The sequence below is a fragment of the Balaenoptera physalus genome (assembly GCF_965194825.1).
Source record: "Balaenoptera physalus genome assembly, chromosome: 9".
Lineage (NCBI taxonomy): Eukaryota > Metazoa > Chordata > Mammalia > Artiodactyla > Balaenopteridae > Balaenoptera > Balaenoptera physalus.
Window position 1 is genome coordinate 54,650,431 of NC_138888.1, and position 120,140 is coordinate 54,770,570.

At 36.6% G+C, this 120,140-nt stretch overlaps 1 protein-coding gene across 3 annotated transcripts; it reads left to right on the forward strand.

Annotated features, from left to right (window-relative positions):
• Positions 1-1,407: 1,407 nt before the first annotated feature.
• On the forward strand, positions 1,408-93,141 carry HACE1 (HECT domain and ankyrin repeat containing E3 ubiquitin protein ligase 1). 3 transcript variants are annotated; one of them, XM_082475135.1, is made up of 24 exons: positions 1,409-1,748; positions 7,609-7,663; positions 8,673-8,762; positions 9,545-9,649; positions 15,914-15,989; positions 21,541-21,672; positions 32,277-32,359; positions 39,294-39,390; positions 40,353-40,454; positions 41,451-41,557; positions 47,089-47,239; positions 53,647-53,981; positions 59,185-59,253; positions 59,500-59,587; positions 65,636-65,747; positions 65,839-65,936; positions 66,119-66,206; positions 70,219-70,368; positions 70,880-71,076; positions 78,373-78,504; positions 84,874-84,972; positions 85,251-85,321; positions 91,731-91,844; positions 92,393-93,141. In XM_082475135.1, the coding sequence occupies exons 1-24, from the start codon at positions 1,673-1,675 to the stop codon at positions 92,493-92,495; spliced, it is 2,730 nt and encodes a 909-aa protein (XP_082331261.1). In that variant the 5' UTR covers positions 1,409-1,672; the 3' UTR covers positions 92,496-93,141. The 3 variants fall into 3 exon arrangements, with proteins under 3 accessions (XP_082331262.1, XP_082331261.1, XP_082331263.1); XM_082475136.1 differs by lacking the exon at positions 78,373-78,504 and having other exon boundaries at positions 1,408-1,748; XM_082475137.1 differs by lacking the exons at positions 1,409-1,748; positions 7,609-7,663; positions 8,673-8,762; positions 15,914-15,989.
• Positions 93,142-120,140: the final 26,999 nt, after the last annotated feature.

The following is a 120,140-nucleotide window of genomic DNA, read 5'->3' on the forward strand; positions in this document are numbered from 1 at the left end:
GATTTATATGGAGCGACAACTTAAGGGGTGGCAGTGATAGCAGAGGCTGAGATGCTAACTTCTGTATAGCAGTGGGGATCTTGACTTTCTGAACGGTATGGGGAAGCCAAGAAAGGCAGGAGCATTTCCAGCTGAAGCTAGGTTGCAAAGGGTTGGACATGGCCTGACCCATAGTGTTTGGCATTCCTTCGAAGCTCTGATGTCTCCACCTTGTTGTTGGACTGGTTTAGGTCTCATCTGAACCAACTGGTTAGGTCTACCCTGAGCCTGTTGCATCACTGGCACAAATAACTGATAGCAGCAGGTTGGAACTGATTCAGGATGGCATTGGCAGGGAACACCCATGCCAGCCACCATCTGCCCCTGCATATCCTGGAAGGGCAGGTGAGATTCTCTTTCTCCTTCTGGGCCAGCTAATATATATCACCAACATACATGTGCCCATTCATTGCAGGAACAGCTTTGCCTCTTTGAGGAAGGAGAAGCTGAGAAAGACCAAGCTCTTTGGTTCTCTCTTAACTCCAGCATCATCTTGGCACTGGTTATGTCCAAGAAGACAAAATTCCTCTTTTCATTCTCAGTGGTGTTAGGTAGGCTCATATTCACCTGGATTGGATTAATTCTTTAATGTTTCAGCTGCTTCAAATATGTTTTTATCCTGGCTTGTGCTCTACTTCTGTGTAGAGCTGACAAATATGATTTTTCCCCACTGATTTCCTTATAATTCATTTCTTCCACACTTGTTGGTATTGTCAAGTTTTTTTGCAACTCACGAAATCAGTCTTTGGATTTCCCACTGGGATCTGTCATCATCTTGACACTTAAGCATTGTTCCCAAATAAACTAAAATTTTCTTTTAGGATGTCATCATCCATATCTTCCCGAAAGTTTCAACTTTGTGTCAGGTGCCGTGGTGAGTACGGGAATACAAGGCACAAGATAAAGGGACGGCTTTGCCCTCACGAAATTGCCCAGCAGGGGAGACAAATAATTAAGCTACGGTTACGTTACCTGCAACGAAGGAAAAAGTGTATTCTGCGTTTGCATTTGTTTGACTTTATCATTCTTTAACGTATGAAAATGTAATATTTCAACAGTTCATGTATCTGGAAAACAAATATACCAAAACTGGGATGATTGACGATGGATTTAAGAACAACCGTGCAAATCCCCAATCGGCTATATAGGGGGGAGTGATAGAATTGAAGGGAGCTGCTCTCGTACAGCTTTGCGGTGCAGGAGAAGGGGCTCGTAGGGACACCCAAGAAGTCCCTCCGCGAGCTTGCGCACAGCTTCCCGCACACACCGCCCTACCCCGGCGTCTGCGTGGCAGGGGCGCGGAGCCCCGGGCGCACCCAGCGTGGCTCCGCCCCGGGCGCGCGGCTCGGAACTACCGCTCCCAGAAGGCTGTGCGAGTCCGGGAGGGAAGAGGCGGTGGCGGTGGCAGGAAGGGCCCGAGCGGCGTCTCCGGCGGCGGGTGTCCACTCGGTGGTCTGTCCGACAGCTCCCGGCCCCCGGACGGAGGACGCGGTCCTAGACGGCCCCCGTAGCCCCGGGTGCTGGCCCGGGTGAACCGCCGCCTCCACCTGCGGGACGGGCGCGGGGCGGGATGTAGGGCGCTGGGCGCGGAGGCCGCGGGCGCGGCAGGGGTAGCGCCTAGGGCGCGCCGAGGATGGAGAGAGCGATGGAGCAGCTTAATCGCCTGACGCGCTCGCTGCGCCGCGCGCGCACCGTAGAGCTGCCGGACGGTGAGCTGGCCGCGGGCTAGGGGCGCCGGGGGCGGGGCTCGGGGCGCGGGGAGGCCCGGAGGGGAAAACTAACCAAAAGCTGAACAAACGCCCACATTACTTTCCTTGGCAGGGAGGGGCCGGGCTGGGACCCCCTGCCACCCCTCGCCCGCCGCTCCCGCCCGGGGCAGGTGGGAGTTTGGGGGAGGGGCCCGGGCTGTGAGGGTCCTGCTGCTAGAAGAAGCAGGACAGACCCAAGTCTCTTCAGACTATCGATTAGGGGTTTTGGCGAAGGAGCAGAAATATCACCCGGAGGGCGGAGATCGGATTCAGAAAACATCACAGTTGTGGGCCATTTTACAGTCGCTGCCTGCTGGGGCTAGAGAGATGCTCCCCAAGTAGTATTGTTTACTTTAAGCTGCTGAGGGGAATTAAGCAGTCTTTCCTTTTTCTAAATGTAGAGCACTGTTGTATTTTGACAATAAATAAAAGGGTGTCAGATATGAAACATGTACTTGAAGTACTGTGCGTGTTTACATATATACACTTTCCTTTAATATGCGTGTCTGCCTTCATTTATTCATCAGACGGAGGAGGCTGGGGCGCTTCTACAGAGGGGAGTAAGGCATGAGCCCTGTCGTTTAGGAATTTTAGTTCAGTGTGCTAGGATTTCTTCAGAATAGGTAAAACACTAGTAATAAAAGAGATGAGAAAGAAAGCCGTTTTGTTTGCAGCCTCATGAATTCAGATGGTTTAGTGGTAGTGGGAGAGGGCACTGCTGTCTCTAAGAGGCTTGATTCTGTATGCCCAACTGAGAGAAAGGGTAGGAGTTAAGTCTGGTGATTTTTTTTTTTAATGCGTTGCATTAGTTTATCTTATATCATTTTTTTTTTTAAATTTCTTTGAATTGCTGCTGGAGGGGTGATCTGTAAGGTTAGGGAAGGAGAACTTGGGTGAGAGCCATAAAAGAAATGTGGGACTGGAGACCTGGGGATAGTTTTTCTGAAAAAAATTTTCCCTAGTCTCTCTTATGATTCAGAACAGGATGATTTGTGGCGACTGTTTCTCAAAAGATAATTTTGTACTTGGTACCTTGCTAGTGTAAAGTAATAGACTGAAAATGATCCTGATTTTAAGAACAAGACTTTTGGCTTCAACGTTTTCTTTCTCTGTTTTCTTTCCACCTTCCACCTTTGAGTCCATTTCTTAAGTGCTGATCTCACTCATTTTCCGCAGTCAAATTATTGGTATCCGTTGCTGCGTGTGTAGTTTCATTTACACGGTATTTGTATTGCTCAGTTTAAATCACGTTGTTTTTTTTTTTACGTAAATGTGACTTAGAAGACTTTGATAATGTTTCCTGTTTTAAAAGTAATGTGTTTTCATTGTGGAAAATTTTGAAAAGAGAGAAAAATAAAATAATCTGTTATTTCACACCGAGTGATAAACAATGTTAGTAGTTTCTTTATTTCCTTATATTATTATTTTTTCTTTCTCTACTGAAACTAAGATCATACTACATATAGTCTTTTATTTTGCTTTTAGAAAACAACATTTTTTATGTCTTTAAATATGCTTAATTACTTTGTAGGATTTAATAGGTTGTAACAAATTGTAACAAATATTGAATCTAATTTTTGTTTTTATAATAGATTTTATGAGGAACAGCTTTGTACATTTTTAAATCTCAGTCTGCCTTTATAAATATTTCCTTAGGATTATTACATAGAAGAATATAGATCTAATTATATCAACATTTTTAAGACTGAGTATCAACCTCTCAACTAACTCTTTGGAAAAGAAAGTTCCACCGACAGTCTGAGAATCCCTGGAAACTACAGTAATTAAAAATAAAACTTTTTCCTATGTTGCTTACGTGTGTTTTTCTTTTGATTATAGTGAGTTTGCTCATCCTGTCCTTTTAATTTATCTTTGTCCCTAAGTTCTGATGAATCTTTTTGAATTCTCTGAGATTGGCTCTTTCAAATGTGTGTGTGTGTGTGTGCGCGCGTGTGTGTGTGTTACATTCTAATTATAAAAATCTAGATTGTGCTTTCATTTTAAGGGCTGAACAGAAGTTCTGAGATCTGTCTAAATTTAGGAAATAATCAGATGTTTATCTTACCTTGTTAGACTTCAGTGATTAATAAGCACTAGATTGGAACTAATTATTAAGGTTGGAAAGTTTTTAATCAGCTCTCACTCTAAAATTAACTTTGTTGCATAGGATTAACCTGCAGATATTTTATTTATTGAATTCTGGGAAGACATATTTATGTTTCCTTGGGATGATGAAAACCTGAGTATTCCCACTAAGTAATGGAGTGCAGGTTGTTGAGTCATCTTAGGCAGGGCTAACCAGGAGTATTCTTGTGAGAGAGGAAGTGAAGGAAAAACAATTATTTTAGGGATATAGATTCTCTGTGGACTTTAAAAAGTTGGCTTATATTATTAACTTTTGTGGAAAAAATCTTAAACTACTGCATTTACAGTGAATGTAATTTGTTTAATAAAATAATATAACTTGAGCCCATTTGAGCATATATTTGAATGATGATTAGGATAATTATCAAGTTTTTAAAAAATCTCTCCCATATTATGGTTTGAGGAGACATTGAATATAGCATAGTGAATCTGAGCTTCCTGTTCTTTGAGGTTTTCCTTTTAGTTGCTGAGTTCTGAAATGTTATTAATAAAAATGGCCAACATATCTGATAAAATGAGAGATTGATTAAACTTTTCTTATCACTCTGAAAACTTCTGTTATATACCTAGTTCTCAAGGTTTCTTCATGAGTGTGGAGAAGGAAGCACCTGACAACAAATTTTATTCAGTACTTTCTTAGTATAGTATTTCCTGGATAGTCTCCTTCTAGCATCATAGTTGTGGTTATATTTGTGTCTTCGTACCTTTTAGTGTATGTGAGCTATTTTTTAAATAAGGTTAGATATTACTTAAAAAACAAGATCTACCTCTAAATTTTATATAATAAACACCCTGTAAGTAAAACCCATGCGAACCTTATGGTGCTCACTTAAAAGTAGGTACTATCTTGATTTATAAGTTTAAATTCACAAATAAGGGTATTTCCTGTTTATGACTTTGTTTATTATGGAGTTACTTAATTGAAATTGTCATGGTTTAGAAGTTCACATTTTTATTGGGGCGTGTATTATATGAGAGAGAAAGAATGTTGCCATGCTGAGGGAGGCTTAGTGCAGTGCTTTTCAACTCCTTTTGGTGACTCACTGTTAGATAATGAGAATAATTTAGTGGTTGCAGTCAGCATTTTGAAAAAATTGAGATGGAAGAGAATAAAACAAGTTAGACTGTATTGTACATGTTAAGAATAGTATTGTAGACCGTTTGGCTATTTATATAGTGTATACTGGGGGCAGTGGAAGATTTTTCTTGTGGGGGCTTTTGAATCAGCCAGCTTTGAATTCCAGTTTAGCCACTTAATGCCACCATCACACGGCTTATTACTTTACTTAGTGCTTCAGCTTTCTCATTTGTAAAATAGGGATAATACTAGTACCTACTTCGTAAGGTGGCTGTGAGGATAAAAGAGGTGACGCATATGCATGTGAAGTGTTTAGAACAGTGCCTTTAAGGTAATGGTTTAAAACATGTTGGCTGTTATTAGTAGGATTCTTTGGTTATTAAATTATTATTACAGTGAAAGAGTTGTTGCATCTGCATACTGTACTTGTGAATGTTGACTAGGACTAAATTGCTCTTCATGTATACATTCAAAAATAGTAAAATAATGAACAAAAATGGGAAGAAATGGTAACATTTTTTCTCTTCCTCTAAATACTTTAGGATATATTTCTAAATATATAATGTTTTTTCAAACATAATCACAATACCATTATTAGAGCCAACACAAGTAACAGTAATTTTAATTCTCATCAAATACCCAGTCCATGTTCAGTTTTCTCCTCAGAAATATTCACTTACAGTTGGTTTATTTGAATCAATATCCAGTCAGGTCCACACATTACATTTGGTTGACTCATCTCTTAAGAATCTTTTAATGATAACAGTTCCCCCTCTTTTTTCTTTTTCTTTTTAACTTTCCATTTTTAAGTAATTTTAGACTTACAGAAAAGTTGCATAAGTATTACACAGTTCCTGTATACCCTTCACCCAGCTTCCCCTCATGTTCACATCTTATACAACCAAAGAACAGTGATCAAAACTAAGGAATTAATATTGGTGTAATACTGTTAGCCACATTCCAGACTTTTATTAGAACTTCATGAGTTTTCCCACTAATGTCTTTTTTCTGTTTTAGGATCCAATTGAGGATACCACATTGCATTTAGTTGTCATGTTTCCTTAACCTCCCCTGAACTGTGATATTTCTTCAATTTTTCCTTGTCTTTAATGGTCTTGATTAAGAGGACTGATGAGGTATTTTGTGGAATTTCCCTTAATTTGGGTTTGTGTGATGTTTTCCCATGAGTAGATTAAAGTTACAGATTTTTGGCAAGAATACTACAAAAGTGATGTGCCCTTCTCAGTGGAAACTCAAGGGCTACAAGATATTGATATGTATTATTTCTGGTGACGTTACCCTTTATCAGATGGTTAAGGTGATAATCTGCTGGGTTCTCCACTGTAAATTCACTATGGGGGAAATACTTTGATACTATGCAAATATCCTTTTTCTCAAACTTTAACTCATAAATTTTAGTACTGCTATTAACTCTTTAAGGGTTAAATGGGACTTGTCAGGGTTACTTCTCTGTAAATAACTTATTAAAAAACGTAAAGCTCTAACGTGCATTGAATTGAGGAATGACCATTAGTAATACATAAAAGTAAATTCAGGGACTTTCCTGGCGGTTCGGTGGTTAAGACCTCGCCTTCCAAAGCAGCGGGTGCGGGTTTGATCCCTGGTCAGGGAGCTAGGATCCCACATGCCTGGTAGCCAGAAAAACCAAAACATAAAACAGAAGCAATATTGTAACAAATTCAATAAAGACTTTAAAAATGGTCGACATCGGGGGCTTCCATGGTGGCGCAGTGGTTGAGAATCTGCCTGCCAATGCAGGGGACAGGGATTCGAGCCCTGGTTTGGGAAGGTCCCACATGCCGCGGAGCAACTGGGCCCGTGAGCCACAACTACTGAGCCTGCGCGTCTGGAGCCTGTGCTCCGCAACAAGAGAGGCCGCGATAGTGAGAGGCCCGCGCACCGCGATGAAGCGTGGCCCCCGCTCGCCGCAACTAGAGAAAGCCCTCGCACAGAAACGAAGACCCAACACAGCCATAAATAAATAAATAAATAAATAAATGGCGGTGATATGAACAACATATGTACATATCAAACTTTAAAAAAAAAAGTGTTCTTTAAAAAAAAAAAAATGGTTCACATAAAAAAAAAAAAATTCAAACACTACCTGAAATTTATATAAGTATTGCATGAGATTATAGATGTTACTGACTTTTAACTTCTTTTGGATCATATTTCTGCGAATTTATTCTATAAAAGGTAATAAATGAAAATGTGAGGTAAATAAGTAAAAATAAGACTTTAATGCTGTTTCATAAAAGCTTCTAAAAATTTCTTGTGTTATTGACAAGGAGCAAATACTATGTATATGTAATGTTTTAAAATAATTTTAGCGTATATATCTTTGATATTCATATATACTTAATATTCCTCCAAAGTACTTGTAAGTACGATGAAACATTGTGCATTATTGCAAATCTTGCAATACCTCTGGTGTTTTTCACTATCCGTAATCTTCTTCCACCTCTTCTCCTAGCTTTTTATTTAGAGTTAAGAAAACTCTAAAGTAGTCATAAGTATCACCCTTTGGAAAAAGTAGGAGATAAATTAATTCCTTTTCTTTTTTTTTTTAACACTTAGATAATGAAACTGCTGTTTATACATTAATGCCAATGGTTATGGCTGATCAACACAGGTGAGTGCCTATTTACAAATTTATATATATTTTTTCCACAAATTTATATTTTTTAAGAATATAAATTTACCTAAATGTTGTGTACTCACACACACAAACACACCATAGAGTTTGGACATAGGTTTTGTCCTGCGGCAAGTTATTTAACCTCTATTATAATTTTCTGTCTGTGAAATAAGAAACAAGATTTTCTAAGATCCATATCAACTGTAAAATTCTGTGATAAGAGATTTTCTAAATGCATAGTCAGAACTTAAAACAAGTATTTGCTTGGTCACTGACAGTGAAAAACACATTATGATGGTTTCTGTTAGAGGTCACTACTGATCTTTATAGCAAAAAGTTAGGGCTGATGGACAAGTTATTCCCTAATATTCTATTTCTTTGATGTTCTTTCTATTGATGTAGTGTTGACACTTTTTTTTACAAGGCGCACATGTGGTGTGGTTTTCTGGCTGTGTGTTGAGATGTTTATACTTGTAACAGACAGCTCTGCTGTGGTTAGCCATTGGGTAGTTTGGTATGATGAGGAGAAAGTAAAGAGACACTGTATTTTGAAACACGTTTAAAATATAAATGATTTTTTTGCTTTGAACTCCTGTCTGATACAATTAAAACATGTTTTTGTCTGACTTTTCTTATTTGACCAGAATTAATATAGATAGGCTCAACTTTCTGCAGGGGGAGCAGCCAGTCCTACTCTCTTTGTTTCTCAAGAATCTAGTGGGAGCTGAAGCCAACTTAGGTGTCCTCAGAGCAGGTGACATAGTCAGAGCGGCAGACGAGGAACCCTTCAGCACCCGTTTATAGGTGAGGGCAGTTGGTTTTTGGATGATGCTGCACTGGCTGCTGTGCTACGCTTAGAGAGTAGTGCCTTGTTTTTTGGCTGATGTGGGACAAAACCTTTTGAATAATTGGTAAGAGTAACACTAAACACCTATTAACTTGAGTTATTATGTTTTTAAAAACTTTTTTTTTTTAACCTTGACTCAATTTTCTTTTGGCATAGGTCTGTTTCTGAGCTACTATCAAATTCAAAGTTTGATGTCAATTATGCATTTGGACGTGTGAAAAGAAGCTTGCTTCACATTGCAGCAAAGTAAGACGAAGACATTTTGGATTAAATTTTGGTCTAGAGTAATGATCAGTAAGCTTTGAATCAGTGTGTTCCATAGTAGTTATGGAGAGATGAGAACAGACAGCTGAGTGGTTCTTTGTTTTGTCGAGGGCATAGTGTGCTATGCTTACGTTCTTTCACTAAATAGATTGTTAATCTTGGGGTTGGACTCAAGTCTTAATATCTGATGTTTTAGCTTGCTCTAGATCAGATTAGAGAAGGTTAGGCACGGGGATTATCTTTCCTGGATATACTTAAGAGGGTACATTCACCAAAATTTTACTTTTATCCCACCAGTATAAGATTTTATATGCTAATTACATGTGAAGTTGTTGGCTTTATATTTTTTACTTAGCTGTGGGAATGATTTTTATTCATAATTTTCCAGTGTGTAACTAATCAATTTGTTGATATCTCATCACCCTTTAGGATTTAGGTAGAGATTACTCTACCTAAATAAAATTGATTTTTCAATATAAATTTGGATTCTGGAAAGCCAAAAGTTGAGAGTACTATATGGTTTCTTTTATGTGCTAATACTTTATTTTGCTTTATATGAACTTCTCAAATACTTCATAGCTTTTGTAGTAGAATGTAGCATCTTGAAAGTAGAGGATATTTACTGTTTGTGACAGGAGTTAAATTGTAGGTCAATATGGACCCCCAAAATAATGTGTTTAATAGGGCTTTTTGTTTTTTAATTAAGCTATGTCAACTATGGCTGTTTGTTAAATGTGTCTGAACTGTTTTTAATATTGTTTTAGTTGTGGATCGGTGGAATGCTTGGTTCTGCTTTTAAAGAAAGGAGCAAATCCTAACTATCAAGATATTTCAGGCTGTACACCCCTTCATTTGGCAGCTAGAAATGGGTAAATATTTTTTCTTAAGTAGCTTAAGTTGTATTATCAGTTATGACTAAGAGTAGTCAAGGCACTCTACTTTCATTTGGGAAATTTTTTTTTTTCTTTTGCCCAATATTTGCCTTGGGAAGTGGGTCTTGGATTATTATGTTACACTTTTAAATAACTATAATTTTAATAATTTATTAAGTTTACTAATATTTTTCTTCTTGAAGATATACTTGTCAAAGTTTATTTTTACTAGTATGATAATGACATTTTCTGAAAAGCATAATTTTCACCTCTTTGTTTTAGTGTCCTTTTTCCTGGTAGTCTTTTGCCATGTCGAACTCCATGGCTTATTTTCCACATTGTTTAGTTAATTCTATTAATGCAACTAAAGACAGAGTAAATACATTATACTTAGTTTTTTTTTTTTTTTTTTAATAAATTTATTTATTTTTGGCTGCGTTGGGTCTTCGTTGCTGCACGCGGGCTTTCTCTAGTTGCAGCGAGCGGGGGCTACTCTTCGTTGCGGTGCGCGGGCTTCTCATTGCGGTGGCTTCTCTTGTTGCAGATCACGGGCTCTAGGCGCGTGGGCTTCAGTAGTTGTAGCTCCTGGGCTCTAGAGCGCAGGTTCAGTAGTTGTGGCGCACGGGCTTAGCTGCTCCGCGGCATGTGGGATCTTCCCGGACCAGGGCTCAAACCTGTGTCCTCTGCATTGGCAGGCGGATTCTTAACCACCGCACCACCAGGGAAGTCCCTATACCTAGTTTTTTTGTCAAGAATTTCAGATAGTCACGTCTCTGTGTCTGCCTCCACAATATTTTTCACTTCTTAAAATTCTGTTGGACTGAGAAACCAGACTAAAATAGTTGGAGTTATGTTTAAAATGAAAATAAGTAGTTTTTGATTCAGGGCTTGAGGAACTTTACATTTATAAACATTCTTTGAATGCTGGAAAACTTCTCTATGAAAGGCTATTCCTATGTGTCTCTTCTTTTGATTACTCTTGGAAGTATTTTTGTTGACGGTTTTGAACAGGAATTCTAGGTAGTTGAGGTGGCTGCCTAAGTGAGATGGATATGGGACTAAAATTGTCCACTGCCTCAGTCTGAGGCCAAATTTTTGTAGACAAGGATTAAAGTGGAACCAGAAAGACAAGAACCATAGTGATGTCTCAGTTGGACAGAGGAGAAGCATAGCCCTTTGACCCTGTCTGGTCTGTCCCATTTCCTGACTTAGCACGTGAACCAGTTTAGTTGTCCACTGTTGCAAGAGGTAACGTGCTGATTAAACAATTGTTTTTCTAATAATTGGCCACATTAGGTATGTTGTAGGGTGTGACGCCCAAGGTCATAGACTAAATCATTCATTCCCTTGTTGAAGTGATCTCAGGTCTAGATACATTATTCCAAATGTTGGTAGGATAGTGACAAAGCTCTCTGAAAAAGTTACATATAGAAAAATATCTTAGTACAGTATCTCAGCAACTGTAAATGAAAGGACAGATTGGTGCACAGCAGGGAAAAAATGTCTACTGTTGTAGTAGGAGACTTAGTCATTTAGGAGACCATTGCTTTCTATTTTTTTTCCAACTTTGTTGAGGTATAATTGGTAAATAAAATTATAGTATATTTAAAGTGTACATCATGATTTGATCTATACATTGTGAAAGGATTTCTGTCATCTAGTTAGTTAACATATCCATCACCTCACATATTTATCTTCTTTTTTTTTTTTTTTTTGGTGAGACATTGAATTTGGAGACCATTACATTTTAAAGATGAAGAAATATAACAGATATTATTACATAATTCACATGGTAAATCAGTGAAGAGAAAAGGAGTAAGAAGAGTCCATAACCCTAACATAACATCTAACTTGGATGCCTTTCTATTTCTATAAAGATTACTTTTGATATTCCATACTTAACTATTTTGGTTTTTATATATTGAATGAATGCCTTGTACAACTTAGAGGTGCTCAGTAAATGTTTATTAAGTGACTTGATTACTTGTTGCTTCCTGTAGCTTTTGATGGTTTCAGAAATAGTCTTTGGCTCTAATTTCTCTATAAGTTCAAATTTGTCTAGACTGAAGCAGAAGTCATAGGTGAATTCTACCCCTTTTGCTGGTCTATCTGGTTTATGGGGGTTTTTGTTTTGTCCCCTCGTCTATCGTTGTCAGAGGGGTAGAGTATTTCTCTTGGCCTGCTTTAGTGTTTCTGTCTTCAGCCATCAGTGCATTAATACTAAATTGCCCTCCTTTCCAGTGGAAAACCCAGTAAGCTGCCTCTGAGCACGTGGATGACTGGTCCCTGTGTCATTTGGGTTACCATAAACTTCTTATAATTGTTGCAGTGTCTGGGCAGGAAAATAGTTGTTTCCTGTACAGTAGGATCCAGCATTGCTTATGATTGTATGAGAATATAAAAAAGGAAGACTTAAAAATTATTGTGTATCCTTACGTTGCATATTGGTCAGATTTGAAACATTTTCTCTTTTTTCTTTTTTTAAAATTTTTTTGCCGCACCGGGATGTGGGATCTTAGTTCTTCAACCAGGGATTGAACCCACACCCCCTGCAGTGGAAGTGTGGAGTCTTAACCACTAGACTGCCGGGGAAGTCCCAGAAACATTTTTTTTTTATTTTTTGGGCTAGATTGTGAGCTCATAAAGGGCAGAACTCATGTGTTAGTTAACATTTTAGCTCCATTCTAAGCAAAATTGGTGTGTACTTAGTTGGTCTTTTTGATTTACTCAGGGTTCTGGAAAATAGCAATAATGATTATTAAGTAAGAGAAAGGATATAGTTCTCTCATATTGCCCCGTACCTTTTGCAGTTCATTTTTGGGAGGGGGATTATGGATTGCTGCTTTTCTTCAACAACCTCTACCCTAAACACTTCTTTGGAGCTTTTTCCCTGGTACAGTCCCACCTAAGTGTTTATTTTGACAATATGCCAGTGGTCCACGACAGGCTTCTGAATAGATTTTAGAAATCCAGCAATATGGGTGCAGACACACACACACACATAATTTAAACAATGCAATATTAATTTTAATAAGACTTTCTGGTCTGTTGCCTCATGTTATTGAAGATTTATTTTCTAAGGTTTTCATAACAATGTGTTAGATGAAGGAACTTTGTAAACTTTTGAACTTAAAAGTTTACTCAGAGCTTTATTTTCTTCCATTTCTTTGATTATAAAGCTGATTTTAAATGACATTTAACCTCATTTTATGTATAAAAAAATAAAAGCAAGGAAAGTAATTTGTTCTCTTTTAAAAGGTTTATATTCAGTTAATAAAAATTTTAGCTATTGATTATAAGATTTAATAATTAGTAATCAGTTAGCTGTGCTTAGTACTGAGTTGATTAAAGAAATATGATATAATCCATGGCACGAAGATATTTATTATCTGAGTCAATAGTTATATATAGTACATGTATTATGTATATTCTCTGTATGTCATATATATATATATATAACATACTTGCAAAGGGTTCCTGTACCCAGTTCCACTGTGTGTGTGTGTGTGTGTGTGTGTGTGTGTGTGTGTGTGTGTAGGCTTCCCCATACCAACAAGCAATTCTCGGATGCCAGCAAAGTGTCCTAGAAGTCAGCTCAATTCTGACACTACGTACCTTCAGGTAGAAGCAGATTCTGTAGGTAAAGGGCTCAGTCCTATAAGACCACTCTCTACTTCAGATGCCATTTGCAAGCTCAGTCACTAGTGGTGCTTCTGACTGACTGGCTACAAGTTGGAGGTTCCGACAACCCCCTCCAACTCAGGATTCCAGTCGAAAGTCCAGGTTGTTACCAGTACTTTTGACTGACTGGCTATAAATCAGAGGTCCCCACGATCCCTTTCTTGGGTTCAATTAATTTGCTAGAATGGCTCACAGAACTCAGGAAAATCTGTTTGTTTACTCACTAGATTACTGATTTATTATAAAAGGGTATTAAAGGATATAAATCAATAGCCAAATGAAGAGACAGATACACAGGGTGAGGTCCTGAACAAAGAAGGTCCCGGCATGGTCACACGGAGAAACATTTTGATTCCCATCCGGGAAGCTCTCCCTGAAAGGGGCAAAAAGCTCTCCTTCTGGGTCTTTATGCAGGCTTCATTACATAGTCATGATTGACTTAAATCATTGGCCACTAGCAGTTGGTTCAACCTCCAGGTGCTCTCCCCTCCCTGGAAATCGGGGTGGGACTGAAAGTACTCTGTAGTCATGTGGTTGGTTCTCCTGGCAACCAACCCCCACCCTTGGGTGGGACCCAAAATTCACCTTCCCTGAAACATTTTCAGGAAATGAGGCCCATTGCCCTTAATTGCTTAGGAAATTCCAAGGGTTTGGGAGCTGTGACCCAAAAAGTGTGGATTAAGACCAAATATATGTTTTTCCTATAAATCACAGTATCTCAATACTCATATTAATACTATATATACTATATTGTGTAACATTATACATAATATGCTATTACACATACCCTATTTTATATTTTTTATGTATATATATATATATATCATTTACTCAACTAGATCATAAACTTTTTCATGCCATGGATTAAATCATATTTCCTTAATTCAATACTGAGCATAGTTAAGCATATACATAAAAAGCATATTTTATTTATTTTTATATATATATATATATATATATATATATATATATATAGTGTGTGTATCACTTTGTTTCCAAAGCATGAATTTTCATTTAATTATTTAATGAAGGGGAAATTGAGATAAATACTGAAGAGTGACTAGGAGGAAACATTGTGAGCAAAATGAAGTGGTAGGCAGTTCAAAAGGTGGCAAAGGACTTTTGTAGACATGTCTCTAAATAAGATACGTAGGTGGCCAATAAGAGCATGAAAAGATGCTCAGTACCCCTAATCAGGGAAATGCAAATTAAAACTACAGTGAGATACCAACTCACACTCATTAGTATGGCTATCAGAAAAACAGTGTTGACAGAATGACAAGTGTTGATGAGGATGTGGAGAAATTGGAACCCTTGTGCTCTGTTGGTGGGAAAGGAAAATGGTACAGATGCTCTGAAAACTAGTTTGGTGCTTCCTTAAAAAATAAAAAATAGGATTATCATATGGGAAATTCCTTGGCTGTACAGTGGTTGGGATTCCTCGCTTTCACTGCTGAAGGCCCAGGTTCAATCCCTTGGTCAGGGAGCTAGAATCACACAAGCTGCATGGCGTGGCCAAAAAAAAAAAAAAAGAATTACCATATGATCCAACAATCCCACTTCTGGGTATATAACCCCCGAAAATTTGTCACAGGGTCTTGCAGAAATATTTGTATACTTGAGCTCATAGCAGTATGATTCATAATAGCTAAAACAAAAGGAATCTATGTGTCCATTGACAGATGAATGGATAAGCAAAATGTGGTATATACATACAATGGAATATTATTCAGCCTTAAAAAGGAAAGAAATTCTGACATATGCTACAACATGGATGAACCTTGAGGACATTATACTAAGTGAAATAAGCCAATCACAGAAAGACAAACTGTATGATTCCACTTTTATGAGGTACTTAGATAAGCCCAAATCATAGATATAGAAAGTAGAATCGTGGTTGCCAGGGGCTAGCAGGAGAGGGAATGGGGAGTTATTGTTTAATGGATATAGAATTTCAGCTTTGCAAGCTGAAAAGAGTTCTTGAGATGGATGGTGGTGATGGTTGCACAACAATATGAATATACTTAATATCACTGAACTGTATACTTAAAAATGGTTAAGATGATAAATTTATGTTATGTGTATTTTACCACAGTAAAATAAATTGAAAAAAAAGTGAAGTAGGGGGATGAATAGATAGGCATTTTATTAATTTTGTGGTTTTTATAACTCATCTTAGTATTTTAAATATTTTGCAATCAAGAATGTAGGATACAACATTGAGACATCATTTTACTCTGTCCATTCCCCTTCCATTAGACTTATATTGTCTGACATTTCTAATGAAGATTACTATTCCAAATATTCTGTCAACTCTAGAAATTTCTCAGCACTTTGAATGATGAATTTGTCCCAATGGCATGAAAACCTCATTGTGCCTTTTCTTTATCCTATTATCTTTGAGTCATAGAAAAAATTTTGTGTTTTGTTTCAGATGTTACAGTACTTATTTAAATATTGCAGATGGAAGTTGATATTTGCCATTAATTAATGTTGAGTATAGTTACTATTTCAGTAAAATAATTGTCATTTGTTTATTTTTCTAGTACCAGTTATCTGTGACTGTCTCTTTCTTTTCAGGCAGAAGAAATGCATGAGTAAATTATTAGAATACAGTGCTGATGTCAACATTTGTAATAATGAAGGCCTTACAGCAGTAAGTGCTAAGAATTTTTATCTGTGATTTTAAAAATACTTTTTAGAAAATAATATTGAAGGTGATAGTAATGCAAAGTGTAGTACAAGTATTTGTGCAGTTACTTCTTTGTGGTAATTGAGAAGATACAGAATGATTTGAGACACAGTTCTCAGCTATATTTATTAAGAGAAGTTATGGTTCACCATGTTTCTCCTTTCCCCTTATTTTTTAACTTTATGACCTTTCATTTATTTTGAAGTCTTGATCCCCTAGCTTTTGTCACTGACTTTCAAGAGAGTTTGTAGGAGCATCTCCGCTAAGGTGTGTTATGAGTTCATTATAGGACAGCTGTTTTTCATTATGTCCTTTTAAATTCTTTTAATATGTACATGGTAGGAAAGTTTGGATGGCTATGTTTTTATAACTCATCTTAGTTTTAAAAAGGAAAGGAATGAAAAAAAAAAAGGAAAGGAAATAAAAGGTAACTAAGGGAATGATCACTCACCTGTACTCCTTGCACTCAGAGATAATCACTGTTAATATTTTAGCCTGTATCCTTTCAGACTTGTTATATCTTACTTAAACTAGTATTTTTATCCTTTTTGCCATGTCACTTTCTTTTCAAAAATATGATTATATTTTTTTGATCCGTGTAGATATTATAGGGAGGGTGGTGTGGGATATTTCTGAAGAGATTGTTGAGATACAAAAATTTTAATCATATTGTCATTTAATGGAGCAGATTTGATTTAGAAGTAGAGATAAAATAGAATTATGTGATTACTGAGAAATTGTTTTGACATTGTGACAGAAATAAATTCTGTTAAATTTTACCTTCCTGTATGTGAGGTGATGGAGATTTTAATTAACTGGATAGTGGAAATCCTTTCACAATGTATATCAAATCATTGTGATGTATACTTTAAATGTCTTACAGTTTTGTCAATTATACCTCAATAAAGCTGAACTTTTTTTTTTTTTAACCTTCCTTTGGTAGTTTTTGTAGATTTTGAATCTTTTAATTTGTGAATAAAGAAGAATATTGAGTATTTACATACCATGCTAGTTTTCAAGGCCTTTCTGATTAAAATTTTTTTTTCAGTGGGCAGGGAGGGAGCTGAGGCATAAAAAACCAGCTTTCCTAAGATGTGTTATTCTGAGAATGACTTGTTAAAGATTAAGTTCAATCATGATTATTATATGGAATTCACAATTCCTATGATAATCTACATTTTTGTTACATAGTAACAGTGTAACACCATTTACTCTGTAAAGAAAAACTGTATTCCAGTTATCTACAGGATGCTATAGTGATATGGTAGGTACCACAGAGGGTTATAAAACTATGGAATTGACATAGCTCTATCCTTAGGACACTCTCTAGTATAGGCAAGATAAGGTGCTCAGTACTAACATAGTCTGTTTAATCGCATAAGTTTTTATCTGCTAATTTTCCCCCTTCACTCCTGAACTTTAAGGGAAGTGGGATATAAAATTTTTAAAAATAAAATTTTTATTAAAAAATTATTCATGCATGTATTTAAAGAGTCAAATGATTCTACAAGGCTTATTATATAAAAACAGTCTCAGCTCTTTTTCTGCCTGAGACCAATCTCAGTGTTCTGTCCTGTGGCCCTGATTGGTGTGGTGTGCCTCCTTCTCTTAGAAACAGTTCTGGCCACCAAGCATGTTCCTGCCTAGTCCCAGATCACATGATGGAATTAGTTCAACAGCCAGGCACATTGACCCCATCAGCTGAAGGAAGCTAGCTAGGATGGTGGAAATGTGTTGCTGCAGAATTGAATAGTGGCCGCCAAGCATGTGGGGCGGTAAAGTCAAGCGCTCCTGAGATGGAAGAACCTTCAGTGGGGAGTCCAGATCCCCAGGATTTTTCATATAAAAGGAGAGAACTGTTGACTGCATACTTTGTAGGCTGATCACCCTCACAAAGGACTCTTCATGTTTCTTCATTCATTTGTTCTGTGAACAGGATTTTCTTGGATACCTATTATGTGCCAGGCACTTCACTGGTATGGGGTTAGAGCAGTAATTTGACTGACCAAGTCCTTGTCTTCCCCAGACTTCCAAGGAAGTCAGGATAGTCGACAGGCAATGGTGACACACTGTAATGAATGTTAACATAGGTGATGGAGATGCTGTGGAAGTCAGAGCAGGGGACCCATCCTCACCAGTGGCGCTGGAGGAGGCATCCCAGGGAAGTATCACAAGAGCTGAGGCCAGAGGGACAAACAGAAGTTAGACTAGTGTAAGTGGTGATTGTGAGGTTGGGAGTGGTAGTGGGGTTCTAGCTCTGTGGAATAGGTTGGCAAGGGCTTGGAGATGCAAGAGAGCATGCTGTATTGGAGCAGTGAGCTTAACTGGTGTTCAGGTACCCCTGGGGGTTCATGAAGACTTCCAAAGGTCTGTAGCATGGATAGTTAAGGGGCTCACTTTCCAGGTCTTCAGCCTTTATACGTGTGCTCCTTCCTCAAGCTGATCTACCCAAGAACACCTTGCCCTTCCCACCTTCACCTTCAAAATCCCTCTTCTATCACTTTTATCTTTCTATTTATTTTTATTATTTATTTATTTATTTATTTATTAAATTGAAGCATAGATGATTTACAGTACTCTTAACTGAGCCTTCTGTAGTACGGAAGTTTTAAATTTTGATGTTCAGTATATCGGTTTTTCCATTTATGGATTGTGTTTTTGGTATCAGGTTTAGAAACTCTTTGCCTAGCTGTACATTCTGAAGATTTTCTCCTATCTTTTTCAAAAAGTTTTATACTTTTACATTTTACATCTAAGCCTGTGATCTATTTTGAGCTAATATTTGTCTGTGATGCTTAAGTCAAGGCTTATTTTTTTTACCTATGGAGTCTAGTTACTCGCACTGTTTGTTGAAAAGGCTATATACTTCCTGCGTGAAATTGGTTTTGTCTCTCTCTCAAAAATCTTTTGGGCATGTTTGTATGGGGTTATTTCTGGGTCCTCAGTTCTGTTCCAGTGATCTGTCTGTCCCTTTGCCAATACCACGCTGTCTTGATTACTCTAGCTGTATAGTAAGCCTTAATATCAGGTAGAGTAATTCCTCCCACTTTATTTTTCTTTGTCAAGATTGTGTTAGCTACTCTGGTTCTTTACCTATCCATATACATTTTAGAATAAACTTGTCTATGACAAAAAACCTTGCTGAGATTTTTTATTGGAATTGCATTAAGCCTATAGATCAGTTTGGGGAGAATTGACATCTTTACTATGTTGAGTCTTCCAATCTATAAACACAGTATGTCTCTCCGTTTATTTAGGTCTTTGATTTCTTTCATCAGAATTTTGTATTATTCAGCTTACAGATCTTGTGCATGTTTTAAGTGTATAGCTAGGTATTTTGTTTTCTTTGGAGCAATTGTAAGTGACATTGTTTTTATTTTTATTTTTTAATTTTTTAAAAATTTATTTTATTTATTTATTTTTGGCCGCGTTGGGTCTTTGTTGCTGCGCACAGGCTTTCTCTTCTTGTGGTGAGCTGGGGCTACTCTTTGTTGCAATGCGCGGGCTTCTCATTGCAGTGGCTTCTCGTTGCGGACCATGGGCTCTAGGCATGCGGGCTTCAGTAGTTGTGACATGCAGGCTCAGTAGTTGTGGCGCACGGGCTTAGTTGCTCCGTGGCATGTGGGATCTTCCAGCACCAGGGGTCAAACCATTGGCAGGTGGATTCTTAACCACTGCACCACCAGGGAAGTCCCGTGACATTGTTTTTAATTTTTATTTCTGCATGTTCATTGATAGTACATGGAAATGCAGTTGCCTTTTATGTGTTGATCATGTAGCCTGTGACCTTGCTGAACTCACTTATTAGTTCTAGGAGTTTTTGGTAGATTCCTTGGGATCTTCTACATAGACAGTCATGTCATCTGCAAATAGAGATAGTTTTATCTTTTCCTTTCCAATCTGTATGTCTTTTATTTCTGTTTCTTCCTTTATCGAACCTTAACATTTTTTTTTGTTTTCTAAATACGTGTTGTTAATTCATTACTAGACTTCCCTGAGCTTTGTAAATATCCTCATAGTATGTGTTCAGTACCTTTCAGCTTCTTGAATAGTTTTGAAGGAGTCTGTTATGGAGACTGCTGTTCTCTAAGTGAGACTGGTTGATTTCTAGGCCTGCTTTACAGCGTTATTTGGAATATCTCTTCACCATTATCCTGGAGATTCCTTTGCCTTTCTCATGTTTTGGGTTTTTATTTATAGGCATACCTCAGATATACTGTGGGTTCTGTTCCTGACCATGTCAATAAAATGAATACTGCGATAAAGCAAGTCATACAAATATTTTGGTTTCCTAGTGCATATAAAAGTTATATGTAACTTCAAGAAGTGCAGCAGAGTGTTACTACCTATTCTTGAGCCTTTTGGGAGTTCTGTGATCTGAATCTACCTTCTTGGTGCTCTATTACTGGTTTAGAATTCAGCTCTTTGTTCTGACAATTCAGACAAAAGTTTCCAGCTTCCAAAATGTGTTGCTCTTGTATTCTCTCCTTTTCTTTTTCTTAATAGGTCTGTCCTTTAAGAAAAAGTACTCTTTACTGTCATTTCAGTAATGTTTGGGGAAGAAGTAGGAGCTAATGCATGGGTTCAGAGTTACCGTTTTAAAACAAAAGTTTCATGATATATACATATTTTTAAATTTATTTATTTATTTTTGGCTGCATTAGCTCTTCATTGCTGCACGTGGGCTTTCTTTAGTTGTGTCGAGCAGGGGCCACTCCTCGCCGCGGCGTGCAGGCCTCCCATTGCGGTGCCTCTCTTGTTGCGGAGCACAGGCTCCAGTAGTTGTGGCACGCGGGCTCCAGAGTGCAGGCTCAGCAGCTGTGGCGCAAGGGCCCAGCTGCCCTGCGGCATGTGGGATCCTCCCGGACCAGGGCTCGAACCCGTGTCCCCTGCATTGGCAGGCGGACTCTTAACCGTTGCGCCACCAGGGAAGCCCCATGATATATTTTTTTAATGGGAAAAAAGTCAGATGAAAAATGCATGGACAGCATAGTCCAAAGTTTTAACATTGATTATCTTTGTGTGGTAGACTTATAGGTGTTTTATATTTTTTTTAATCCTCCCCATATATGTTATTTATATATGTTACATGCATTATGTGTAAAATATAGGAAGTAAAGAATATGACACCTACTGTCATATTAATTACTTTTTAACTTATGTTTGTTTCTGGGGGAGGAAAAATATCCAGTACCTCTTCTCTAGAGATAATCTATACATACAGTCCATGGTCATCTAAGAAGCAGAGTATTTGGTGATCCTAAGTTTAGGATTTTTAACTACTTTGAAACCATGAAATGCTTGATTTTGAAGTACATGGTGGTGTAACCTACATCCTCATGCATATTTTTTCCCCATATAAAAATATAGGAAAAAAGTATATTGGCTTAAATTTTAATTTTAATCTTTAGTGTGCATGTCATGCTCACAGTTGAGAAATAATTGCATTATTTATCTGCTGCGTTTATATGAAACACTCTTGCACAAATGTTAAGTAACCTAAATGGCTGCACAGATACACTGGCTGGCTGTGAATGGGCGGACAGAACTACTCCATGACCTTGTACAACACGTCAGTGACGTCGATGTTGAGGACGCGATGGGGCAGACAGCGCTGCATGTGGCCTGCCAGAACGGTCACAAGACGGTAAATAAAGCCTCGAGGACTTTAAATTAAGTTGCATGTGTTTAAACTTTGAATTCATGAAAAGTTTTCCACTGTGTATAATTGGAAACATGAAGCAAAATCTTATAACATTTTCTGTGTCATGTGGTCTTCTGATTAACATATTCTATGTGGATAAAAGGAACAGAAAATAGTGTTTTTAAATATGTTTAAGGTATTTGTAATTTGGATTTTAATTTTATTTCTGATTCATAGATTCTAATAGCTGAATATTTTAAATTTTAAATGTAGTATGTTCACATATAATAATTTTAACAGTTCATAATGTTTATTCTGTCCTCAGTTTTATCAAATAACTTTTTCATATTTTTTACCATTTGCATATTTTTACCCTTAAGCCTCAAGTTTTGGAATTAGTGAAGAAAGTGAGGTCTGACATTGCTTAAATAGTTCAACTTGGATTATCATATTTTTCTGCTCTCTTGGAATATGATTTAAGTGCTAGAGTCACAGCTGTTTTCTTCCTTACTTTTGATTTCTAAAATCATGCATTTGTTTTAGGCAGTACTTTCCTTTTATCCCTATGTATAAACATTTGGCTTTTAAAATTGCTAATAGTTTTCTCTCTCATTAGAAGACTGCTGCCTTATTTAAAGATTGTTAGCTTAAGATTTTAGATTGAATTTCTGCTTTTTGTAATTTCCTATCCTGGTTACTTTCATTTTTTTCCCACATTTAACATTATTGATAATAGAATATTATTTATTTACTAACTAAACAACAAAAACCAATTGAAAACAAAAAAACTCCACCAGCATCTACAAAGATACAGAAGTTTGCTTGTTTATATTTAGTTTTTTGTATACACTCTGAGTCTTATCTTTTTGTTGGAAGAATTCCTAGTGGAATCTGGATTTCTGCCTCTGCAAACACTTTTTTCCTAACCTAGGTTCAGGATGTCAGATCCTACATATTTAGATGCTTTATGTATGACCTCAATTCATAGAATATTGCACTTCTTTTAAGATAGTGAGCTCAAGGTCGACATTGTCTTATGTTTAATAAGAGTTGGATAAAAGGAAAGATATATGCTTTTTTTTTCTTTCCTGGCATTTCTTCTGAACACCAATGTTCGTTTTTATTCTTTTGTCTTTTATCATCTGAAAACTAACCCATTTGTATTCAAGGACTATTCCTTTTCATTACCTTTTACTTTCTCCATGTCAGTACTACTAAATTTAAGAAGTATTCTGTACGGGAAAAAAAAATCATCTGAAATGTTCTAATCTTGACTGGCCTCAGTAAGCAACTGCTGCCTGTTAGAGAAAGAGTCCTGCTGGTTGCTCTTACAGGACAGAAAAGCACCCGCTTTAATATAAATACTCTCTGCCGTTAACAAATGAGTGGCGTGTCATTTACTAAGATTGTAAACCTACCTGTTGCCCGGGAACTTGTGTAGTAAAAAACTGGAATTCAGATTAGGAATTACCTACAAAGGCTAATTTTAGCTGCCTTAAGCCAGTGAAGAAACAAGAATTACGCAAAAAACCTTGGTTCAAAACATGTGCATTACAGGGTGCATTAAAAATTTAGAATTGCCTTCTGAAGTTATTGAAGAGTAGTTAGTATAAGTATAATACACTCCATATGGTTTACAACCTAAAGCAGGCGTGGTAAAGTAAGGGAGAATTCCTCACAGTCAAATGCCTTTGAAGAATTGTATTTTCAGAAGATTTATAGGGGGCCTGAATTCACTGTGGTGATGGGCTTCACAGGGTGAGATTTTGCAGGTATGGTGCAGGAGGAAGAGGACAAAAAGTCATGTTGACTTGTGATTGATTGTATTAGTGAGTGAGATTCCTTTCTGTCATAGTTGGTCCATTATAGTTATCTGTGAGGATCGTATACAAAGGGAATGTTTAGCACTATTTTCCAATTCATTGTATGCACCTTTAATCCTTCAATAGGGCAAAAAGGAATCTTGAAAAATTAGGCCATCTCCTAGCCTCCAGGCTGAATTATACGTCTAAAAATCTGTGTTGATAGTTGTGCTATTATTACCTCTGTGTCATAATTACTCATGTATTTCTGGGACATGTTCAGATCTCAGTGGATGAGAATATTCTTTTATCTTGAGTTGGATATGATTTAAGAGCTCTAAGATATGTTATTACAGGGTAGATATTATTGATTTTGTTTTTAGCCCTTTGTATATCTTTCCATAAGTTGAACACTGAGTCTAAAATGCTTTGTCAGATATCAGCAAATGAAAATGGCCTTTTCATTGTCTCAAAGTAGTCAGTTTTTGCATAAATTCATTGAAAGGTCTTCAAAACTTGTGTCCATGTAGACATATACCAGTGCACATAGGTTTCAAGATTTATATATATTGGTTATATATTTATTTTATAGAATAAAATGTAAAACTTTAAAGGGGGAAAGAAACTCCCTTAAAAATATTCTCAAAAGCACATCAGCTCATTTCAAATTAAAGAGGATGATATGATAGAGAAATCCTCTGAAATTTACTTTCTATTCTCATTTTAAGGTAAATCTCAAGAATGCATGAAAAGATTTTAAACAACTGGCTAAGAGCTCTAAAGCTTTGTAGAATTTATAATTGAATACTGTATTCTTGCTTTGATGACAAATAATTTTTAGATTTACATGACTTTTTTACAGATAAAAGATTTGGAAGAAAGATTGATTTTGTCATAACTAAGAAATTGAGTAATTTTTGCCATGATTTCCTATAGATGCATCTGTTTAATTAGAGGTAAACCGAGATAAGGGTCTCTTCATCATCTTGTTGGAAGGAAGTGATTTGGGCAGTTGAAGAGTGCAGCGTGACCATTTTTGTCCTTGTAACATAATAGCACTATGATTTTAAACGACTTCTATTCCTATTTTAAAATGATCAGATGAAAGAAATGATCATAACAACTCCTTAATAATTTAATTTTTTATAAATTTCCTTAGGTCAGCTGTTACTAGCTATACAATACCAGAATTATGGTTTGTCTTTGGATATTGATTTAAAATAAAAAAAAATTTGAGAATTTGGTTATTCATCTGGCTTATTATATAGTCTTTGGCAACTTTTTCTTCCCCTGCCTTTATCTACCTCTTAAGATATAATCTGCTGATTACACAATTAAGGAAAGTGTTGTGAATATTTTGGAAGATACTTAAGAGTAATGATAGTATTAGTACTGTTACTACCATTATTAATATTGATGATGTGATTCTGTAAGAACAGTACAAAGAGCAGTATCTGGACTCTTCATTCATTTGCTCTTATGCAGTAAGCTAGGCCCAATGTGTTGTTTGATTTTTAATCTCATTTTTAGGAAGTGTAGTAAAACCTAATATTATCTACATAGGTATAATTGACTCCATTTTTTTTTGGCCATAAATTGAACTTACTTTTTGGTAATTTTTTTCTTTGCCATTAAGTCTTTAAGATTTATTGATGTGTTGAATTGCCACAAATGGTTGATTACTGTTTTCCTGGAATAACTTGGACTTAGAAACTCTAGAGAACTGTTAAACTGTTCAATCTCAATTTCTATTAGTTAAAGTACACAGCAGGATTCGTTTTTGGACTAATTTCAGTTCACTTAAGGAAATTTTATTTTTATCACAATAGACTTCATATTGCTAAATTTAGGTAACTGAATATGAAGGTTCACAAACAATATGAAATGATAGTTGAACCCTGCTTAGAGTAGATTATCTTTGATAGAACTGACTGCATTTTTTTTTTTTTTTTTTTTTTTTTTACTGAAATTGTAGGCTTGTTAAGGAACAGTGCTCATCTACGTTCAGTCAGCTCTCTTGATATCTTTAGCCAGCTTCCAAGCTTTTCATCCAGAGAATTACAGGGCAACCATGCAAACTTAATTGAAAGCTTTTGCAAAAACATTTAACTAGATTCAGCCTTGAAGCACGAAGGTAGATGTACTTAACATTTCAGGATATGTTTTAAGGTTCAGAGTAATTTTATTTATTCTAATGTTAGAATTCTCCTTTCATCACTTCTGAGAAATGTGAGCAAATAATAGGAAGTTCTATTACTGTGATTCTTTTTCTAACACAACTGGGTAATATTGATTTTTTGCTAGGTATTACATAAGGGTTCAAAGTCTTGATAGGCTTAGGTGGACAGGTTCCTAGAGAAGACCTATAAACACCAGTCACTGACTAGTGAGTTGGCCATTTTTCTTAGTGCATAAGTTGTTTGTGCATTGCTGTCCTGTCATCAGAATTACTTTTAATAAGAGATGAAAGATGCTTTTTTTGTTGTTTGGCTATCATTGTTTTAGTAAATGAGAATACAACTTATGTTGTATGGTTTAATATTGGTTTTTACTTATGTTTTAATATTGAATATCTATTCCTTTCTACTTTGGTCAGTGTCGTTCAGAGAGTTGACATTGATAAAGTAGAGCTGCCTTGGATTTCTTGCTTTGTAACTTATCAGTGCATTGGGTACAGGTGGTCTTGGTTAGTCACTCCCTTCAATTAAATGACTTTTGAGATTGACCCAAACATTAGCTTTGCACATTAGTTTTCCACTCAGGATGTTGTTTTATCATTTGAAAGGTCATGACGTCTGTTGAAAGTGTGCTGTTTCTTAAGGATTTCTTGAAGGCCATGTGAAAATCGCCTTTCAATGCTTTTCTTTCAGTATTCCTTCCCAGCTCTTCCTTACTCTGTAAGGAGGAAGACTCCCATTGTAGATTATCTAGGAATAGGATAATAGTGTGTTTTTTTTTGTTTTTGTTTTTTAAGGGGGAGAGGGTTGGACAGGGAATTTGAAGGTCTGAATTATTTTAAAAACATATTTTGGTGATCTGTATTATACACATAAAATGATTTTAGTTCAGTGTACTTCTTAAAATTATGTTATATTAACTTGAAAAATACAGGTAATCAGCTCTCAGCCACAGGTATTTGTTAGTATACTTTTACATGTTTACATTTACTAAATTGTAAGCTGCTGAGCTTAATTTTTGCAAGTAAATCAGAAGCCATAAAAGTTTGAAAACAGAGGAACTTATGACCGTTGTAAATTACAGTGATTTATTTTGGACTTCATGGCTTATAGTCTGTTAAACAGACACAATGCAGTTTTCACAGAAGTGCTTGTGTGTAGGGGTTTAGGGGTGAGAAATTTGCTAAAACAAATTGAATCCAAATCTGTCATAGAGAATCCTATCAGTTTTTCTGGATAGCACGAGTCACCGTCTAGCATACTACATATTTTATTTCTCATGTCCCTTTGTTTTCCTTTTCCACTAGAATGTAAGCTTCATGAAGGCAGGTGTTTGTCCATTTTGTTCATTGCTGTGACTCTAACATCTAGCACATACTACTAGCACATACCAACATTGAAATTTTTGTTGAAAGATGGAATGGGCTAGTCAAATGCAGTATCATTCCAAGCAGTTTTTTCTGCCATTTTCTTTCCATTTCTAAATGTTTGTAATTTTTTTCTTTTGTACCTTTAAGTGAAGCGTATACTGATAGTGCTGATTCTTATAAAAGATATTATCTGGTTTGTTTATTGCTGAAAATTTCTGCTTTTGAGACTCCTTAGGGATTGTAGTGGTTGAATCCAGAATTTATTCTCTTTGATTTTGTTTTGCCTTATGCTTCTGTATAATTTAAAATCTTCAAGTAGTATTGTTTCTTCAAGGGCTTTTATGTTTTTAATTTAATAAATAGTTTCCTCCACCTGAATTCTCCTAGTTTCAAAGTTATTTTGCCCTTCGTTTACATAGACTGGAAATTTTAAAAAAACGAAACTTTTAAGTTATGTGACTTTCTTGCTTCTTTTATTATGCTATTTAATCAATAATTGAATTCTGTGTTATCCTTACTCCTCCTGTTTCAGAGATTTTACAAAAAGAAATCGGCAAACATTTTTTTTAAATCACAAAGATTGATCACTTTTCACTCATGTCAGTGCTGCAAGGCAATTTTTTTTACTCTTTACATTCAAATCCCTTTATGTATTTTTTTTCTTCTTACTCTGAGGGAAATGGGTTTTTCTCCCTCTTTGACTTCAGGCAACATTTTATCTACAAGTGAGCTATTGAAAGCTTTTAAAAAAATATGTGTTTCTTTAAATAGTTGTATATTTTGAGGATCTTAATTGAGATAATTTTGTTAAAACAGAAAAGCAGATTTATGAATGTAAAAGAAAATGCTGGAATGAGCTTTTCCACTTTATTAATCAAGTATTTTTCTCTGTTAAGAACAGAATTTTTAATGTATTCATAGGATATTTCCTGTGTACAAGGGTATGATAGAAACGTATGACACAGAAGTATTTGTGTGTAGGGGTTTAGGGCTGAGAAATTTGCTAAGACAAATCATGCTGTCTTGCTATGATTTGCCTGAAGTTTGTCTTACCACTTTGTAGAGGAATATGTTAGTCTAATGTTAGTCTAATGGCTAATTTGTTTTACTGTTAGCTCTACAGTATAAATAAAAATACAGAAATACTGTAAAAAGTATGTGAATTTAGAAATGGCATTATTTAAAAACTAAACGGAAATAACTGTCTAGGCTCTTGAGCTTGACTCTCAAATAGTTATTTAGTAGGGAATTAGTAGATCATCTGTGATTAATGTAGCTTATGAAGATATGCCGAATTAGCCAGAATACTATTTAGTATTCTGAATTTAGAAAAATTAGAATTTCTGTTTTTTGGTAAATTGCCTAGTGGTTATGACCATGGGCTTAGGTTTTAACCCGCTCCCCTGTTTATTTGTGTGTTGGGGTGCGTATTACTTGACCTCTTTGAGATTCAGTTTCCCACTTGTGAAAGTGCAGAGAAGGATATCAACTTCCCATCAGGATGCAGTAAATGAAATGATAAATGCTTATTAGCTCAGTATCCAGGCACATGCTAAGGTTATTCATACTATTATATCATTATATAGTTTTAACAATTATATAATTTTTATGAATGCATAGTACGTTTTGTTAATAATTACTTTATTTCAGCTTCTCTCTGGATTGCTGGGTTTTAATTGAATATTAATATGTATTTTTGATATAATTGCTTTTATCTCTCCTGAGCCTTTTTGAGAGATGGCTTATTGTCTATATAATTTCTGTAACAGTCAGTGAAAATTATTGCTGCTATCCATCTCACTTCTGATTTTGGACCACATACACACAACTTCTAGGTCAGATATCAAAAAGGGCAAAGCCATGATCAAAAGGCTCCAGTGGGCCTTGCCTTATAAAATAATAACCTAAATGCTTATTTTCTTATATTTTTGAGAGCAGTACTTGACCGCTTGTCCACAGTTTAAGAATTACATAGCTGATAATAAAGTTTTATGTAACAATGTTTCTATTACATAGATTTTCAAATTCCTCCTGAGATAGAAGTAAATTCAAATAGTAATAATACATGAATACTATATCTTAAAATATTTTATTTTTATCAAAATCTTTGTAATAAAAAATTATAGTCCTTTAAATCACCCTTCTCTGTCAATTCACAATCACTAGGCAGCAATTTTCAGCTCTTTTAGCTTTTCTTCTGGTATCTATTTCCATGTAATATGCTTCTACTGCTCTTTCTCCATTTATGACTTTTAGATATCACTGAATCATTTCTTGTTATGGTGAGTGAGGGTTTAACTCATTTAAATCCTCTTCCCATGCCCTGTCGCCCCATTTCTAAAATTAATTATATCATAAATTTTAATGAGACAATATTAGTTGCATATACAGTTAGGTAAATGTTGTTTACTGCTGAGTCAAGTAGTGAACTATAATAACATTTTCTACTAGGGTGACTATTAGCTTAGCTCAGTTTTTTTTTTTTATTTTTTGGTGAATCAGTAGTTCTTCCTATATGCTCCCACAGAATCTTTCTCAGTACTGTTTTCTTCAAAGACAAATTCATTAGATAATGTCACTCCATTGTTTTTCTCTAAACCTGGGAATTTCTTAATATCTCCTGTGTTTGATCTTCAGTATTCTAGATTCCACATCTTCTATTTTGATGTATTGCCTTGTTTGGAGGAGGATATCCTCCAGTAGCTTCTTGAGAAAAGGTACGTTGGAGGTAATTTTTTTGGAAATCTTACATAGCTAAGCCTATTTCTTATTTAAAAGCATATATTCGAATGATAGTGTGGCTGGCTATAGAATTCTACATTGGAAGTCATTCACCTTACAATTTTGAGGGCATTTCACCTTTTAAATTTCAGTGTTGCTGTTGAAAAGTTTAATGTCGATCTGAATTCTGTTTCTCTCTGGAATCTTATATCCCCAGTATTATGAAATTTCACTTTGATGTGCCTTGTTGAAGGTCTTTTAATTTATTAGACTGGACACTGGTGAGCCTTTTCAATCTGGCAACTTGTGTCCTTCAGTTCTGGGAAATTTTTTGGTATTATTTCTTGATTACTTCCTTTTGGTCTCCCACCTCCTTCATTTTCTTTATTCTCAATTTCTGCAGTGACTCCCTGGATTGATCTACTAGTTTTCTCATTTTTCCTGTTTTCTTTGTCTTTTTGTTTCTTGTAGAATTTTTCAACGTTGTATTTCTAACTTCTATTGAATTTTTATTTCTTCCATCATATTTTTGATATCTTATTCTCTGAATATTTTTCCCCCAGCATCTTGTTTTTGTCCCATGGATAGTATTTTTTCTTTTCTCTCTGAGGGTATCAGTTACTTTTCTAATTTTTGTTGCTGTTTTTTTGGTTCCCTTTATTGTCTTTATTTTTCTTACTTCCTTTTTCTGTTTGTTTTTCAGGTTAGAGGCCTGCTTCAGTTGTCTCTTAAACATTGTCTGTCCATTCATGTATAGTGGTGAGGCACTGAAATGGGGCTGAAAGCATTGTGTACATGAGCTGGGTTTGTTGACTGGTCTTACTGTACGTCAAGGTTTTTTTAATCTTGGCACTATTGATATTTGGGGCCTGAACATTCTTTGTTGTGGGGCCTGTATGTAGATTGTCGGATGTTTAGACATACCCTGGCCTCTACCCACTAGCTGCCAATTGGACCCTCCCTTCTCCAGTAATGAAAATCAAAAAAGTCTCCCAGCATTGCTGAATGTCCCCTTGTGGCCAACCGGGCTATTTCACTGGTGACTGTAATGCCAGTATCAGTCAGACTCTTCTCGGGTGCCACTTTCCAGATAGCAAACTTTCAGTCCCTCCTGCTTAAGCTTTTAAGCCTGGCTACTGGATTTCTGGGAGCCTAGCGGAGCATGGGGGCTGGAGGTTTTCACTTAATTAGTTGTTTTCAGCATGGCTGCTCATCCCTGCTCTTCCCTGTATTTCTTGTCTGCCAGTCCAGAGCCTCACTATTCACTTTGTCCAGATAATAAACCTCCCTACTTCCAAGACAGATAGGGAGGGATAGTGGCTAACTGTATGGGATGGGGAGGAAGGGTCCTGGGGGAGGGCCCAGCTGTTAGGTTTTCAACTACTTCTCCTGTCTTAGCTCTATGTAACTATCCCTGTCTTCCAAGATACCTGTTACTTCCAATTCCTGTGTTGTGTGTGTGTGTTCGGTAGTGAGAATTTGATGGTTTCTTGTTGGAATCTGCCTTTGCAGACACTTAAGACTTCAGCTTTCTTTGATCTGCTAAGTCAGTTACTCTTCTTTCTCTTGCTTGCCATTTCCCTAAAACTTCTGACTTATCTAGTATGCGTTGTATTCTTTGCTGTTCTTCCTTCGAGTTTGTAGTCTTAATATTTTGCTGACATTGTACTAGGTTTTAGAGCAGCAATAAAGATGAACATGTGTGTTCAATCCAGAAGTAATTATTAAACAGTCTAATTCCAAAAACATTTAAGTTTTTACATCTTGTCTTCCTTTTTGCAGGAGAAACTCAAATGAAGATCATAGGAATTAAAACCAGAAAAGATTCTCTTTTTTAAGGTTTTTCAGGCAAGCCTTGCCATATTCCTAATCATCAGATATTTATTTTTAAAATTTTATATTAGTTTATTTTCCCTTAGTACACATCAAATGATTGCAGAAGTAGAGCTTAGGGGACAGTCAGAGAAACTGAGTCAGTATTGGCGACTGTCAGTAGCAAAAGAACTTCTTAGCTTTTTAATATTTTGTACTTTAATAATTATGCTCTTGGAATTTTGAGGAAGTTAGAGCTCTGGTACCAACTCTTTGTTTTTAGAGGCAAAAAACTGTTTTTTTTTTTTTTTTTTTACACTCTGGTTTTTAAATTCAGGTATCTAGAGCAGCACTATTCAGTGCTGCCACATGTGGCTATTTAAACTTAATTATAATAAAATAAAATTTAAAATTCTGTTCCTCAGTTGTGCTAGCCACATTTCAAGTCCTTTGGTAGCTACTACACATGTCAGTGATTTTCTAGAACCTTCCCAGGTTAACACAATTTACATTACATCGATAATTCCACATATACTGTGTAGTGCCTGAGGCTCAGAGCTTACCAAAAAGTGGAATTTGTTCAGCCATCATAATTGGCATGTTCCTACTCTTTCTTGTTTAAAGCTTCAGGTTGTGGTAAGAACTTTCCTTATATGGACTCAAATTGTGATAACTGTGTCTTTGTTTAACTTCTCTGGCTTTACTTTTGTTTCTTTTTCCTCCAGACAGTGCAATGCTTGCTAGACAGTGGTGCTGATATTAACAGGCCGAATGTATCAGGAGCCACTCCATTGTACTTTGCTTGCAGGTATGATAATTTATATTGCCAGATGCTCTCATTAAAGAATGTTGAATCTGCTATATTTCCAAACACAAACATTTGTGTGTATTTTCTAAAACTCTCCTCTTTTCGTAGAAATACTATGCTCCCTTTTAAGATGAAGTATATAGCATTACGGTTCTGTTACTTAACTGCATGATGAAAAGTGTTTTATATTGCCAGTGTTTTTATATATTGTAAGTGGGAGCTTTTGATTTACTTGATTACTTAGATTTTAGAATTACTTAGTAATAAAAAAGACATACCAATAATCCAGTAATTTTCATAGTTTTCTTTATCAAGTATCAAGTTAGTTCCAATGGGATAAGCTATTAAAGTATGCCTTAGTTCAGAGCCATGTCTTTGCTTTCTCTGGACTTGTAACTTTAAAAAATTTCTTGAATCATTCTTGTTAGATATTGAATTATGCATTAAGTTGTTTTTACACTCTGTCCTGGTTCATTTTCTTTTTTCTTTTTTTCTGGTTCATTTTCCTAAAGCATACGTTTTGTTCATTGATTCATTCATGTAATAAGCATTTAGTTAGCATTCACTGTGTGCCATGCATTATTATAGGCATTAGTGATACAGTAATAAATAAACCCCAGTCCTTAAGGAGCTAACAGTGTAATAATTATACACATACCCGCCCCCCCCCCATAATATGTTATGTAAATTTAGTTGCAATTAGGAGCAGTTCACGATACACTTGATTTTTATTTTTGGTTTAGATTATAGGAATTGTAGTATTTATTTAAGCTCTATTTTAGATATAATGCTCTCCAGAAAGCTCCTCTTTTCTTATCCTTTTTCCTGTTTTATGTCATTTTACTGGAGGTTTGTTTTATGTTTTATTTTTTATTTTTATTAATTTTTTTGGCCGCACCATGTGGCTTGCAGGATTTTAGTTCCCCGACCAGGGGTCAAACCTGGGTGCTGGCATTGAAAAGTGCTGAGTCCTAACAACTGGACTGCCAGGGAATTCCCTGGAGCTTTGTTTAAGATGAAAGATCTGCTTTTCTTCTCGTTTAGCTTTTCTTTAGGGTCTCTGATGTTGCTTTGGTCTGACTGATTCAAATCATCATTGAACAGCCTTGAATTAGAATACAAGGACTTTTGGACCTCTAGACTTCTTGATCTTACCTGAATCCAAGCTTTTTCTTATGTTATACTTACAATTTGATTGCTTGGCTAGAACACAAATTCCTTTTTTAGTGTCCTGAATTTATGAATAATATCATTGTTTGATTCCCTGAAATCATATCCTGTCTTGAGGGGTTATCTTTAGATCAGACCTTTCTTTGAAGCTTCAGATTTGAATGGCCATCTACCTGATATACATCATCACTTGCAAGTCTCATAGAATCTCAGATATTAGCGTGTCCAAAATATAGCTTCTGATTTCCTTTTCAAACCTTTCCTCCAGTTTTTCTCATCTCAGTCATTGGAACCCTTATCTTCTCAGTTGTGTAAACCAGAAACTAGGTCATTATTTTTTATTTCTGTCTCTCTCTCTGACCCTCAACTTGGAATATATTAGTAAGTTCTGTAAATTCCACTTTCAGAATACATTCTGAATCTCATTACTGCTCTCCACCTCACTAAACCACCTTAAAGTTGTTACTTCTTGTCTAGAATACTGCAGTAGTCTCTTAACTGGTCTTCCAGATTCCTCTGTTATTTCCCTCCCTTCTGTTCTTTCATCAGAAGCCAAAGTGACCTTCTAAAAAATGAATCGACTGTTGTCACTTTGTGCTTAAACCTTGTATTTAAACTTTTCAGTGCCTCTTTGTTGCATTTCCAATAAAATCCAAACTCTGCTGTCTTCCACGTGACCTGCATGGTCTGACCCTGCTTAGCTCACTGTGCTTCAGCTACATTGGTTCTCTTTGACTTCCCCCAATACATCAGACTCTTTCCAGCGGGCTTTTCTGTGTGCTGTTTATTTTGCCTGAAACATTCTTCCGTAGACTTTTTATGTGGCTGACTCCATGTCAGTGCTTCACTGTTACTTTTTAGGAAAGAATTCCTGGTCAATCTAGGTAGGCCTCTCCCCATATTTCCTATCACAGTATCATGATCATTTCTTTCATAGCACTTTGTATTTTATAGTGTTTATGTCCTTGTTTATAGTGTGTCTCCCCTGCTAGACTGAAAGCCCAATGAAAGCAAGAATTTTGTTTTATTCATCACTTTATATTCCATGTGTAGTGCAGTGCTTTGTGCTTAGATGCTTAATAAATGTTTTTGAATGAGTGAATCACTATAGTTACGTTTTTGAAAAATATATAAAATAATGCCATGTATACTGGTAAAATATAGGTATATATTAGTGTTCACATAACTGTGATATTTGTATAGTTAGTCTGAGCATAGGGTTATGGTAAAAGAATTTTTTAGAAGTACTTTCTGCTAGTATTGTATACCCATCATTAAGTTTTAATCTAGCAAACGTTAGATCTCTTTGAACGAAGATGGCTAAGCAAATATGATTAAAATAGAAACTAGAATATAAATTCTTCATTGTTGCAGGATGATAAATATGGAACATGGAAAATGGTTCATTTTGTAGGCAGACTTCTAATTATATTCATGATATCTAGATAGAGGTATACATTAAGAATTATAAATTATTCCCAATGTATTGTCTCTGATAAATGAAAGGGAAAGGAATGTGAGAAATAGAACAAGTTGATCCTGCAGACAAGTTACAGGGGTCTAAGATAAAAAGCTGCACTTAATGTAAATTTTTATTGTTGAGGGATGTTACTACATATGTCATATGTCTAATTCAGGGATTAACTGCTAAAACTGTTTTCTTTAAATTGAAAAGGTATTGAAATGTATAGGAGGCAGGGTTCAAATCCCATCCCCAAAGCTATGCAACTTTAGTCAAGTTTCTTGACCTCTGAAGCTTTGTTTCTTTGTAAAGTGGAAATGCTGATATCTGCCTCGTGGAACTACAGTGATAATTAAATGAGGTGGCTTGTATAAAGCATCCTGCAGAGGATTTTATACTTAGTAGTTGGTAGGTGCTCACTAAGCTCTAGCACACTTTTCCGCACCCAGTGAGCACAAAGTTGTATTGTCCTCTTTCAATTTCATTGCAATGCATGGTTTTCTAAGAAATTTGACTCTTATCCCATCATACAGGCAGGCCTTTTCTTTTTTCCTTTGTATTCTATTCTAATTCTGAGCACTATTTAATAAAGTAATGCTTCTGTGAGTGAGTCATTTCAGATTGATTTTGACCTAAAATTATGACAGGAACTATTTCCCAGCCACTTTTCCTCTCTAGGTATTTTGTACAAGACATTCTAATTCACTAGCTTTCTGTCATGTGGACTGTAGGCACACATATATTGACCTCCCCCCGCCCCTTCAGGTGCCTTTGTTTTCAGGACTTTTATGTGGTGTCTGCAAATGCTTCAAGTCCTTAAATGATTAGATTGGTTTTATATTCGTCATAATACTTCCCATTCCCTTAACTGGGTTCCTCAAATAAAGGTTTGGATGTATAATGATTTTCAAATATTTTCTGTATCTGCAGATAACTTTTATTCTGTAAAGGAAAACAAGGTTTAGCTGGGGTTATATAGATACAGTAAATTAGTGAGATTTTTATGGAATTTTGGAGGTCTGTAATAAAGTGAGAAACAGGTAAGATTCTGAACATAGTTTGCAGCTACTGCCAAGCAACTCCTTTCAATTAGGAAACTCCCAATCAAAGTAGCCAGGTAAAACAGTCCATAGATTCAAAATTGCAAACTTTTAGAATAGAAAAGGACCATTAGAAAATATGGCCTCTTTGTTTCATAAGCAGTTCCAAAAAACGTTGTTATATATATAGTACATATGCACTGTTAGCCAAGTTTTCAAATTGTATCACTGCAAGATCCTGAAGCGAGGAGACTTGAAAGTGCTTGAGAAATCAGTTCTAAGTGCTTTAGAAGCACTACAGGTTTCTGATTAGTCAAATCTTTGCCAACTTCTTAGTTTCCAGAAAATACACTGGCATTTCCTTGAAGGGAGTATTATCTCAATCAATATAAAAAAATAAGTTCAATTGTAAAGAATAATTATTCATTGAGCAAATTTTTGCAGTTATTTGAACTGAAAAATCTTTCATGCGACACTTTGAGCAGTCTGTAACAGGATAATCTTTATCTTTTGCAATATCACACATGGGGCACTTGAGGCCCTAATGAAGTTATGCAGATTTTAAATATTATTAGCAATCATTTCTTTTAATTTACTTTTGAAATGAAATGCCACCTGTTCACAGATGAGATTTTAATGTAGTTTTCGAAATTACTCCGGCTTTCTAAAAATGTCATAGTGGTATTTTTTTCTTGATATTAATTATTCTTGTTGCTATATGTGGTACAAAATTAATCCTAAATAAATTACGATTCAGGTCTTTTTGTTATTTTTGTGTAGCTTAGTACCTTATTTAATGCTTACTTGTCAGATGAATGGTATCTAAAATTAAAGCCCATCATATAACTCAACAAGTATATTGAGTACATGTTATAAGCCATGCTTGGTGTTATAGGACAAGGGTATTGTCAAGAAGTTTATAGTTTAGTTGGAAAGATTAAACACATCTAACACAGATAATGAATAACTGTAAAAGAAATGTCATTAAAGTTGAGCAGAATAACTTTGCAAATCTGGGTTTCTCAGAACCTTGGGTCCTAGCAAAGAAATCACTGACTCCTTAAATAAATTAAGCTCAAGTTAGTTTCTTTTCACTTAGGTATTATACGGAATAGAACAGTGTTAATTATAAAGTAATTCCTATTAGCTGTAATATATAATGTGTTGGCCAGCACGCCCAGCTGACAAATGACAAATGATGCTTGATGAAGATTTTTCTTAATGTAGACTAGTAAAATTAGTTACTGTTGCTTTTGGAGGGATTGCTGATGTACTTGCTTTCTTGATTTTCTGCTTTTTCTGGAGTAAATTAGATATTGTTCTTAAGTTAGTTTTCGTCTGTCGATATTTGTATTAAGGAAGGTAATCAGTATTACAGTAAAGTATCAAGAGAGTGATATACCTGATGTCTGCCACCAGCTTCCTAGTATGATCCTATTTTTTTTTTTTGATCCTGTTTTTTTAAATTAAGTCCAGTTATACTTTATGCAGCGTCATTTTGTGGAAAAGAAAGAATAGGTTGTTTTTATTTGTTTGTTTTAAGTTTCTGAGGAATCTGTGTAGTCTTTGTGAAATAACATACCTTTTTAGGTAATGGTACTGTGGGAAGAGTATTGGTCTAGAAGACCAGAGATCTGAGTTCTAGTTTCACTTGTGCTTGAATAGTAATTTTTTTCATCTACAAAATAAAATTCTTTTTTTTAAATTAATTTTTATTGGCGTATATTTACTTTACAATGTTGTGTTAGTTTCTACTGTACAGCAAAATGAATCAGCTATACGTATACATATATCCCCTCTTTTTTGGATTTCCTTCCCATTTAGGTCACCACAGAGCACTGAGTAGAGTTCCCTGAGCTATACAGTAGGTTCTCATTAGTTATCTATTTTATACACAGTATCAATAGTGTATTATGTCGATCCCAATCTCCCAATTCATCCCACCTCCCTGCTTTCCCCCCTTGGTGTCCATACGTTTGTTCTATATGTCTGTGTCTCTATTTCTGCTTTGCAAATAAGATCATCTATACCATTTTTCTAGATTGCACATATATGCGTTAATATACGATATTTGTTTTTCTTTCTGACTTACTTCACTCTGTATGTCAGTCTCTAGGTCCATCCACATCTCTACAAATGACCCAATTTCATTCCTTTTTATGGCTGAGTAATATTCCATTGTATATATGTACCACATCTTCTTTATCCATTCTTCTGTTGATGGACATTTAGGTTGCTTCCATGTCCTGGCTATTGTAAATAGTGCTGCAATGAACATTGGGGTGCATGTGTCTTTTTGAATTATGATTTTCTCTAGGTATATGCCCAGTAGTGGGATTGCTGTGGTAGTTCTATTTTTAGTTTTTTAAGGAACCTCCATACTGTTCTCCATAGTGACTGTATCAATTTACAAAATAAAATTCTTTGATCAGATACTCTTCCAAACTGTATGACTTCCTTGGGCATTTTGTAAAATTAGCTTTAAACTTTAATGTCCCTGCATTATAAATTTATTTTTTATTGTCTGTGTGTAGGATCAGATTAGCTCATTTAATAATGAAATGTAGAGTCTAGTGATTATTACCCCCAAAGCAGCTTCCTCTTAGCTTAAAGAGTGGTTGTTACACCTACTTGAAAGAGCAATTAGAGAGAATGGGGCATGTGGATGAGAGTTGTTCATTCTAGATCAGATTGAATAGCTGTCAGCAGAAGCCAAACTGAGTGGGTTGATAAAATTAAGTTTGGCAGTTAGTTAGTATTTTTGGCTAATGAATCCCCCCATTTACTCATTTTGGTATTTGTCTTTTCTCCTTCCTTTGTTTTTATTTTCTTACCACATATTAAAGTGTCATAAAATGTACTTTTGTTTTGAGTATTGAGGTTCTTTTGGACTAAGAAGTCTGGAGACTTGGATGTATGTGGGTAGGAAGGTGGTCAGGCTGGAGTTGAGAAGGAAAAGATTGGAAGAAAAAAATAAAGCATAAGCCTGAGTACCAGCAACTTATCCCAGAATATTATGATTTATTGTAGGTAATGTGTCCCAAGTTCAATTCTAAGATTCAGTAGGCCAGTTTCTTATCTAAATTGTAAAACTATGACTTAACGTTGGGAAGTTTTTCTGACAGTTGAGGTTGTAGTTCAGATCTTCCTCTCAATTTTTAAAAATTATTAATCCTCTGTTGATGGATACTAACTGTCCATAATTTATAGAGAAAGACTTAAAATTAAAAAGGTTATATGTTTAAACTTTGTTTCTGTACAGTCATGGTCAGAGAGACACAGCACAGATTCTTCTGTTGCGAGGAGCCAAATATCTGCCAGATAAAAATGGAGTAACGCCTCTGGATTTGTGTGTACAGGTATGTTGTTAACATATATTCTTAGTCCCTCACTTTGTAAGAGAAACTTACAGACAGATAAGCTCACTTTTCTTCCTCAAATGAGAGGATGGGTGCGAAGATTTTTGTTCTGTTAAGAATATGATCTTTGAAAGGACCTGTGATAGTATAAGAAATATATATTGGTCTTTATCCCAGTTCCTAACACAAGAGCTTCTAAGACCCTTGGAATCTCCAGAGTGATAAGCATGTCTTTTTGTATATTAATGAGATGAGCGGTGGCTGAAAGGCCCTAGGTAGCTTCAGGAACAGGGCTGGTTGACAGATGAGCCAACCATGTAATTAGAAGGCAGTTTCCTCCCCCACCCCCGGGGAGGAGTCAGGGGCTAGAGACTGAGTTTAGTCATTCAGGCCTGTGTAATGGAACTTTCATAAAAAGCCGAAACCGTGTGGTTCTCAGAGAGCTTCTGGGTTGGTGACACATCAAAGTGCTGGGAGGGTGGCACGCCCAGTGAGGGCATGGAAGCTCTGTGCCCCTTCCCACATACTTTACCCTGTGCATCTCTTCCATTTGCCTGTTTCTGAGTTGTAGCCTTTATAATAAACAGGTAATGGTAAATATAGTGTTTCCCTGAGTTCTGTGAGCTGTTCTAGCAAATTATCAAACCTGAGGAGGAGGTCGTGGGAGTTCCTTACTTACAGCTGGTTATTCAGAAGTATGGGTGACCTGGACTTGTGATTGGCTTTTGAAGTGGGGGGCACTCTTGTGGGACTGAACCCTACTGTGTGGTCTGCCCTAACTCTAGGCAGTTAGCATGATAATTGAATTAAAGTGTAGGACACCCAATCGGTATCCACAGAGAATTGGAGAATTGGTTGGTGTGTAAATCCCACATATTTGGTGTCAGACTTATATATAGAAGAAATGTTTTCCTTTAGGAGTTTTGTTTTTAAACCTAGATAATTTTAAATCTTGTTTTTAGGGTGGATATGGAGAGACTTGTGAAGTATTAATTCAGTATCACCCTAGGCTTTTCCAGACAATTATTCAAATGACACAGAATGAAGATCTCCGAGAAAACATGGTAATGTAATTGTGCTGGTAGCTGGTAAATGAACAAGCTTTTTTTTTTTAAATTAATTTATTTATTTTTGGCTGCATTGGGTCTTCGTTGCTGCACGTGGGCTTTCTCTAGTTGTGGCGAGCGGGGGCTACTCTTTGTTGTGGTGTGCAGGCTTCTCATTGCGGTGGCTTCTCCTGTTGAGGACCACAAGCTCTAGGCATGTGGGCTTCAGTAGTTGTGGCACGCGGGCTCAGTAGTTGTGGCTCGCGGGCTCTAGAGCTCAGGTTCAGTAGTTGCGGCACACGGGCTTAGTTGCTCCGTGGCATGTGGGATCTTCACGGACCAGGGCTCGAACCAGTGCCCCTGGCAGGAGGATTCTTAACCACTGCACCACCAGGGAAGCCCCTGAACAAGCTTTGTTCATGTTTGGTGTACATGGCATTTTACAAATGTGTTTATTGATTTCATTATTATAAATATTTAAGAAATTTGAATTGGCTTATCTGCATTATAGGTTAAGTATGAATTATATAAGAATTAATAAACTTTATGCTAATATTTGGCCCTATGAGTCTTCTGTCCTCTGTGCCTTTGATCTCTCCTTAAGATGATGAGAATATTTCCCATAGGTAGAGGAAAAGAATCTAAGGAGGAATATCATGTTACGATTAGTAATCACTAGTTTACTGAGCTCTGTATTTGTTAATAGTTCTACTCTTTGAATAATTACAGAGTTTTTTTCTTACATTTTTAGAAGTTTGGAATTAATTTTCCATAAATAAACTTGGTGATTTCTGTTCTATTTATACTTTTTCACTGGGTGATTTTGAACAAACATTGTATGTCATCTTATCTCTCTATAAGCTTTTGATTTTATGCAAAACCAAATAACTGTAAAGGACTTGATTTCAGCTAATTGAGCTTTGGGATACTTAGTAAACTAATAGGTACTTAATTTCTTGACAAAGTTTAGTGGATTATTATGTAATCACATTTTTTTATTTGTAAAAAATTTAGTTACGGCAAGTTCTGGAGCATTTATCTCAGCAAAGTGAGAACCAGTATTTAAAGATTCTAACAAGCCTTGCTGAAGTTGCCACAACAAATGGTCATAAGTTGCTTAGGTAAGTGTTTCACAATATAAGCAAATCAGTAGGCAGCAATATCTGTCAGCTTTGTCACTTCCTAGGCTTTTCTGGGAATAGTTTATTTTGTTGATTATTTTGTTGATGTCTTTTGTCAGTGTTAAGATGTTCTAAACATTTGTTGAGTTATCACTGTTTGTTTTGTTTTAAAGGATCAGGGCAATCAGCTATTCCTGAGGAGACGTTAGCCTGTCTAAAGAGACTAAAAATAGAGACTTACTTCAGTGGATTTGGGCTTATGTGTCTAGAATTTTAGAAAATGATTGCTTAGACTAGTCATGTAAGTAAAATGTTCATAAAAAAGAATCAAGAACGTAGTTTAGGAATCTTGATCAGTAATTTACAAAACTGGGTATAGGCTACTGTTCAGCCTTGCAGTATTATACCCTCATGCTTCTTTATAAGGTTTTCTCCCTGAACTGTCCCCCTCAGTTCAGTTCTTTGTTTTTTCCAATTCTGTGGTTTTAATGGCTCATCACTAAGTCCATGAAGTTAATGCCTTTATATATTTTCCTGTACCTCCGCTTGATTGTATGTGGTTAGTCACCCCAGTTAGGAGTAAACAGCCATTTAAAAATGGTTAATGTGTTATTTCTTAGCTTAAATTTGGCCCACTTCTGTTATGGATGCTTTCTTCCTTTGATTGGGTTTGCCAAAAAGTTCATTTGGATTTTTCCGTAAGCTGGAAAACCCAAATGAACTTTTTGGCTAACCCAATAGTTTTCTTTTCACGTCAACTTTTAATACATTGACAGTATTAGAATAGGTCGTGGTCTTCTCTCACCTCTGTATGTGGAACTGGACTTTGTTCCTCCCAACTCTATGCTGCTTCTGTAAATCAGCTACATTGTCAAGTCCATTATGTTAGCCCTTTATTCCTGTCTTCCTTCGTACTTTTCATATACTTCAGACCAGAATCACACTCTGTACTGTTTGCTTAGAAGACCCCTTACACTTCATGGTCCAAGATTACTTTCTTGTGTTTTTTTAGCTGTTAAGTCTTTCTTCAGCAGTCCTACTCAGTATGCCATTTGCTAATTTTTCTATTATTCTCTTTCTACTTTTGAGGCTACTTTAAACTTTGTCTGTAAGATTCATTGAATTCCAGCTTTACATAATGCTCTCCTTTTATTAGTCATTTCTGTTAATCCATTTACATGATGAAGACTTTCTAAGCCATACTGAGTAAAAGCATGGGCTCTGGAGTCAGCTAGACTCAGATTTAATCCAGACATCACCATTTACTGTGTGACCCCAGCAAGTAACTTTTTGGAGTTTCCTTTCATCATCCACCCATCTATCCAATACATATTTTTGAGTGCCTGCTATCCACTAGGCCATCTGCTGGATAACAGTGAGTAAAACAGGCAAGATCTCACCCTACATTTAATTTACAGTCTAGTCAGGATTTTATTTCCTTGTTGGAAAATGATAGTAAATGTCTTAATGAATTGTTGTAAGAATGAAATGATAAGGTTCTGTAAGCATAGTGCCAACCATTGTGTCTGGCCTGTAGTAGAGATGATGATGATGCTGGTGATAATGATGGTTCTTTTTTAAATTCCTCATAATACCTTTAACCTGTTGTCCTACATTAGAAAACTTGTTTTTTCTACTTAAATCTCTGCCCTATTTTCTGCTCTTCCTAATAATCAGAAAGCATTTATGTTTCTGTGTTTTTAAGTTCACCTTTAATATGTACTTAAGCAGGTTCTAATAAACTAAAGAACATTCAGATACATTATTTCCTTTAAACCTCACAGTAACTGTGATTTAGATATTATCTCCATTTTATATATAAGAAAATTGAAGTTCAGTGATTTGCTAGGCTAGAAAAACCAGGATTTACATCCTTACTAATTAATAAAGAGCAGATCCTGGGCTCCAATTTAGCTCTTAAAAATGACAGGGATATTAGCGGAACAGGAGAAACAGGGTAGGAAAGAGGGATCCGTGCCAGAACAAGTTTTAAAATTACCTTGCTAGACTTACTGCCTCACCATTTACCATGATAACCTTTCAAATGTCTTATAGAGTATGTTATTATGGCCAATTTGGTCTGTAAACATCTCTTTGTTGGGATTGGTAACGAGTATTGGTTATTAGTATTGTGTTAGAATTTACTGTATTGGTACCATCTTGGCAAAACCTAGTCTTCCTGCTGTGTTTCTCCTTTACTCTCACACTACTACCACATCCACACTCCTTTACTCTCACACTACTACCACACCCACAACACTTTGGAAACCAGAGGTGGGAGTTTTTATTGCCCACACCAAGCAATTCTTTAACACCAGCCGGGTGTCCTACAGTTTACCTCAGTTCTGCCTAGAGATGGCATCAGATCCCACAGGTTTAGGGCTCAGTCCTAGGAGACTGTCCCCCACCACAGATGCCACTTGGAATTAGTTGATCCCCAGATTACCCACAACTTTTGTTACTTGACTACAGATCAGAGGTTTTCATGACCTCCTCCCCTTTGGATTCAGTTATTTCCTAGAGCAGGTCACAGAATTCAGGGAATCACTTTTGTTTACCAGTTTATTAAAGAATATGATAAAGGATATTGATGAACAACCAGATGAATAGATACATAGGATGAGGTCTGGGAGGGTCCATAGTACAGGAGCTTCTGTCCCCATAGAGTTGGGGAATGTCACTCTCCCAGTTTGTGGATGTGTTCGTCAACTTGGAAGCTCCCTGAACCCCCCGTATTTTTGGTTTTTATGTGGAGGTTTCATCACATGGGTGTGTTGATCATTAACTCCATTTCCAGCCCCTACCCTTCTCTGGATAATGGGGGATAAGGCTGAAAATTACAAGCCTGTAATCATTGCTTGGTCTTTCTGGTGACCAGCCCCCATCCAAAAGCCCGCTAAGAGTTGCCTCATTAGAGTAAAAGCTACTGCTATCACCCAGGAAATTCCAAGGGATTTAGAAGCTCTGTGTCAGGAACCAGGGTCAAAGACCCAATATGAGAACAGAAGGTGCTCCTAGTGCACTTATCACTTCAGAAATTACAGGGTTTTTAGGAGCTCTGTGCCAGGAAAAGGGGTGGGGACAGAAAACAATATGTATATTTTTTTCTGTTATCTCACAGCTACCAAAGTAGATTCTTAAGAGGACCTCAAATACAAATCATTCCCCCCTGCCAATGTAGTTTAATGGCACTTTTGCAGGTTGTCTTTCTTTTGTTCATTTGTCAATCATTTTATGTTTCTTAACCCACAATGTGATGTAATTTTGGCCACTTATTTTAAAAGATATTTTAGTTAAGAAAATAATTCAAATACGTATTAATTAGCGACGATTGAGGTGTTATTTAGCATACTTTCGGAAAAATGGATAGCCTTTTGTCTAAGTGATTCTAGGAATATTTGCTGAAGATAATAAATATTTACTGCGGGCCCTTTTGCACATAGTGTTGTGTTTCACTAAGTAAGTGAGTTATCTTGCTTCCTATATATTTATGATTGACGGTAAAGATAGTTACCAATGTGCAAATGAAAAGAGAATTCACAGCTATTTGCTAAGTAAGACACTGAATGAAAGTATAATCTTATATTAACAAAGGTAAGTACATTGACAGGGCTTTGAATTAGGAAACTAATTTTTAAACTTTTAGTTTGAGACTTGGTGGCTTGGGAAGAAATTATCATTTTATGATGAGCTGGAGCAGTTTGTGATGAAGTTTGGATTTTATGATCTTTTCGTATAATACGAAAGAGATATTTCACTGGTTGGAAAGTGAAAAATGACATTTTTTGGATCAGTGGCTGAACTTGGAAGAAGTTTAAACTGGGTAAAGTAATATTAATATAGTCTAATAATCTTAATATTAGATTGTTATTAGACTATATTAATAATTGATGATGTTCAGACTCCATTGTATAAGAGAATACTTCTTACCTTAAGATAACTCATGAAGTTCCCTAAATCAGGTACTTAAAACGAGTATTTATATATATGGTAATTTCACAGAGGAAAATTAAATTCACATCTTTCTCACAGAAGAATTTGAGAGTCATTGGAGTTAACTTTTCCAATAGCTTCAACACAATAGAAGAAGGAAATAGTTTCAACCATACTGCATTTCTCTTTTGTCAGTCTCAACAATCTTATGATATAGCATTAAAAACAACTTTGTAAAGGCAAATGTGTAAAAATCAGTGCGAGTTAAACTAATGATTCTATACACGTTTGACTCAAAGTTAGCAGAACAAAGAAAAAGTTTTGCTAATGTGTTGTAGCTATCCCAGTCAAATACAGGATGGATAGCAATAGCTATTGTATTTTACTAACATTTGTAACTGATAGCTAATTTTTATGTATTGTTTTTAACAATTTAATAATTTTTAGAATGAGAGAACAACATGAATGTTGAAGTAAAAATGTCAGGAAATTTTGGTTCAGTTGTCACCAGAAGAGAAAAATACTCTCTGATTTTTCACTTATCAAATCCGAATACTTAGAATAGGCATTTGCTATTTCCACATAACTAATCATTATTGTTTTTCATGTTAGAGGATACCTAAAAATACCATAGAGGAAGATTTTAATGAACTGAGGAAGATAGAGTAAGCTTTGAGGATTAAACTTAATGCAAAGGCAGTCATATCATTCTGCCCAAATGTCATGCAACTCTTTACTCTGCTTTTGTGTAACCATTGTAATACAAGGTAACTGATGTTGGAGGTTTCAAAATAAAACCACCCCTGAAAAACAACAAGTTTTTTTTTAAGATCTGTCATTAGATTCAATACACATTTACCCTAACTCCTACAGTTTCTCTGTGGAAGAGTAATGATTGATATTCATGATGATGATGAACAATCCCCAGGCACTGGGATTTTGAAGGGCTTTTTGATTAGTCTAAGAAAGTTTATATTATATTTAATACAGTTTAGTATTAATTAGATCAGTCTTTTTCATAGTAGGATGTATTTCCCTTATTTATATACAGTCATAAGACAACCCATTATATGGAGAACCACCTTGATACAGATAGTAACTTTAAGATTATTCAATTTGTACATGTTCTGTATGTGAACAATTGGTTACTATTCTGGGATGGGTTAGGGAAAATGGGGTTATGGATAGAATAGTAGAGTTCAGCCTCTACAATTCAGTTGTGGGTTGGCCTAAGGTCATAATCAACATACCTACTATTGGTTCTCAGTGAAATGTTCTCAGAGTTCTAAAGAATTAGTTTAATTTATAAATATACTGTTCTATACTGGTGATTTTCTTCATATTTTATGCTTTGATCATTGGTTATATTCTAGTTACTTAAAAGTAAATAAATCATTCACATGCAATCCAAATAATGTACATTTGCTAACTTCCTGGTAAACAAAACATTCCATCCCATATCATGACAGGAAAGAAATTTTACTCGTTAAATTATGAAACAGATGGTAAATGTAATGAAAATGTTTTAAAATAAGTATTTTAAGAAGTAATTTGTTTTATTCCATCTAATCTGTTCATATGTTAATTTTTATTTTCAGCATATCTAGTAATTATGATGCTCAAATGAAGAGCCTTTTAAGGATTGTGAGGATATTTTGTCATGTCTTTCGAATTGGTCCATCCTCTCCCAGTAATGGAATCGATATGGGCTACAATGGGAATAAAACTCCAAGAAGCCAGGTGTTCAAGGTCAGAAAAGTATATGATGTTGTTAGGAAGATAGATGTAAAAGAGATGAATTTGACAAAGCATACATTCATTAATTGGAAACCTCATAAACAGGATGTAAATTGGGTTTATACCAGTGATTGACGCTTTGTAAACTAAGACCTTTCTCCTTTCATCTCTGTCTAATCAGCAGCAAGTCTCATTTGGTGATCTTTCTATGTTTTTCTTACAAGTAAAATTTTAATTTCAGTAGTGTTTTATTCTAAGGGTAAAGGTATTTAATGTTTAAATATAATTAAATCTACTTTTTAAAATTGGATTATAGGTCCTAAATGCAGCCATCACGATTTTTAAAAAATATTTCTCATTCAGAGAGAAAGAAGACATCCAGTTTTTATTTAGGTTTTATTATCATTTGTGTTATGTGTGTGTCCGTGTATGTTTTTTTAAAATAAGTTTACTTTCATTTATTGGGTTTATTAACAATTCCTTGGGTAACTTCAAGGAAGAAACATTGAGGTATTTTCTTAATGTATTTTGTATTGCTTCAGCTGCTGCTTCTTTACAAGCACATTTATGAATGGAATCCTTGGAAGACAGATTTCCAAGGCAGTGTAACCATGTCAGATTACAATTTTGTGAAGTAAGCAAAATGTACATGACTATAATTGCTATTGTTAATGCTTTTTTATGGCATTATATGTTCAAATGACTCAGATTTTGGACAAATATGTAATTTAATAATTGTTTTCAGGTTATTTTTTTAAAGGTAATTTATCTGGAGAGCTTTTCATAGTATAAAATTAGCTTTTGGGTTCATGAGAAATTATATTTCTTTAAACAATCTTTTGGGTATAAATATATACCCCAAAATATATAGGTTGTCTATATTTATATAGACAACCTATATAGATATCAGTTGTCTATCCAAAAGGTGATATAAATGTTTTTATGTGCCACATCCTCAAAAACTAGTTGTGATTGACAGCTTTACTTATCTATAAAATTTGAAGTTATATAAAGTTAAATTAATGATGTATGCTAAATGATTCTATTCTTACATGGCAAGTTTTTGGCAGACACAGATAAATGGTTTGCAAGCATTTTGACACTAGTCAATTCTTTAATACCTGGAATAGGTATGATAACCTTTTAGAATAGTTATGTATCATTTTCTGTGCATCTGTTCATCTGCTTCAGGCTCTTTTTTTTTTTTTTACATTGGTGCAGGAGTGTTCAGCCACACATGTGCATGCTTCTCCCTCTGCCCACAGTCGCACGCGCGAGTGTGTGTGTGTGTGTGTCTTTTTTTTCCTTTTTTTTCTCCTATTGTGCCATCTCCTGGAAGAAGGAAGTTATGCATCTTCTTGTAATTCAGATTTTAGCTTTTCAACGTACCACTTCCTTTAATACTAGTTAGAAGTGATAACTTCCTGTCTTGGTAAAATTTGAATTTGAATTATTGATCCTCTGTTTTGTTAGTGCTGTTTTAAGTGAGTTTCACTGCTCAAACATTCATATTACAGGAAGTTGTTCTTAATGTGTTCTAATATGACTCATGCAGTTAGTTACTGAATGTTCCCCTGATTGATTTTTCTACTTGTCCTTCTGTTCATCTGTAATAATGAATGAAAATCAAACCAGGTATAGATATGGTCACTATTGACAAATTGAGTATATATTAAATTTATTATCATCTTTTTTTTTGTTAAAATTTCAATTTGCCACCTGTTGCTAATGATATCAGAAAATACTTATGTGCTAATAAGTAACCTCTTTATAGGCGTTTAGTGCTTGATTTAAATGTTATTTTTCTATCTAGCCAGTCAGTACAGATAAAACAGAGTAGAAAAGAATATTATTGCTTTTCTTTTAGATTTTCTTTTATGGAATCCAGACTCTTTGTTTTCATGTTATATATCAATGATATATATAATATGTAAAGTTCTTCCCTTCTCTTTTATTTCATTTGTTAGTATCTTTATTTCTCTTTTTAAGGTTTTTTTTTTTTTTTTTCCTGTATCTTTGACAACTGCCTTTGTCTCTGAGCACTTATTTTCTCTTAAATTTTGACCTTTCACTTTGGTAAAACATTTTTGTTACAAACCCAGCCAGTTTTTTAAAACATTAACAAGTGTTACTCTTAAGGAACTGATTAATCTCTTTCTATCTAATTTTATGAATTAAATGTGGACTCTTTGGAGGATGGCAAAATGATCTGCCCTCCCACTTACAAGGATAAAAATAGAAACTACACTGTCATCCATGTATTTAAGGTCTTCTTTTCATTTTGGGATGATTGAAGTTGTAAAAATCTGAACCATCTGGTGAGTTGCTGCAATTTTAGATTGGAAATACCATTTTAATTTTTACCACATTTTGTCTAAGGTAGCAATTGATCCCTACTTTCTATTTCATTAACTAGTTACTATGTCACTTTATTGTTGGGTTTAGCTAATGGGTTTTCCATTAAGAATGAGTGGGTTTATAGGCCATGTGTTTGTAGTAGATTTGTTTAACATCCTGTTATTAGTTTTCTGATTTATCTTAGAAGTCCTTTAAGTTAATCTTAACACTTAGCCCTTCTTTCAGTGTTAAGAGATTTTTATCTAGAGCCTTTGGCACTTTGGAACATCTGAAGGAGAAAGTAGTTCTGGTTATAGAAGTAGGGTGAGCATGGGGAAGAGAGTTTAGGCTTCTTGAATCTTGATATGCTCTTTTTTTGTGAGTAGTAAGCTGTGACTGTTAACGGTTTCATAGAATTATAATTGGAAATTTGGAAGCCAAGAAAGATTGAGAAACTTCTAACTTTAAGATCTTATCTTTTGGATTGTGGCATTTGACATTATGGAGTTGAGAACAGTCCGATTAACAGAGAATTTCAAGATGCTATTAATAAGTTTAAGTTAGTAATGCTTTCCTGTCAGTGTTTCCTGTTGTATCTCATTTGGCACATGGATCTTGAAATTTTTTTAATTGTCCAACAAGTTTGGATTATATATTATAGCTTTGACTTGTTAACTTGAAATGTTTTGAAAATCATGTATGCTTGTCAAATCGTTGTTATAGGTAGAATATAATTCTGTGGTGAAGATCATTCAATAATATGAAATGAAGTAATATTTTCATAGTGCCAAGAAGCCTAATATTTTCCATAGTCATTGACTCATTTTTCTGTAACAGTTAATATGTACGGTACTTTGTATTGATGTTTTTTATCATTATTATGTATGAGTATAAAAAGCCTCATAGATATGGTTTGCAATTGTTTATTTTTAATTTTTAAAATTTATTTTAACCCTTTCTGTCTGTGACTGCTACTACAGTTAGAAACTAAAGTTATTTTCACAGTATTCTTTTTGTTATTGAGGAATGAATTTTCTGAACAATTCTTCAAAGGGACAACTCCCTAGGTAAAAATGCTTTAAGGTTGGGATTTAGTTTTAGTGCATGTGTGAATGAAGAAATAAACAGTGGGAAAAAGAGAAAACTAAAGAAAAGCCCAAGATGATTTACTGCTTCTTTTTTTTCCTCATTCTCTTTTAATTCTTTGCTGTGCTACCTTATTGAAAACTCTTTCTAGCTTTTCTCGGTATCTTTATTGTCACTATCATTTTTACACAGATCTGGCTTTTTTTGGATATTATTTCTGGAATTATTCAGAATTCACCTCTAATTTTTGCAGGTTGTCAGTATTTGAGAATAGGATGGTTGTAGTTCAGGCTCAGCGCTCTCAGGCACGTGAGGAGAGGTGCCACTTCCAGCCTTAGCCTTCATCTCTATCTAGTGTGGGGATTTTTCTGGGTTTTAGTTCTTCTCACTTAGAGGGCAATGATTCCTTTTTTCCTTTTGTTTTGAGCAGTTTTTCATCACCACCTGTTCTTTCTTTTTTGGAAGTTCATTGTTTGATGTAAAGCTAAATAGTTTTGCTGACATAAGAAGTTCTTTTCATCTTTTATAGCAGGGCTTAATGTTTTTCTCGTGAAGAGAGACTGTAGACCCAATCTTGGATCATGATTAAAATTAAGACATTTTCAGTGAAGGTACCGTGTCAGTGTTGATGGCAGCTGGTGCTTCTTGCCCGTCTTTTACGCAGTTCAGGGGCCCTTTAAGAAGTCAGGCATCCAGCTGCTGTGACTAACGAGGAAAAGCCTTCTTTGTGCGGAAGGGCGCTCACTCCAACCTCAGAAAGGGCTTCTCAGAAATTAGTTTCTCACTTTGCTTACCTGTTTACCTAGGCTGTACTAACTAAATATTTGTTGACTGAGTAAACCGGTTTTTTGTTGATGTTGGTAGGGTTTTTTCCTTCTTGCTTTTTGGTTTAATTTTTAAGTGAAGACTTAGGGGTGATTTAATTGTTTGCAAATTCAATAAGTAGATTATTCTCAAATAGAGAGTGTTCTGGAAATCTGAAGAAAGGCTGACAATAACAGCAGGGGGATTTATTAGATAATAATTGTAAAGAATTGCTTGGCAGAACAGGTTATTTAAACATTTCCTAAAGTTCCGAATATGGTTGTATAATCTCTTTACATAGTGGTCTTTAAAAGTAAGGTTATTTCCTTTTTTTTTTTTTTTTTTTTAAATCAAGAATTATAGTTGGAGATTTTTTTTTTTTCAAAGAATTGCTTCTTTTTTTTTTTTCAAACCAATTTGGTCTACCAATGGGTAGGTTAACTGCCTAGTTTTTTATTTATTTATTTATTTATTTATTTATTTATTTATTTATGGCTGTGTTGGGTCTTCGTTTCTGTGCGAGAGCTTTCTCCAGTTGTGGCAAGCGGGGGCCGCTCTTCATCGCGGTGCACGGGCCTCTCACTGTCGCGGCCTCTCTTGTTGCGGAGCACAGGCTCCAGACGCGCAGGCTCAGTAGTTGTGGCTCACGGGCCCAGCCGCTCCGCGGCATGTGGGATCCTCCCAGACCAGGGCTCGAACCCGTGTTCCCTGCATTGGCAGGCAGATTCTCAACCACTGCGCCACCAGGGAAGCCCAGGTTATTTCTTTTAGTTGAAATATTTAGGGTGGGTCTTTCAGAAGCACGTGGTCTAGTTTGTAGCGTTGTGTGATCATATAAGAATCAAAAAGTAAGATTAACTTTTATATTCATTTGTAGAAAGACAATTTATCACTCTCAATAGGAATATTTAGAATAGTGTAGGAATGGGAGATCATTAAACCACTATCCCCCCTGCTCCCCTGTGCCTCCACTGTTCATCTTTTTTTGGGATTAAAAAATGTTCTAGCAGGTCTTTTTTCCCCCCAGCTTTACTGAGCTGTAACTGTTACATAGGGTTGAGTAACTTTAAGGTATATACAGTGTGATGATTTGATACAAGTATATTTTGCAAAATGTTTAGTACAGTAAGGTTAGGTAACACATCCTTCACCTCACGTAATTACCACTTTGTTGCTGTTGCTGTGGTGAGAACATTAAAGCTTTACTCTCATAGCAACTTTCAAGTGTACAATACAGTATTGATAACTATAGTGACGATGCTGTACATTAGCTACCCAGTAGCATGTCTTTTAATAGTAGTTGGGCATTTATATTTCTCCTTGTGTTGAAAACTACTGTTTACTAGAGATGATATATGTATTTCATTTTGCTCTAGTACTTAGTCCTGTTATAGCATTTGCGATCACATAATATTTTAAAGATAAAATTTCATTTGCTGTTAATTTACAAAAGACATCTCATTATTCTCAAAAGGAATATTTTAAATAGTATAGAAATAAGAACCTGTTTACTCCTATCTGTTCCTTTTTTATTAAGCTGTTAATCTTTACTTTGAATTATGGATTTGCTAGCCAATATTTGATAATTTCTAGTTATTAGAGATGGATTGTGTGTGGTTGGGTATGCCTGTATATGTGTGTGTGTGTGTGTGTGTGTGTGTGTGTGTGTGTGCATGTAAATATCACATCATATTTTAAAGTTTCTCGTCATAAATTTTCAAAATCTCAGAGGTTCCATGTAAAGAGTGCAGTAAACTAAGTTTATTAAGCTCTTTATGAATTCTCATTTTTTTAATTGAAAAACAACATAATTAAAAATAGTTGACACATTAATACAGTAAAGGTTAGGGGGATTATATTCATAAAAGTAATATATGGTTTAAAACTAAATATTTGAAAAATTTTAAAAGAAGAAATATTGCTTATACATTTTTTTTGTTAGTTTAATTTTCCTTTTTTTATTCTAAGGAATAAATAAATGCAAATTAAGTTTTTGCTATAAATGAAGTAATTGTCATTTATATGAGGTTTATGTTTTTGTTACTTACCTTTAGGCATTGCTGACACATAAACTTGGGAAAATAAAAGTATCTAGAGTAAATATTCTCTTCTATAGTATTTGTCTGAGTGGGTTTTTTATCCTGCAGTTTAAGAATGATGTTTTTAAAAAAACACTTTTCTTTTTTTCTTAGCCTCTTGAATTGCTTTGGCACTCATTAGATGAATGGCTAGTTTTAATAGCTACAGAATTAATGAAAAACAAAAAGGACTCAACGGATATCACTTCTATTTTACTGAAACAAAAAGGCCAAGATCAAGATGGTACTTCCATTCCTGCATTTGAACCTCCAGGACCTGGGAGCTATGAAAATCTATCCACTGGCACAGGGGAATCTAAACCAGATGCTCTTGGAGGGAAACAGGAAGCCAGTGCAGACTGTCAGGATGTTATTTCTATGACAGCTAACCGGCTAAGTGCTGTCATTCAAGCTTTTTACATGTGCTGTTCTTGTCAGATGCCTCCAGGGTAAGAAGGTTTCTGCTTGTTTTGTGTGCTGATCTCTGCCTATCAATAACCAATGTTGTGGCTGGAGCAGCCCTTGTGGTTCTTATTATGATTGCAAGACACCCTTCAGCAATAACCATCAGGAAACTTTGAAAAAAAAAAAAAGGTTTATTACTTACAGGACGTGGAAATTACATGACACACCTGGGGCCACACAGCAAGGTTGCCAGTAGAAAGAAAGCTCGAGGGCCTGGGGTTCTCTTTTTATTGGAGTTGAAGGTAGAGGCCTAGGGTTTTGAAAGCTCACTCTTTATTGGTGAATTTAAAACATGAGAGCGGGAATTTGAAGCATGAGAAGAGAAAACACAAGTGGCTCAAATGGTCAGTTATTGAAATCAACCAAGATCTCTGAAACAAAGGAGCTTGGAGATGGAGGGGTGGGTCTTTATCTAATTGTGGGCCTGGCATTATGTTTATTCGAGATAGCCATCTTTGAAGCGGATGCCTCTTTGAAGTGGATCAAGTGGAGGCAATCTGCTAGATTTTCCTGGTTTGCAGTCTGAATGTATCTGGTGATTTTTCTGAGTGGCCCATATAGCAACAGGCACAAAGGTTGTCCATATATGAGCTACTGTTGTTGTTTCTCTGAATTTTACATCAAGTTGCCCTACTTTATATTGTATGGTTCTGGAAAAGGAGCAGTTTTAGTTCTCAGTGATTCCAAGTGAGAAGGGTGGGCGAAAAATTGGAAACATTAATTTGGAGAATTGTAGCTAGATATTGGAGGAAATGAAAATTCAGCATCCAGTCCAGTTTAAAGGTAGAAAAAGAAAACCTCAAAGACAGTTAACAGGACTAGAATCTGATATCCACTAGAGTGCTTCCTTATAGTTTAATTTTTCAGTGTGGTACAAGACATGTTTACTAAGAGAACCAAATTTATCATTAGTTCCTCTGTAATAGAAAGCCAAAAGTGGATAAACCTATGTTCAGTAATTAATGTTTCAATATCTTACCTTATTTGGAAATAACCTAGATATTCAGTAAATTTTCCATCATTTAATTTAACTTAGCAAAACTCTGAAGTTTTTAAGTTACCAAAGAGATTTGGGAAACTCTTTTTAAGTAGACATACCATAAAACATAGCTATTGCTGAAAAGTTCACCTAAACTCTTACTCCACTTACATCTGTTTAAATCACTTGTTCTTAACAATTATGTTTAGATTACTCATGAAAGTCTCACTAGGCATTAGACAAAATTGGCCATCATCCCAAGCTATTTTTCTTGCTGACAAATTGTGTAACCTAGATAATAAGAACTTATTTGAATTGTAAACCCAAGTAGAATAAAAGCTTCATGTCTGCATTATATCTAATGTTGATAAATCTGAGATATGCCTTTTTAAATTAAACCAGCAAGTTTAAACTACCTTTTATTTACAGAAGATTATCCCAGATCACATGAACTTGAAAACCGTTAGGGTTAGTTTCTTTATTACTGAGTTTTAGGAATACTTAATTCATAGTATTTATTTTTAAACCAATTAAATACAGCTCTTTTACAAATTAATTTTGGCAATACCATCCAGAGGTAGAGAGAAAAAAAATCACTTGCGTATAACATACATCTGTATAGACATACATAAACATGCAGCCAGACACAGAGACCCTATCGCTTCCGTTCCAAAATTTTAGCTGTGGATCAGGTACAACAATATACAACTTACTAGTTTATAGACTACCTTTGACTCCAAATTGTGTCTGGCAGATGGAACAAGTTAAGGTTACCTGCTCCAGTGGTTAAAGCATTTTACAAATATTTGTGGAGAAGACTTTTAAGATTTGTATTTGTCTTTGACAAATTATCTTAAGGAGGGTGTGGACTAGATTTTGGGTAAGAGGTTTTACAACAGTTTATATTTTAAAAGGCCTCTTTCCCTTTCTCTTTTTCCTTCAGGCTCAGGTGATTGTGGGCAGAGTTTTAGTTACCTCCTAGGGTATTTGTATTTCAAAAACATGGTAAGACTTACATCTTAAGGGACAGAGAAAGAATGTAAGTTTCCTCCTAGGATTTTTAGTGCCTTTTGGATGGTTTTGGCAGTCCCAATAAAATGTAGTAGGGCCAACCTGTAATTAGGGGGAGTGTCCTGTAAAAATAATTCCCTGGACTCAGGGTCAAATGGGGCTTCTCCAGGGTTGGAAGTGAAGAGGGGGTCACTTGGGTCACTATGGTCATGGAAATGATAAACCCATTGGACCATGCCAGTTTTGCACAGCAGGAGATGGGCCTCATCGTAATGTTTTCCATTCACAGTGAGCCTTAGCAGTATGGAAGAGTCGGCATGGTGCCAGGCATTAAATATCCAAGTGAGGAGAGGAGGTGCCCTGGTATGAATATTGGTGGCTCTGGGTGCTTTTGCCTTCTCATATCCTTTTTTTTCTCCTCACTTAGAGGCCTTGCTAACCCTGTCAGCTTTTGCCTTGGTGGCAGGGATGCATTGTGAGGCGTTTTTCTTAGTTCTGCCCTGTTCAGGGGAAAGCGGAAAGGGGCTCAGCATCTGTGATCTCTTGGAGGAAACAAGCTTGTAGTCCAGATGGATCTTTAAGAAAGTTATGGATTTTAGGGTCTTTAGAGATACTGACCAGTTGATGCATTTTGGTGGTCGCAACAATTTAGAGCTCATTCTAAACAAACAAGAAAACCTGCAGTAGTCTGCTCCCTTCTCCTCTTCCTGTTGCATAAAATCTTTGAGAAGGGTGTGAATATCAGTTAAGGAGTGGTTTTTTTTTTTTTTTTTAACATCTTTATTGAAGTATAATTGCCTTACAATGGTGTGTTAGCTTCTGCTTTATAACAAAGTGAATCAGTTATACATATACAATATGTTCCCATTTCTCTTCCCTCTTGCATCTCCCTCCCTCCCACCCTCCCCATCCCATCCCTCTAGGTGGTCACAAAGCACCAAGCTGATCTCCCTGTGCTATGCGGCTGCTTCCCACTAGTTATCTATTTTACATTTGGTAGTGTATATATGTCCATGACACTAAGGAGTGGTTTTTGAACTCAGTTTCTACTTCTTGTTTTTTCCTGTTACCTTAATCTTATGTGTTGTTACTGGAAAATTTTAGATGACGTCACTGTGAGCCCCTTTGTAGGTGGCTGCTTTCCTTTCCAGGTGTCCCAAGAGAATACTCCAGGATTGTGGTCGGCCTCTATTAGCACCAGATACTCAGGCTCTTTGGGAAAAGCCCCCAGGCTTTTGGAATGTATTGGGTTGGCCAAAAAGTTAGTTTGGTTTTAAGTAAAAATAAAAGACACATTTTTCATTTTCACCAAGAACGTTATTGAACAGCATATTCATTAACCAAATGAAGTTTTTGGCCAACCCACTAATATCAAATTCTTGGCATGTTAGTATGCATAGCATTGAATAATGCCCAGGAAGCGACCAAGGGGTTTTGCGTTTATCAAAGGGCCAGTGTACCTCCTCAGTGTTCTTAGGAGGCACTGGTGCTTCATTTTTTAGTAGCGTTATACCAGGGATTGGACCCGATATCCCATTGGGTTAGTGGACAAAGAGTGACAGTAGTGAGTGAAGTGGTGACACAGACCATAGGCTTCTGGTGTATTTTCCCTCAGGTGGTGCCATTGGTTTCCATTGTGAGGCTATTTTACTGTGCTAGGTTAGGACACTTAGTCTAGGCACAACATACTGACACCGTGGTTACAGACAGAGGTCTCCCCTCCTCACCTATGGGAATCTTCTCGTGCCTTTAGCCCAGAGCCTTTCCTTGGGTTGCGGTAATAGCCTTGCTGTCCAATTCACTCTCCTTAGCTCTCCTTGGCCTTGAGGCGAAGAGGATCCTCACACATATTAATAGTCATTCAAGGCCTGTATAATTAGTGGTCTCATCGTCTCATTAGACCATAGATGGCCTTGATCATACTGCTCTGAGGAGACTGTTGGCAGCTGTGACCTTTTGGGTTTTGTGTCTCAGGCAACACATGACAGAGGCAGTACGCAAAAGCACGTTGCTGCAAGGCAGATCCCCAGCAAGTGGTGCTCGTTTCCCAGATGATGTTACTTACCTGAGTTAGGTGGTAGTAAGCAAGCTGCAGCTAAAGGGCGTTCCTCTTGGCTTACTGCAGGGCAATCATGCAATCCTGCTGAGTACGCCTATCAATAACCAATGTTGTGGCTGGACTGGCCCTTGTGATTCTTAATATGATTACAGGATGTCCTTCAGCAATAACCATTGAAAACTTTGGGGGAAAAAAGTGTTTTTACTTATAGGACCTGGAAATTACATGGCACACCTGGGGCCACACAGCGAGGTCATCATGGGGGAGTGGGGGGAGAGAGGGAGAAAGAGGGAAAGAGCACACACAGCCTGGGGTCGAGGGCAGGGTACTAGGGTTTCGAGGGCTCACTGTTGGTGAATGTAAACGTAAGAGTGGGAGTATAAAGCATGAGAAGAGAAAAAAACAAGTAGCCCAAATGGTCAGTTATCAAAATTAACCAAGATCTCTGAAACAAAGGAGCCTCAGTGGGAAGCATCCTGGCTCTTTATCTAGTTGTGGGCCTGGCATTGTGTTTATTCGAGATAGCCATCTTTGAAGTGGATACTTCACCAATCAAACCTTAAGTCAGGCACTTGCATTACAGAGTAGAGAAAACCCAGTTATCTGGGCTTACGCTACGTGCTTATTATTTCCTTTTCTGATAGATGAAGAAAAGCTATAATTTCTTTTGTAATTGCAGAAATAACAAATAATACTTTGCTGTTTTTGGTTGTTTTCTGATCTTTAGGATACTCATTGAACTGATCTGGAATTAGTACAGAATATTTGAGTTTTAAGCATCATTTATGTTATTAACATGTAGGATGGTGAATGTCACTTTCTATAGGATCATTTAACTATGTATTGGAAACATATAGACAGAGATGCTTAAAATTTCAAGGTTTTTAGAAAGTCACTTATTTATATCATCTGTTAATGAAAAGTTATTTTATATATATATCTGAGTGTGTATATATATATATATATTTTTTTTTTTAATTTCATATTATAAATCGACTAAGCATGCCTCAGATTCCATAAAGACAATCCAAACCCCATTTTTTGTGTGTGTAGAAGCCAGTCCAATTCAACACATAGTCACATTTGCCATATCACCAACTTTGGTCTGTGTGTTCTGATTGTTTTTTACCCCCCACAGAATGACTTCACCCCGTTTCATTGAATTTGTCTGCAAACATGATGAAGTTTTAAAATGCTTTGTTAACAGGTAAAGCTTTCTTGGTTTCATGGATTACTCTTGTAGCCTTTTCTTTCTTTTCTTACAGTTTTTATCTCAACAGAAAAAATGTTACTTCTGTTACTATTCAAAAAATGCTCAATGACAAGTACAAGTGTAGTAGGTGTGGATTAATATGTATTTTTATTCTGTTTCAATATCTGTATATCTAAATTTGCATGTCACTTAATGCTACTCATCCTTCCCATCAATGTAAACAATGTGTTTTTCTTTTAGGAATCCCAAGATTATATTTGACCACTTTCACTTCCTCCTTGAATGTCCTGAACTGATGTCAAGATTCATGCATATCATAAAAGCACAGGTAGTGCTTTTTTTAATCTTGTTTTTAGAATGTCTAATGAATACTGTTCAGCTAATTTGAATACTGTTCAGTAATTATTATACTTGAAACCACCTGCTGTAAGTGGAGTGACATTACCTTATTCTTTACTTTAGTATATGGAGTTACATTAGTATGTTACTTTTGTATGAGGAGTAACTTTAAGAAATGTACATTGAGTGCCTACTATGTGCAAAGACAACATGTTGCCACATTGCTGAAATGGAACACTAGTCCTATAAGGCTTATGGTCCTTGGGGATTTTATCCCCAAATACATTTGGGAAATATAACACATGCCCTGTTGGAGATTAATAAAGCATATCAGCAGCTTGCTAAAGGCTTTGAGAATCCCTTTGGTAAAAATAATGGTTTAGCTTTGTTAGTCTTCCAAACTTAATTGACCTGAGAGCTTTCCCCGACGAGGGTTCGTTCCATATATCTCATGTTTCATGAAACATGCTTGGGAAAAGCTTGTTTTGCTACTTAGCAGCTATGTGACTTTGGGCATATTTCTAACATCCTTGAGCCTTGGGTTCTTCATCTATAAAACAGAGATAATGACACCAACCTCATAAAACCTCCATGGTGAAGAATAAGTTTTAAATAATGACGTGTATATATGTTCAATAAATGGTAGTTGTTTTGGAGATAGAGAGGATATCTTCTGTCTCCAAGGGGATCTTAATTCAGTCTAGAAGGGGAGATAATAAATGTACCCGTAAAATACAGTAATTACAATATGACCTGATTCTTTAGGAGTTTAAGGGAGGAAGAGCTTGCTTTTGGCTGCTGTAGTCAAGGGAGATTTCAAAGAGGAGGTGGATTTTAATCTAAAAAACATGCAAAATTTTGATAGGACTAAATGGGGAAGATGAACATTCTAGCCAAGATATGGGTCAGGACATATAGATGGAAAAGTGTATTAAAATACAGTGGGTTAAAGCAGAAATTTTGTGTAGGTGTGGAATGAGATGTAATTCTGGGAAGGTAGATTAGGGTTATACTGTATGGAACGTTGATTGCCAGATTGCAGACTCTCCATTTGCTAGGCTGTCAGGAACCACTAATAATTTTAGGAGAATGACATGATCCTGCAAAGTTTTAGGAAATAATTTGTATGAAATGTAGGCTAGACTGGAGGTAATGGTTTGGTTAGTAGTCATAAGATAAATGCTATAGGTATTTTAAATTGTCTTCAGGGACACTGATCCTTTTAGAAATTAAAGCTAAGAACTAATCTTTATAAAATTATACACATGTGTATAGGTCTCCTTTGGCATCTGTTTAATAATGATGATGTAAAAGATAAGGTAGTAGTAATAACTTGCATTTATTGAATGCTAACTTTATGTCAGGTTCCGTACATTTGTTTCACATAGATTATTTTATTTTTTTAACAATCATGTGAGATAGGTACTCTTTTACTGAAGCTGGAGAGGTTAAGTAACTTGTTTAAGTCATTCAGCTACTAAGTGGGGGAGCCAGAATTTAAAAGTCCATCTGGTTCTTAAGTTCATTTTCTTAATCTACATTAAATTACTCCATTCTAGGGTAAATGAGATTACAGGTGAAAGAAGCTTTTAGTTTTTGAAAGAGGTAGTTTGCTATATTTAATACTGTCTCTGCTTTTCACTTCCTTTTCCCTCTTCCCTTCCTGTATTCATTCAAAGAGCATCTGCGTTAGCTATCCACCTTTTTGACCCACAGAGGGGGTTTTGTTGCCTGACCAGTGCGGGTGTCCACTTGCATAGTGGTGGCCCAGTGAGGAGCTTGGACGTGCTAAGGAGGGTGTTTGTGTGGAAGGGGAGCTCAGCACGGAGTATGTGAGTTGGCGCGGTATATGGAGGATGTCCAGTGTGCAGGGTGGTGACAGTTGCTCAGAGTAGTTTGACAGAGCTTGAGTGGGTTATAGGGTATCTATGCAGTGAATGGTCCATGTCAGTGACAGAAGATTGATTATGTATGAGGTGGGGCAGTTGATTGAATAAGTCAGTATAGTAAAGATAATGTGTCTCACTGTTGGAGAAAGTTAAAAAATGGAGGAAAATGATGAATCATGTACTATTGGATTGGAATTGGAGATATCATTGTGAACTTATAGTTTCCTATGTGGTTAGATAGATATGGCAAACCTGGCATCCATTTCTTGGTCTCTGAATACCATTCTCAATGAACGAGAGCCTGTTGGAGAAATGGCTAATTCAGAGAAAGTACAAGATGAGCCTGGATCATCTTATTGTGCCAGAAAGTTGTGCAAAGAATTATGAGGTTGTGTCAAAACGATTCAGGACCAACTTGAATGGATTCTACTGGCCAAATCTGGAACAATTTGAACATCAAAATAAATAATGATGGCAAAATATTGCAAATAAAATCGGAACCCATAAGTCTATAGTGAAAGAATTAATGAATAAATGGAAAGTTTGATGAAGGGTGGGATATTTTTATAGGTTCAAAGTATCTCCTCTTAGAATACTAACTAATTACAAAGATTAAAAAGGAACTTTACAGTGGAGAAGCTTGGCAGTGATCACAGCAGACATACCAGTGTGCCAGCTGATAGGATGCACTGAGAATATGGTATCACTTCTTTGATATTCCTGTCAAAGATGCATACCCTGAATTTAATCATGGGAAATCATCAGACTAACTCTAATTGAGAGACATTCTACAGTATAACTGACCTGCAATCTTTAAATGTAGGTCATGAAAATTAAGAAAACACTGAACAGCTGTGCCAGAATGAAAGAGGACAACTAAACGCAGTTCATGAGTCATTATGCTATACAGGATATTATATGGATCCTGGCAAAACTTGAAATGGGGTCTGAAGATTAGATATAGTAATGTATCAGTGTCAGTTTCCTGATTTTGCTAATTGTAAACTGCTTGTGTAGGAGAATTCTCTTGTTTGTAGGAAATACACACTGAAGTATTTAGGGGTGACTGGACATCATGTTAGCAGTTTACTTTCACCTTAGCGGAAAAAAAACCCCACCATTGTACTATACTAAGAAATTTTCTGTAACTTGGAGGCTATTAAAAAAAAAGTAAAAACAAAAACAACTACCTCTGCTAAGGAATTGACTTCTTCTTCTGTTGGTGGTTTTCAGGTGGCCTGGTAGTTAAAGGGAGAGACATTTTGTATTGCTGTACAAATACTATTAAGAAGAGCCTCTGTAATCAGTCCTGTTTTGTGATATATTTTATGGAAATGCAGGTACTCAGAAAGTTTACATTCAGAAATGTGCTCTTTGGCTCTGTAGGTATATGGATGTGTGTGTGGATGTTCTGATCTTAACAGATAACTTACTAGCTTTTGAAGGTAGCATTTTGTACCTTTTAATGTTACATTTGAATTACTTAAAAAAAATTGCCACTTGTATTTATTTTCAAATGGTCCACATTTTCTATACGAAGGATAGAATTTAATATTAAATATCTTATAATGGCAAATAAGTTTACTGTCATTTAAAATACTTATTCGCAATAATTTTAACATTGTTGTGAGTGATAAGAACAACATCTATTAGCGTTCTGGGAGTTGAGTATTTGCACAGATTACTTAACCTCTTGGTGCTGCATTTTTCTCTTCTATGAAACGGAGATAATAAAAGTCCCTTTTTCTCAGAGTGTTGTGAGGATTAAATGTGAAAATGCATGTAAAGCGCTTAAAACAGTACCTGGCTTATAGATGCTTTAATAAACGTTAGTTAATTTATGATTATAATTATTATTATTTTGTTCTGTATTTGCATTATTTCATTTAATCCTCAGAATTAGCCCTTGAAGTAGGTATTATTTCCCCCATTTTACAGGTAGGAAAACTAAAGTTCTGAGAGGATTGGTAATTCCCCTAAGATCACAAACCTAGTAGTGGCAGATCCAGGATTTCAAACCATGTTTATCAAACTTCAAAGCCCATATTTAAATACATTACTTCTGTGTAATATTTTTTCTCTCCTCTTTTACCTAAGTTTTAGGAATAATCAGCATTAAAATTTCAAGCACTTAACATTCTAGCCTGTTTACTAAAAATGAAATATTTATATGACCAGTAATGAATATATAACAACAGCAGCGTTTTATTCAAAATGTGGAAAACTGCTAGAAGTATGGACAAAATTATACATTTAACTTCGGAAAAGGGAACATTTACTCTTTTCTTATTGAAAGAACAGACATTAAAAGGCAAAAATTAATCTTGCACCAGTTATTTTCATAAAAATATTTTTATTAAGAATTAATAAAAAGATGTTTAAGTCTTTTGAAGAAAACAAATGTTTAGTTTAGCTCAGATGAAGAAATTTACTGGTATCCTAAAAATTGCATGAGAGAGAACCTCTTTGTGGTGTTGGACATGGATCGTATTTATCTCTTGAAACTCTTGGCTTTTGTGGTATTGCACCACCCTGGTTCTCCTTTGACTTTTCTAGCTGTGTGTATCATTTGCTAATAAGCAAATTCTCAATCCTGACCTGTGATCATAAACTTCTCTGTTCTTGGTGTTTGTCCCTGTATCTTTAATCTCTTGAACAAGGGACATTACCTTGTCTCCAATTTCAGCTTTGTTCATGACTCTCTTTCTAATGTCTCAGCTGCAGAACATTCTAGTATTTATTTCTAAGCTCTTAGTAGTTATATCCCAAGTAACCTTAAATTCAGAATATATAAAACCTCATTCGTTGTCTTCCACCAGTGCCTTCTAGGAGTGGGATAGACGGGGGTGGTGCTGGGGTTTCCCCTCTAAGCTGTTTCTGATTTTAAGTTCTGCCCCTAGAGATCTTCTCTTACTTTTCTTCTTTATTCAGAGGAGTAACGTCTTTCGTATTTACTTCATTGTTCTTCTTTCCTACCATGACCAGGACCGTATCACTCTATACCTATTATTTCAACTGCTGCCTAGATGGCCTCCCTTTATCCTGGTACTACTCTCATTTTAATGAGTGCATTTACCATGCTATTCCTCTGACCAAGTATCTTCAGTGGCCACTGTGTCTTTTACTTGATTCGAAGGATCCATAATTATGTCCTTGATTTACTTACAAAAACTTCCTTCTTTCAATATGTGTAGGGTTATGCCGGCGCCTTCACTGCATCTTCCGCGGAGACACGGTTTCTCCTTCTGAGACTTTTTCCTTGTCTGCCTTAGCCTAGTGTGCTTTCTTTTCCTCCTGCTTGAGCAAGACCTACCCATCTTTAAGTCCTGGTTCAGACCAGGACCTCATGAAGCCTTTGTACTCCACTTATCTGCACAATCTCTGAATTCTTAGTGCACTGTGGTCTGTACTTCACTGTTTAGAACTTGATATCATTATGTGTTATATTGTTCCAATGTTATTCTCATCTCTTTAACTGTATTAAACAGTTTTCAGCAATGAAATTTTTACAGCTCTTATGTTACCTGAGTATTGGCACATCCTAGGTACTCAATAATACTTTCTGATGAATAAAATTATAAATCACTTACAGTTTGCATATCTGGCAAAAGAACAAAAGGTAGAGACTTTCTTTACTGCTCATGAGATCTTATTCTTCAGTTTTTAGGGTGGAGGAAGGGAAGAAAAAAGGATAACAAATTCCTTTCTAGTTGCTGCATATATTCAAAGGATAGAAATTAAAATTAGGCGTAAAGATTATTTTCATAGAAAATTAAATGAACATGCAACATAATTTTTCTGGATGTGGAAATTCATTCTTACAAGCCTTCTTGGGTTTAAAAGAAATTGAGAGTGTGTTCAATTGTATGTCTGATATTGAATTCTTTTAATTTATCAAGTCTTTTCTGTTGATAATGTAGGGAATTAAAAGAAATATGCTCTCTAGGTAGTCAAAGTGTTTCAGCTCAGATCTGCCTTTTTGTGAATAGTGGATAAAATATCAGAACCTTATCTAGAACTACTTATTATAAATAAAGGTCTAAGAATGATTATTTGTAGAAAGGGCATTTAGCATGCTAGTTAAGTAAATCTGACAGTTAAGTGACTGAAATACTGCTAACATATTTCACTGTTATTTGTTGGGGTAGCCATTTAAAGATCGCTGTGAATGGTTCTATGAACATTTGCATTCAGGACAGCCAGATTCAGACATGGTGCACAGGCCAGTGAATGAAAATGATATCCTGCTAGTTCACAGAGGTATGTTTAACAAAGTGATGTGTGTGTGAGGCACGAAATACACGTTATTGTAAATTTTAATATGTAAAATTAACCAATGCTACATATTTAGATTCTATTTTTAGGAGTAGCTGTGAAGTTGTGTCAAAAGCAAATTGTGCAAAGCTAAAGCAAGGAATTGCTGTACGGTTCCATGGAGAAGAAGGCATGGTGGGTATAAAAATTAGTGTTGTTAAGATCACTGTCTCTAAAAGATTGAAATGCCCTTCAATAAAGTTTAATATTTAATTGATAATGGAAGAAATTTAATATAATTTTAATGTTATTATTATTTAGAAAAAAATTTCACCATGTATTTCTGTTGATACTTAATCTTATTTTCTTGAACTCAGGGTCAAGGTGTTGTGCGTGAGTGGTTTGATATTCTGTCTAATGAGATAGTCAATCCTGATTATGCATTGTTTACCCAGTCAGCTGATGGTAAGTTGTACAGTCTAGATGACTTTTTCTGTGACTTGTCACATTTTCAGACTACTTCAGTGCATTTTATCCTTTTAGTCCTATAGTAGCCCTGTGAGCTAGGGTGGTTGGATATTCCCTTTTCATAGAAGAGGACATTGAAATTCAGGGTTTTTGTTTACGTTAGCAGTTAATGAGTGGTAGGATCTTGAGTGGAACCTGACTCAGCCTAGCGTTCTTTCCTCTGAACAGTTGGTTCTCAAATGCTTGCCTCAAGGACTAGTGCTGGCCTCAAAGAAGTTTTCATCAGTTCTTTGTATAAAATAAAACTAAATTTATTCAATTTAAGGATCGTCCTTTAGCCTACCTTTCTTGAGTTAAAATTTCCTTTTATAAAATCATGCTAGTAGATGAACTTAAAAAAAATACAAGTCCGTGTTGGAAAAGTTAAAATTTGCTAACCCTATTTGAGTTTCCAACTCTTAAAAGTTATTGGTCATTAAAAACAAAGTCTAGAAATCATGGTGTGTTAAATCTTAACTTATAATCTGTTTGTTTATAGTAACTTTGTTTTTCAGCCCTTTTAAAAGATTAAGAGTTGGTAACTAAAAAGCTCTTATTTAACCATGTAATGCAAATAAAAAACTCTCTTTATTGAAATGATGTTTGCTACCTACTGAATTGTAATTTGATACTGTAGGCTAGATGGCAATGGTTACCACCTCATTTGTATAAGATATACCTGAGAGTTCTTTAACTTAATAACGATTTACATCCAAGTGAAGGTGGGATTTCAGTTTTTAAATGCTTTGTTCAGTTGCTTTCATTTCCTGAAAAATTTTTCTTTCCCGATGTTTAAATTCTTCTATAAGGAGAGAGTGGAGAGAGTGTCTTATTAATTGTAGTTTCCTATTGTATCCAACCAAATCAGCAGCAAATCTCCATTGAATAAGAAGGATGACTGTATGAGAGGCAAGTGGGGGTGGGCTGCAGTGATGCTTGGGAACTGCAGATATTCACCTATGTGATGGGCTCCTCAGACACATTCGGTGTATTTGAAATTATTTAGGAATATGGGACTTCCTACTTTAATTCTGTAACCTTTGATTATTTGCTCTGAGATGAACTTAGTGTCTTTGTGATTTTACAAGCATGATGAGGCCCTAGTTTAGTTATTTAGGCCTAATCTTTGAAGCAAGATTTAGCATTAAAACATTGTATTTTAGATTTATTTCTTTCCTTTATAGTCCCTTATTCTGAGTTGTTTATTTAGTTTCATATCTGAAAAACAGATTTGGTGTGGAATCATTAGTTGAGGTGCTTATTCTACAAATTTATAGCAGATAATATGATGAAGCACATAGACCATAGTTTCTGATTCGTCCTTTTTGTAAGCCATGTATGTCTTCTCTTTGGGGCTGTAATATTAATAAAATATAGATGAAATATCTTCATGCTCTTATGTCTAGTTGACAAGAAGAAAATTACATTTAGGGTTCCTAAATGTGGGGAATGTTTGGATAGACCTAATGTATGTAGTAATTTCTTTAAAGCTTGCTTTCTAATTAAATTAAGATGCTTACTATAGAGCAATAGTAGTGTAGTAGAGTGGCTAAGAGTTTGGCCTTTGGCGCATTCCACTGAATGTGAATCCTAGCTCTGTCCCTTTTTCTGCTATGATCTTGTGCCAATAAATGTAATATTTCTGGACCTTGATTTCCTTATTTGAATATGGTGATAACCTATGTTTTGTAATATAGTGGGAAATCAGCTGATGTGTAAAAATGCTTAGCCCAATGCCTGGCACATAGAAATCAGAAATAAATATTAGATGCTATTATTATTTTTAAAATATTTTTAAAAATTAATTTATTTTATTCATTTTTTTTTGGCTGCGTTGGGTCTTCATTGCTGCACGTGGGCTTTCTCTAGTTGAGGCGAGCAGGGGCTACTCTTCTTTGTGATGCACGGGCTTCACACTGCGGTGGCTTCTGTTGTTGCGGAGCACGGGCTCTAGGTGCATGGGCTTCAGTAGTTGTGGCACAGGGGCTCAGTAGTTGTGGTTCGTGAGCTCTAAAGCACAGGCTCAGTACTTTTGGTGCACGGGCTTAGTTGCTCCGTGGCATGTGGGATCTTCCCGGACCAGGGCTCGAACCCTTGTCCCCTGCGTTGGCAGGTGGATTCTTAACCATTGCACCACCAGGGAAGCCCGATGCTATTATTATTATTCTGTGAAAATGATATTTTCTTATTGAATAGGGTTTTTCTGAGATGATGAAATGTCACAGTTTTATTGGTTTTGAACTTAAAACATGACATAAACTTTATATTCTATCTTAATTCACTTTCGAGCTAAAAATTATTATTCATTTCCTGAAGACATTTTCCCCCGTTTGTTTCCTTTTTTTCTTTTGATTTCTTTGTATCTATTCTTTTTAATAACCCAAATTTCCCAGAAAGTACTTAGAGAAGGAATTATACACAGACCTAGGGGAGGAAATAGGTAAAAGTATTTCTGATTATTCTCAGAATATTGTATTTTTGGAATAATGGTTATGTTTGTCTTTGAAGTCTTTCTTCATCTCACAAAACTTTGTTTTGACTTTTTTTTTTTTTTTTTGGCTGTGCTGGGTCTTCACTGTGGCATGCGGGCTCTCTAGTTGTGGTGTGTGGGCTCCAGAGCGCACAGGCTAAGTAGTTGAGGTGGACGGGCTCTCCAGTTGTGGCACGTGGGCTTAGTTGCACACAGCATGTGGGATCTTAGTTACCCCACCAGGGATCGAACCCGCGTCCCCTGCATCGGAAGGTGGATTCTTAACCACTGGACCACCGGGAAGTCCCTGCTTTGACTTGTAATACCCAATCTTATATCATGACTGGGAATGATTCTCAAAAGGTACTTAACAGTGGGTGACTAGCTTCATGTGGCCCTTTTAAGTCATTCAGCCATAAGCTTCCAAATGTGTACCTTATATCTAAGTAAACTTACTGGTCATGTCAATTTAGTCCAGTGCCAGCACTGATAAATCAAAGACCAGCAAAGCACAAAGAGTTAAAATATGTATGCTCAATGGCCAAACATTTCACTTTCCAATACTTCCACTTTTCCTTTGTTTATTTTTGATGCTATTTCATTAGATTTATCAGTCTTTCTTTTTGCCCAGGTACCTAGAAGAGAAGTAAATAGCATGAGCTCAGTAAATATTTGTTGAATGAATGAGAGGTAGTGATCACACAGAAAAAATAAGGAAGGTTATTTAAAGTTGAGATCTTGGTATTAGGTTTTTCCATTGCACTACATTTTTTTTTGAGACTTTCTTATTGTGGTAAAATATACATAACATAAAATTTACCATTTTAACCATTTAAAAGTGTACACTTCAGTGGCATTAAGTACATTCACCACTATCTATTTCCAGACTTTTTTTTCATGTAACTGGAATTACCCTCCATTGCACTAGAGTTTGGCAATAGTCAATAACTATGGCTAATGCTGTTTTTACTTTTATACCTCAGTGGTACTTATTCAAACTTGATTATTTGTCATGAGGAAAACAGTTGTACATTTAAAAATTTTAGTTATTCTCTTGTAGTGCTCAATTCCTTAAGGAGCAAAATGTAGTGAATACCTGCTACGCTGGGCATGTATAGGTGAATGAGACAATGTCTGCCCTAATTCATAGCCTAAGTAGTTATTTCCACACTGCCTGGGAAAACGTGTGTGTGTGTGTGTGTGTATGTATTTCTAGGATCTCTCTGACACCTCTTCCAACTACTTTCAGTGAAAAGTATTCTAAAATTTTCTGTCTGCACAAAGACTTATTCTGATAAGTATGTGTGAATTAATGATTATCTTTAGTATTTCCAATTCCACTGTTAAATATTCCACAAAGAACATTCTTTGCTGAAGAACGTTTATACATAATGTAACCTTAGCTTTGCTGCAGTTGTATGTGAACTAATTTACCTGCATTGAAATGATCTCTCTTATGCATGGTCTTAAAAATAAATTATTTTGTCTTTATTTTAATAGGAACAACTTTTCAACCTAATAGCAACTCCTATGTAAATCCTGATCACTTGAACTATTTCCGGTTTGCTGGACAGATCTTGGGATTAGCTCTGAACCATAGGCAGCTGGTGAACATTTACTTCACGAGATCATTCTACAAGCACATTCTTGGTATGGCTCCATTGTTATTTCCTTAGGCATTTATTTAAAGTGTTTTTCTTGTAGGCTTTAGCGAAAATTAAGTAGATAAATGGTGGCATTTTGGGTGAATAATTTTTATTTTGATTGGAGACAGTCTGTGTATGTAAGGCATTTGGGGGCCTGAGGGAAAGAAAAAATAACCTACATTTTTGATTAAAAAAAGTTATTTTTTTCCATTTTAGTGTGTATGTTTATGCTAAAAATGCATTTTAATATCAATATACTTAAGAGAATTGGCACTTTTTAAAGTTTATAATAAGTTCCTGAATAGCTGTTTCAAAGAAAGGTTACATTGTAGAAATGTAAGCTTAAATTTACAGACTTCCAAATTCAGGAATTAACATTCATTTAAATCATGCTGTGAATTGGATTATATTTTGCAGTTTTACAGAGTATCTGTAGAGGGCAGTATTTCACCATTAAACAGATAAGGAAAGGCAGAAACATTTAGAATATAACTGCTGTATGTTTGCATTTTTAGGTATTCCTGTGAATTACCAAGATGTGGCATCCATTGATCCAGAATATGCCAAAAATTTGCAGTGGATTTTAGATAATGATATTAGTGATTTGGGTCTAGAACTAACTTTTTCTGTTGAGACTGATGTGTTTGGAGCAATGGAAGAGGTGCCTTTGAAACCTGGGGGTGGAAGTATTCTTGTAACACAAAATAACAAAGTAAGTATTTGAAGTTTTACCTTAGCCATTGTTTGTAACTTAGCCCTGATAGTTTGCTAATTACTCTAAAGTCTCCTGGCACTAGCCAGGAAGACGTTTACTGTTAGGGTTTTGTAACACTTATAACAGATAAAATATTTAAATTAACCAAACCATCAAATACCAGACTTCGAATTATAAAGGATCATTTCATTGTTGTGTTAGATATGCTGAGGCAGTTCCTGAAGCAGCCTAGAGCACATAGTTCAGTTGATTGTGTAAGTTGGGCATCAGCATATCAAAACATTTGATTAGAAATATAAACCTACATCAATATCATATTTGCACTAGATCACTATTTCATGTTTTAGAAGTACGATATTAAGAGTTCCAATAGAGAGAAGAAATCCCAGTGTTTAAACTTTGTACATACTTTTGGGATGCAGTAAATTCTACGGGACCTCTGAACTTGATTTTTTTTTAACTTTATAACTTGATTCTTTTTATTTATTATTATATCTCCTGTTTGTACATATCTTTTAAAAACTTGGTGCATGTTTTAAATTACACTGTTGAAAGTTATATTACTTTAATATATAATACAGCTTTATTTTATGTCTTGATAGATTATGTAGGAAATTGGGAGTCAGAAAATCTGGTTTTGGAATTCCAGTTCTATCACTTACCAGTAGCAACTTCTGGTAAAACAGGACTAAAACCTTTTTCCTTCCCTTTCATTGGATTATAATTCCAAGACAGCTTCAGAATCAGCTAACTTAAAAAATAATGTCCACTGAATCATTTTGTAGACTAGAGATATAGTAAAATATAGTTTCGGTATTTTTTTTAAAGGCCAAAAGACTTGGCCGTGTTTTAACCTCTTTGAGCCTCAGTTTTCTATTCTGTGTGCTTGGGATAATAATGCCTCCCATACAGAATTGGTACCAGCATTTTGTAAACTGAAAAACACAACACAAAAGTTAAATTATTCAATTTACAAATAAAATTTTCAAACCATGTTCTTTAGAGGTGTTGTTATATTTTAACATACATTTCTGTCATGAACTTTTTCTGTTACCCTAGGGTCAGCCTTTTACTTACTTAACTTTAGGTATAAAGTTATAATTGTCACATTTGGAATCAACTTCAGAATTTCTAAGCATATTGAAGCTTAAATGACTTGCCAAGCGTGTTAGTAAGAAAAAGTCGATATAAGCTAATCTCCACATGGGGGAGTCATTTATTCCTAAGTTTTATTGAAAGGCTTTGGTAATTATAGACTGAAACCAAATAGATAAAATACCTTTGTTTAAAAAGAAGTATATTAATAAATACAGGTAATGTAGGCAGAACAGTATATATTAGTTCCATATTTGAAATAAAATTCTCTTTTAAATTTAATTTTATATCTGTCAATGATTTGTTTTAAAATCTAGAGGAAAAAATAAGATCACTTGGTTTCACTTTGGAAAATGGCTGAATTACCAGGAGCTGAACATTTACATTTAAATAGTATTTTCAGCATTTTAAAAAGTTTTGCTTTAACTTTTCACTTTCACTTTTAAATTCTTGACCAAAGATAAAATTGTGGAACCATAAAACCTTCAGTTAGGAGTGACATATTTTTGCTAGACCTTCAGTTCTAGCTCTTAGTACTGAAGAGTAAGCTCGGTGGCTTTTAAGTGTTAACAACACTTTTACAATACTAATCATAAAGTTCATTAAGGCTGGGAGAGAACAAAATGGGGTGAGATGGGACAGGATATCAGGGAATGGAGGAGGTGGCATGGAAGTTGAGTTATAGAGGAGAAGCATTAAGTGGTCAGATAGGAGTAAGAAAGGGGAGAAGGAAATGTTCTGGGCTTATAGAAGGGCACAGAGATGGCAGAGCATGGTATGTTTGGGGAACCACAGGTAGGTCAGAGTTGTAGATCTTAGCTTAGATTGCAAAGTAAATGAGTGGGAAAAGATGAGGTGGGGGAGGTAGACAGGGACCAAATTCTGAAAGACTTTGCATCCACAATTAGAAATTTGAAAATTATTCTGAAGGCTTAGGGATGATTGCAGATGCTGTAGAGGGCACTGACATGATTGAATTTCTGTTTTTTAAGGAAAACAACACCAATCTCAGCTTGGAGTGTGAAGAATGGGTTGAAATGGGGCAATATTGGAGTCAGGGCAACTGATAGGTGATTGGGGAGCATGCATGAGTGATTTTATAAGACAGTGGCAGTGAGGATGGAGAAAATGAGACAGCTTTTGAGGATGTAGAATTTATAGAACATGGTAATTAGCTGTTTGGGAAGGTGAAAAAGAAGGACTCCAGGATGAGCCACGTAGGTGGATGGGCTCCAGAATGATGGGCAGTGGTGTCATTCTCCTAGTCATCAACCTCATCCCATAGTTGTGTTCTCTAGTGATGATAATAGCCACTGCCTATTGAGTACTTTGTGTATATTTCATTTATTCGAGTTGTGGTCTTTGTGCATTTCTCATTTACTATAACAGCCTTTTGAGATAGTTATTTCTATTCATTCAGTGTGGAAACAGCTTTAATAATAAAAGCGTCTTACATTTATTAAGTGTTTATAATGTGCTAGGCACTGTTAAAAGTGCTTTATGTGTATTAACTTACACTTAAACAATCCTATGAGGTATAGATACCCCTTTCTACAGGTGAGGAAACTGAAGCATAGAGAGGTTAAGTAGCTTTCCTCCAAATTACAAGGCTAATAAGTGGTGGATTTGAATCCAGACAGTCTATAAATTTCAAGCCTGAGCTTGTAACTACGACACTATATTTCTTTAGAATATAGACAGTTAAATAACTGTCTAAGGGCTCAACATTGGTAACTGGTAGACCCTCAGTTTAAATCGAGGTCTGTATGGTTGTGTAACTGCTGGGCCTCTCATTTACTAAGGCAGTGAATATGAACAAGGTAGCAAATACAAATTTAGTGTGTTTTCCAAATTTATGGTTAGCAAAGGGCAAGGATGGGGAGGGAGGGATAAATGAGGAGTTTGGGATTAACAGATACATACTACTATATATAAAATAGATAAACAACAAGGACCTACTGTATAGCACAGGGAACTATACTCAATACTTGTAATACCCTATAATGGAAAAGAGTATGGAAAAGAATATATGTATACATATATATAACTGAATCACTTTGGTGTACATCTGAAACTAACAAAACATTGTAAATCAACTATACTTCAATTAAAAAATTTAGTATGTTTTCCTCCATTTCATTTTTATTTGGTTAATACCTTATATTTTATTGCTAGTTTAATTTGATTTATTTCACGTACAAGCACATTTGATGCCCATCCAAGTACAAAATACGAGCTTGTCTATATAGATTATTGACTTAAAGTGGATTCCTATGTGTATCTTCAGAAAAGTATACTATGAGAGATCTTTTTATTACTCTGAAAACTTTTAAAACAGTTTAGGTCTAAGGTTCTCCATATTGAGTATTTTTAGATTGGATTTTAAATTATCTTTAGTATCTTTTTGTCAGTGAAGGAGAACATACTTTTCTTTGCATTTTAGTTGGTATATTCTAAAAATTCACTTTAACAATCACCAAATCCTTGTAATGGTAACCTGAAGAGTCACTATTTTCAATGACTGAATTTGTTCCACGGAAACTGATGTAATAGGATTTTTATCAGACTATCAATCTTTATAACTAATTAGTGACCTTAAAAATAAGAATATATTGGTAAAGGATAAATTATTGGAAAATGTTATATTGTAAAAGTGTGCCTCTCTTTTTTCTTATATCTACTTATTCCTGCAGAAGAAATCTGGTATCCTTTGAGTTTTCAGTGGAGAAATTTTCAATGAAAACTCTTACATACCAGAGCAATAATAATCAAGTGGATAAGCCCAGGAAAGAAGCTTTTATTACTAAAGGATTTATATTCAAACAGTGAATTATGCCAGTCATAATGCCATTTAAACTGTTAATTTAAAAGTAAAAATAACTATTTCAAACAGTTTTACAAGTATGTCCAAGTTTATCAGCTTACTTGGGGTAAGAATATTTTGCTTTCACTATTAGAAGTTAACTATTAGTTAAGTAAACATGGTTTTTATATGTATATATATATATATATATATATATATATATATATATATATATCAAGAAATCGTGAAAAAAATTTTCAAGAAGAAAAATAGCTTCAAAAAAAAGGTGTCAATTTTCAATGTTACCACCACTCCTCGTAAGAAGACATAATTTAGATTCAAAGCCTGAAATGAAGTTAAAATTTTAAGGAAGATTTCCAAGGGGTGATACTATTCATTGCACACATTCAGAAGACTAGGAGATAATTAAAACAAAATGTTTCTGTAACTAGACATGCAGTTTAACTGGAACGTAATATCTGAAAGTTGAATCTCAATTTTAGTGTTTTTATTTTTCCCTTGGCACTTATTCTTTGCTTACCTATCTTATATCAGTTATGAGGCTCAGAGGTTGAGCTAGGAAAAAGTTGCTAAGGCTCTTTTTTATTTTGTTATCTGTGTGCTGAGGCTTTCTAAGTTGAAAGCTTTCTGTAAACATAACTGTTTCACCAGAACAGGTACTAACTCAGATTCTTTAGTTAATTCTCCAGTTTACTTTTGTGGCATCTGGTATTATCTTATGCCCTCAAAGAATTAACAGTACAACTCAGGTGGGAGCACGTATGCATCTATTGGGGATAAAAATACCCCCCACACCCAAGTTATATCATGTCTTTAAATACCTTAGAAGGAAGTGGGATTTTAGGTTTCCTTTATATTTAATATTTATTTGAGCAACTCTTTATGCCAGTATTTTGTGGACTGATTGTCATGTACATGTTGACTGTTTCCTTAGAGCATTGAAGGTATTTGATGTAGTTACTCAAGGGCATGAAGTGTGTGGGTGAGTCCCTTGGATGCCTTCGTAGGTGGTGGGAATGCAACCAGTGTATTTCTGTACAGTATGAACTGTCAGAATGTTAGTGTATGATAACGGTGGATGTTCGTAGTAATAATTGTGCCATCAAGAACATGTTAATGTGTGTTATTCTCTCTGAGGATGTGCTCTTTAAGGAGGCAGGGAAACATTTTAGAAGCAGCTGGATTTAGATTTTTTCTCTTAAACACAGTTGTCTTTCAACTACCTGGAAAACTCTTACTTTACTAAACAACTCAGGAGAATTTGTGATGGCTAGGATTTTATTTTACTGAGAAATAATTTAGACCAAGATTTGTCCATATTTAAATTAACTTAATATGGAGACTGGTATCTGGAGGAGCCGATTTTTCACAAATTGATATCCAATAACTGTGGGCCAGAGCTACAAAAATAAATGTGGGAAATAATATTAGAGGGGACATTAGTATACTTGTGAAATCAATTTTTAAAAATAGAATGTATGAGGAAGTAATAGGAATTAATTGATAGAAAAGAGTGTGTACTATTCTGATAAATATGGAATACAATGGCAAACTAAAATAAAGTGTACTTGAGCAGGTCATGCTTCATAATTTGAGGTCTTGAATAATTACTAGTGAATAGTACCTTAAGATTAGAAAAGTAAAACGTCTTGAGAGAAATATATAATTATTAATGAATGAATGGAGCAGAAAAACTTTAGTATGTTCATTAAGCAGTTTAGTTAGAACAGACATCAGTTAAAAGATAATCATGTGTTAATGCTGAAATCATTGCTGGTTATTACTTGGGAGTGTGTTTTATATATTATTTTTTTAGATTGGATCCTGAAAATTTAGTTTGTGTTTCTGTTTGATTGTTTGGCACACATTTCTATTTCCCTCTCTCTAGTAACTACCTGGATGTAACTTGTAGAAACTGATTAATTCCTGTACAATGGAGAAAACCTTAGGGCGGTTGGGAGTGGGATTTGGGGTGGGAGTAGATTGAATAGCAGAGACGGTAGCTTTCCCTGTGCCAGATTGCAGAAGGAGCCGTGCAGGGTTTGGGGAGAGCTGTGAGTAATCCATTGTGACAATTCTGTAGGTCTGAGATGTATGGAGAATTCATAGCCGGAATCATGTATAACTTGCTGGCTCAGTGCCTGTCGTTTTTTTGGCGGGGGGAACAGAGCATCAGATTAGTGCCAAAAAAATATATATATTAAAGGAAGGGGCCTAAAATAGGTTTTCTCCCTATGTGTTTAGAGCATTTGTTCCTGGGAGGTGAGAACTATATACAGCATATTGCTTTTAACTCTCAAAGTTTCACTTAGATGTAATTTAAAATACATGAATAATAACAATGGTAGGGTTTATATACAGAGAGTGATGATAATTCATTTTGTTTGAGCCAAAATACATTTTTTACTGCTAGTTAAATTTTAAGTGACACTTCTCGATGATGATGATGTGTGTATTTTAAAAGAAAATGTGAAAAAAAAAAAAAGAAAATGTGTGAAAATAGGTTACCTTAACTCAGAATCAAATAGGCTACACTTAAATGAGTCTTTTTATCAAGTTCTAAGTGTGTTTTAAATGAATTTGTAGAACGTATGCATTCATCACATTATTTGTTGAACATTTACAAAGTGACAGCCTCTTTTTTAAGAGCTGAGGATATATACTGGTAAACAAAACAGAGCCCCTGCTTGCAGAGAGATTACAGTCTAATAAGAGATTTCAGTCAGAGAAACCAGGAAGTATACAGACACGGAGGCCTGAGCAAGCTTGTGTTTGGGGGATAGCATGAGGGAGCAAAGGGGAAAGTGGAAGGAAATGAGATGAGAGAGCAAGGCAGAGGCTGGGTCATTTAGGGCCTTATGGACTAGGAAAGGAGTTTGGACTTCACTCCAAGGGTCATAGGAAGTCATTGTAGGGTTTTGAGAAGGAGGGTTATGTGATCTGAATTATATGTAAAAAATATATACGTATTTTTAAAAAGTCACTCTGGTGTGGAGAAGAAGCAGTAACAGAGGCAAACAGAGGCAGCAGTGACACCAGATGTTGCAGTAATCCAGGTGAGAGATGATGACAGCTTGGACCAAGGTGCTAAAAGTGGAGGTGGTGAGACAAGGTCTGACTGAGAATGTTTTTTCAGGTAGATCTGATAGCACTTGCTGATAGAGGGTGTGAGAGAAACCTGGGTGATTGATTCTTAGGATTTTGGCCTAAACAGCTTAGTGAATGGTAGATTACTGGTTTGCTGAGATGTATGAATATTTCTGCCAAATTAATTCTAAACCTTTACCTCTTAAATGAGAAATGATTATATCAATAGTATCTTAAGTACGTGAAATTAAAAAGAAATCATCACAGAAACTTTTTTTTTTTAATAGGCGGAGTATGTCCAGCTTGTCACTGAACTTCGAATGACAAGAGCCATTCAGCCTCAGATTAATGCTTTTTTACAGGGCTTTCATATGTTCATTCCACCTTCCCTCATACAACTTTTTGATGAATATGAATTGGTAAGGAAAAACATCAGTTCTTTTTTTAAAATTTTTATTTATTTATTTTTGGCCGCGTGGGGTCTCCGTTGCTGCGCGCGGGCTTTCTCTAGTTGCAGCGAGTGGGGGCTACTCTTTGTTGTGGTGCTCGGCCTTCTCACTGCGGTGGCTTCTTTTGTTACGGAGTGCGGACTCGAGGCGCGCAGGCTTCAGTAGTTGTGGCACACGGGCTCAGTAGTTGTGGCTCGCGGGCTCTAGAGCACAGACTCAGTAGTTGTGGTGCACGGGCTTAGTTGCTCCGCGGCACGTGGGATCTTCCCGGACCAGGGCTTGAACCCGTGTCCTCTGCATTGGCAGGCGGATTCTTAACCACTGCACCACCAGGGAAGTCCCAAACATCAGTTCTTTTGTTGTTATGCAACACAACAACACAAAATTCCAGTTGATGTAGTTTAGAAATAATTTTGGAGCACAATGATGAATGGAATAATGTAGAAGACATTATGGTTTAATGTTGATTTTTAGGGAGGTATAAGATTTGTGATTGTGCTTCTCTTAAGGTTAATAACCAGATTAGCAATTTCTTAATGTGGAATGGAGTGAGATGGTGATAAACAAAAATGGAATGTATTTCCAAAGTGTTCTACATGGGAGATGTTGAAGGCCAATCTTCCCAAAAGCAATATTCACATTATTTCTAAATTTTTTGTTTGGCTGTATGAGGTAAAGGATACTGATAGTAACTTCTTGTACCTCCAAAAAGAAAAATTGATTGAGGGATTTTCTTGTTGTATTTCTGTTATCTTATCCAGCTTCTTATTTCATCATGTATATAATTTTATAATTTTCCATTTTAACCATGTATGGAGTCCCCTGTCTTTGCTGGCCCCTAGTCTCTAATGAATGTTTTGTTTTGCTTCTTTAATTTGCCTGCCCTTTACTGTGATCTAACAGGATGTCTGATTTTATATGGTTTATGTCTGCATTTTCCCCCATTTCCTTTTTTCTCTTTTATTTTTGGTAATAAATTATTTGCAAGCTCTTTGAGTTGTCTGACTCCTTAATAAAACCATAGAATATTTTAAGTAGAGTATGGCTGCTTTCTTAGTTTGGAATAATTTTAGATTTGGAATAATAAATTTTAGATCAGTGGAAAAGTATCCTTTGGCTTTTATTCTGTCTCATAAAATTAGTTTCACCTTATGCCTTTCATTTTAATATATGAATAAGTACATTGGTGTGTACCGGTTAATTTTACATATGCCAGTATTTTCAATTTATCACTCATAGTATGTCTTAGTATAGTAGTGGACAAAAGTTGCTAAATAATGTTGAAGTCCATGGTGACTTAGTTTCACTAAATGTCAGTTTTGAGGGTTTTTTGTTGTGTTTTTACGGTTAAGATGAATGGTTTTATTTAGCATAGACTTGTCTAGTTTTTGTATAACCATAAAAGTTACTATTTTTAGTATTTGAAAATGGAGGAGTACTTATGAATTGTTAAGCAGAAAATTACATTATTTTCTGGACCTATGTATAAAAAACAAATAGCAACAACACAAATACTGACAAAAACTTTGCCTCATAATTTACTGATACTGAGTTTAATGAAACTTTTTATTGAACTACAATATACATGAGAAAAGTACATGCATCGTAAATGTATAGCTTGATGAATTTTCACAAACTGTATACACCCATGAAACAGCGCCCAGGTCAAGAAACTGAGAAATCCTAACAACCCAGATCCCTCCCATGTCCTCTTGCAGTCACTCTCACCCCTCATGGGTATCCACTCTCCTGGCTTCTAATAATATAGACTAGGTTACCTGTTTTTGAACTTAATGTAAATGGAATAATCACCTAGAATATATCTGACTTCTTTAGCACAGCTTTTTGTTTGTGAGAATCATATGTATTATTGCAAGCAGTTGTCATGTGTTCATTTTCATTGCTCTGTAGTACTTCATTGTGTCAATATACTTTTTTTTTGTCTTTTCTAGTCTTGATGAACATTTGGTGGGTAGTTTTCAGTTTCAGGCTATTCTGTAGATTATATATCCTGGAGTGGAATTGCTGGGATTTAGGGGGTGCATTTATTCCATTAGGGTAGATACTAGCAAGTAGTTTTCCAAAGTAGTATGTCAGTTTACACTCCCACCAACAGGTTACGAGAGTTCTGGGTATTCTGCATCCTGAACAGCATTTGATATTTTTGTCTTTTTTATTTTTACCATTCTGGTGGAATAGTAGTGGTATTTCCTGGTGATTTCAATTTGTATTTCCCTGGTATTGAGTGTGGGATTGAGTGTGTATGTTTATTGGCCATTTGTATACTCTGTTTCTGAAGTGTTTATTCAAGTAATTTGTCCATTTTTCTGTTGTGTTTTCTGTTTTTTTTTTTTTGTACACCGATTTGTAGGAATCTTTATATATTCTTTATAGGAGTCTTTGTTAGATATATGTATTATGAAGAGCTTCTACTCTGGTGTCTTTTAACTAATAAAAGTTTTTAGTTTTAACGCAGTTCAGTTTATCACTTGTTTTTTCTCTTCCCTTTTTTTTTTTTTTAAATGAATGGAGCTTTTTGTGTCCTGTTTAAGAAATTGTTTCTTATTCCAAGGTCACAAAAGTGTTTTCCTGTATTTTCTTCTGAAAACTCTATTCCTTTGTCTTTTACATTTAGGTTTGCTACTGGTAGGTTTTTAATTGTGGTTCTTACATTAGAAGTTAGGTCAGGATTCCTAGTCTGTCTTCTACTCTGGCTTTACTAAGTTGAGCTGATTCAGATGGTGGGATTGTTTTGGAAGAGCAGTGTTGTTGGCATGACGCTTATTTATGCAGTGATGATAATTATTATTATTAAACACTTAGTATTTGCCAGGTACTTCATGTGTTATTAACATTTAAAACCTTCACATCAGACCCCTGAGGTAACTTATTATTCCCATTTTGCAGATGAGGAAAACTAGGCCAAAGAAGGTATGGGACTTGCTCATGTTCACAGAGTATGTGTTACAGCCAGACTGTGAACCCATGGTCTCTGACCACAGCCCAGTCTCTCTTCGTCAGTATTGCCTCTCAGCGGCGTGAACTATAAGTAGGACTTGGTTTTAGAACCTTTGGTGTGACTTTGTGTCTTTCGTAGGAAAGGGCTCTGCTACACTGGGATAGAAAACTTTTTTAAAAAGTTGGTGCAAACATCTAAGCTAGATGTTCATCAGAGTTAAAGGATACTGGTTAGATTCTAGAGTTTTAGTGAAAAGAAGGTATCCAGTAGCATCAGTGTCCTTAACTGGATTTGTATTCATCCATTTGTGGACAGAACGCAGTCTCAAGTCAAGAGATGATCATCAGGTTCAGAAATGGTGACAACATTTTGTGATTACTATGTCTATAACATTATTACAGTTGAGGGGTTCCTCAAATGTCTGGGGGACTGTCCTGCCATACTCTGCTGCTTATGAGTTTATCCATGGTGGTACCAGGATATTAAAACACTGAGTCATGTAAATTCTAGGTAAGCTAAGAGCTGTGAACACCTGCATGACTCAGTTTCTGACTATTAGTTTATGGGTTATATATGTTGTACCTAATTCCAACAGACCAATTCAGTTATTTTGTCACTTCCCTGGTGGTCCAGTGGTTAAGATTTGGCCTTCCAATGCAGGGGGTGCAGCTAAGATCCCACATGCCTCGGGGCCAAAAAACCAAAACATAAACAGAGGCAGTATTGTAACAAATTGAATAAAGACTTTAAAAATGGTCCACATCAAAAAAATCTTAAATAGGGGCTTCCCTGGTGGCACAGTAGTTAAGAGTCTGCCTGCCAATACAGGGGACACGGGTTCGAGCCCTGGTCTGGGAAAATCCCACATGCCGCGGAGCAGCTAAGCCCGCGCGCCACAACTACTGAAGCCCGCGCGCCCAGAGCCCATGTTCCACAGCAAGAGAAGCCACCGCAATGAGAAGCCCGCACACTGCAGTGAAGAATAGCCCCTGCTCGCCGCAACTAGAGAAAAGCTCGCACGTAGCAACAAAGACCCAGCACAGCCAAAAATAAATAAATATATAACTTTAAAATATATATATTAAAAAAATAAATAAATAAATTGATTGGGATTTAAAATCTTTTTGTTATATGCATATGTACTTGGTATTGTGGACTTCCCATTTCATCTGTTTTCAGTCAGTTTAATAACTTTTTTTTTTTGCCCAGGTGTTAAATGGGATAATAAAGATCTTTTGTCCTCTTCACAAAGTCATAACATATGATGTTCATGAAATGCTTCAAATTTCTTGAGAGAATATCGTCTCATTTTTATTCACAATTATTAACAATGAAAGCATACTCAATATTATTAAAAGCTTATCTTCAGCCTAGAAGGGAAGAGGATTAAACTCATGGGTCGTAAGAAACATGTAACAGTCATCCATATTCCTTTTGGCAGATCTGTGTCAGGGTACTGCCAGGGAACAGAATTTCCCCAGGTGGTTCAAATAAAGAAACTTTAATGAAGGAACTTAAAGAGGCATGGGCAGGTTAAGAATAAACAAGATATGGTTGAGGCATCCAGAGAATAGCAACAGTGGAAAGCCTTTATCACCCCTAGAACTGCAGACAAGTGGAGGAATTCCTGTGAGGAGCCCGGTGAGAGCCTGAACCACCAGGGGCCACCAGGTGGCAGCTCTAGTTGAGGAGACATAGCTACTGCAAAGATGTACTGAAGCAGGGAGGGAGCAGACAATACTCTTACCTGCAGACTCCTGCCTGTTTCCCAGTGATGGAACCCAACCTGAAACCAACAGGCAAGAGAGCCAGTCTGCAGGGATCAGCCTCTTGGGGCACAGACTGTGCAAAGGAAGACGGAGAATGTATTTGGGGGTGATAAAATGCAGCCTACCAGAATGCCTTCATCTAGTTAAAGTATTTTATAATACTATGGCAAGGAGGACTAAAACACACCCTAGACAGGCAGTTCTCAAACTTTTTGGTCTTAGGACCCCTTACAAGAAAAGAGTTTGTTTATGTGCTTTATAGTAATTGATACTTAACTGTATTTGAAATTCAAACAGAAATGTAAAGTATTTTATTAATTCACATAAAAATAACAATTCATTACATCTTAACATAAATAAAACATTTAAGAAATTAAAACTGCATTTCCCAGAATAAAACAGAAATTGTGGGAAAAGTGGCATTGTTTTACATCTTCGCAAGTTTCTTTAACGTCTGGCTTAATAGGAGAAACTGGGTTCTCATATCTGCTTCTGCTTATAATCTGTTGTGATATGTTGCTTGGTTGAACTATATGGAGAAAATCCAGCCTCAGATAAGCTGGAAAAGGGACAACCTTGCAGACTCCTTAAATAGATCCCAGAAACACCCAAGAGTTCTGAGACACCACCTTAGACTGACCTTCATTAGTATTTTTCAGAGCATACTCTATACTAGTCAGGTATATATTATGAGGAGTTGCTGTAGGAGAAGTGATTTTGAACCACATGGTATCTATCTCATCTAACAGCAATAACAAAGTCTGCTGTTCTGGCTTGTCGGTGTTAAGCTTAGGCTAGTTATTACCTCACTTTACTGTGTAAACACATCCAACTGTGAAATAACGGGCCGATTCAGAGATTTGGGCAAGCCTTTTTCATGTTCTCTTTTCTTTTGGGGAACATGATGGTAAATACTTTTGCCATTTTTAATTTCATTCTTAGTTATTGGATTGATATTTTGTTTGTTTGATGATCTTCCTGGAAAAAAGAAGGATACCAAAAGTCATTAGTAGGAAAATTGCATTTTTTTTTTCACCTTGGAGAAATTTGACTTGAAAGTTGGATTGGAATTATTCCAGAATAGAGTTCTTCAAAGGCCTAAATCTGTTTTGGTTTTTTTAAAAATAATAACTATTTTTATTATAATAACTCCTTTTTTTTCCTAGTGATTAGGGCTTCTTGATCTTTTCCATTGCTTAACCCAGATTTATTTAGGTCTTTGTTTTCACTTTCATACTGAGTACAGTATTTTTATAGAATTTAACAAATTCATAAAATATATATAAACCAAAGATAATAATGTTCACAAAATTATTGCACATATAAACTGTTGTGGCATATGTGTTTCTATATAAAGGTAAACTGTTATCTCATGTTTTAATTAAATTGTATCAGTGTAGAGACATCTCCACATCTCACAATATTTGAGATTATTAGTATCAAGGGTTCTCTCTCAGGTAGTACTTGTTATTGATGACTTGCAGACACTGTTACAAAAATAAATCAGTTTTACATGGGATTAGTTTCTATTTAAGGCAAATTTACTATTTAAATGTAATCACTTTTTTTTCCCAGAGAAGATTAATGAAATATTTTTCTTCTTCCCCAAAGGAGCTACTGCTTTCTGGCATGCCAGAAATTGATGTGAGTGATTGGATAAAAAATACTGAATACACAAGTGGCTATGAAAGAGAAGATCCAGTTATTCAGGTAAAGTCTCTCTAGAGCTTAGAATGAAGTTAAGTTTTGCTATTTAATCTTGTAAGCTTTTCAGCACTATTGGATGAAAACCTACATTAATTAACAAAGTTTAGTTTTTCCCTAAATCTTCTCATGGGAATTGCATATGAATGCTTTGTATGAAATCTTTTTTGATAAATGAGTTTCATGGAATAAAATATGCTTTATGAATAGTGCATATTTCTCTGGTACTAAGAAGCCTGCAGTTGGTCTGAAATATGAGCTAAGTTTTTTATTGTTGTTTTTAGTGGTTCTGGGAAGTTGTGGAAGATATTACTGCAGAGGAGAGAGTTCTTCTGTTGCAGTTTGTTACTGGCAGGTAAGAAGTGTTTTTATGATAATGTGGAAAGAATTTAATAGACTCCATTTCTAATGGCTTAGACATAACTCAAAATGAATTATTACTCTGAATTATCAATTTCTCACCTCCTTTTCCATTTGTTTAGATATTAAAGGTTTATTTAGGCATTAAAGTTAAAACATATAGTAGTGCTCAGTAAATGTTTATTTAAGGTATAAAAGATAAACTGTTCCAATCAGGACTATCAGCATGTATATTATATTTTATAACTTGGTAGTCTTTTCATTCTGCAGGTAAGTCAATGATAGTAGCCAACATTTGTTGCTGGGACAACATACACACACATGTACACAATACATAATAATACCCGTACACAGCAGTTTTTCTCCAATTCTTATCAAACTTTAAAGTCTTAAGATTTGTGGCCTGAAAAATAATTTGTGATACCACACTTTGAAAAGTCTACTTTTGGAACCAATTAAATATCATAGATATTAGAAAACTAGATGATTTAAACCTCTTTTAACTTACAGTTCTGAAAGATGTAAAAGAAAAGGTCTGATTTTCATTCTTTTTTTTTTAAATTAATTATTTATTTATTTATTTATTTTTGGCTGCATTGGGTCTTCATTGCTGCGCACGGGCTTTCTCTAGTGGCGGTGAGCAGGAGCTACTCTTTGTTGTGGTGCGTGGGCTTCTCATTGTGGTGGCGTCTCTTGTTGCAGACCACAGGCTCTAGGCGTGCAGGCTCAGTAGTTGCGGCTCGCGGGCTCTAGAGCGCAGGCTCAGTAGATGTGGTGCACGGGCCTAGTTGCTCCGCGGCATGTGGAATCTTCCCGGACCAGGGCTCGAACCCGTGTCCCCTGCATTGGCAGGCGGATTCTTAACCACTGCGCCACCAGGGAATTCCTGATTTTCATTCTTGATAACTTAGAATTTCATCTGTGTCCTTCTATTTATGAAAATATAGTTCAGTCATTCCATTATAAATGTACACGGTTCTTCTAAGAAAGTTGGAACACAGAAAATTAGAAGAAATAGAAAAACCATCACCTGCCAGCAATAAGCACTGTAAATAAATTGATGTATTTTTTCCTACCTGTTTTAAAAACATAGTATGAATATATATCTATCTTATATATATGTAATTTAAAGTCAACTGTTTTATTTTTAAAGTAGTTCATAACCATTATAGAAAATTTTGAAAATGGAGACTATATAGATAGAAGAAAATGAAAATCCCATTAAGTAATTACAGTATTTAGAGATAACACTATTAATATTTTGCTGTATTTTCTTAGTTTTTTAGGTATATAATTAGAAAAATATACACTATATACCTATATAATATATACTATATACCTAATTTCAAAGAATAAGTAAAACATGAATTATTCACAGATTGTAGACTAAAGATATGAAAGAAAATCTTGTCAGTTTTTTTTGTTTTTTTTTTTTTTGGCTACTTAGTGCCAGGAAATACCTAGAGATTTGAGTAATTTAATAAAAAGCGTTAAACAAAAATTATTTTTTCTATGTAGGAAGGTTAGACAATTCAGATTTTTAAAAAATCACCTTTAATATCAGTCTCTGAATATAATCACTTAATATTTTGGTTATTCTTCCAGAATTTTTCTCATATATAAATTTTTATTTCTAAAAAACATTGTTCCTGTTTTATAACTTTTGAATTTAGCAATGTATCATTAAAAATTGTTTCATTTATAGATCTAGTTTTTTAAATGGCTGTCTATTCTTCAGTCTATGGACCTCCCTTAATTGATATTGTCCTTTATTGCTAAATTTTCCTGTTTATGAATAATGCTGAACAAATAAGGAATTCTTGTGCTTTATATACTTGCAGCCCAGTTTGATTATTTATAAATTATAGGATAAATATAATATATAGGATATATAGGATAAAAGTATAGGATAAATTCTTAGAAGGGAAATTTTTAGATACAAAAGTGTATAAATTTTTATAACCTTGAGACATTGTTCGTTTAACCTTCAGAAAGATATCAGTATTCACCTCAGCCTATTTCTTTTATTCTATCAATACAGGATGTAATCATTTTTATTTTCATAGTTTCATATATGTATACTTTGGTGTGGATTTCCTTTCTTTATTTTTTACACATTATTCTACCATCATTTTCAAAAATTTGGTTTTAAATGTTCTTTATATATAGGGACATTAACTCTGCAAATATCTTTTCCAGTTTATCATTTGCCTTTTAATTATATTAAGTTAAACATACAGATTTCCCTGTAATTTAGATTATAAATTTAATTTATAAAAATTATATAATGAAAGTGCTAAATTAGGTTGCAAGTTGATTATCAGTACTTTCCTTATATTTTTTTAAATAAATTCTTCCCTACTCCCAAGATTTTGTATATATATGTTTATCTACCTTTTTTTCTGTAACTTTTTTGTAGTTTCTGTTTTTACATACCAATTTTTAAGCCATCTGGACTTTATTTTGGTTTATGTTATAAGGCAGGGCTCTTTGATTATTTTTCTAAGCAGTTTATATTTAAACACCATTTACTAAATTATTATATTTTCCTTCATGATTCGGTTGATATGAATCTTTAAGATGTAGGAAACAATTATTCAAGTTCTCTAGTACTAAAAATGTCTGTTAGATTGCTGCTCTTGTAGAATAAAAAACACTTCGATTAGTAATACACAGTACGTCTCCCATGTCAATAGTACAGTCATAGTTAGCAATGCTGAAAAGAACTGCTCTGTTTGCTGTTTAATTGGTTGAGAAGTGTAGCTGCGAGTCCATTTAAACTGAGATGAAGGATGTGGGTAAAGAGTAGAAGCCAAGAGGGAGGAGATATGGGGATATATGTATTATGTATAGCTGATTCACTTTGTTATAAAGCAGAAACTAACACACCATTGTAAAGCAATTATAAAGAGGTTAAAAAAAAAAGAGTAGAAGCCAAGGAAGCTGAGGGGAAACTACACGGAGCTAAGCTTTATCTTCAGGTTGAAGAATCCACTTTTCAGCACTTAGTCTACATGGAGTCCTTGTTTTCAATTCAAACTAAGTCTTAAGTTCTTTTAAACCTTAACTTTCCTTTTACACTAGACCCAGTTATCAATAGGTATAGCATTTGCCATTCTAGACCTAGAGTGTGTTTTTTTTTTTCCACTTTTCGGAAAATTCTATCATTTATATTTAGATTGTAAAATGTCTTTCTCTGTGTCCATAGTATAATTTAGAACAATCTTACTAAAGAGTCAAATGTGTTCCAGTTGTAGAAGCAAGAATCTGTATCAACAGTAACTTTAAACTATTTTTATGGTGATGACAATATTTTGTTTATCTACAAGGCTGTCTTAAATGTCTTACTCTTGTTTCATTCTCTTAAGAATAATGAAAGTCAGACTTGATGATTTCTTTGTGTATAAAATAGAAATATTTCATTTTTATTAACTGTAATTTTACATTGTATAAGTCAGGTGTCATAATACTCAACCAAAGACCATTTATTTTTCTCATACACGCTTAAGCTTGCTGAGCCATAATCTTAGCTAAGATCCACTGGTTATTCAAGTATGGGGCCCAGTCATTGTAGTTTAGAGGAAGAGGAGTAAGGTTTCAGAGATTGTTTGTGAATATCAGTTTACAGAATAATTTCAATTTAGATATGAAAATTGGGGGATCATCTGATTTTTTAAGCTTATTTTTCAAAATTTATTTATATGAAAGACATTAGGTCATTCTGTTATTGAAATACTGTGCTATAATTTGTGTAAGAATCAGTGTCAAGGCTCATCTTCTCACCTTGTCCTGGTGAAGTGGAATACTTGTTTTTAAAGTCTGCCTCTGTAGGAAATTGTAAACAGCTTGCCTTTTATTCCTTTTCATTTTTGGTCACCTTTGTTAATTTTTTAGGCAAAGGTAAATATGCAGAAAGTAATGTTTCAGTTTACAGACATATTCAGGTCTTTAGATATTCTTTTTCCCTAAGTAGGAATTGCTGATGTGTTAGTGTTTTGTTAGCAAGATGCAGGCATCCTTTTAACATTGACTTGGATTTCTAAAGTAAGCTTAGGCATTTCATCAATAAAGTGTTTAATAGCAACCAAACTACTTCCCAGCTAGAAAAGAAAAATGCTGGGAAGAGATCTATTTATATTGGATTGTTTTTTTTCCCTGTGATTGTAAACATATCATCTGTGATTTCAGACAGAAAATCCTGGTGCATTATTCGACAGTTTTTTTTAGTGTGTGTGGTAAAACATACTTAACATTAAACATTTTAATCATTTTTAAGTGTACAGTTCTGTGTACAGTCACATATTTGTGCAGCCATCACCACCATTCATCTCCTGAGCTTTTTATCTTTCTCAGTTGAAATTGTACCTATTAAACACTAACTTTCCATTTCCCCTACCCCCAGCTTCTGGCAACCACCGTTCTACATTCTGTCTCTATGAATTTTATAATTTTTTTAATAGATTTATTTATTTTTATTTATTTATTTTTGGCTGTGTTGGGTCTTCGTTGCTGCTCGTGGGCTTTCTCTAGTTGCGTTGAGTGGGGGCTACTCTTCGTTGTGGTGCACGTGCTTTTCATTGTGGTGGCTTCTCTTGCTGTGGAGCACGGGCTCTAGGCACATGGGTTTTAGGCGCATGGGCTTCAGTAGTTGTGGCACATGGGCCCAGTAGTTGTGGCTCGTGGGCTCTAGAGCGCAGGCTCAGTAGTCTCAGTAGTTGTGGTGCACAGGCTTAGTTGCTCCGCGGCATGTGGGATCCTTCCAGATCAGGGCTCGAACCTGGGTCCCCTGCATTGGCAGGTGGATTCTTAACCACTGCGCCACCAGGGAAGTCCCTCTATGAATTTGATTACTTTAGGTCCCTTATGTAAGTGGAATCATACATTATTTGTCTTTTTGTGACTGGCTTATTTCACCTAGCATAATGTCCTCGAGATTCATCCATATTGTAGCATATGTCAGAATTCCCTTCCTTTTAAAGGCTGAATAGTATTCCATTGTATGTGTTTACCACAGTTTGCTTATTCTTTCATCCATGGACAGTTATTTGTGTTGAGTCCACTATTTGGCTATTGTGAGTAATGCTGCTATGAACATGGATGTACAAATATCTGTTTGAGTCTCTACTTTCTATTCTTTTGGATATTTTCTGTAATTCTATGGTTAATTTTTTGAGAAACTGTAATAATGTTTTCCACAGTGGCTGCACAATTTTACATTTCCACCAGCAATTGCATAAGGGTTTCAATTTCTGCATGTGCTTTCCAATACTTGTTATTTTCTAGTGATCTTTTTTTTTTTAATAGTTATCTTAATGCCTATGAGGTGGTTATCTCAATGAGGTTTTGATTTGCATTTCCCTAATGACAAGTGATGTTGATTGAGCATCTTTTCGAATGCTTATAAGCCATTTGTGTATCTTCTTAGGAGAAATGTCTTTTTGAGTCCTGTCCCTATTTTTTAACTTTTAAAAATTGTCCCTATTTTTTGTTGTTAAGTTGTAGGAGTTCTATATATTTTCTTGATATTAATTCCTTGTCATATTTATAATTTAAAAATATTTTCTCTAGTGGCTCACATTTTCACTCAGTTCATGGTGTCCTTTGGCACACGTTTTTAATTTTGATGATGTCTAATTTATTTTTCTTTTGTTGCCTGTGCCTTTGGTGTCATATCCAAGAAATCATTACCAAATCCAGTGTCATGAAGTTTTTCCCCTGTATTTTCTTCTAAGAATTTTATAGCTTTAGCTCTTCATTTAGGTCTTTGATTCATTTTGAGTTAACTTTTTGTATATGGTGTTAGGTAAGGGTCCAACTTCATTTTTTTGTAGTGGATATCCAGTTTTCTCAACACAATTTGTTGAAAAGACTGTCCTTTTTCCATTGGAGGTTCTTAGCACTCTTGTCAAAAATCATTTGACCATATATTTAAGGGTTTATTTTGAGGTTCTCTATTCCATTGGTCTATGTATCTGTCTTTATGCCAGTGCCACACTGTTTTGATGACTGCAGTTTTGTAGTTTTAAGTGTGGAAATTAGGAACTGTGAGACTTCTGAGTTTGTTCACCTTCCTGTGGTCTCACTATGTTAGGGGACATTTAAAAAAAAATACAACCGATGTAAATCTCTGGAAAGAGAAGTGTAAATAGTTTTCTAGTTTTCCCACCATGTAAAACAATACAAAACAAAAACCCTTTGACTCTAGATATTTTTCACAGACAGGGAGATCATTTGGATAACATGTAAGAGCCTCTGTTGCTTGAATTAATCAAGTAAGCCATTTATTTATTCAGCAAATATTTAATGAACATCTACTAGATACTAGTCATTTTGCTAATTTGAAATATACCTGTTACCAAGATTTTCCTTGCATGATTACAACTTACTAAGATATGAACTCTTAGTTCCAGGGTCCCACATGGTGGATTTGCTAATATCATGGGTGGAAGTGGATTGCAAAACTTTACAATTGCTGCTGTGCCATATACTCCAAATCTTCTACCGACTTCAAGCACATGGTATGTTAAATTGGTTTATTTAAATGCATTGCAAATTGTTCTGATTAATTTTGAATGATCAAAATCTGTATTGCTGCATTGAGAGGAAAATCTCAACAGTGATCTCTATTCAACATTTTGTAATCACTGATAAATAAGTAGCTACATAGTTTCTTGCCTTCCCCTTTTTTGGTAGGGAAAATGTTTGAGGAAACTACCTACCTATACTCTAATTGAATATATATAGTTCAAGTATCACTAAAGTTACACTGTCATAAGTATCACTGAGTTACACCATCATTTCAAACTAAATTGCCCTATTGCTTATTTATTTTAGGCTGAAGGGAACTTATTTTCTTCTACTACATTTGCATGCTAAAGGAAACTGCAATGCAGCAGGGTTTTGTTTTTTTTTTCCTTTTTAAATACTACTTCAGGGTTTTCCAATTTGAATGCAAATTTAAGAGGGTGGTTTTATGTTAATTTTGAGTAGTGTTTTCACTGCTAGACAAAACAATAAAAAATTTCAGAGATTTCTTAGTTAATAGTGGTATATTTTTCTTTTAAAGTATCAACATGCTCAAGTTACCTGAATACCCAAGTAAAGAAATACTCAAGGACAGGCTTCTTGTGGCACTACATTGTGGCAGCTATGGTTACACAATGGCATAATGAAGTCTGGAAAATTCATCTGACTGCTGATGCGCAATGCAGAGTCGCAGAAGTAATTTAGGAAACCGTCAACAGAAAATCAGCCTAAATGCAGCCCATAGGCAGGGCTGATGTTTAAAATTCATAAAGGATCAGGTTTCCTTTCTTCCCCCTCTCTTTTCCCTTTTATGTTTTCTCAGTTTTTGATACAATTAGAAAATATAAATCACAGTAGTCTTCATTTTAAAAATGCTAATTGAAAATAGTAGAAACTGTCCTTTTTCATATTTCTTTAATCTTATCCAAGAGTGTGTTAAGGCAGAATCTTATTCTACATTCCATGTCTGCTATGTAACTGTTCTGTTAAAAAGGTGTTGTCTCTTTTATTTTTCTATATAGTAAATTATATTAGGACATCCAGCCTGGTATGTCCTATTGCATGTAAAGTGCCGTTTATATTTTGGAAAACTATTGTATAGAATGGACTACTTTACATTGTATATAAAGCCACAAATATGTATTTTCCCATATTGAATCTATATTGCAGTGATGTTTTCTAGCCTTTCAGTATTTTAATATGTAAAGTTTAGACTGATGTGACTAATAAACAGCTGATGAAATGACATCTAATTTATATATTAAAGCTTATGCTATATTGTATGAATTATTTGCATCTTTCAGTGGTCAGTTTTTCACATACATATATTGTCTCAAAGTTTTTCTTATGCCTTAATTTATATTTTAGATAAAATTAAAATACGATATTTTACTGGGTTTCTTTTTGTTACTATTGTTTTATCTGTGAGCTCTAATGATACATTTGAAAACGTAATCTGATGTGCAGATTACAATTTAAGTTTGTAATTTTTCCTTAAATTTGCTTTTTATTATTAGAATGTTGAGTTCAAGTGATGTATACGTAATACAAAGCAGTGGGTTTTTTAATTTTAGGGTGTCTTTGAAAAGACACAGTTGAGTAGTTACAGCATACCTTTTAGGGGAAGTAGGAACACTCAGACATTTAAAAATACTAATAGGGGAATTTGTAATGTTTAGGAGCTTGCCTTTGGAAACTAAAAATAGATTATCCAGTGGCATCATTATTGGTAAAATGACTCTTATATGCATATTTTCTCATATGAGCAGCCACTGTATTTGTCACTGACAAATGTAGACAATGTATATGTCAATATAGGCAAATATGTATTGTTTATACATGTATATAGGCATATACGTTGAAAGCTTTGCTAAGTCATAAAACTTCTTTAATACATGTTTTTTGGTCCTCTTGTTATTGTGTGTGTTTTTTTTTAATATTAAGAAAACATCTCTCAACAGATTACATTAAAAACTAAGAAATCTTTTAAAATTACTATTAGCCCTAAAATTAGGATTCAGATGCATTATTTACACCAAATGAAGCTGATAATTTTTAAAATGTTGGTTTTTGAAATTTAATTGTACAAGAGGTCATTGCCTTCTAACTTCAGATAGGTAACTGATTTATTTAATATTACATTGCTTATAATTTTAGTATTTACAAACATTTATTTCTGTTTATAATCATACATTGGCTTTGTCAGATTGGTCCTTTTGCAAGTATTTATGGAGAGGAGATAATAAAACATTAAAAATCTCATGGTTTTATATCCATGAATATGAATTTTTTTTATATAGAGCTAGCAATTTTAGGGTTTATTCTTTTATATTATCTTTAGTTTCTAAACTATAAGAATTTAGCTAATATAGAAAGATTTTATATGGATTAAAAATCCTATTTAAACTAGAGGCAGCAAGTCTTTTTAATTTATTCTATTCCCACAGTTTCTTCTGTAAGTAGATGGATATGTTGAATGCAAATATAAAAAAATGATTAGAGATTTTCTTCTCCTTTGGGTAAAAGAAGATTACACTAATAGGAAAATAACTCTTACCACATGTGGTAGTTTCATATAAGGAAGAAAACAGAAGTACAGTACTTTACAGGAATGAAACTAGAAGGCAAGGGAGCATATTGTAGGAAACTGATTAATGAAAACACCTGGGCAAGAGTATATTAAGTTATTTAAATAGTTTGTGGGGATAGTGACCACGTAGTTAATAAAACCCATCTTCTAATTCATCCAAAAACAAAATGTAATGTAATCTAATGAAATCCTAGTTTTCAACAGGATGCTAAACGCAGCCGGTTGTGGTGACGTCTTTGTTGGCTTTGGTGGGGGAATGATAGCTTTAAACATAGGTCACACATTGGAGGTTCAACAGATGAGTCCCACTCACACATGTGTTTTGTTTGTTACACCAATTCTAAATTTTTCATGAGTTGTCAACATTTTAAAAATCTGGAGATTTCATGCAGAAGTCCAGATTTTTGGCTTTCGAGAAATCAGACAGTTTAATATTGGGCAGAGATTCCTAGAAGGCATTATTAGTAGGCTGGAATTGAGTAGAAGCTGCTTCTTGCAATGACTGAACATGCTCTCCAGTTTGCCATTTTCTTACCCCAGCCTGCTTCACTAATTTATTTTCCTGGCCGTTGACAGCATCGGAGTTTGCTTTAAAAAAAAAAAATCTGTGTTGATTAGAAATGTTCCCCTGGACTGTAAAGTGATACAAATTCTTTGGAAGGCGATTTGGCAATATCAGATTTTTTAAATGTACACCATAGTCTTTGAATCAACAATTTTACTTCTAAGAATTTATCTATGGAGATACTTATTCCCGTACATATTTGTACAAGAATGTTCACTAAAGACTTGTTTGTTATAGAGAAAAATAGAAATAATTTAAATATCGGTAAGGGGTTGCTAATTGTGTTACATAAATACAATAGAAAATTAGTATTTACAAAGAATGCAGTGGATGTATACATACTGATTCGTAAATGTTTCTAAGGTACATTAAGTGAAATAAGGTGTATAGAAGTGTTATTAGTGTGTAAATACAGTATACATAGGGTTATATGCAAGAAAAGTTTGTGGCCCAGAGACTTGCAATATCTGGGAAAACGTAAGATGGGATTAAGACTTTTTTACTATATAACCTTTTTTTCCTGTTTGTCTAAATCACAACCCTGTGTTATTTTCTATATGATACATATAAAATGTCCAGAATCCTAAATCAAGAGAAGACTCAGTAATAGGTTTTATTGAATCTATAAAATGCCATAGCAATAGTGATAAGTAATATTTTCATAATCTCAAAACTTATTTTATAATATGATTAATTTAAAATGAGTATCCTAATTAAACTCTTGGTAACATAGTCAAAGAAAGGAATGCTCCTTTGCCCACAAAACTGTTTCCGTATTACCTGATAATTAGCACTGTTTATAGCTCTCTCAAATTCTATTAATTATTTATTTGAATTTACACTTCCCCCAATTTTCCTTTTTTTAAAATAACAAAAAGTGGTACTTATTTAACATGGGAAAATCTGGAAATCGTGGATTCATGTACTGACTTGAAAAAAGCAATAAATTAATACTACCCAACAATTGTATTTCCTTCTAATCTTTCTCAATGCATTTTTTCAATAGTTGTGTTCATAAAGAACATAGCATTTAGTATCTTCTTTATTCAGCATTATATATTAAACATTTCCTATGTTATTTCAGCTTATTTGTAAACTTTTTAAAAAATGATGGCATGATATTCTGTTATACAGATGTTTCATAATTTACTTGATCATATCTCTAAAATTTTTAACACTTAGATTTCTAATATTTTTTGCTTTTATAAAAGGTGGCCTCTTTCAACACTAGTTACAGTCTCAGAGTAGTAACATTTTCTGGGTTATTTGTTGAAATGTTCATCAATTGCTCCATAGTTGTGGAATTACTGTTTGAAGGCTCAGGAAGGAGCTGTTGGCACAGAGAACCCTTAAGCAGGACTGACAGGATTGTTCCAACAGCATGATGAGGGCTATGTGCCCTCCCAGAATGTAAAAGGGTTAGAAGGAGGTAGAAAGCTGTGACAAAGGTAGATTAGTTTTAATAATTGCTTACTTCCGGTCTTCCTCCCAAGAATAGGGAAGGAAATTCATCTTCTATGTGATACAAGCCCCAGTCTCAGGACCCAGAACTCAAGCATTTAATGCTATGTTACATAGTTCAGCTACGTCAAGGGTCACTTACATGCTTATGGGTTAAACTAAATACTTAGCCTCCATTTATAAAGTTTCCCCAAAATGGACTTACAGTCTTTTGGAGTGCAACCTTTTTGTCAACTGGAGAAAGTGTAATAGCTGTCTTTATGAGTGGGCATTTAGCTAATATTAAAATTTTCGTTATTTTCACCACAATTTAGGCATATGTATGTATATCTATAGTCACAGTTGTTTTTTTGTGTGAAACGTGTTCCCCCGTTTCCTAACGTATTTCACAGTTGTTAGGCAACAAACTTAAGGTTAACAATAGTAACAGAAATCCCAATTTTATAGTTTGGTTTAAGATATTTTAACGTGGACAAGATTTCTGTTGGAATGTCCGGTGTGAAATTCTTAGGTCTTGGATTATGGTTACTTGTCTATTGGTCTGGTGCAAATTGGCACAAATTAATTTAAAATCAGTCCTTTCATTTTAAAGATGAGAAAATTTGAGACCGGAGAGGTGATGACTTCCTTAACGTTTCATGACTACTTAACCAAGCTAGAATTTAGAACCTAGATTTTCTGATTTTTAGTCCACTAGGTTTTCTTTTACTCCATGCTGTCTCTTTATGACATAACCGCATTTATAAAAACACTTTTAGAAAAACACCTGCAGCCTACTACATGTAAGACAAACCTGTTGGGAAACTATAACTTAATAAGCTGATAGTTAAGAGTGATTAATTGGACTATATTTCTTTTCTCCCACTATGCCACAATAAGCTAGGGTGGGTATTTTACCATCTCAGGATGAAAAAGAACAGATGTCAGATTGTAGATCATGGGTAGTCATTAACTTTTATTATCTTTATAAAAATGTTCAATTTCAAGCATACTTGGTGCTTGGAAAGACATTGTGCCTCTAATGTTGCAAAACCATTAAAACCATAAACTGAGAATATAATGACTATAATGGTATACTTGTGTGAGTGCATCGAGTCTAGCTGAGTGAAATGGAGGAGAAGTAGTCCTAGGTGGGTGCTGGTTATACAGTTAGTGTAGAAAACTTTTCAAATCAATTCAACAAATTCCCTTTAATGCCTTCTATGTATTAAATACTGGTTTAGGGACTGTGCCCAGGCCCTCCCCTCAAAGGAAATAAAATTCATTTGGGCAGATGGAAGGCCTACTTGACCAGGTTTTAAAACTGTGCTGTGTAGCATATGATTAAGTGTAAAAAACAGCTACAGAAAAGTATTGATGCAGGGGAAGAAGGGTTTAATATAGACTGAGTGTCCAAGGCAGCTTTAAGCATCTGGCCTAATTGAATTATTAAATTGCCCTCTAGATTTGGAGACAAATAAATTGATTAGCCTGTTGATTGAGCAACTAACTGAAAAACTTAAACATGATAAACTTAGAAAAAAAACTAATGTGTGCTAGTCATTGCGTTGTTCTAAAATTTTTAATTAGTGTATTATTAGCTTGCTCAGTTCTATGTTCTGGTTATTCCTTGAGAATTCTGATCTGGTGGCTTTCATGATTTGGAGGCTGTTGTGTCCACATGGCTCTACATTTTTCTGAGAAGAGTGGCAATATCTGATTCTTTTTGATAAGCTTATTGAAAAAGTGGGGAAGAGTGCTTGAAGTGATGTCTATACAGTATTCAAGTAAAATTAATATTCTCAGTCAAATTCTAAAATAGTATGAAGGTTCCTCAGAAAATTAGAAATAGAACCACCATATGATCCAGCAATTCCACTTCTGGATATTTATCTGAAGAAAATGAAAACACTCGAAAAGAAATCTGTACCCCCATGTTCATTGCAGCATTATTTACAGTAGCCAAGATATGGAAGCAATCTAAGTGTCCATAGATGGATAAATGGATAAGGAAAATGTGGTACATATATACAGTGCAATATTCTTCAGCCATAAAAACAAATGAGGTCTTGCCATTTGTGACAACATGGATGGACCTTGAGGGCATTATGCTAAGTGAAGTAAGTCAGAAAGATGAACACAGTATGATCTCAATTATATGAGGAGTCTTGAAAAACAAAACAAGTTCTCAGAACAGATTGGTGGTTGCAAGAGGCAGGAGGGTGGAGGGTGGGCAAAATGGGTGAAGAGGGTCAAAAGGTATAAACTTCTAAAGTAAATAAGTCATGGGGATGTAAAGTACATCATGGTGACTATAGTTCATAATATTGTACTGCTTATTTTAAAGTTGCTAAAAGAATTGATCTTAAAAGTTATCGCAAGAAAAATATTTGTAACTATGGTGACAGATGTTAACTAGACTTACTGTGGTGATCATTTTGCAATATATACAAATATTGAATCAATATGTTTTACATCTGAAACATGTATAATGTTATATGTCAATTACATCTCGATTTTTAAAAAGATATCTCTGGATTGGAAAAATAAGAATTAAAACACAAGATGAAACTTAAACAGCTAAATGTAAAGTTTTATATCTTGATTCAAAAAAAAAGTTGAAAAATATAGGGAACATGTGGCTTGAGAGTAATTAATGAGGGGGACACTACCCTGAGGATTTTCGGTGACCACTAAGTAGCTTCATAAAAGCCAACAGTGTGACACGAATGAATGCTAAATAGTCAGCGAAGTATCTAGCTGCATTAATAACCATCTTTGTTTCTTGCCGAAGAGAGATAGTAGGCATACTGTTTTTTTCTTCTCAGGCTACATATGGCGTATATGTCCAGGTAGAGCAGGGTTTCTCAACCTTGGTACTGTTGACATTTTTGACTGGATACGTCTTTGTTATAGGGGCTGATGTCTTGGGCACCGTAGATGTTCAGCAGCATCCCTGGCCTCTACCCACTAGACGTCAGTAGTATCTGCCCCCGAGTCATGACAATCAAAAATGCCTGCACACATTGCCAACTGTCCCCTGGGAGACAAAACTGCCTCTAGTTGAGAGCCACTGAGTCACAGGTGTCTCTGCAGACAGCTACTCTCCCTTTCAAGGGACACTTCGATGTCGTGGCATCTGACTCTGAGTTTGGCTCCTTTAGAGTGGGGCTGCTTTTGATTCTGCCAGGCATCTGGGTGCACCACCAACCCAGAACCGTTCTAAACCCTATTCCTACCCTGACGTTTCTTTGGTACCACTCCAGTGATGTGCATTTGGGCTAGAAACCCAAAGGAAGGTCTGTTTTGTGGTTATGAATTCTTAGCAGAGACTTTTTTCCTCCTCTCCTAGCACTAGGGATTGAGAAATTAGTCTTTCTTATTATCTCTGACGTAGGGGGCAGTGGATCTGCGGGTCACTGAGGTCTCCCACTCCCCACCTTGCTCAGGCCCTGCACTTTGACTTGTGTCTCCATCCCCACGACCCTATGAAATCAGACAGCCAGGTCCTCAGGATCGGTGAATATTGTCAGACTTCACCGTTCAGCTTGCCTCTCTAGGCCCACATTTTCTTGTAATTGTAGGCACCTCAGTATTCCTTCCTTTCTTTTTTAAATTAAAAAAAAATTTAATTTATTTTTGGCTGAGTTGCCGCGCGTGGGCTTTCTCTAGTTGTGGCGAGCAGGGGTTACTCTTCGTTGCGGTGCATGGGCTTCTTATTGTGGTGGCTTTTCTTGTTGCGGAGCACGGGCTCTAGGCACGCAGGCTTCAGTAGTTGTGGCACGTGGGCTCAGTAGTTGTGGCTCGCAGGATCTAGAGTGCAGACCCAGTAGTTGTGGCGCATGGGCTTAGTTGCTCCGCGGCATGTGGGATCTTCCTGGACCAGGGCTCGAACCCGTGTCCCCTGCATTGGCAGGCGGATTCTTAACCACTGAGCCACCAGGGAAGCCCCTCCTTACTTTCTTGCCAGCTTGTTAGCATGTTTTAAAAAGTTTTTTCCTTTTAATTTTATGCATCAATTTTAGGTGTTTTTCAGTGAGAGGATCAGTTAGACTGACTAGGCTGAACTATGGCCTGACGTGGAAATACTCATTATTGTTTTTAGTCAGAAAAATTAATGAAATTTCTCAGAATTCAGAAGTCTTCCCAAATTCATCATTATTGCCATACAATAATCAGAGCACAAGTTGGAGAATCAGTTTGCCTAGGCTGGAATCTTAATTTTAACATTTACTAGCTGTGTGGTCACAGGTAAGTTAATGAACCTCTCGTTGCTTCAGCTTTCTCCTCAGAAGAACAGTAGCTATTTCATGGGGTTATGATGAGAATTTAATAAATATACATAAAGCATTTAGAATTGTAGAAAGCATTAAGTGCTCGATACATTATACATTAGTTTTTTTTTTTTTTTTTGGCCATGCCACATGTCTTGCAGGATCTCAGTTCCCCGACCAGGGACTGAACCCAGGCCCACAGCAGTGAAAGCCCAGAATCCTAATCACTAGGCCACCAGGGAACTCCCTAGCTCTTACTATTCCCATTATCATCATTCTTTCATATACCTTCTAGCCAATCTACTTTTTCATTGCCCTTTGATTGCACTGACTACGTGTCAGTATTTTTCTTAAAGCTCTCCTCCAACTGTTAATAAGTGGAGGTCACTCTCAAAGAACACTTGTCCCATCACTTAGGGAGAATTGGAGAATTTTCAGCACTGCCCACTACCAGACCCCACACATTTAGTGCTGCCTCCACATCTGCTGTTTCCTTATCTCAAGTGTGAAAGAGTTCTCTGTAGGGAGCAGAGGGACCCTGACAGTGCTGCCCTACTCAGGAGCAGGACCTCACCACTGCTATCCCTCCCTAACCCAGCCACCCTAGACTCACACTAGCACAAAAGCTCCAGTAACAAGATTTCCAGCATTGGGAAGACCTCAAAACTTGAAGTCATCAGATCTAGGTTTGAGTCTCAGTCCTGTGAGTTACTAATGATGTAAATGATGCTACCATTTCTATTGACCTCTCAGTGTTGTTGTGATAACTAAGCAAGATAAAGTACTTAAAGATCTTGGTAACAGTAAAGCCCTAAATTGGTACGGGCATTATTAAGAGGTTGGGAACCCTTGTTTAAAGGATAGGAGGTCATTAAAAACAACAAGGCAGGGGGCTTCCCTGGTGGCGCAGTGGTTAACAATCTGCCTGCCAATGCAGGGGACACGGGTTCGAGCCCTGGTCTGGGAAGATCCCACATGCCGCGGAGCAACTAGGCCCGTGAGCCACAACTACTGAGCCTGCGCGTCTGGAGCCTGTGCTCCGCAACAAGAGAGGCCGCGACAGTGAGAGGCCCGCGCACCGCGACGAAGAGTGGCCCCCGCTTGCCACAACTAGAGAAAGCCCTCGCACAGAAACGAAGACCCAACACAGCCAAAAATAAATAAATTAATTAATTTTAAAAAAAGCAACAACAACAAGGCAAAGGTTTATTTACATCTTGAGGAATGGAGCACACTGTTGGTAGGTGCTTGTGAGGATAGTGGGTTATATGACGTGAAGCCTAGTGGATGGAGTATCATTAAACATGAATTGACATCACCACACACAGAAGGGTACTCCTCCACCAGACCGAAAGCAGTGATCATTAACCCATGCACAAGAGGCTAGAGTTTGTGTGTCAACACAGAGTTCGGCTGTATGTGCTTATTCCTCTAAGCACTCGTGACATGCTATGTCAAGAGTTCAGCAGCCGAGTTTCACATAGGGCAGTGTGATTCATCAGGATTATTAGGATCCTCCAGGAATAACTTCCCCGAGTTGATTGCCTTTGACAGATGAGTTTGCTTAGATTAAAGAGCAATTGCTGCTGTCTAGTCAAATTTTAGCACTTTGGCTAGAAGAAGCTGAACTCTCTGTCCAGTCTATAGAAACACCTTGATGTGAAAATTACATCGAATGTAGTGAAGAGAAAACTGAGTTAGCAATACTCCGGGGTTTGGTTTTATAATAACATGAAGGAGTGTAAATGCCAAACAAAAGTGACCCTAGGCATATGTGAGGGGGGAAAGGGTACTTTGCTTTTAATAGCAACTATATCTGTGCCCAATGTACTGGGAAGGAGGTGATGGATGTGTGAGGTACCACTCTGCTCCACATTCATAACACTGACCACCGTTAGAACTGGAGTAGGAAGGACTCACCTTCTGGCTGAACAATGGAAAGTATTTGGGGATATAGGCAGGTGTCTCACACTTCCCCCTTTCTGAATGGACCCAGGAATTTAATAGAAGAAACAATACTATCAAGGAGAATGAAATAGCAGTATGATAAGATTTAAATCATCTTTTAAAAAAATGAGTGGAATATCTCATTTAAGTGAAATTTAAGCCTAATGCCTGACATTACATTCCCAGCCTGCGTGAGCCGTAGGTAAAAAAAAAAAGAGGCTGAGATGACATTAAGCTGACATCCAACCTATCTCTGGTGGATGGGCAAAATAGAGTGACACGAGTATGAGTAAGAGGAAAGTCTCATACCATGGCTTTTATCACAGCTTCCTTTTATATTTAGGCTCCTTGATCTCGTTGAATGTGGAGGCTGCCTGAGAGAAGGAGATGAGAAGCCTCGCTTGATGGGCTCGTATCTACTTTCTTAGGAGTCTAAGTCCCTTGACAGTATAATCCGCACACGGACCTAGGCTACAGAAAGCCTTGGTTATACAGTTTTAATTTTAGTGAATTTGTAGTGAATTTTTGTCAACAAAAGAGCATCATTACCATGTCCACCTATTAGTATATGTGTCGAGCTGTGTGACCATCGTGATGACTGAGTTTAGACCGTCTTCATCACTCCAAAGGAACCCAGGCATCCATCAGCAGTGTGTTGAGCAGAGCACTGTGTACCAGGAATGAATGCCAGGGGAGAACGCCATCTACACGGAGCACAGCAAAGATCATCACAGTGCCAGCCACCGGGAAGAGAAGTCCAAACACTTCTGCCCACTGCACCTTGGTATCAGAGTCACCAAGGAAAACACAACACTGTCAAGTGCTGCACGGAGCCAAGCTTTTACTCACACAGCATAGATGGAGCAGCGAGACAAGCTCTAACAGGAAATGCCGGGCACTTCTGGCTAGCGCTGCCCCCGCAGCAGCTGACACACAGTAGTCGGCCTTCACACACCCATCTCGGCCCACAGCAGAAGAAACTCAACCTCTCCTCCGTGGGTCTGAAATACCGAAAGCTGGGGGTGCACCTGAGGGCCACTGAGCAGAACAAAGGACCACTCACTGAGTCTGAAACAGCCTGGCCCGCGGGCAGAGAGTGCGGGCAGCACCAGGGAGGCGGCGAGGCGGTGGCCACGTGGTGGAAGACAGTGACCAAGTAGAAGAGCAGTTCTGAGAAGCGCGACACCCACTGGTCCACCGCCCGCCGCAGCGGCAGCTCCAGCCCTCCCCCTCCACGAGCCGCTCGGCCTCCTCCAGCTCTGGATGCGCAGGCGCCCTGCGAGGAGCCGCTCGGGGGACTAGTGCGTCTTCGTGCGAGCGCGGGGCCCAAAGCCCCCGGAAGCCGCGCGGGAAGCCCAGGGCTGGGGGATTCTCTCCTCGCTGCTGCTGCTGCTGCTGCTACTGTTGCTTCTGCGGGGGCTGTAGCGGAGGCTCAGGGGGGCTGCTCAGCAGCTCCTCGGCCTCCAGGCCTCTGGGCGCAGTGCTCGGCACGTCGCGGGCCTCTGAGGGGCCTAGGAACGCGGCCTCCGCTTCGCTCACCTACAGCTGGTCCTGTGCACCTTTCGCCCCCGAGGGGCTCCCGCGAAGAGGCTCACTGCAGCCCACGCCCTGGTGCCGCGTGAAGGTGGGCAGCCAGCCCGCCAGCCGGTCCACCGGCGCCCGCCCCAGTCGCCCCAGCAGCTGCCCGGTGCTCAGCACTCGCTGCATCAGGTGGCCGCGGCCTACGCCACCTTGTCCTCCGGGCCCACCGCCGGCTCCGCCTCCTGGCTCAGGCCGGCTCCTACGGGCAGCTGCCCTGGCCGCTCCTAACGCTGTGCCTCGGCACCTTCTGTGCCATGGCCACCCACGCCTGGTAGTCCATCTGCAAGGCGCTCTGTGCCGATGGCCTGGGGTTCTCGGTCTGGGCTTTCTCCTCCAGACTCGAAAAGGAAGCAGGCCCAGGAGTGGATGACTGTGGCGTGGTCCAGCCACGGCCGCCACCGCTATCTCTGTGGCAGGGAAGAGCCCCTTGGAGACTGTCGGGCCCTGGCTCCTGGCTGGGGTCCAGGGGATCTGCAGGGGCCACGGCCAGCCTGGCCCTGCCTGTGCTTCTCGTGCTTGGCACAGATGTGCTCCATCGTGGGGAAGCCCCGGAACTGGAAGGTGTAGACAGCAATGAGTACCAGCGTCACGTAGGCCCCTCCAGCTACCTTCAGTAGCTTTCGCCACAGGCTGTAGTAGACCTGGAAGAAGGTGAGCAGAGCAGGAAGAGGAACAAGTAGACGAGCAGATGAGCCTGGATGAAGGTGATGCCTCAGACCCCTTTCGACATGATCGAGTACTAGGACTGGCCTCCCATCCCCCAGCATCTCCTTCAACAAGCACATCGGCACTGGGGCCAGCAGGGCAGAGGGGCAAAAACTCGCTTGATCTTGATTTTCAGTATGAATACAGACTGTGAAAGTGGGGCCTCACGATCCTCCTGACCTTTTGAGTTTTAAGTAGGAGGTGTCAGAAAAGTTACCAGAGGTATATAACTGACCTGTGGTGGCAAAGCATTCATAGCGATGCTGCTTTTCCGTCCTTTGCCGTTGGCTCTTCCTATCATTGTGAAGCACAATTTACCAAGCATTGGATTGTTCACCCACTAACAGGGAACGTGAGCTGGGATTTCTCCGTCGTGAGACAGGTGAGTTTCACCCTACTGATGATGTGTTGTTGCCATGGTAATCCTGTTTCGTATAAGAGGAACTGCCCAGTCATTTTAGATAATCACAATTCTGGAATTCACTTAAAGTTCAAAGAAGTGTACTGAGCTTCACACTTATGAAGTCGATTTTGCTAATGCAATTTGAATGGAAAGTTTAACAAACTTTCTACAGTCATGTTTAGACACTCAGAATTTTGTTTCTGGAAGGATTTTGGAGATTATCTGGCTCAGGGATTACACAGAGGCCGCTCAGTGCCAGTCGATTATTGCTAGACTGGACTGAGGGCCTAGTGATGCTGGATCCTCCAATTGAAAAAAAAAAGGAAATCTGGAAATTTATGGGAAATCTCCAAATTTTTAAATGGCAGCAATGAATTAAAAACTTTTAAAACTCTGTTAAGATCAGGGGCCCTGCTGTTTTAGTTTATTTGTAGCCTGCTTTGTCTTAAGCATGCTGTGGATTGGTGATAGATGTAGCTAAAGAATATAATTGAAGGAGTTCTAGGAGATTATATCTTAACACTGACACAGACAAGAAAAAAATTATTAACTTTAGCTTTTTAGTATAAATATTGGCTATTTGGAACCAGATAGGTATTAAGAAGCTATGTCAGTGAACTTTCTTCCCTCTTTAAGCTTTCACACTTGATTAGCCAGTTATTTATAAAGTTGGATCTTTAAAGACTCTTTATGTTAGCCCTGGGAGTTGTCCCTTTTAGTCAGCTGGAACTTGACAAAATGCCTTAAAATCAAGCATTTATTCTCCTACTCAGCTCAAGTTTTAAGGACTGGTATGTTCTGGAAGCGAGGCTCTTGTAAAGAAGCATCCTGGGCACTTTGACATTCAAGGTGAACGGCCTGGGATACATGCCCATGGAAAATCCAGCACCATTATTCAAAGCAATATATTTAAAGCTCTCAATATATTTAAAGCTATACTTGGAAGTGACTAAAGATGCATTTAAAAAATTGAGAATGGGTCCTTTTTTTCTTTTTTGTAGCTAGAGATAGAATATCCCTTGTGATCTTTTTCTTCTTGGTTGATCTTGGGATTTGATTTCTCTGTTCGGAAAAAGAGCTGGGTTGAGCATTTTGCTCTCGGAAGTGTTTTGAGCTCTTTACAGATGACTGCCATGGTCCTTAGTTTCCTGATTCCTTTCTTACTTGAGATTTCCTTCCTGGGGAAACTTTGTCTCATAGCAAAAGAATGAAGCCCTCTGGCCACATCCTGTCATTCTGGTGTGTGGCCAGTCTTTTACAAATCTCAGGAAAAGGCAAGGTGAAGTAGGCTCCTAACCCTTCTCTTTTCTACCTATAAACATTTAGAACTAGAAGCCTTTGAACCAACGCAACTGGGTGTCTAAATATGTTTTGCCAAGTAAAGCAGTCTTTTTAAAATGGGACTATTTAATGGTAAAAATGGAAATCTTGAACAATTAGCCCAGGAGAATGCCTGGTGCTGGAAAATTTTTTAAAAATGTGGTGTAAGACTCTCTTGCTGAAAGACTGAAGTGCTTTTCCTCCCTTGTGTGTGACTTCTGTTTTGTACCCCATTTAGGCAATATAGATTTTTTTCCCCCTTAATGAACAAGCAATTGAAGTATACATTTTATGTGCCAGTAAGGTGACTATGAGATGCCTCTGAAAATTAGCCACTAGCAAGTACATTTCATGTGTGAAGCAACTCTTCAGCAGCTGGACTTAGATTAAAATTGAGAATGTCCTAAGCTAGCTTTCAGGATCTTAATTCCATATGGAACCCCACCAAAACTTTTGGCATTAAATGGAGCATGGTATTAATGTTTGAAATGTACGTCACACTGGATGAGTTGGCTGGCCTTTCTGATAAAAAGTGAGTCCAGAGGCTAGACACCTGGTGGTGGTGTTTATGCAAAATATATTGTCAAATTGCAGCCTATAGAAAAATAATGATTGGTGTTCTCTTTTGCTGCCATTCCTCCCAGGAGCATATTATTTTCTGCTTACTAGTCAAAATTATGTTAAATGACAATAATAACAATAATAATAATAGATAAGCTTCACAGGGTTTCAAACCTACCATTACCAGTTGGTTGTTCTTAGGGAATGTGACTTATCTCTACTTTGTGATGCTGCAGTTTCTTTCTTTTTCACGCGCATAGGTAAGATCCGCTCAAAGGATAAAGGAGGAGGATGTATGTTTTTCAAATGCTGACTTCCGTTTTACCACCTGCTTTTATTTATAAAAAAGAACATGTTGTATTTCTTCCTCTTCTGAAAGTAATTTATTCCATTTAAGTGTGCTTTCCAGTTCTGGTTAATATTTATTTCTTATTTTGAAGGTATTCTTTATAATTTTCATCAGATTCTTAGTTTTACTTTTGCAAACCTTAAGATCCTTGATTTCAGATTATTATTTCTTTACTCGTCATAAATAACCTTTATGTATTTAATCTAATGGAGCTTCAAAATACTTAAATTGATGAAGATAGTATGTGTAACAGTGGTTTCAGTCTACCATGATAATTCTGTTTGAAATATTCTGAATTTGAACTTAAAGAGGGTAGATGTGATTTGATCTGAATATCTTACCTATTCAGGCCAAATCTATAGGTTAGAGTAGGAAAGAGGTGCTGGTACCCATTCATCTCTCCTCTGTCTGGAAAACTTTTCCCCCTTTCTTTTGTACATTTGTTAAATCCTACTTATCTTTCAAGCATCTTAGGATAGGTAGCATTCATTACGTGTTCCACAAGCTTCTTACGTTAATGCCCAATGAAAAGCTTCTTTCATGCAATGTTCCTTAAATATGGGGAGTTTTAAATGGCCCACCTTGGGAGCATCCTTTCAATAGCAGGTTGAAGAGACTTTCCCCACATTGCTACTGTCAAGGAGAACCTGGACCTGTGTTAAAGGAGGTAGTACAAAGCAATTTATATCGATGAAAAAAATCTAAACTTTGTTGAAATCACTATATTGCTCACCAACAAAAAAAGGAGACTGTAATTTTGAAGACCTTTTCCAGTGACTGAACTGCCATTTGGCTGAATTGTCCTGGCCTACTATGAGTGGATCCCTGCCCGTAAAATGAAATCTCTTTGTTCTTGTGGTTATAAGTTTTTGTTCTTTGATAATAAATCTAGTCCACAGATATTTCTTTACTGTAAATTTGTCTCCACTGAAGTGCTCATAAACAGTATCTCCTTCCATTACGGGTGGTAGAACCAAGTTCTAGCATCTTGTAGAGTAAGCATATGCACTAAGAATCAATATGTGTTTTATTAGCACCGAGAGACTCATTGGATTGATTTTTTTTCCTTTTTACCTTTATGGGCAATTGCTATAAAAAGGTAAATTAAAAAGTTAACCATCTGCTACCTCACTTTTCATTTAAAATCTTTTATTTGATTACTCTTTCGAGGTAATCAATGCTTTCTATTCTATTTTGCTGGATAGTGAGTGAAGGTGGTTTTAATTTATAGCTTTTATTTATTTAACGGCATTGTCAGAGTCACAATCTTTATGCATCCTATTAGTAGTCTGGAAAATATTTCTTACTACATCGAAACAGAACAAAATTCAATTTAGAAATATAATTTCCTGCCATGGAGACACTTGATAACAGGGGGGAGATTAATGGAGCCCAGTGACAGAAACTTGATTTAAAGCAGGAGATTAATACTGCTTTATCAGCCTACACCGCAAGTGAATTGGCTCTGAAAGAAAAAAAATCTGTTTGAAGTTGCTGAGTTGTCGGCTTGGTTGGTTGGGAAAAGGTCTCCGGACATTTATTTTGTTATTGCTGAGTACTTGCTGCATGCTTGTCTATTTGACAACATAGGAACAAACCTGCACACAGCACCAGACTTGCTTATTTTACAGTAGTAACATGTTTCTTATTATTCCTTTTGATCCCACAGGAAGCTTGAATGCTGTGGAGGTCAGCTTCTGACTTAAGGGGATTATACTCAGTAAATCATGTCAAAATTAACGAATAGAATTTTGCTGACACTCCAGTTTGGTTGGATTTAAGTAAAATGTTTAAATCGTATTTTTAATTGCAAAGCTCCTGCCCCGAAATCCCATTATAAATACTTTTTTTTCTATCCTTTATAGAAGTCATTAATTTCCTTTCCCAACTATAAAAGTATGAATCTTCCAGAAGAATTTAAATCAAATCTCAAGATTACCCCACTGGGTTGGACTGCCCACTAGAATTGTTTTGAAACAAAATTTGAAGCTTGGTGAACTATTAGAATGAGTAGTAAAGGAAGTGGGTCCAAATTTTGATTTTTAAAAAATTTTTCTTCCAAGGAAGTTAGAGTATTCATATTGCTGGGATTAAATTTTTTGAACTTGTGCTTGAGCTATGTGAATTTTTAAACTTGGTATTTGTCTAACAAATCCCTCCTGAAAAATAAAAAAAGAAATAGGGTAAGTTTCTTACCCAGTAGCTTCACAAAAATGGCTACATGTTTTTCAAAAGCTTGAAGTTTTACATAATTACTTACAGACGAATTAGTTACCTTATTACTGAAGGAAGGAAATATGTTTAACAACTTTTATTGTTTTAACTGACTGAAATTTTGAAGAAATGAACTGAAAAAATTTGCATTAATTTTTATTAAGTTCTGTAATAGAGTATTTTGCTAGAAGTCAGACTATCTGGGATGTAGTTTAAGGTCATTTAAAAACGCTGTGTTCTTACGGACATTTTTAAACCACTTTCTCTTTCTAAGAGAGCTGAATAGTAATAATAATATTGGCCTTACTATATCACAGGTTATTGAGAATATCAAATGAGATGATTTATGCAAAATGTTTAGACATATAAAGGACTACAGCAATATAAGCAATTTTACTTAGAATAATATTAGTATATGTAGACTACTTTAAATATATTGCATTTAGGATTTTATTGGAGGAGGAGGCATGATTTCACAGACATCTACCTTAGTATTATGTTGATGTAACTAAAACTATCAATATTTTTTAGAATTGACCTACTGAAAGTTGTTTAGATGTTTTAAAATATACGGAGAGTAATGACCTGTAGTACACTTCTCTTTGGAAATAAACACATGGAATAAATGAAGTAAAAGACATGGTAGGGCCACTTTGATTGGCTCATGGTAGGCTCTCAATGCAATAAAAAAAAGAATGATAATGAAGGATAGTGAAGGTGGTCAGCCTAGTGGACGTGAGTTCTGAGGGCTCTTAGCCTGGTGCTTTGGGTGGTACTCTGTCTGATGTCACCCATGTGGCCTTTTTAGGCATTGTTAGCTTGTGGACTCTGTTTGTTTGGTGCTTGAAAAAATCCGTATGTCTGAAGGGAATAGTAGACCCCGTTAAAACTTTTCCTGGCTGAAGGCACATATGAAACTCCCAGGCAAAGCATCTTAAAGTGGCTACGCATTCACTCAGAGGGGAAGGAGTTGCTTTCAGGAATTTAAAGTCATTTTCAAGCCATAAGAATTTAGCAGAGAGGACAACCTGAAAGGGTTTTTAATTTCAATGAACATGCATATGCTTTTATTCCATCCTGTTTCACTGATCCAGAGGGACCTTTAGCGCATATGCCCCTTTGACCTTTTCCTAGTCATCAAATTACCCTCCTCCTGCTTTTTCTCTTTTGCGCTTCCTTTCCCAGATGGCCTTTCTTTGGTGATGCAGTTTAAATTGTGCAGTGCCTACTCCAGACATTGCCACTTGTATTAATTTTAATCCCCTCCATTCTGATCTTGCTGGGACACGATCATCAAGTGTGCTGACCTCTTGGGAGCCGGTCTGGGTTTTGCCCAGGGTTCACGGCAACCCCAAATATATAAACATTTTATTTTCCATCCTTGTGGGCATAGCATTGAAGATTTTGCTTCTCTTTTGTTCTTCCTTTTAAACTGCCTCTTCTCTGTGCCGAGAGTGACATTTGGAAGCAGGAGAACAGGTATGAAGGTTACTGACTGTGACAGCGCATCCGCTGCCGTTATGAGTCCGAGTTGGCAAATCAAACTCGGGAGACACAGACAGGCTTTAATCTAACACTCCTCTTGCTGAGCCTTCTGGAAGGGAAGACAGTGGGAGACATAGCAAGGAGATGCAGCATCATCAACTCATGGGGCGGCGCAGCAGCTCCCCTAGTAGCAGCTTTTTTTTTGCCACCTCACCCACGCAGGGCCAAGGTATGAGAGCCAAGGTGTGTGGGGTCATCTTGTCACAAAGAGGCCACAGGCCCCTTCCCCCATCAGTCTGGTATATGGTTTTCATCAAGCCTGAGGTCTGCATGCCAGCTTGCAGATTCCCACCCCAGGTTTTTGTTTCACACAATACAGAGGGAGACACAACTGTTCCCTATTTATCTTAACTCCACTGTTTCCTAGGAAACAGGGCCTTGGGAGACCGAGGTCATTCTCAGGCAGGCCTGCCTCGGCCAGGCCTGACGTTAACCCTTTACTCACAGTCATATATGCTGCTGTAGAAATGGTAGCATCACTAGATGCGATGCTAATGCCAAGCTTCAGTGTGCTAGTAGAGTGTCTTTAATATCAACATTTACCATTGTATAGTTTCTAGGGCAACAAATAGAGAAAGCCTTAAATATCCATCCGTCTAGCCAACACTCCACATTTATTGAGTGTGCACTACGTGCCTCACCTGATTTTAGGTACTGAGGATGCAGAAATGGACAGGACAGAGACCTGGCCGTTAAACACATCAGAATCTGGAGGACAGTTCTCTCTGTATTTGAGTTACTACAAATCTCCAAGTTCCATGCAGAGCTGAGTGCTCTCCGAGGGAGCATGGAGAAAGCAACTCACTCTTTTGCCACTATTTTGTATCTTATAGACCTTATTCAGCCTTTCCTTATAAGCGTGATCATATAGAATAGTAACTGATGTCCGTAATGATGACTCTGGGATGTTGTAAGATCATAAAACTCCCTCTGAATCACTGAAAACAGACCTTAGACTTATCTGTATTTTATTATATTCTAGACCACAAGTATTCAGATCATCTTTGTATTCCTCCCACTCTATCAACACAGTATTGTGTGTCGAGGAAGCAAAGGATAAAGTTTGTTGAATTAAGTCTAAATAATGCCACTAGGAACACTTCACGATATTCAAGACATTAAGTTATGGAAAAATAAACAAGAGTACTCCAAATCCAAACTTATGGAGCTTATGCCTTCCAAGACATCATATGTGCTGAAAAAACAGAATTACCAGAAACACATTAGGTAAGTCCATTAGCTGTAGTTCTGTAATAGGCTATGGGAGGGGAGAGTGTTAAGGCATGTTACATCCCTACCCTTGAAACAGATGTCAGGGTGCATAACCGCTGCCTCACACAAACTGGGTCTGGATGTCACCAGCAGATGCAGCTCTAAGTGGGGGAAGCCAGGGACCCGACCCAGTCATTCCGATTTCATTACCTAGTATACTTGTTTGTAACATGCACTGATGGTATTTATTTATTTTCCTTATTATCTGAGTGGAAAACTAATTCATGAGTCTTCTGCCAGTGTTGGGGAGAATCCAAGTTTAATGTTAGCAGAGAACCTGTTCAATGTTCAGATTTTGTTTCAACAAACAATTTGAGTTCCTACTAAATGCCAGGCACTTCCACATGAATTATCTAATTTGATTCTCGCTAGAAATAAGCCTCTTATAATGTTTCACTTTTCAACTGAGGACATTAAGTTCAACGAAGTTGAATAATTTGGCTGAGTCACACAGCTGGAAAACGGCAGAGCTGGAATTTGAACCCCTGTCTTTTGAGTCAAAGGATAATGTTCTATTTATTATACCACCACCAACTGTAAGCTGAGAAAAAAAAGCAAGAAAAACTTTATGGGACTATTTAGAAGTCACCAGGTAAGAAGTTGTAAAGATAAGAAGCCATAAAAACATAGTAGCATCTTTTTAGTTCCTAAAACAAAGCACATTTAGTGCCTGTTCCTTGCTTTGGTGGCTTCTAGGTCTTCTGCAAATCTCATCTCAAATATGATCACTTCAGAGGCCTTCTCTTACTTCTTTATTTTCTATCCCACTGTAATGTTTGTTTTCTTTATTACATGTTTCTTAATTTTTACTTCATGTTTACCTCCTAAAAATCGACTTATTATCTCTTTTTGCCTTGGGCTATGTGGTTGATAAAGCCATTGTCTCTCTAGTGTCTAGCACAAAATGCCATATGGCAGACACTTAATAGATACTTGTGGAATTAATTAATGAGTATATGAAATATGACCAATGAATGGACCAAAAGTAGATGTCTGTCACCTTTCCTCCTGATTAAAAATCAGAATTGGTGAAATCAGAATTATTTAAAATTGGCTGATTGAGCACACATTGTGTTTTTTTTTTTTTTTTTTTTTTTGGCTGCACGACGCGGCATGTGAGATCTTTGTTCCCCAACCAGGGATCGAACCCATGCCCCCTGCATTGGAAGTGTGGAGTCTTAACCGCTGGACCGTGGGAAGTCCCTGAGCACACATTTTTAACCATCGCTCCCTCCCCCAATTCCACTATAATAAGAGTAAAAGGTTTTATTTAACAAGGGATACATCTTCAAGGGAAAGGACATCAGGAGAAGACAACAGCCATGAAATTCCGGACGCTGGAGAGCAGATGGAGTCATTGCAAACGCTAAAGCAGATTTGGGAAGTCTGAACCCTGGCCCAGAGTTGGGAAAGTTAAAAAAGCATTCTGATTAGCACTGCAAAACCCCCGTAAAGCCCCCAAGTGGTGTTACAGGTTCTAGAAGGAGAGGTGGAGGTGGGCCAAGGACGGGGAGACTGATTGAAAATCTATCTAGTAAGCGGTGGCAGAGAAAGCTGCTGTCCTCAGATCCAATCTCCCTTGCTTCCTTTTGGAACAGAACCCCTTCATCACCTAGTTTTAGCTGAGCATGTGCTGCCCAATTAGCAGTGACATTTCTTGGGCTTTTTTTTGCAGGGAGAGATGGCTACATGAATCAGTTTTAGCTAATGGGATGTGATGGGTCAGGCTTTTAGAAAAGAAGTTAATTGCCCTTCAGTTTCTCTCTCCTCTCTTTCTGTGGGCTGGAATGTAGATATCATGCGATGAGTTAACCTTGACTATGACCATACAAATGAAGAGGACCTCCTAGGAGAAGGTGGAGCAACAGTTAGAATGCACCTGGATTTTTTTTTTTTTTTCCTCCTCATGAAGCACAGCCTACCCATCCAAGACCATCTGTCTACTTCTGAACTATTTTTTGAGAGAAAAATAAAGTATCTTCCTAATTAACATAGAAACAGATCTTTGGACCTTCTCTCCAACTCTGCACAACCGGGTGACTGTTTCTTGCCTACCCTGGCAGAAGACTGGAGGTTTATTTATCCAGGACTGTATTAAAAATAGGGAGATTAAGTGAATGTTTACATACTGATAGTGTGGCTCCAATTCCCCCTTCACTTCTTCTCCTGCCTGTTCCCAGAAGAGAGAGTCAGGCTTTACCTATATGCAGGAGACTTGGAAGAGTCCTATCCAAAAAAATCTGACCAGCCCAAGAGAAAGGCCTTCATCTGCTGACAGTCAGTGAATGGGCCTCTGGCAGATGACTACACAGAAGAACAAAGTTACCAAACCTCCTCCAAGCATACAGAGCTTCAATAAACTTGTTAGTACAACACTTCTAAATAGAGGCAGACAACCAGAGATGTTCGTACCTTTTAGGAAAGCATCCAGTAAGGCAGACAGAGACAGAAACAACCTAAAAAAGCATCTTGGAGGGAATAAGCACTAGGAAAGCAATAGAAGAAGAAAACAGAACCAGAAGAAATTACTGTAGTCAGGGATGGAAGAAGAAACTGCAGCCGTGGACAAAAAATAGTGGCTATAAAAAGTAACATTCAGAAAACAATAAGTGATCCTAAAAATTTAAACTATGAGAGAAGAAATGAAAATTCAGTGGAAGGGTGGGAAGATAAAGTTGAGGAAATAAGCCAGAAGGTAGACCAAAAAATAATTTTTAAAACATTCCGGTATTGAAGGGCAAGAATTTCCAGATTCAGAGAGCCCATGGACTCGTGGGAATATCAATGGATCAAACCAATTTGGCATTACATGTGGAGGGGAAAGTAGGTCTAATGTAAGGGGTAGTTTTTTTTATAAGAAGGCTGATTTCCCCATTTGACCATTTAAAATATGCACATGTGTAACTTTGTTAAAAAAAAAAAACTATTTTAAAGAAAGCTATTATGTTAGTTTCTTTTCCTAACAATAATAGCTACTGTTTACTGAGGTTGTTCTGTTAGGCATGAAAAGAAGTTTTTTCAGACATTATTTCTGATTTTTACATGAACCCTGCAAGTGAGGTATGATCTTCACCATTTATGGAGAAGAAAACTACCCCTCAAGAAGAGTTAAATGACTTTTCCAACACCACATCTGTGTGGCCCCAAAGCCCACCCTCTGCCCTCTAGACCTGCCTGGAGATCATTTTATTCCTGGCTTTTTGGGAGTCCTGGGACTCAGGCCCACGTGGCTTCTCTGTGTCCCATACATTCATGGTGGTGGCAGGAATAACAGGAAGTGCCGAATTTGATCACAAGAAGTGACAACCTTGTTCTCTTCTAGCACTGGAAGCTTTTAGAGGGCTTTTCTGCTGGCCACTGAAGGATGGATACTGGGGACCTTTCTGGTAGAATCTCGTTGGGTAGAAGTGGGAGGGTGGGTGGCAGGTGTCCACATGCGGATGAAATATGGCTTTTAATTCTCTTATTTTGTGAGCTGGTTTTAGACTGTTCAGTTCTGTAGAGGCAACTTCTGAGTAAACTAGAACTGACAGATAGTAAACATGTAGCTATAGGGCTGTAGCAACAGAAATCGATGCATTTCAAGTTCCACATAGAAGGAAACAGTCAAGATGTCTCAAGTCCTTTTAGAGTGATAAATGCAATTTACACAATGAGCAAGAAGCAATGATTGGGAACAGATGGCGTAAGATCCCATCTAGGAGATGGAAAAGAGGTGTCTGACGGGGGTGATATTGCTCACCTTAGGAACTGCCAGCAAAATTGGCTCTGAAAGCTATCAAACACTTATGAATATAAGCCAAAAAGACAGGAAAAGCTTAGATTCTGTGTGGCTCCACATCACCCGCAAAATGGTGACAGGCCCTGGCCTGAGTGGTACAGCTGGTCGCTTGTTTTAAGCAGTACTGCCTTGCTGGCCTGAGAGAAGTGGAGCCACACAACGGTTGTGTATAGACACAGAAAGACATTTTGTGCAAGTACAGGCAAGGTGAGCCCGTGTTTCCAGAGCGCTTTCCCCAGGCCGCTGCCAAATCGTATACTATACTGTTTGCTACATGTAATCTGAATGGCACATTCCATCGATGGGAGACTTTGTGGGGCACAAGATGAACTCACTGAAGTTTCACGATGATATCTGTTATAAAATAGGCCTCATGCGTCTCCCAACCTGTAAAGATTGTGCATTTCAATAATCTCATTACAGGACCTTGGGGGTGAGGAACACGTCCCCTGGGGCCAATTACCATAGCAGAGGGGCTCTGAGCAGGATATCAAAACAGCGAAACCCTGCTTTCTCAAGGCTACTCTGTGACCCTGGGCAAGTTACCTAGCCTTTGTGAAACTAGGTGTCGTCTGTTGCAAACGGAGATGATGCTATTCCCTACTTCAGAGCGCAGCCGTGAGCAGTCCGTAGGATACTACTGCATATGGAGTGGCGGGAGAGCCTGCATGTAATCAACACTCGACAGACGTCAGCTTTATAAAGTTACTTCTTGACTCTAAGCTCCGTTTCCTAATTCCTCGAATGGGGACAGTAAAACCCTCTCCGTGGAGTTGTTCGCGGAATTAGAGCTGGTGTAGGTGGAGAGTCGAGCTCACGCTGCGTCCTTGGTGAATGGTCGCCATCATCCCTGAGCCCTGCAAACCCCGTCAGAGGTTGGAGTGGCAGAAGGATTCAGCAGTGTGATGGTTGATCCCATGAGACACACAAACCTGATAGAGATTAGTTAGGTTAATAGGATACGGTCTCTTTTCACTCTCATTACCTCATTCAATTAGGCTCACGGAGTTGTGCACCCCTGGCTCACCAGGCTCCAGGTCAGGGCTCCAACCAGGCACTGACTGGTCAGGATGTGCCTTGTTTCCCGCGTCCCAGGCCCAGTTGCTCCCCTAAACTACCTCCCTTTCTTGTTTAATGGCTAATAGCTAGAGAAAAGGTCTAGAGAAGGTGTCTCTACTCTTTCTTACCTGCTCCTCTCCCCTTTGTTGCATAAAAAAAGATTAAGAAGGTATGGTTTAAGGAAGTAAATCTAGTCTAGAATATTCCAGTGTTCCAGTTAACTGTTGGTTTGTTAAAAAAAAAAAAAAAAAAAATGTGGCCTAAATGTAAAGACTCAGAACATCAGCAGCTATTTTATCAGCTCTGACAGTTTCTGATCAGGGATATGGGGAGGGCTCAGCTGGGCAGTCGTGGCTCTGGGTCTCTCATGTGATCACATCAGACAGTGGCTGGAGCTGGAACTGGAACTGAGGAGCCTAGAGCAGCTGGGTGCTGGCTGGGCACCTCTCTCTTGCTGTAGCCTCAGCACTTGTGGTCCCCCTGGTTGGGATAGTTTGGTTTCCTCACAGCATGGTGGCCTCAGGGTAATTTATAATGCTCATGTGGTGGCTTAGGGCTCTGGCATGCATGTTCGAGAAAACCAAGTACAAGTGCCTTTATGACCCAGGGTCAGAGGCAGGACTGTCTCTATAATTTGTGGGGCCTTGTGCAAAATGAAAATGTGGTGCCTTGTTCAAAAATTACAAGAATGTCAAGATTGCAGTAGCAGAGCATTAAACCCAGTGAGGGACCCTTCTAAGCGTGTGGCCCTCTATGACTTCATAGGTCCCACAACTGTGAAAGTCACGTAGTGTCCCTCTCATCATACACTATTGGTGGACCCATCACTAAGGTCAACCCAGATTCAAGGGCAGGGAACATAGAAACCTGCCTTGTGATGACAGGAGTGTCAAAGAATTTGCAGACATGAATTAAAATGCTCACATCCAGATTCCTCTGATTCCGCATTTTTTGGACTTTCCTGTGCTCTGCGCGTCATTCTCTTCATTCTTGCTGCATGTGTGTTATCCTTTCCTTAGATGAGGGTCCTTAGTACTATTTGTAGATTTTTTTTTTCAGTTTTTATTTGAGGTTAGTCAAATATAGATTTTAAGCAATATGTCTTTAGCAATTATATGGAATTATGACTCTCAAATTTACTTCATGAAATGCTTCTGGCCCACCTGGAGATGGCTTGTCAGAGTTTCCTGCCCGTCACTGAGCTCTGGGCTGTGTGGCCAGCTGCCTCTGGGCTGTGTCCCTTTGTGCTCAGCATCTGCCAGGGCAGAGGGAGGGGTTGAATTCATTGAATTTCTCCAAGAGGAAGAAAAACTTCTTGAGTGGTGTTCAAGCTGAAAGGAAAAAATATATATGTCCCCCGCTCTCAGTACACACATAAACATAGACACAGACACACAGACACACAGACACACAGACACACACACAGTGCCACTCTTTGGACAAATATGTGAACAATGCCCTCTACTTGGGCACATTGAACATCTTTCCCTGTAGCCACGGAGCATTTTTCTATTTATTCCTCATTGTCGTGTGATCTTCATCAAGACTCTCCACATTATTGTCTTCTACTCAGGCCACTGAGTTTCTTAATTTTTAAAAATTAATTTCATATTAACTAGCTTGTTTATGTTACTTTGTTTATATGGCACTGAATTCTTAGATATTAGTTAGATGTTAACTAGCATGTTTATGTCACTTTGTTTACCTGTCACTTTCAATTTTATCATTACCCAATTGGAAACTCACAAGAAACCCCTACAGTATTTGTCCCTCCTGATAGTTGAGAAAACCGAGGTTCAAAATGTAAGTGCCTCTTTCCAGATCAGTCAGCTTTTAAGATATGGAGCTGGAAACTGAACCCAGGTCTTCTAACTCCAGATACTTGCTGTGCATTCGTACTGCATCATGCTTTCTCCCACTGAACTTCAGACTTCACTGAATTCAGTGCTTGATGAACAATGAAAGATTATATATAGTCAGTTCCTCATTATCTATGTCAACAACTGGGCTCAGTTGTGCCAGCAATGCTAAATCACAGATAATTGGCTAAATATTTCAAGGCCTTGCTTGAACATTTTTTTCTTAATTTTTGGAATCGATAATATATAAACATGATTAAAAATTCAAAAGTTTTCCTCCATCCTTGATCCTACAATGTACACATGTAACTGTATACATATATCCCTTAAAAACACTCAAATGTGGTAGCATGCCATATGTTCTATTCTGCACCTTGAATTGTTTCATATAACAATATTCTTATTCTCTTAGAGGTATCTAACTCCTATTATCAACTGCAGAATATTTCATTGTGTGTATGTGCTATCACTTATTTAACCAGTCCTTGACTGAAGGATATTTTTATTTATTTTTTATTTTTGGCTGCATTTGGGTCTTCGTTGCTGCGCGCGGGCTTTCTCTAGTTGAGGCGAGCGGGGGCTACTCTTCGTTGTGGTGTGCGGGCTTCTCATTGCAGTGGCTTCTCTTGTTGCGGAGCACGGGCTCTAGGCACGTGGGCTTCAGTAGTTGCAGCACGTAGGCTCAGTAGTGTGGCTTGTGGGCTCTAGAGCACAGGCTCAGTAGTTGTGGCGCACAGGCTTAGTTGCTCCGCGGCATGTGGGATCTTCCCGGACCAGGGGTTGAACCCGCGTCCCCTGCATTGGCAGGTGGATTCTTAACCACT

Bases quoted from the DNA above. Each gene is read 5' to 3' on its own strand.
- HACE1 (XM_082475135.1), top strand. From the start codon at position 1,673: ATGGAGAGAGCGATGGAGCAGCTTAATCGCCTGACGCGCTCGCTGCGC. The intron at 8,763-9,544 runs GTAAGACGAAGA...ATATTGTTTTAG, and splicing joins TTGCTTCACATTGCAGCAAA to TTGTGGATCGGTGGAATGCT. The intron at 66,207-70,218 runs GTAAGTTGTACA...TTATTTTAATAG, and splicing joins GTTTACCCAGTCAGCTGATG to GAACAACTTTTCAACCTAAT.